The sequence below is a fragment of the Lethenteron reissneri genome, chromosome 39 (assembly GCF_015708825.2).
Source record: "Lethenteron reissneri isolate LAM-NWPU_2019-01 chromosome 39, ASM1570882v1, whole genome shotgun sequence".
Classification (NCBI taxonomy): Eukaryota; Metazoa; Chordata; class Hyperoartia; order Petromyzontiformes; family Petromyzontidae; genus Lethenteron; species Lethenteron reissneri.
The window spans coordinates 3,166,972-3,309,869 of record NC_083817.1 but is presented as its reverse complement, the minus strand read 5'-3'; the positions used below and the strand labels follow the sequence as shown (position 1 = coordinate 3,309,869).

Sequence of the window (142,898 nt, the reverse complement as noted above, 5' to 3'; positions counted from 1 at the left end):
GCCATGGTTGCGAGACTTTAGGTGGTCAGTAGAGGGCAGTGCAGCAAAAGCCATCACAGTATTTTAATGTGCTTATATTTTCCTTCGTCTCAATGCTCCCCCGTCTGTCTTCACCACCCCGCGTTGACCCACCTGTTGTAATTGTCGTCAATTGCCCTCCCCACGACGCGGACGGCGGCCTGGTTAAGGCCACATCCAGCAGTGGCTTTGACAAGCGGTCGTTGCACTTTATCGGACTGATGGTGATATTGTCAATTATACTTTCCCGTTTCAACCGCATTTCACGGACAGTGTGTTAGTACTTGTGCAGTGCACCAATCTATCGTCGAGCAAGTGCTCGATGCCATTTGTGATTAACGTTTCAGGCACTGTTAGTTACTACTTGAGTTTAATTTTATCAAAAAGAAATATTCAAGCGCTGCAATTGGGACTGAGTGTGGGTACATTTGTTTGTATTGAACGTTGGAAAATTAATCGCAAGGTCAAATGTATGTGTTGCACATTTCTCACATTTGGCTGTCCTATCAGCGGCTAATACATTGTTCTGGTGACATGAGTTTTATTCCCAGCCATGGCTATTATCAATGGCGAAAAATATCGTCATTGGTCCTGGATTTATCCCCTTCACCAACCGACACTGACCAAATTGTTAACATGTGGTCGGCAACCCCCCTTTGACTGATACAGCATAGGGGGGTGGTGGTGCTTTAATCCAACATGAAGTCATCTGTGCTTCCGGAGAAATAAAAGTTTTAATTCTACAAGAGGGCATGTTTGTCTTGTTGCAGGTGGTGGTGTTTGTGTCTTCAAATGCATGATCGGCAGAGACACAGAGTGTTGCCGAGTGAGCAAGCAGGCGTTCCTCATCACCCTCGGGCAGAACAGTGTGCTTGTACACTTCGCCTCGCAGCCCGGTATGCTTCTGAATACATTTGTGTCCTTAAATTCCATTTGCATCTCTTGGCAATATCTGATTTGTGGATAATATTATGCAGCACTTTGCTAAATATTTTTTTCAATCTTATTCTTGGAGAGAATGGCTGTGATGTTTCAGCCTTTTTAGAATCCTTTGAGAAACTCTAGCAATGAACCTCGTATTTCTTGTGGTACAGTTCCTTTTACGAACATGTATCCCAACTTGCCCTGCCTCCTTAGATTTCAACTCCTTCATGAACCTACTCAAGTCATGTCAGGGACGAAGTGTGGAGAGGTCTGTGTTTAGTGAAAGAACAGAGGAGTCTTCTGCTGTGCAGTATTTCCAGGTGAATTCCACTGAACAAATTTACTACATGCATGTGTAGCTCATGTTTTTTGCAAACATTAACTTATTGGATTCGTGGAAGTGTTCAATTACATTTTAATTGATTTATACTTTGCATTTGATCGTTCTAGCTGACACATACAAATGGCCCCTTTAGTAACCAGCGATAAACATAAGCATCATTGTGCTTCGGAAAAACACTTGTCAATGTTTAAAGTCTTTATGCATCCATTTGCAAGATATAATGGTCATTGTTGTTTCTCTATTTGTTATCTCACCTCGTCTCGTCAGTTCTACGGGTACCTCTCGCAGCAGCAAAACATGATGCAAGACTATATCCGCACAGGGACATACCAGAGGGCCATCCTTCAGAATCATGCCGACTTCCGAGATAAGGTATTGTCACCTGCACCACACTGCTGTTCATCCAACATTTTCCCTTCTCGTACTAAAAAAACAAGAGTTGTGCTCGTAGGTCGGGTGTAAACTGCTTTACCACAAGGCTGTTGGCCATTTACTATATTCATACTGTTTACATTTTGTTGCTGCATTATGAATGAAGTTTGCAATGCTTTATTAAGTATGGCCGAGTAGGCATTTGTAGCTGACTGTTTATGTTGGGACAGATTGTTCTGGACGTGGGCTGTGGCTCGGGAATCCTCTCCTTCTTCGCCGTTCAGGCCGGCGCCAGGAAGGTGTATGCAGTGGAGGCGAGCAGCATGGCACAGCATGCTGAGGTGCGGTACTACTTTCCCAATGCCACAAGACTGCAAAATTGCATCATCGCAACACAAACGTTTTCGGCAGGGAATTATACGGTGTCCATTCAAATGTTGTTTTAAATGGAACAGTCTGGCTTAGGGTTTTTTTTGTAGGGTAGGGATTGTGGGGGCTGGGCAAGTTGGAGATGACGTTTCTGTTGGGGTGGTTCTTTTGTAAAGCCAATGCACTGAAACAGCTGCTCAATGAAAGGCGGTCCAATTCAATGGTGCAAGAACACAATGAACTCATGCCTTCTCTGGTGTACTCTTGGCATTTAAGGGCCCACACAATTGACTTTAACAGCAGGCTAAAAACTTGTTCAGACTCTTTTTAAAAACGTTTAAAAAACACATACCCATCTAATGTTTAAAATGTATGGTGATTTAATGATGTTGCTCCAGGTACTGGTGAGGAGCAACAACTTGCAGGATCGGATTGTAGTGATCCCTGGGAAGGTGGAGGATGTGTCCATCCCAGACAAGGTGGACGTTATCATCTCGGAGCCCATGGGGTACATGCTATTCAACGAGCGCATGCTGGAGAGCTACCTGCATGCCAAGAAGTGGCTCAAGCCAAATGGTACGGCTGAACCGAAGCAGGTGCCTTTGTATGTACATTGCCCCTGATCTGTGTTTACAAAGGGAAAGACCAAAGTCATTAAATGGCAGAAGATAGATAGCAAATTCCCCTTTGACAATGTCTACTAGCAGAAATTATGTAGCATTAAATGGCTAAATCGATAATACTGATTAGAAGCATGCCATGCACACATCTAATTCTGCCTAATATGTTTTGTTTTTTATTCAGTTGTCAAAATATTTCCTTATGTTAAGTGAACTTGTTCTGCATATTTGTTTTGCTCATTTATCCATCGTCCAAATTTTTTGGTAATTCATTACTATTGTTATGACTGTCATCAGTAAATCTCATGTTGTTTATGCTTTCACTACTTATATCTATACCTCCATTTCTCCAATCTAGTTTTTGGACTATGTCTTCAAATGCCACTGTGTATAGCCTTGGTAAGAGAATATCACCTTGCTTGACTCCTGAGGTCAACTTTTCCACCGTACGTAAAATTAATTTGCACCCCAGGACCATGATGGATAGTCGCAAGATGTGTGGAAGCCTTCTTCCAAGAGTGGATAAAATGTGGGTGATTTATAATGATTCAAACGTAAACTCGCATTGGGTAAAGATCCGTGGCATAATCCCACGTGTCACTCTTGCACATGAGACAATCCGATTGAGTTCTCACTTAGTTAGGCAAATGTATTTGAACTTGAAAATGGAGTTATATATTTTTATATAATGGATCCATATCCTTGCAGCTGCTAGGTATGCTATTGTTCACCGGTGTTATAAAACAGGGATTATTGAATTAAATAGTGAGACTTAATCAAATTGCCAGGTGGGTGAATCATTATGCCCCTAACTGACAGGCATGTACATCATGGTAGTTTACTTTAATTTACATAATAATGGGATGTTCGATATTTGATGAGGATTTTATAATGGAATCGTGCACTTTTGGTTTGTTTCTCTGCTGTCTAGGTAATATGTTTCCAACGCTCGGCGATGTCCACTTGGCACCATTTACAGATGAGCAACTCTACATGGAGCAATTCTCAAAGGCCAACTTCTGGTGAGATTGAATCCTAAATGATTGTCTTTAGGTGCAAGGTGAAACGTTATCTTTCTGTTTTGTTTACATGTTATTTCAATGCTTCGATATTAGGGGAGCTGCTGTAATATTGCAATTCATAGGCAGTTTTTTGCATTTGTTTTATTGGCGGAAACAACTTAAAAGGTGCATCCATTCGTCCATGTTGTACGTTATTTGGCGAGTTAAAAAATAAGGATGTGTTAGTGTGGTATTGCATTTTGGTAAGGAGAATTACACTGCAAATATTACATGTAGTTCCTTAATTTCAATTTGACCAAATACATTCAAGCATGATGGGGAGCAGTGGTTGGTGCACTCCGCTACTCCGAAAGCAAACCTTGGTTTTATACCCAGGCACGACTAACATCATTGGCAAGTAATATCTGAACCAGTACCAATCTTGCCTGCCCCCCCCCCCTCCACTAGCCCACACTGATCAGCATGGTGAAATGTGGTTGATCAACCATGATGACTGATGCAGCATAGGCAAGCCTTCAGCAGTGGATTAACAGAGCCATGAATTTGAATTCGGACATCTTCATTCAACAAACTCGCCTAACATGGAATTAATGTGTTAAGCTGCATGTAGTGCCTCACATTCGCCATGAAATGGTACCTTTTAAGTTATCCATAAAGGCGTGATCCATTAACAATAAACTATACATTAGTCCTCTGTTCGAACACCATGGGTTAATGTTGAGGTTATGTGAAAGGTAAAGCGTATGCCACAGAAACCGAAAAACCAAGCCATTCCAAATGATCGCAGCCGATATTTTGGCAAACACCTGGGACTCAAATCTTGATGTGGTATATGTGGCATATAGACATGAAATGCTTTCGATTAAATATTACAATACCAACTGGGTGTGTGTATTTTTGTTGACCCATTTCAAACCGTTGTTGAATTGTGTTTGTTTCTTTACGGACACCGTGTAGAGCTTGGAATAATATTTCCCCCTGTGAACGTGATGGTTGTCCTTTATAGGTACCAGCAGTCATTCCATGGTGTCGATCTGTCCAGCCTACGTGGGGCTGCCCTTGAAGAGTACTTTCGGCAGCCAATCGTGGTGAGTGGAGAGCCTGAGGTGCATCTATGATGAAATGTAGGACCTATTAAAGCAACATGGGATTTTGGAAGGGAAAGCTGACTTAAAGCATCGAGGGCAACCGACGATGGGATGGTTTAGAGGACAAACTTAAGTAGTAATGGATTGTTGTGGTATCAGACATGGACTTGGTAATTATGTTTAAAAAGCAAATGTAATCTTTAGTTATTTTTGTATATTAATGATGTGTTCCATGTATATCTGTCTCTTTTTTTTTAAGGATACATTTGACATTCGGATACTGATGGCCAGGTCCATCAAGTACACGGTGAACTTTCAGCAGGCCAGGGAGGAGGACCTACACAGGTGAGTGTCTCAATCTACACCTTGTCACTACAATTGAAGACATTCGCTGCTGTTCTGGTAGGCTTGGAATGATTCACTCCCCGAGATGTTTCCATTAGTTGTTACGATTTGTGGCCGTGATTTTCATTTTAATCAACTAAGTGATGGATCATTTTGAGTCTAGTTTCCAGTTTTATGTACATATGTTGAACTTGTTTCACACCAAACGTAGCTACCCGTGCAGTTATTAGGAGTGCACATGCAAATGATATCAATATTCCTACATAGCACTTTCCAACCTAAACTTATTTGAAAAGCAGTCATATTTTTTTAAGGGTCTTGATGCTCTTGTCGTAGTCGCACCTTTGCGTCACTCATTCTTTGTAAGTGGCTGTGTTGCTGTGAGCCCCTAATGGGTTAAACTTTGTTTTTCCAGGATAGAGATCCCTTTCAAGTTCCAGATGCTTCAGTCTGGGCTGGTGCACGGCCTGGCCTTCTGGTTCGACGTGGCGTTTGTGGGCTCTATGTGAGTACTATCATTGACGCCGTTTCAAGTGGCCTACTTGCTATTTGCTGTCACGTGCCTAATACGATGAAAACAATGCTGTAGCCAGTATTTAAAGCGCTGTATTATGGTATGTGTGCATGCTGTTGCAGGCTGACAGTCTGGCTGTCCACGGCTCCCACGGAGCCATTAACGCACTGGTACCAAGTGCGCTGCCTGCTGCAGTCGCCGCTCTTCACGAAGGCCGGAGATACGCTCTCTGGCACTGTTGTAATGATCGCAAACAAAAGGTTTGTGCTCACGAACGGACCTACAACAAAAAAACCTTTGCGTGGTCATTGCATTGTGGTGTATTTTTGCTCATTCACTTTACGCCATGTTTATTAGTTTACATTGTTTTTCGTCATAAGTTTCAATTGCATGCTTACAGCTGAATTGTCAACTGCACCAATAAATGAAGTCTCGTGTATTTGTTTTACAAGTTAATGCTTAACACGATTTTAATTGAAGTTCTACTTGCGGTATGAAAAACAATGAAACGGCTGAGGTTTATTCGGTAACTAATTTTTCTTATTATTTTATATTTTTTTTCCATGTCCTGCAGACAGAGCTATGATATCAACCTCGTGGCTGTAGTCGACCAAACGGGGTCAAAGTCGAGCAACTTGTTGGACCTCAAAAATCCATTCTTCAGGTAAGACCGTGAATGTCACATTTGTTGTATATCCCGAGCTGACAAACACGTCTTTTTAAGCTTCATTCAAGATAAATCATGGTCGCACATTCTATGATGGTGCACGGATAATGATGATAATGTTTTGACATTTAATTAAATCCTATGGGGAAAAATGCAGTGACATCACTCCCATAGGATTTAACAAAAATCAATTTTTTTTACTGATGTACTACCATATTTAAGCTCCCTGCCATCAACCCGCATGCCACCCCCTGGGGACACAGCCTACGGTGACGAGATGGTAACACCCTCGCCTGGTATCCAGTAGGTTGTGGGTTCAATCCTGACCCTTAATGCCTGGTATATTTGGAGTTTGCATTTTCTCCCCGTGGTCCCGTGGATTTTTCTCCGGGTCCTTCAGTTTTTCCCTCCACATTTTTAAAACATGCGTTTTAGAGTAATTGGTTGCTATAAATTTCCACACTTGGTTGAGCTATCATTTGTGGCCAGGTAACTGAAAAAAAATAGCTATATAGCTCAGTGGGCCTTACCTGATAAAATAAAATTAGTTAAAATGTATGCAACTATTTGTTATCAATTAGAGCAGTTTGGCTGATTTGTGTCCCGTACTGGTCACATTACGCCTCGGAACTGGACGTTGAAGCGCTGCACGCCGGTTGTTGTTTGCAGGTACTCGGGGACGACGCCGTCGCCGCCTGCCGGCTCCCACTACACGTCTCCGTCTGAAGGCATGTGGGGCCCGTCGGCGTACAGCACCGTGGGCTCGACACAACTCACAAACCACAGTATGCGCGCCCTCTGTCATTGGCACTCGGCATGTTCACCTTTGTGTTCTTATAGTCGACTTGCGCTTACGGAAATTATAGTAAATGCCACGAATTGAAATAACTGGATGTAATGGGAAAAAATATTTCCCCCCCCCCCCACCCCCATACATACCATTATTTTTGTATGGCACTATCCAGGACCGCAATATGATTGCACAATTAAGTCAGTCATTTTTGTCGTTTTAACCATCTTATTTGTCATGCTTACATTTCCCCCCCCCCCCCGACGTGTTTATACGCTTGTTTGCTCAATTTGCCTAAGCGTAACATCGGAATCTTATTTGCATACATTCTAAATAATAAATTCTCACACGTGGTTTGATGCATGCATCTTTAAAAACTGCGGTCTTTCAATTTTACTTTTCTAGCTGCTGTGCCGTCTGCGTTTGACTTGAGTTCGGTGCTAAATTCGGTGGCTTCGCCAACGCCAACCAACCACATCCCCATGGGTGAGTAACACTGACGGTGGTGCAGGTATGATCACCACTTTGAAGAGGCAATCTTCAACCTCCATTAGATGTAAACCTAAGTGATTGGTCACACAAACGTGTAAAAAGAGCAGGGTTCTTCAGCTGTATTTCAGTGGGCCAGAATGAAATTATGATGGGCTTGCGGAACATGAGATGAATTATTAGCGTCGTAATGTTTTAACGTCTACATGTGACCGCTAAAGTGGTACCGCTCATTGGCAGGTCCGACATCTGTCTCTTTCGACTGTCAAATGTTTATTGTTTACACCTCTCCATTCTGTCTTATCTCTCGCATATCTGGCTAATCTTTTTTTACGTGAAAGCAGGCCATATTTCATAGCTCGGTGAGCCATCCGAGAGCCCTTGCAGATAATATTTGGCCCGTGGGCCGCAAGTTGAAAAACCCTGTTCTACAAGATTGTGTGGGCACCCTGCTGTGCATGTTGCTTATAGTTACTAAGTGGACACTTGCATAAAGGACCCTCATGGCCACTATAAAAATTTCGTTCATTCCTATTTGCTTGTTTTGCTTGCAAAATATTGACGTCAATACATCACTTGGCAGGGCAGTTTCGATTTGGTGCTCATTATGATCGGCTGGTGTGCGTTCTGTCTGTAATACGCGAGGCTTTTGTGTAAAGGTGGCGGTGTACGTGGTGACCATGCCGTTCTGTCGTTCCTTAACCGTGCTACCGCTTGGTGCCATTTCACGTAGAGGGAAGTGCTGTTGCCTGCTTTTATGTTAACATTGGAAACGTTTTAAAGTGGTTCTGCTTAATTCTTTAAACTTGCATTTTACATGAAAGTAAAGTGACCTCTTTACTTTTCCTTAATATACCCAAAATTCAGATTTTTAACCTTGGAACAGTCTTTCTAGAAATCATGAAAAATTGGCAAACAACGTTGGTGGTCATAAAAATCTAATTTGTTTATAGGATTTGTCAATACTGGAAGAACTCTTTTAAACCGTAACCATCTTATCTATCGTGATATTGGTGTTTCATATTATGCTTTATTTAGATGGCTCTGATAATTGCGCCAACAGTACGAGCTGACTTGGCAATCTGCAGACGTACGAATGGTCTGGAAACCTATCTGGAAGGAACTCGTTAAACAACTGGAAAGTGCTTATTACAGTTTCTTAATTAATTCGCAATTTGTATTAGTTTAAACCATCGCTGCGTCTACTGATTGACTTGGGTGTGTAGTGCATAATTTGTACCGCTCTATTTAGTTATCTCGATGTGCTTTGTTCGTGTTTTGGTGTACGCAGGTGCATGAGCTTTGTCTGCCTCGCTGTGTCTCTATCTCTTTGCAGCCGACACTGGGCCTGTGAATCACAGTTTCTCCAGGCTGGGCTCCATTATGAGCACGGGATTTGTGCCGGGTAACGCTCTAGCCAAAACCGCTACTGCATGACTTTATTTCCTTGTTTATTTAGTCACTTGAGCTTATCTGATGGACCTTTGCCCCCCGGGGAGAAATTGGCCGTTAACATGAATGTAACTGGACATTCAAATTTGTCTCGAATCCACTGCAGTTAACTTTTATTTTAAAAAATGTATGGATCCACCTTGTATAATTAACCAGGTATAGCAACTAAGTGGCATGCTCTGTCATGAGGAGTGTAGTAGCTTTGCCCATATTGCTCCGAGTGTAATGGATGTGCGGTCTTGACATGGGTTTTGCTAATGCATGCTCTGGGATGGGTCTCTGTTGGAAATGGGAGATGATGAAATTACATTTTGAACCAGGAAACTTACTTGAATAATTTACCTGAGAATGTCCCATAAAGAAATCAACCCTCCTTTTCAACAGCATGCTTCTTTTTGTAAAATAAACATTTCTTTAAAAAGAGATTGTGAACTTGTAAGACAATTGAGAAACCTGACAATTGAACGGATGTCCATTTGTGGCAAGGGGGTTCATTTTTATTGCTGATCACTTAAATGCAATTCCACGCTCACATTCTCAGGATGATGGGCAGTCACGCAAACTGACCTGAATACTGGGTAGCATGAAAGCAATGTGTGTGCCTTGTTGTGCCTGTGTGCCACAGGAAGTGGCAACACGGGCCACTCCACAGTACCCGGATACCCGATGTCTGGCCAGATGGCTTCTGCGGCGGCGGCGGCAGCGATGGGCGGCATGTTGGGCATGACGACGTCGCCGGTACCACTCGTCAACAGCAACATGCCCTTCAACAGCTGAGAGGAAGCACAAGATGCGAAGGGATGAGGCTGAGCAACCGTCCGTAATTAATTCAACCTCAATTCACGTGAACTTTTTAAAAAGCTGTAACTTTACCATTTGGCTATCTGAGGTGAGCGCACGTGTGCACGTGCGTCACAGCACCAGCCGGCGTTTGCAGTTGCGTGCAAGTATATGCAGTTTGTTATACATGTTTTTATATATATTAAGTTCAACACATACCCAAAATTGTTCTGCTCATGGTATAGTAATTTTTTTAAGTTCTATTTGGGATATATCTGGACCAAGTTCCCAGAAAGATATATTGTTTTGATGCAGATAAGGGGAGCAATAATGTCAAGCTGATGACATTGTTGCTGCTAATCCTGACATCGTTATTAGAACACATGACATTTATCTTGCCATTTCAAGACTGCACACTACATTAAGTTTACAGCGACTTTCTTTTTGTTTACGACAGTAATTTGTTGAAGTGCTTTTCAAGTTTGGCAAAAAAAAACCTCAGTTACTGCCCGCTTTACTGATGTTATAAACCATGACCCAGAGCACTAGTGGAGCCAGTGGGGGGGGGGGGTTGGCACGTGTCCCCCCAATAATCCGATCGAAATCCCTAATTTCGATCGGATCATTGGGGTTTATTAGTAATAAATCGGCATTTTGCGACCCCCACTGCCAATGTGTAGCATATTATTATGTGCCAGGGACTCTGTGAGATGATAGGACAATAGTCTGAGTCCATAGTTGGCAATAAGTAACGGCAAAGCAGTTATAAGTGTCTCACAGAATTGTGCGCAGTTGCATCTACAGGACACGACTTCCCTGAAGGCAAACACCTTCAGCGAGCGCGATGCCGATCACGCACGGTTCGAATTCGACCCTCCATCGATGGCTGTGCCATCGCCGTGCACGCGTCGAATAAAAAGCAAGGGACAAGTCCTTACTTACTAACAACTCCATATAATTTTTCATTGCTGGAGGGGTTGCCCCCCCCTACCTGAAAATCCTGGCTCCGCCATTGACCCAGAGTAATTGAAATCTGCCTCCTTTATGATCATTGTGAATTTACCATTGTGGGAGCTTTTAGTTTTTAAGTGTAAAACTGCCTCCTGATTTTTTATAAAATGTGGATGCAATTAACTTTACTTTATCTGCAGATGTAGACACGCATAAAACCATAGAAACATTAACTTTACCTGTCGCATTGCAACATTTCACAATGGTAAAGTGTTAGCACAAAGTGATTTTCTGAATATAAATGATATTTTCAAGGCTCAATAGCTGCTCCAAAAAAACTTTCGCAATGATATTTGCACCCGTTTTTATTCACACGAACAAGCGGAAGCTTCTAAAGTTTGGTCCTAAACTGTGCATTTGTGTTTTAATGATACACTTCCAATTTTTTTGACTTTAGACATGTAGTGTTCGCGAAAACGCAACGGGCAATTTGTTCATTTTTAAGAGTGGCTATGTTGAAAAGTCACGATTGAACAATGTGCTTATTACACTGGAGTGAGACATTTGATGAGAAAAGGACAGACGTAGCTAGATTTATTTTCAAAGTAGCAAATTAACAGTTAATGGAAAATAGTTTTGCCTACACTTCTGAGTAAATCGGCTGCTCAGTGACTGGCAGTTTCGTGTTCAATGGTGTGATCTCGCTCCAACGTGTACATTGGCGAAAGGTGCTACTATTGCAGTTTTGAAAACATTTCCAGAGGGGTTAAACCTTGTAGAGTTTTTTTTGTATTGGCCACCTGGCTTGCACGGGTGGCTTGCAAATGCACCTTGGCATTGTATCTGCACAGCTCTGTAGAAGTGTGGCCACTTTCCAAAAACAATACTTTCTTGCAGTACGTGACATGTAAAATGTATGATAACATAAGTATGACAGATCCAGGATTTAATCGGTGGGATAAAATTACGATACATAAATTTAGCACGGGCGCAAACTTTTCTGCAGCCAAATGTGCTCAATGTGGTCGTTTGGCTTCTACAAACAGGCTGGGGCTCATGTCTCTCCCCAAGGTTCATATTTCTGCCAAGATTAGTAATCTAAATAGTGGTCTTCACAAGTTTAAAGATGTTAAATCCTCAAACATTCCAGTAAGGATGTTCTTATTTCAAACATGACCTGCAAGTATTAAGGTATAACTTATGACATTTAAATTACAATACAGTGAATAAAATATTGTAAATGTTGGTTCAAGCTTTACCAGGTCAATGGTGAAGAATTGCAGAACAATGTTTTACACCACTTTGTGAAATGTTCGTATGTTTAGTTATTAATGTATATCTTAAGCCATGTTTAGTTTTTTTTATACAGAACCTTTTTATGGTTTTATTCACTTTTTGTCAACCGTCTTGAAGGTGGTGCGGTGCACACCGTCGGATGGTATTTTTACATCTGAACAACTTTTTCCGTGAGGTTATAGAATACGAAAAGACGAGTTCATTTTTGGTCCGTAAAATAACCTTAAGAAATTCGTCTGTAGCGTTAATGTCTAGGAGTTGATGTTTAGAATTGACGTGGCAACCCAGTTATGCTGTGAAAATTCACTTCAAATGTTAGCAGATTAAGATGCTTATTTTGGGAGGGTTCGGACAAGATCTGCGTTTATCAATGCCCTAAAGCGGATGTAGCCGTTCCCAAGTTGGCTAAGAGGCAACGCGCTTTGCTCACTGTACAATTGTCTCCGTAAAAACGTTTAGCTGTGATGACCACCACTCACATTGGCACCTGTCATCATGCGAGTGCCATCTTTAAACTTGCCAGCTCTATATTTAAGTCTGTTTCCTTTTAAAATAAACATCATACTCATGAATTGTGTTGCTTTTATCTCGAACAGTGCTTAAATTATTTTTAAAAAAATAAGTTTATTTCTAGAATGAGAATTGTGCATTCTTGACTTGCAAGAATTTCCCTTGCTTAAAGTATGTGAAATTATGGTGTGCTGCATGAAAATACCTCGAATTGAACTCTTCCCAATTCACTGCTGGAGGAAGGCCTCCCCACAGCATCAGTCATCAGTTTTTTTTTACCACACTTCATGCTTGTCGGTATAGGTTTGCAGGCAGGTCTGTGGCTGCATCACTCACCAATGATATCCATGGCCAGGAATTGAAACTAGTTTATGGGTTCCTTGTGCAGTGCACTAACCACTATGCCACTCCACCCAATAGTTAAACCTTATGTATAGAATGTGACTTGTATGGAGCCTTGAAACTTCAAGTATTTAAGTCAAATACTTTTTTAGTATTCAAAATACATGGCTTTAACATCAGCTGCCACTTGACTTTTCACAAAATGATGCTCAACAGTGAGTCGTCGTTTAACCAGATGGATATTCGAGTGAATGTATTGGATATTGAGCAATCTAAAAACACAATTGTTTTCTAACATTCACATGTGAACGAACAAAAGACAAACAAAACCACCTAAAGAAATCCCATCAAACGCACGTTTTATTGTTCCAAGAGCATAAAAATACCCAATGTATAATATACATGAACTCCCGTTGTCACTTGCTGGATGGTCATGGGGGTTATCTGACCATACTTTACTATGCTGGTCAGTGCAGGTTGGAAGTTGGGTGAATAGAAAAACTCACGATTTTAGCGCCACTGCTTCCCACCAAGTAGCTCTGCAACAGCCATCAACCTGATGTGCGTGGTTACACATTCAAATAATACTCCAGGCCTAACCCTCAATTTCGATTTAATGAGATGGGACACTTTCCAGATGATTGTGATAGGATATAACATTTAACAGGAACGTTAATTTTAAACGCAGTGGATAGTGGTGCACTGAACTGTCAAGTTTGTTTAACATGTGTTAAGCTCATTTGGCACAATACTTAAGGCCAACCGTGCCAATTGGAAGTGCAAAAAATGGATGAAACAGGGGAGAACTAAGACACCAGGATATAGCCTCATTTGCAAGTATCCCTGGCGATCGGGTTTCAATTCCCACCTGCCATTCCCAGCCTTTAATCTGTGCTGACAAGTGTGACACGAAGTCAGAATGTGCATCTTTTGATTAAGAATGCAGGAATCCCAATGAGCTATGAAGCTTTTTTTTACCACAGATGTCCCGTATGGGTGGGTCCGCAAGTGTGGTGCGAAATATGGTCAACCCCCAGGACAATTAATACAAAGGGAAGCCTTTGTTCAGCAGTGGATTCTTAAAAGGAATTTTTGAAAATTCATGTGGACCGTCCCTATTGAAAATGTTTGCTTTGCAAATATACACCTTCAGCAGGTACTCTCATTGACAATACTGTTTGCTAACATGTGGACAGTGTTTTAAGTTTCCAAATGCATCGCTTATTCTTTCATTCCATAGCATCGACTTAATTTTTTTGTAGTCCGGTAAATGCGTGCCTCTAAACCGGGTTGCTGAATGAAAGACGGCCCCATATAGAATCAAGCTTTCCCCCAATGACCAAAAAACATTACTGCAGATATTTATTTTAAATGTCAAAGGTAGTTGGGTTTTTTTCATAACATTTAAATTCATAACTTTAGCTTGAATATGAATTCTGCATACATTTAGCAGTGTGACAACTTTGGAAAATAAAATGCATGCAAACAAAATGCGTATATGCCATTGACGAACATTGCTGTCAATTAGACATTTGGATGTGCTAAATTCCACTCCATGCTTTTGTGGTCTTCAAGATTTTTAACATGGGAGCCAAAGTGGAGCAGCAGAAAGACTTGCCATTCTCAAACTTGAAGACCCGAGTCGAGTGCATGCTCTGGACAACAGGCATTTGTCATCTTTTGAAAAATCCCAAATGTATGAGCTTTTGCACCATGTAGCTAATCGGACGTGCAGGGAAGGACAACTAAACAAAAAGCAGCAAATCATTCCTCTGCCAAACAAATACAACTTCGGTTTATGATTACTCAACTGAATGAGACTGTACAAACTACAATTTCCTGCATTGTATATATATACTCTGTACACAGTATATACATAGCATCTTTTATATGGGGCTGGATATCTGCTAAGCAGCCTGGAACCAAACTTAACCACTCTTTTTTCATGGCACTATTCACCTCACATGTATACACTTAAAATATACAATACATAGTCAAGAAAGGTGACCTAACATGCATTTGAAATTTAATGTTTTCTCTGCAAGTGCCTGGCAAAGTGTACATAAATAACACTTAAGTTCACCTTATTCCCAATTAACAATCTCAAATCTGTTACATCAAGATTAAAAACATGTTCTTGTTTGATGTGCAGTTGTCCTCGGAGAGCTCAGTGTGCCGTGCCGTTGGCCCTGTGTGCCATCGTCACATGCGGGCTCAGAGTCGTTACAGCAGCGATGTGCGCTTGACGTGTGGAGAAAAAGTACAACTGCACACACAACGCGAGATGTTAGTACCACCCGAGGCCAGCCAGAGGCTCCTGCCAAGTCACAATTAAAAGTGATTACTTAAATTGTGATAGAATGAAAAATACCATACAAGCGATAGATCAGCTTTTAGATATAAGGTGCTCAAAGATTCTATACTGGTACACCTTGACTTGACCTGTGTCTGACCAGACCACAGTGTCCTTTGCTAAAGACAATTTCTTACACGTCATTCAACAAATACAATGCATGTGCTTGTAAAGGAGCAGTATTATATTCGCATTTGGGCACACGGATGTTAACTTGCCTCATTTAGCAGCGAGAACAAAATGCCCACTCGGGTTTCTGATGACAAACGTTAACTGCGTCATTACCAAACATTAAGTGTGAAAACAGTTGACCAATTAACGTGTCACAAAGCTCACCTTGCAGCCGACAGCCAGCAATGTGTTCAATAAGAAGATGACCACTGTGGTGGCCACCGCAATTCGTTTGTCGTCATCGCGGAATGCAGGCCAGAAAGTTAGCGCCAGCACCGAGCCAGAGAGCGCCATCGCCACAACTATCAGTATCCATTGCAAAACACCCGACGGTATTGTCCACAGCACCTGCGATGTGTGGGATGGGCATTGGTGGTGGGGGGGGGGGGAGCAGAAATCAAGGGATAAAGTTAAAAGTGCGCTCAGCAGGAGACGCTAGCTTGTTCCTGCACTGCAGAAACCAACTGGGGTGATACGGCGGGAATTGGCCAAAACTCACCGCAGTGGGGATGTAGATGAAGAGCGAGTACCCATAAGCGCACACGATCTCCAGGAAGGAGAAAGACATCACTCCCATTGTCCTGTTGCTCCTCCACAGCAGAAAGCCCCACATCGCCAGTGGCACTAGCCATGCATATGAGTAAATAGCTGTGGCAGCAATGGACACTGCATTCCAGAAACAAGAACAGCGGTGTGTTTATTGTTATCCAATACAAAGTGTGTACATTCATTAAAAAAAACGTACATCAAGGTGTACAGTTGTACGACAAGACATGCACGCACCCTTTCGAAAATCAGCGACGTAGTGGTACTCGGAACCACTGGCTTGCGTGAACAAATTGGAGAGGTTCCCACTGATGGAAATTGCGAACACCAGTGTGGCACAGATCCAGAACGGACCTAGATGTGTGACATGGTACAGAGCATCAGCAAGACATCAACAGTGCCTTTCACAAGTAACTAACAAAACGTCAAGTAACAATAGATAAGATACTACATGCTAACATGAGGGTCAGTAGCTGAATATGATGGGGCTTGATGAACACGGTGTTGTTTGATTTTACAGCTTCTAAAGTTTGTATCTCCACTAAAATTGGTGAAATTTCGATTTAAAGCTTTCGTGACTGCAGGGATTCATCGTCTGTCGGAAAGACAGCGTTTGTCGGAAAGACAGACCTGTTCTTCACCTGAGGACGGCTGCTTGCGTTGTATCCGAAACGTCGTGAGAATTGTATTTTATTATGTTTTATTTTTATTATTTTATTATTTCCCTTCTACGTGACTTTACTGAAAGAACCAAGAAGATAAAATTGGTGAGTTTAAAGTAACACGTAACATTCTCATTAAAATAATGCAACGTCTGCTTAAAGTACGAATGACAATAAGGGCAGTGCCTTGCTCTTAATTGAGCAAACATTGCAAGTGATGCACCTCATAGACTGATGAGTGCAGTGTAAAAACGTGGGCGACTTTACCGTAAAGATCGGGGTTGCCCCGAATGTGCTTGCGCACAAAGCTCCTTCCAGGAAACGGTATCATTGAGCCCTTGATTCTGTCCAAAACCTTCACAAACCAATATACACAAGCTGAAGGTCACTGTTGATATGTAATACACGTTTAAAAAAACACATCTTTAGTAATTACGTTCCAAAAACAATTCTGATCAACTTACATCAAATTAGTCGACCAATTTGTGTGCAGTTCCAGCAGCTTACCTGGTGTGTATCAACGTCAAAAAATGTTTTGTAATAATCAAATGTCCAGAAGGGGGCGCTCTTTTTCTCTTCAGATAGCAACTGCCAGACAAAAAAAAAACAAAGTTCAATCAAAAATGATGTCCCATTCAGTACAAACAAATTGGGAAGAAAGAATATCTGAATTGTATTTAAAATTAACTCAACGTAACATTGAATGCGGAAGCCAATGACGTATTACGCCAGGTGATACTGTACCCACCTCTGTCTTATCACCAAGTCTTCCCAGCATGTCTACCTCTTCATCGTCATCATCGGACTCGCCGCCACCTCGCTCTGCCACTCTCGTCGGCTGCTGCTGTGGCCGCTGATTCCTCGGTGGCGGGCCGACATCATCCTCGATGCTGACCGTGGTGGCTCCAGGTGAAGATGCCAACAGACTCGTAGCATCCTCAAATTCTGCAAGGAGTGTGTTTGTGTGTGCGTGAGCAGCAGCAGTCACAGGTGAAGTGCCTTCATTTATTATGATCAGCCACGATCAATAAACAGCTGGATGAAGGCCTCCTCATGCTGTCACTATCCCTCACAGTATTGCAGTGCAACAATTCACCCAGCAGCTGCACAAGAGCTGATGTCATAAATTTAGCTCCACGGTTGATACCCACCCACTCACACATCCACTTACCTACCAACCCACCCACTCACTGAGTGACCCATTCATTCGCCAACTTAGCAACTCACCCATTCGCTTACACTTTCCCAGTGGCTGACCGATCTACATGGAAATCACCGCAGGTCACTCTGTGTCACTTTTGCAGTAGACTCAAAGCAGATATGTCCTACTCTTTGATATGTCCTGCAAAGCATACACAGTATAAACATGGCCTGCTCATGTATTTATTAGTTAAAGCCATACCCTGGAACTGCAGATCATCCCTTGCCGTCATGTTTCCCACCGAATCTGGGTACCTTGACGGCTGCCCCTGCTGAAAGACAAATCCAGTCAAGCATCTGCCGTCGCAAACGCATTATATCTTTTAAATCACACGCTCCCTTACGCATTTTTGTTGTTGTTAGTATGATCTCAGGTGAGTCTTGGCCACAACGTACGCGTCGTGGGGGTAACTTTGACAATACTTCACCACGCTGGTCGGCTAAAGACGGGGAACATATACCCCGGGAGCATAGAAATACAGTACAACAGATGTTTCCGCACTGCTCACATGAAGTTCTGCAGCAGTCGCCTGCAAAGCGCGAGACTTGCATACACGTATAGTACGTCGTTTGTTGAACTTCTTTCGCACCGTACGTAACCAACCGTGCTAATGTGGCCGTTTAAAGGCATACCAAGATATATCTTACGAGATATCTCTTACAAGATATCTCTTACACATTCGTGAAGGCTCACGACAACAAGTTGGGTCACAGCAGCCCATAGTGTACAGCGTTATAAATTAAGACGTTTCGACTAGTCTCACTTGTCTTTACACAAACTGTTCATCCCCAGGTTGTCCAGCACTTCTAAGCTTTGTAAAATAACATTACCGTCGATACATATATGCAGGATAAAGAGCTAAACACATTAGTTTTAATGACGTCGCATTCACAAGAGGCCGGAACAGTGGGGCCTAGCAACGGTGGAGAAGCCTCGGGGAGCACCGGTCTCGCCTAGATTACTCTACCGAGCACCGCCACCTGCATCCCCGCCACTCCACAACCAGGATACGACCCCCGTGTGTCGGGGTCCTGGGCCACGGGATGGCTCGTGAAACTCCACGATCGTGAAACCCCACGGTCGTGAAACTCCACGCTCGTTCACCTCGCTTTGGGCTGACGGAGATGTTCAGAGAGACGGGGAAACACAGAGAACGCGAGAGGCCGCCACGTCCACCCAGAGACGAACACGAGCCGGACTGTACCACTCGACCCGGGAAACTCACAATTCACGTCCAGACAATTCAAATCATTAACTAAAATTGAACGTGACATTTACTCCGAATTTCATTGACTACTTTATTTAAAAGTAAGAACCAACGACGACAAAAAAATTCGTTATTCTTTGCATATTTAACTGTTAAAGTTTAAAGAATGATTAGGAACCCCCCTGGCGATTGAATGGTAGCACCCGGTTTCTCAACAAGCTGCGATCCGATTCTTCGCGCAACAATCCATACCCCGGATCAAATCGAATCATCGCCATTGATTTAACACTGCAACGAATCGCCTTCACCCATCCCCCACACCCCACAACCGTGTACCAATAATCAACAAACAACGCCATCAATTCGTTTAATCACGGTGGCGATGGAGGTCGGAGAAAGAGAGGCGGGCGGGTGTGGGTTGATACCTTCGATTCCCATCACGCCTAACGCCGAATCGATTCCTCTACGCTCCGCCCCAGTGTAGGCGGAGGCGTTGAATCAGCAGCAGCAGCAGCGGGCGGGGGGCGATGATATCATGATGCCGTGATGCCTCGGGGCAGATTCTCAAAGCCCGAGGCAGCTCCGTCTCCATCGTCGTCCGAACGTCGGTCCCCATCATCATCAGCAGCAGCAGCGGCAGCAGCAGCAGCAGGCACGGGAGGGCGCCCACGGGACCATGCGGCCGAGGCGGCGAGCAGGACGGGCCCAGCGATGCTCGCCCGGCTCCTGTCGGCCGCGCTCTACGGCATCAGCTCCTTCCTCATCGTGGTGATCAACAAGAGCGTGCTCACGGCATACAGGTCAGCACCGACACACGGGGGGCTGTGGGGGTCTACAGGGCAGCCTGGGGGGGTGGTAGTGGTGGTGTGGAGGATGCACGGAGGCTTTGTGGTATTATTGTTGTAATCGCTCTTGCTTGGTTTAATCTAAGTTGTCTTGTGGTTGTTGTTGTTTGACTTGCATCCCACTGGGATGTTTGCACACAGCGTTGGTGTACGGTGCTTTTTCTGCAATATTTTGCTGTCTTTTCTTGGATTTTCTGTTTGCACTTAGTCACATATTCACTTTAAGATATTTTTGTTCATGTTTTTGTTTTTTGTTTGTTGCGGTTGCACCCGATTCAAGAGCCGAATGGATCACAGGGCTATACATCTTCTTGGTACTTTCGGTAAAGTCACGTAGAAGGGAAATAATAAACTAATAAAATATTACATAATAAAATAAAATTATTTCCCTTCTACGTGACTTTACCGAAAGAACCAAGAAGATGAATCCCTGCAGTCACTGAACGCTTTAAATCGAAATTTAGGGCTTAACGCCTATTCCTAATAAATCAACTGAAACTTGAACTTGGTTGGTCACCGGTCTGCTTATTTCAGGGAGGATAAACTTTGGGGTAGTGTGTGCATCATTAGGGGGTCTTTAGGGGTGGACATTGGGACACGGGCTCCCTTGTGTTGGATCATCATCATCATCGTAGGGTCTTGGTGGAGGACGTTATTAACCTGGAGAACATGAGTTTCTCGGATTATCAACCATCACTTTCTCGTTCTCCTTGAAGCAGTACAAAAGGTTATTTGTACATCATTAACTCCGAGGTGATGGTCACTGCTAGAAGAACTAAATAATAACAGCAGCTTTCATACTCTTTGGTTTTTTTCTCCAGTAAAGTCACGTAGGTGAAACAATAAAATAATTGAAAACAACTAAATTAAATCACGACGTTTCGGAGGCAACACAAGCCTCCCTCATCAGGTGTAAAAAGGGCACAGCAAAATAACTATAAAAATGTCTCACCACAAATAACTCGCTACAGTTATTTTGTTGTGCCTTTTTAAACCTGATGAGGGAGGCTTGTGTTGCCTCTGAAACATCGTGATTTAATTTAGTTGTTTTCATTTATTTTATTGTTTTACCTACGTGACTTTACCGGGGAAAAAACCCAAAGAGTTATGAATCCTTGCAGTCACGAAAGCTTCAAATCTAGAAATAACAGCAGCTGCTTGCGGGCACTATGGCAGGAGGGGGTAACCATGAAGTGAATACAGTCCAGACGTTATTAACACACATTTGTTAATGTTTGTTGAACCGTAACGTAGCCAACCTCGCAGATCTCCCAACAGTATTAGTCATGAGGTTTTTTTTATTATCATACATCATCACACTTGCCATTGCAGGTTGGTGAATGAGGGGGTGGGGTGGAGTTGTTAGGACCGGTTCAAATATCACCTGCTACTAATCTTAGCCGTGGCCAGGATTCGAACTCTAATGTCCAGCTTCATAGTGCAGTACACTCGTATCTGAGGGACACCACCAACAATAATTATTGCTCTTAAAGACCATCGTGTGTTGTGTAGAGAGCTTTGATGTCATTGTTCGGTTCATCGTGAGCCTTTGAATATCCCTTGGGTCTCTACTGCGCTCTGCAGCACCAGGCGATATGTGGTGCCACGAATATTCATTCAGTAAAAGCTTCGACAAAAAATGCAGTGGCGTATGATTACAGTCCACAGGCTGGCGTTGTTCATGGAATGCCATTTAAGGGGATGCAAGCCGAGTCGTTTGCGTTGAGAGCGGTGCCTATGCACGTCTTTGGGCGGCGATGATGATGATGCTGTTGTCTGTGCATGTCGCATTATGTGCACTGCCATGCTACTCCCACCTTGACGCGTTGCTGCACCGACGTGGGTGGCCGCTCTTTCGGTTGTGCTTGGGTTGGCACGTTTACGACGCTTGCGGTACTAACGGGGTTTATGGGTTTTCAACTTTGTCCAGCCATGCGTAACGGGAGTGGGGGGGTGGCGATGTCAGCTCTCATAACTCTCTCATACTGCAAGTACAATAATTCCAAAGTCAAGTGCATGATGGAAAGCATGACAATCCATGCTTATGCATGATTGTTATTAACGTGTTATTCGTTGTGTAGGGCATTTGGTGTTGGGGAGGTAGAACCAGCAATGCACCTATGAGAGTGTCAGTGCTGTGTTTGTGACACAATTGTGTACACGTAGATCCCTTTTTCAGTTAATCCACTGCTGGATGAGGAACTTTCCATGCCATGTGATTCATGGGGGTTATTTTACCATATTTCACCGTGCTGATCATTGTGGGTTGGTGGAGGCAGGGGTTGGTGGCAAGATGTTAACTACCTCTCCTGGTATACAGGAGGTCGTGGGTCGCATGTTTTCACCGAGGTCGCGTGAAAATATCTCTGGGTCCCTCAGCACTTAGAAACATGTGTTTAAGAATATTTGGCTGCTACAAATTTCCAGGCGATAAGCCACTTCGTTGAGCTGTCATTTGTGGCCAGGTCGCTTCTGAAAATGAGCTACATAGCTCAGTGGGCCATACCTGGCAAAATATTGTATATATATTTGGGAGCATAGTACAATGTGGCACCAATGTGACGGTGACATTGACATGGTGGTCTTCATTCGCTGTGCATTCGCGAATGTGATCGGCAGCACATTATGATATTGACAACGATCAGATGATGTGCGGTAAATGCAATACCTGGCCCACACTGGTGACGAGTTATATCTGAAGCGGTCCTGGACGCACCCCACTTCACCAGCTTACTCTGGCCAGCGTGGTGAAGTATGATCAAAAACGGCCATACCGAAAGGTGCGGGGAAGCCTTCATCCAGCAGTGGATTGGTCAAGGGGCTGTACCTTATACATTACACTTTAGAACGTGTTACCCAGCGAGTGGATGGAAGTCCTGGAGCTACACTCCTCATGGCTCTTCACGTCCCGAAAATATAAATACTGCGCCCTACAACATGCCCTTATAAATAGAGCTAAGATCCTTAGCACTACAAATAACTCTGTGTCAATGTCGCAGCTAAAAACTGCTTTACCCCTGGACTGTGATTATCTGCCACATCTATGGATAGAATTTTACTGTGTAGCACTGGTCCACACTTGGTGGTTATTGGGAGCATGTGTCTCAAGCAAGACCCTGGTACAGGTTGCCTCTCCAAGTCTGACTGTAACGTGGCATTACTGCCACGTAATGCCGCGTTACATGCCACGTTCGTCATCTCACTGCTCAAGTGGGTGATCCGATTGACATTGGGCCATGAGTCTGCCCCGCACAAACGTTTTTCTCCAGTCTTGATAGCTGATTATTCACAAATGTGGTTTGCAGGATCCAAAGGTCTGTTGTAGAGTGACTTATGTTTATTCGTGTGTTTTCAAGATAGCGTTACTGTTAAACCCATTTTCATCATCATTATCAGCACTGCTGGATGAAGGCCTCCCCAAGCTATCAGAATCTCACATGAACCTCTGATGTAATTAATAATTAACTTATCATTTTTTCTCTACATATTTAATGTTTAAAAAGACATCTGCTTCATTACCCTGTAGTGTCATTGCATTTTCAAAAGTAAGGCAGATGCTTCTTTTTGGCTTGCTGACTGCACTGAGTGCAACGGTATTTATGGGCAAAGTGAGATGTTTTGCACTGTAAATATGCTTTTCCCTTGGCAAATTTGCCACATTAGTCACAGTTTGCAGTGCCAAGACCTGCAAGGGCTATCGGAAATGTGGGGGTAGGGGTTTTACTCTCCACCAGTATGTTTCAGCCTTGGAATGTCCATTGACATGCGTTTGAAGCTGAAATATAACAGCAGCATTCCATTGTTTTGTTCAATTTGTGATTTTATTTGTGGACTTTTATGTTCTGGGATAAAAAATGTTATCATTTTTTGTTCAGCCATGATTCCATGAGGGCATTTTCATGCCCTGTCAGTTATAAGGGCTGTTTGATCATACTTCTCCGCACTGGTCATTGCAGTTGAGTGAAGGAGGCACCCCAGGACTGGGACAGATATCGCATGGCACTGATGTTTTTTTTTGCTAACCACCAGAGCATCGTGCCAGAGTCTGTACCCATTATTTATTTCATAATATGAAAGATAAAGTTTTTTTTTTATATCTAGAAACAAAATGCTAAACATATGTGTTTTACACCATTACTATATTTCAGATTTCCATCTTCTATATCCCTGGGCATCGGACAAGTAAGCATTTGTCACCCCAAATACACCCATCCTCCCGTGGCAAATTTGCACTTGCATTCAATTCTTCACTGACAAAAAGTTGTTTAAGACAATGGTGGTGGTTCAAAAGAATGGCTTCTTCAGCGGCACCAGTGTGAGAGTAAACAACTGCTGATGTGTTTCTGCACAGATGGTGGCCACGCTCGTGGTGCTGTACGCTGGCAAGCAGTGCGATGTGGTCTCCTTCGCTGATCTGGACCGGAGTGTCCTTCGCAAGGCGAGTTAACCCGCATTTAGCGTGATCCCAGCAGATGCAGGACACCTGTCACGGGGGGCATTGTTTAATAAAATCTCAGTGGCGAGGCATTCGCTGTGACCTGTTGCAACTACCTCCTACTGTGACACTTTGTCAATCCGTTGCCGATTGAAGGCCTCCACACACTGCGTCAGTTGTGGTGGTTGTTTGACCATACTTCAGCAAGGGGTAGGGGGTCCCAGGACAAGTTAAAATATCACCCGCCACTAATGTTAGCCATGGCTGGGAATCAAACTGAGGTCGCCGGATTCATACAGCAGTGTGCTAACCCACTGCACCAGTGCCTCCAGGTGGTCCGCGGGCTAATGGAAATGCAGGATGATCCAGAAATAATGACAACGTTCATATGTTTTTGTTATGGACATTAATTAATATTTTACTGGTAGGAACCTCCTGGTTACACCAGCCCACAGGGGATTATTGTGTCCGTCCGTCGTGCAGGGAGGGGCTGGGTGGGGAGAGAGGGGCTAGGTGGGAAGGGTGGGGCTCGGTGGGGAGGGGGGTGGGGAGGGGCTGGGTGGGGAGGGGCTGGTCACCCCGTGGTGCCCTTGTAAAACTCAACGTTCAATCTACTCACGCCGGCTTGTGCCCGCCCTCACAGTCGGGCATATTTGCGGAATACACCACGCCGCCGTTAACCCTGGCCATTGACCGAGCAACCTAACGTTCCTACCAGCTCCCTCCGCAGGAATGTGTTAATCGTGATATTTAATAAAAATTAACTTAGGTAAACTACCCTGATTCTAAACTACCCTAAGATCTAAATGCCCCTTAGCTGTGCAAATTTTTGTGTGTTCCGGTAACATGAATAATTTCGTATTAATGGTATTTAGAGAGCGAAGTGAATGCGATTTGTCACTAGGGTTGGAGGCGGGGAGGGCTGGGTAGTCCACGGAAATGTTCATATCGGCTGCGTGGTCCGTGAGCCAAAACAGAAAAAACACCGTTCTACATTGATGTAACATGAATAAAAGCTAACAGTGTAATTGCGGTCATCGGTCGCAAACCACATAGTAATGCCGCTTGCTCGCTTTCATCATTTGCTGGCGGCAATTATTTTATTCACCAGGCTACCCTGAAGCCTTCCCCTGTCTCTGCAACCTTGACATGAGCGTATAAATGTTGTTGATCAACACCCACTGTCTATGAAATAAGAAAAAATTCAAAAGCTATGACCTTTGCACTTGCCAGTGTCTGCAATTATGCAAGCAGATTTACACTTGCCTAACAGTATTTAATGTGCAGCATATTTGTTAGGCATGTAACAATGCACCGATTGATAAATAATTGATTCTTTAAGCTCACCATACAAACATTGAATCCCATGTGTAAGAATATGTTTTCCTATTCATTAATGTGGTTTATGTAATTGGTTCACGTCACTGCTGCCAGTCATTGCTGTCAGTCACTGGAGGTGCTACAATTCACTAAAATGTTAAGGGGAGGGGAGGGAAATCGATTTTTCCATCAAATTACGATCCTACATTGCAACCCTTGAATTACTGTATGTGGCAGAGTTGTTGAATCGATTCACCCCTATTTAATAGGAATGTAATAGCATCAATTCATAATTTAATATCTATTCTTACAGAACAAGCTTCGAATTGTGTGTCTATGTATTGATTTGCCTTCATATCACCCGAATGCATGCCGTGCGTAATTCTTTCATGTAAATGCTGTAGCCACTTAAAGGCCCTATACGTACACCACCATGGCAAAAAAAGTCATTTGTTCTTGAGTTAAATCACGGCCCCAAGTTTGTGACAATTTATCAAATAGTGAGTGGGTAAATCACAGCAGCCAATTATTAGTATTTATCATGCAGCGTAATCAATCGGTACTACCACGACCTTTGGGAAGCGTTCAGCCGTCTTATCGATAAAGGCTGTAAAATATGATTTTTGAATATATACAGCTGTATACAGAAGGATATTTCTTCATAAAGACTAGGTGTTTTGTAGACATTGCGCTGTAGACAAGACGTGGTGCTTTTTAAATCCTTTATATTAAGTTCACTTGCTTGCTTGCTTGCGCGCTTACAACCGTGCAAATCTTTCGGTCGTTTTTTAACCCACTTCCCGTGATCCAATCGAGTTGACATTTTGCACACAGACTCGTTGTGCGTGACAATTTATTTTCGTGAAAAATTTTTTCCAAAATTTTCCACTTTTTAGGAAATTTTTTTTTTCATATTTCATTTAAAATACCAATGTGATAAAAATGAAACTCTTACTCAAAAAAAACAGAAATGAATAATAAAATAAAACCGATGCCACGCATATAAAGGATTTATAGTGAAAAACTTAGTTTTTACGGGTTAATTTTTTATTTCATAAAAAGTGAAGATCCGTATTTTACGTACTCGGCCACAACTTCCTGAGACACGCGTGGATTTCATTTGGGCTTGGAGATGATTGTTGTGGCTTGTTTAATATCTACAAGGTCTCCTGCAAGCGTGTGACTCATTCTATTTCCCCATCTGTTTGTTTTTCAGATTTTCCCCTTGCCTCTGATCTACTTGGGAAACTTGCTGACAGGGTTGCTGAGCACAAAGCGGCTAAAGTAAGTTGCAATTGGCAAATATGCAAGCGTAACTTTTGTTCTGTATACACAAACAAATAAACATTGCTTGGTGCATCAGGCTGCATTGGCTGTCCAGACTATTATTACACAGCAGCATGTGCTTATGTAAGTAAACTCTGGACCGGTTATGACCTTCTGCGTCTCATCAGAAGAGTTAGGATTGTTAAACATATGCTGCTGGGTTATGCTATGTTTTATTGGAAGAGCACCCGCATCTAAACAGTGTTCAAAATTAAATTCAGTATCTTGCACCAACTCATTCCGCATTGTATAGAGCACTGGCCTTCTCACGCAGTGCAGGGTGCGCTCTCCGATAAAGCTAGTCGTACTGCTGGTGCCCGTGCATTTGCCAAACATGCCTGGAATTGCAATGCACTTGGGCCGCTACCAAAGCATTACGTGCACCGTGTGTTGCTTTATGTTTTCGCTGTCTAATTTGAAGTTTGATTTGTGTCCCCCGTGCCGGGTTTTTTTTCCACAACTTGGTAAATGACCTCCTTTTTCCAGTAAATGTACGACCAGAACATATGCTACCAGTTATGCTTTGTCTCGTGAGCATTTGATCATGCGAGATTGGTGCTGTGTGCGTCGTCGCCTTCTGTGTTGTCTTCTCCAGCCTTCCCATGTTTACTGTGCTGAGAAGATTCTCGATTCTCTTCACAATGATCGCGGAGGTTATCGTGCTCAAGTAGGTTATACCTCGTACACACATCATAGCTTCATCCTGTTTGCCTCGTTGCTGTACTTTATTTCAGTTGTTTTGCTTTCGTCAATTTGTTGACCCACATCACTCTTCCAAAATCGACATATCCTGGTGTCAAGTTCTCGCATGATCACACGAATAAAAATGTATTACATGCAAGTATTTCGATTTAAAGCTTTCGTGACTGCAGGGATTCATCTTCTTGGTTCTTTCGGTAAAGTCACGTGACTTTACCGAAAGAACCAAGAAGATACATGCAAGTATTTAAATATAATTCATCATGCCCGTTCCCCTTCTTTCTATCCCCTGCTTTTCATAACCGGTTTGGGTTTTGTTGACGGTATGTACGTGCATCACATTGTGATGTAACGGTCTGGCTCATTGCCTCCATTAAAAAAAGCTATATTTATAATTCATCATTAACCATACATCACCTCAAGTCGCACAAGCATTCTTTGCAAAGGCTACAGTGAATTTTAATGGCCGGTCACCTGGTGAAAATACACACTTAATGATCATTCATTAACTGAAAGTAAATATTTACAAAATGAACCTTTTTTTCCCACTTGTCTTTAACAGGAAGAAAGTGTCAACCTCCGTGCAGCTGACAGTGATGACCATGATCCTGGGTGCCTTCGTTGCAGCTAGGTTTGTCAACGCTGGCTCTGTGACATTCGTTATCAAGTCGCACTCATTACACACAAAGTGCTTGCCACAAATGATACACAAAACGTTGCTGATCCCGTCAAGGAACATAAAACCATCATGCGAACTCCGGCCATCCTCGCGGCGGCTTTTGGCTAGCCATCGACTAAAGAGGGTCACTGCATCGCACGCTCTCAGATGTGCTTATGTGGCCGGCTGGAACGCTCTGCTTTCTGATATTAGGAAGCCACTGGAGCTATGCACTTTTACATATAGATTGAAAACTCATTTCTCTAGAACTGCTTTTTATGTTTAGTTTGTTGTCCTTCCCCCAGACCTCCGATTAGCATGGTTGGCAATGTATGGTGCGAAAGAAGTTCTCATACATAAAAATAGTCATTTCATTTACATGACACTTCCTTTAATGCCTCAGCATCTCTAAGCACCTTGTATCACATCTCATCTCAAGCATTGTAGGAGAATCCCAGTGGCAGCTGTCCCTGTGCGGCACAAGGTGACTTAGCACTGGCCTGCAAGTGGGAATTAGTCTGCCAGTAGGTGGCGATAATTGCCACATTTAAAATTGTCCAATTTGGACCACGTATATATTAGACTTTTTTATTTTACCATTTAAGGCCCACTGAGCTATACAGCTCTTTTTCGGAAGCAACGAAGTGACTTATCATGTGGAAATGTTTAGCATGTTTCTAGATATGGAGGGGGAAATCCAGAGGACCCAGAGACCATGCAAACTCCAAATATGCAGTCGGGATCGAACCCGTGACCTCCTGTATACCAGGCGAGGCAGCTACCATCTCGCCACTGTGGCACCCACAGACCAAGACATTGGAACACAATGGCAGACACTTATTGAATGATGTCACTGGATCTTGAACGTCCACTGTGAAGGAGATGGAGCATATTTAATATTTAATACGTGCCCTCATTCGTTACTTTTTGCATTGCCCTCTGCCTTCCAAGTATCGGTGGCATCAATAATGGCCCTCAGATATAAGGTTACTTGTGTGTGAATGTATTTAGCAAATGGTTAGCATGGTTGATATTTCTCCCAGGTCTTTAGAACTACCATGGCTAATGTTGGCAATTTAAATATTCATGTTGTTCAACTAATTTAAACGTTGCCTTATTTGCAACTGATTTGTGGAATAGAACAGAAAACTAACATTTATTTACGTTTATGCAATGAATGCCATCACATTAGCAAATAAGTTAGTACTTTGAAAATAATATTGGCAATCATGAATTTAAAACAATTGTCGAATACCTTTAACTTTGGACAGGACTTATTTTCTTTTCACCGAGTATGTTTTAGTACCTGGCTCAAACACCCCCTCCACCCTGTCCGATCTTGAGCTTTCTTGAGCTTTCTCCTTCATATCACTCTACGCCCCCTCCCCTCCCAATCCCCCCCCCCCCTCCCCTGAAATTAATCAAGTGGCATCTTTCTTTCTCTAACTCTTTCCCAACCTGATATAGGGGTGATCATGATTGTGGTTTGTTTGTCCCATGCAGTTATTTTAATAATTCTGAGTGGCCAGCAGAGGGCCCCTTTGGCATCTGATCACCTGAAAGCCAGGTGTGCCCTGAATTCCTTCCTAATTGTCCCTTCTTGGTATCTTGCTTACACGATGTTGTAATGACCCACAACACTATCCGGGGCTGAGTTGTTTTAAATTAGGGTAACTTTAATGGTGATATATGAGTGTAACAACCCCCCCTGTAATTACTGGGCAACTGATATTAGCGTAATGTTGACATAACTTCTCCTTCAGCACACAAGGCAGGTCCCATTCATCCAGTGTAATTTGTATATACGCGCCTGTGTAGTTAAACTATTAGTCTTAGCTTCCAAGCCAGTCATTATCACGCAACTCTCACGTCACTCATCCCCTTGTGCTGTGCCATGGGCTGACCAGTGGCCTTTGCCCTCCTCCTTCCCTAGCTCTGACCTGGCCTTTGACCTCCAGGGCTATGTCTTCATCCTGCTCAACGACATCTTAACAGCTGCCAATGGAGTCTACATAAAGCAGAAGCTTGATACGAAGGTACACGGCCAGGGTACACAGATATCGGAGCTACTGCGGGCACGCAATCCGTTAGTGAATGCAAATTATACGTGAAAGCAAAGGACGATCTTTTGCAATGCGTGCGTTTGGAAAAGTTAAATATTTGTTTTCAGGCCACGTGTGCAAGCAACGAGCGGGCGTCATTTCATCGTTTTTGTATTTATTGGCCTCGTGGCGTCCTGGCATCCATAACCAGCGAGCGAATGCCCACCACTTTGACCCGTGGAGGCGGCCGCAATCTGCGCGCCTCATCGTTCGGGTGCTCGACTCCCCCACTAAAGTGAAGGTCTTCCCTTCAGGAGCTGGGCAAGTATGGGCTGCTGTTCTACAACGCGCTCTTCATGATCGTGCCCACGATGCTGATAGCGCACGTCACTGGCGACGTGGACAAGGTGAGTGCGCAGGCCACGGCGTCCTGCACTCGCCGCACTCCAGCACGGGAGAACATGACGTCCGATGCAATCCACCACACAAGACGGTTATACTCCTTCGCCTGGCCCCCATCCCAACTAGCGCCGCAGCTTGCGCGGTTAAACCCTGGGTGCTGTTGTGCCAACTGTTTTTGGCCAGCGCTCAGTTTTAAGGAGCCTCGGACAAAGAGGGGCTCAGAGAGCCGCCGCAGGAGGGAGCGGAGAAAAGTGACGGGAGCTGGGACGGGAGTATGGGGGGCAGCGTCAATTTCTCATTGTGGGCGGTGTCACACCATTGGCCCGCTTAAAGCTGGTGAGGTTGTGGGTGGGGGTAAAAGGGTTTGGGATGCAGCCAGTGGGGGTGAAGGAGGAGGAGGGGAGCAAGCAGGGGTGGGGGCAGGGGGGGGAGATCTGCATGGGAGAGTTCACAGGAATGCAAGCACCCAGGGACGCTGCACAAGACTGCTCATTCAAAGATTGCGAAAGTTGTGAACTGGTGTGACCTGGGAATACCACGCTCTTTGTTTAAGATTCATCAATAGGTCATTTGGTAGGGGGGGGGGGGTATTTTAAACTTGGTGGAGCGGTGGCGCAGAGGTTTAATGCACTGCGCTGTGAGCACTGTGACCTCAGTCCGATTTGCGACCACGACTGACATTGGTGTTGTGAGTGATAGTCGAACCAGTCGTAACCTGCCCCCACGCCCCTCACATATCTGCACTGATTAGCATAGTGAAGTATGGTCAGTAAAAACAACCCCCACGACTGACAAGAGCATGGGGAGGCTTTCATCCAGCAGTTGATTGGCAAAGCTCTGTAAATATATATTACTTCTACGCAGTTTTGTTAAGTTGCATAATAAACGTGTTTATGTTTCCGGCACCGCAGGCTTTGGAGTTTTCTGGCTGGGCTGACCCTCTCTTTGTCGTACAGTTTCTCCTCTCCTGCATTATGGGGTAGGTAACCCTGGACATTCCCTGACGTGTAATGGCTTGTTCAACAAAGAGAACAATGTGGAGCGCGCATTCTCCGTGCGGTTTTTATATTTTTGCCCCTGGGAAAGGAAGATTACAGCCCGTGTTATTTTAAACAAGACAGGCAGATGTGAGTGGTCAACTGGGAGTGAGTGTAAATATGCACCGTAAAAACAAATATAAAAACACTTAAAAGTGGTTTCCTCTTGAAATGCGCTTTGGCGAGGCACTGGAGTGCTGTTTGCAGCCCTGAGACAGTGGTAGAAATTCCACGCTGCTATGGTGGAGCAAGAGCCACCCCACAAGACGACCACCGTTAACTTCCCGAAAAGTGGCACGCGTTTTATCCAGCGTTAGTTCTCGTGCGATTTGATGCGTGTCGCTTGAACTCAAGAAGCGCCATTTAACCGATGACTCCATGCACAATTACTCTCCTACGCGTTACGTATGCGCCCGACTTGTGCGTATTTGTGCGTGGTTTATACGCTACGGGTGAGGGCCCACGTTCGCTGATAGTAACTGGGATAGTGGAATACAGAGGCCGATTAGAAAATCACCTGGAACTCGTCAGATCCCTGAGGATAAGCGCCTTTGAGCATGAAAAGTGCTTGGATGGGTGACCCCCATGCATAAAACAGGTGCGGTAGGCTACTGCTGGGCTACGTGATGAGCAGCAGAGGGCAGTGTAGAAAAATCTATTTTACTTGTATACTATCCTTCCATGTCTGTGTTCCGTGCTTGCACCAACCCACACTGACCAGCTCGGTGAACTGTGGTCCAGTCACCTCCACGATCGTGCACGTGCACTGGTCGACAGAATATCGAGCGTGCTCAATTACGATACGTGGAAAATTCGGCGAGAGTAACGTCGATTTTTTTGCAATGCAAAGTAGCACGAGCAACCGGCTTCGTGATCAGTCGACCGAGAGCGGTCTCCGCTTTCAACGACCCGTGTCCACCCTTTTCCCACATTGTCGGGGTCACACCAACCCTTTAAGACATCAGCGCCTGCGTTCTTGTCACTGGAGCACAGAGCAGAGATGAGTCGGGGATTAGTGCAACAATGCCGTTACTCAATACGCAGGAATGCGCTGTGCCGTGGGAAACCTCAGGGCGGATGTCACTTGTAAATTGTTGCTTTAAAAGGCACGGTTTTTGGTTAAAAAAAATAATCAAACATAACTTTCAAATCAATCCGCCGATAGATGAAGGCCTCCCCATGCCATGTGAGTCATGTGGATCTGTTTGACCATACTTCACCACGCTGGTCAGTGCAGAGTGGTGACGTGGGGCCCAGGACCGGTTCAAAAGTCATTCACATCTGATTTTGTCAGGAATCAAACTCGGGTCGCTAGGTTCATAACTGAGTGCGCTCACCGCTGTTCCACTGCCCCACCCATAGTAACAATAAAAGTATGAATGTATATATGCGATGATCACTTAATAAGAAGGTCAAAGTGGGCCCCGTCTAACAAATGCTCGGCAGTGTTTCGCGCTGTTGTTGGTCCTGAGGTGAGAATTGATTAATTATAATTGATGCACCGTATATGTCAAATATAAGCGAACCTTAAATTGAGGATATCAGACTGAACACAACTTTACAAATTAAACCAGATAAACAATAACAACAAGGTCGTATAAACGAGACCAAGAAAAATAGCTTCATCAACGGAATCACAACTCAGAAATTGTGACAACCAGATCGCCGGTGGCTTTTTAAAACATTATGCGACTCGTAATTCGTGAACGTTGGGAGTTCACGGCACGACCGGCTTGTGTTTGCGTTCCAGGTTTGTTCTCATGTATTCCACTGTGCTGTGCACTCAGTGGAACTCTGCCCTCACCACAACCATCGTGGGCTGCATTAAGGTGAGGAGGCAATCGTGACCCGCACACCCTCGCAACTCTCCTCTCGCCTACGGGGGTCTGAAGGATTGAACCGTGGTGCGGCACATTCCATGCTTGATTGTGCATGCCTGCAATCCAGTATGTTATAGGAAAGGATTGGTGGATGACAGATTTGTTTTACGCCAAAACCCAACTGAGCTGTGAGATGGGCCTGCATAAAATAGGTTGTGTACCCATTTACGTGTGTGTGGGATTTCCCTCGGTGCTTCAGTTTCTTAACACGTATAAAAATGATTGCTTTTTCATTGCTTTCATAGCTTTATTTTGGTGATTTCGAAAAGTGTATTGGTTTAGCCATGTTTGTTTGTTGTAGCACAGAGTTAGACTGATGGCCTTAATCTAAGTTGTCTTGTGGTTGTTGTTTGACTTGCATCCCACTGGGATTTTTGCACACAGCGTTGGTGTACGGTGTTTTTTCTGCAATATTTTGCTGTCTTTTCTTGGATTTTCTGTTTGAACTTAGTCACTTTAAGATGTTTTCTTGTTCATGTTTTTGTTTGTTTGTTGCGGTTGCACCCGATTCAAGAGCCGAATGGCTCACAGGGCTATACCTAATGCATGAACTTGAACACTCGTGAATACAATTTGCCAAACATCCCAAATCTGGAGCATCTGGGAGAAAAAAATCTTGACTCAGAAATACTTTTCTGTACAACGTATTGATCTGACTCTTTTTATGATGATGATTATTATTATTATCATTATCGTCACGTGTGAATGTCCTTTTATTTTCCCACCAAACAGAATGTCTTGATCACCTATATTGGGATGGTCTTTGGAGGGGACTACATCTTTTCGTGGACTAATTTTATTGGTCTGAACATCAGGTGAGTGTGAAGCAGCATGTGTGTATGTGTGTGTTTGAATAAGCGATTTTACATATTTAGGTGTTTTTCCGTTACCTAGTTGCTCCACTAAAACGTAGGCACATGAGGAAAACGGTTGAAGTGTAAAACCAGCAACGTTGATGTTTCTAATGCATCACAACAACGTCTACACTACAATGTGGCTTTATATAAAGTCTTAAATGCAAGCACACCTCAAGATACATAACAGGAGGTATATTACGTTGGCCAGAGAAAGAGACGGTTAAAGAGAGGGAAAGAGGGGGAGGTCCTAAGTCTGGACTTGAACGGGGACAGAGGATTAGCACCACAGATGACTGAGGGAAGGGAGTTCCAGAACTATCTGGGCAATAGAGAAAATCAATCGACCTCCCACTGAGCGAAGGTTCACTGGGGGCTTGGACAGAAAGCTTGGTTTCTGGAGCGGAGATAGCTTGGAAGATAATCGAGTGAGATGAGCGATTTAGCAAGGAGTGAATCCATCGAGGATCTTGAATATGGTGTATGCAGTCTTGAAATCGATTCAGAACCAGATTTGGATCAAGTGGAAGGGATTGGAGTTTCGGTAGCGATGTGGTGATGTTTACGGGTACGGGCGTTGAACGGAGCAGCAGAATCTTAGGGTCGTCTGGAGTTTGTAGATGAGGCAAGTGGTGAGGTCATAGAAAAGCGAATTAGAGAAGTCGAGTGGGGGAGTGGTGTGGGCACGAAGGAGGGTCTCAGCAGCAGGAGCTGTAGTAAGGAAAGGGAGGATGCAGAAGATGTTATCCAGGTTGAGGTGTAAGGTCCAACAGAGTTTTAAGGTATGTCGGGGAGACCACAAGAGCTCGGGATCAAGGACAAGTCTGATGAGCACGGTTAGCTACGTACAGTGCGAAAGAAGTTCAACATTCGTATGTAATATCAGAGTTTAGGAGGTGCACGTAAGCTGGGGTGTTTACTGGAGACTATTTTCCGTGAGGAATATGTGTGCCTCTATCCTGAGAGTTCAAGCCTCACTCAAAACTCATGAACTTGGAAATAGCGTACTCTTAGGTTTTTTCGGTAAAGTCACGTAGATAAAAAAATAATAATAAAATAAAATAAAGATAAATGAAAATAACTCAATTCAATCATGTATTATTATTTTACTTTATTATTATTTTACCTACGTGACTTTACCGAAAAAACCTAAGAGGATGAATCCTTGCAGTCACGAAAGCTTCAAATCTAGAATTTGAAATAGCGCTTTGTCATGTTTATGTCACAGGCTTTCTTGCGGGAGTTTTACTCATTGGCAAAAGGGCTATGCAACAGAACAAACAAAAAAAACATCCTGAAACTAAATTTTGATTTAAAGCTTTCGTGACTGCAGGGATTCATATTCTTGGTTCATTCTGTAAAGTCACGTAGAAGGGAAATAATAAAATAATAAAAATATTAAACGATACAAATTCTCACGGCGTTTCAAATTTTCTTGCTGTGGATTTCACATCTGATGATGATTGCTTGTGTTGCAGTCGAAACGTCGTGAGAATTTTTATTGTTTTATATTTTTTATTATTTCCCTTCTACGTAACTTTACCGAAAGAACTAATAATATGAATCCTGACACTAATTACAATGTGATGTTGCTTTTGGGAACAGTAACATGCTAACAAGCCTTGGATTACACTACGGAATGTGGTTTACTGGTGGTTTTGGCAGTGTTGTCACCAAAGTTTACGCAACAAAGTGTGTGATTTGCAGTGCTTTTCTTCGTGAATGGCGCTTGTGTTGTGTTAGAACACCTCCCTGTCTGTGTCATTGGCAGTCCCATTCATCACAGCTGTTGCTTTTCTCTCTGGCTCGTATGAAAACTCATCTTTCAATTCACTTTGATTCTTTAATAGCCGAACACATGGCTCTCTTTCAAAGTTCCTGACCTCGGCAACCCTTACATGCTTGTTAAAGGCACCCTCTAACAGCACTTGCCCTGACACTTTAGCCGGGGTAAGAAAGCAGAGCCTTCTCCTTGGAGCCTGTGCATGTGTGCGTGCGTATATGTGCGTGCACATGTTATCATGTTAACATCGCCACTAGGGAGACAAAGGCGGCCAGACCTGGTGCTGGCCACCCATCCCCTCGTGTGCTGTGCCAGCCTTCATAGGTGCTCACTAACAGCACTTGTCCTAACAGTCTGATAAGGCTATACGAGGGATCTTTGTGTTTTGCACGTTAGCACACACATATAGGTACCATAGTGGGGGGAACGCAGGGGTTGCATTTGCCATTCATCATCTCTTTCAGTCAACCCATAACACCTGCCTGCCCTATGATCTCCTACCAGTAGCCTTTGACACTTTATATGGCCTCAACGTGAACCTAGACTGTGACAGCACCGTGCTTGATGTCACCCCCACGTGGCAAATGGCAGTTTCTGTTGTTATTGTTATAGAGTGCACCCCATCAGTGGATTGGCGACAGGGCTCTTACGCTTGTAGTCTCAGTGTGTGCCGGTTGTGTGTGTGCATGTATGTGCGTGCGTGCGAGCAGCATTGCGGGCAGTCTGGTGTACTCCGTCATCACGCTGCGTGGCGAGCGGGCGCAGGCCAAGCATGCGTCTAACGGCCTTGGAGATGCGCGCCTGCGCACCACGGTTTGATCCGCGACGGACTGCACATCCCCCCCACGCGACCCCCACCCCCCGCTCCCTCACCAGCCCCAGTGCTGGCACAGAATGGCGCACGCTTACCCAGCTCATTATCGAAGCGGGGCAGTGTGGGTAATCGGTGGTGTGCATCAGGTGCAGGCTCAGAGAGTCGATGAGAATACTGTGGGTTTTCGTTGAGAACGTGTTCGTTACAGATTGGCTCAAGGAGAGGAATATTTCTGGCGAGTCGGTGTTCATAGACTTGCTTTAGCTCTGGTTCTTAACCTGGGTTCGATCGAACCCCAGGGGTTCGGTGAGTCAGTCTCAGGGGTTCGGCGGAGGTTAAGACACACACCCGACTCATATGATTGTGCACCAGTAAAACATATTTTGAATTTGAAAAAATCATATTTTATTTTTCCAATTAATAAGGGTTCGGTGAATGTGCATATGAAACTGGTGGGGTTCGGTACCTCCAAAAAGGTTAAGAACCACTGCTTTAGCTGAACACCAAACGATGAAAGTTAATTATCGTTCCATTGCTCTGGCCTCGCCTGACTGGGCACCGTTGCACCGCCTGGGCTGGTCCATTCAACCAATCCAGGCGATGTTTGATTGACCATCTTGTGGAGGTGCGCACACTTGTTCCCAGCGCTCGGCAGCCTACGCAGTAACAGCATTATTGCTATGATTGTTGTTGCACAAAGGAACAAAGAGTACCTATTGTCAGGAACAGATACATGAACCGAGAAACGATGCACCTGTGCATTCCTGCTTGCTGCTCATGTTTTGAGAAGGTCGAAACCAAACCGGCGCCTCCCACTTAAAGTTTTGGCGGCCGTGAAAAGTTAATTCCATGATGCAGGAGACTGTTAAGCGCTGGAGCTCTTCTCTGGGTCAAGCACTGCCCTCCCTTCACTTCCGACGATTGTGAATTCCATCACTGCTGTTTCTGTCCCCTCGAGGCAGAACTTGTCGCTGAAGAAACCAATCAAAGTTATGGTTTCATTGCTGTGTTGGTGAATCTTTCGCTGCGATATTTTCCAATCGGCAATTTTTTTTTTTTACAAATCACACTTGCCCCGTGCTAAGCGGGAACGCTGCAGAGTGGATGTGGTAGCGCTCGCCTAGCATGCCTGCCCAGCTGTGAAGTGTCGAGTTTGGCTGTGTGGGTGACGCAGATGTTTGAAGTATGTCAAGTTTTACGAGCGTGGGATATGCACGCAGGCGGACTGAGACCTTGTACAATGCGGTTTCAGTTGGGTGAGCATTGTTTATGTGGTTATGCCCGCAGGCGTTTTTTAATGTCATAATCGCACACTCACCCGCCACTATTTCCCAACAGCGAGAATAACAATGTAAATAGCGGTCCATGGGTCAAAAGGTGAATGGTGATGAGAATGTTATAAGCTAATACTGATGTTCACTGTTGTGTGCAGAATTTGTTTTATATGCTGTAACTTAAATTTGTTTTAAATGTTTTGCTTTGTTATGTCAGTATTTCATTTGTAGTAATCATTCAAGGTATGAACGTAGCAATTATTGGCTTTGTACGAAAAAACACATCAAAGAATGCCATCCTGAAATTATATGCGCCACATTCCATCGCACCTTTAAATTATGTACTTTATTTAAGTTTGCGTGGCATTTGCCTGAGCTCTCTCTCTCGCAATACTGGTGGTGAAGTGCTCATAAGCTGTAGGTGGTAAACCTTCCCCAGGGCTCACATGACGTGCTAGCCCAGTCACATCCACGCGGTCTCCCCCCTCGAACCCTGAGCTCACATCGCTCTGCGTGACCCCTCCGGGATCACCACACGTAGCCGTGGAAACTGTTACCGAGCCGAGGCCGATGTTTGCCGACGTGTGCGCGACCACCGCCATAGGCCCATGGTGCTCGTTAAAGTAACCCTCCCTAAGGTCACATTGGGTCGTTTAGGAAGCATCGGCAAGAAAAAAAACCCAACATATTGGTTTGATTATACAAGTTTTTTTTTTAATATGGCATGCCCTCCCACTGTCTTGTTTATTGAGTTCTGCTTTTAAAAAAAAATCCGCTTACACAACAGACTGCCTGGGTGGCGTGGACTTGTCGCGGCTGTGAAATCGCCGTTTGCCCGCATCCATTTGAAACGGAAATCGTATTGCTTCCATGGAAAAGTTTTTTTTTTTCGCAAACCGCTAGGAAGTGAGGACGGACGGACAGACTGCAGCAGTTCTGCTCCATGAGCATCCTGCACATTCTCTTGCCCGTGCTTTGTTTAACTCAGGGAGTTGGTGCATCGACCCAAGCTGTCAAATTCTAGAGGATTTGCTTTCGGTCAGGTCTGCGGATCATGTTGAGGTCAAATGTAAAGGCTTGTCACAGTGAAGTTTTTAACCCTTGGGATTAGTAATATCTGTTACAATATTTAATCTTGCATTTCTGTGAAATAAGAGCTAGTTGATGTTCGGCAAACTGCACAGACTAGTTTTGGCAGAGTTCTGCTCTGCCTACAAACAAGATAAGGATAACGTCGGTGTGTCGATGTTATTTCCGCACAGTGTACAGATCCGTGAGTCGTTGGTGTACGTGTATGAGAAGTAATGCAAGAAGGTACACTGTCAATCTGAACCAACGAGTGGCTTATAGCCCATTACTCAGACAACGATGCTTGAAATGGCAGTGATAATTATTTTTAAAGAGGACCTGAGATCACGTCATTTGAATATGGGGTATGATTTGTGTTGAGAAAGAGGCTTCACTGCAAAATGTCAAAGTGATCGTTTTAACCTGGCATGGCCGCCCACTTTTGTCGGGATCATTTAAGTTTGCGAGGCTTCGCGAAGGCCATTGTCATTGGTTATCGTCCTGAATGTCTCTTGGGGTCCGTGATGACATGGAAACCCGTGCGATGGATCATTTGCCCACTCTTTTTTAAGTTCAGCAGAGTCGGCAGGACTCTCACCGTGCAGGTGCCGTGAATCCGTTTGCGCTTGTAGATTTTTCTAGCTCTCGTATTTTTGTCAAGAGGAAATGTTTCGTGTTTGTAAAACGGAAATGTTTCGTGAAGCGTGTGCAAGATGTGTTGTTGCAACTGCTTTTTAAACTCTTTTGTTGCTTAACTTGATTTTTCCATTTCTGAATCCAAAAACTTAGGCCCACTTTTCACGAGAAAATATTTTTATTTCGTACTTGAGGAAAGTTGGATTTTTTTTAGGCTTCGGCAAGCGGCCGCAGCCATTAACATCGGGCACCCCCCCCCCCCGCCCCACCTGGATGTCGTAGGCCTTGCAGTTAAATGTGCATCTCTGAAAGGCCGCACCTATACAACAGGGCAGGGTTCCACCTTACATTACTTTATGCAGTCATTTGTCACGTCCTATGCTGCAATAATGCATGGTAACGCATAGGTGACCCTCTTGATATTATTACTGCGCTGCCGAGATGGAGCACTGTAGTTATTAACAGTGCCTCTACATAGGTACACCTTTACATAGATAGCAAATCTTAAAATACTAATTTCTGTACGGCCTGGCAGCACCCTCCGAGCAATTTCAATGGCTGACTGGAGGAGAGCCACCGTCTTGCCAAAGCTACTTCGGCAGGGGCCAGGACTTCAGAATCAGTGCCGAGCAAAAGGTGTGCGGCGTGGCCCATATTGTTGCCCTACAAATTTAAATCAAATGAAATGTCGGTGTTTGTAGACTCCAGCCTCTGCCGTGGCTAAGCGCAGATATAACAATGGTAATGGAAGTTGGAGCCTCGTTGTATTTTATGGTTACAGGTGGAGGAGGTCTTACGATCGATCTTCTTGGGGGATATACCCAACATTAATGGTTGCAGGTGCTGACTGTCCAAACAAAGCTAATTTTGAGAAATTATCGAAACACAGAATCTCACGGAAATATGTTCAGAATCAACCAGTGACGTGATTGTGTTATACACCAACTCAGGAGTTACACACCCATTAAACTGGTTTTTATCAGTTAACAATTCGGATGCCCTGCAAACTGGTGTGCTGTTCCACACGCTACTCTTCTTCGTTTAATGAGTTTTTCATTTGCCTTTTAAACAACGCATTTGTAGGATGCGCAATGGGTTTGTAACTTTAGAGTCAGCTATTGATTTTACTCGGCAACTCTTGTCTTGCGAATGAGAGCAAAACCTTGATTTAGCAGCTTCTGTGAATCGTGTTTGGATGATTTAAAACCCTTTGTAAAGCGAAACAACAAATAAAAGGTCGAATCAAAACAAATCTCTTTTCTGCTCATACGGTCCGCGGTGTGAATCGAATGAAGGGATCGTGCTTCCTGATCTCTCACGCAGATATGACCCTTCAGCCATGCGCGTGGAATGTGTTTACATTACAGGTAAAGAAGAAAAAGTGAAGACGGGGAAGGGTGGGGGACCAAGCGGAGGGTTACAACTCCTAAAATTCCACACTTCAAGAAAGTTTCCTTACAGCGGTGGCTTTCGTCGATTGGGTAATTTCATCTGGAACGACTTATGGTAGTTTTACTTTTGATCTCTGCATGTCAAGTTTTGCATTGCCAATAGCCGAGCGTACTACTGATGGTTTTGTGAAGCTACTGGCAGTTAAAATCCTTCCCTATATTTTTATGCACATTTCAAAGAATTTAGGAGTGAATCTGGATGATTATAACTTTGAGAACAAAATTGTTTGTACAATGGGAAATGCGTTGCTTACATTTTGACTGAAGGAATTTTGGTTTTGTCGATCAAATAAAATCGGCAACAAATCAAACAATGAGCCTCGGAGTTTCCATCGTGAGGTCACCTGATGTATAATCCTTGATGCACATCCCCCACAATAACCCTCACAGCTTTCTTCAACAAAGTGCTCCGAAGACTGTAGCCAAGAAGCAGTGTTTAAGTACTTGTATATATTTTTTTTATTTAAGATAAAAACTATACATTCATACAATGACACATTCAGGAGGGCTTTCTGGCTGGTGATGCCAATGATGTTTTAAAACACCTCTTTGTGGCAATGATCAGACCCATGCCTTCAAAACAATTCTGCTGCCAGAGCCTAAACGTCTTAACGAATCAATCATATCCACAATTACCTCCGTGTTCACACTCCCAGCCTGCAATGGCAGGCTCATTTATATCAAAACGCCCTGCTATAAACTCCCCTTCTGTAAAACAGATTATTTTTTTAAAAATCACACTTCAACTCCAGAAGCTGTAAAGCCTCGTGACTGCAACGTCTGTGCAGGGCAGTGCTTTAAGTTGGCTCTATACGTTAAGAATACAATCACTATTCCTTTCTCTACAGTTAAGTTAGAATACACAAGCGCTTAACCTTATCAGTCGAATATCAACGCACGCGGAAGGGTGTGAATAAACGTCAAAGTGCACTATGTAACTGGTCGGTCTTGTTAATGAAAACGCAATTACTTTAAACATACTATTGTACTTTTTAAAATGTAGTTATCTGTATGCAAACCAACAGAGAGAATGAATGCAATTAGTGTCACTGATAGCCAGAAGCCCGAAGCAGAATATACAAACATTGGCAAAAGGTCTAAATTTACAATGCGTATCAAACAGACAAGCAGATTTACCCCCTCCCACCCTCTATGTACAGGGCCAAAACCCAAGAAGGCCTCCAAAGAACAAAAGTGCAAAAGGTTTTGGTTTAGATTTGGAAACTTAGGATTTACACTTCTTTCTAATAAAAGCCTGTGGATAAAACGAAGCATTTCCCACAAGGCGTGACTTGTTTTCGAGTTAAACGATGGCTGCTGCATCGGTTTGTAGGAGTTGTAAGTAAATTTGGGATTGGGTGCCTTGGTGAAATGGGATTTATCATAATTATTACCATTGCGGGAGAGGAATGTCGATGGGTGTTATAGGGCTCTGTACAAATATTTTTTTGTTATGGTAAACTATTAGTGCCAATAGTAGCGTGCTTGTTATTGTCACAGCCGCGCTATGAGGAGCAGAAGCCAATAAGAGACTGAAGAGGTGGAGACTGCTGAGAGCGTCAACAGGGGTCGTCAGGCCGTGCGAGGATTTCAAGACGGCTTCCCCTATTTTCAGGAAGATGGGCCCATAACTCTTCCTGCTCATCTTTGGGATGCCCAAAGACTCGTACTACTCCTGCAAATTCGACTGTCGTAGCAACTACGTTCTCGTCGTCAGAGCGAGCGTTCCAAGAATTGAAGCTCCAAGGATATCGCCACTGGCGTTGCGTGGACTCGCTTTACGTTAAATTGTCGTCTCGCCATGTTCTTAACATAAATACATACGGCACACTTGTCTAGCATAGCAGACTGCAGCGTTATCCATTATAGGCTAATATAACATCCAAAGGAACGAACAGGGCCACTGATGTTAACGTCAAACATTCAGAAACAATTTGAGTGCTGTGCGCCATGACGAACAATTGTGACTCAGCCACTTGCGCTTGGCACTTTCAATTGGCTTTTCTTCTCCCGTTACCCAAAAACCAGTAAGGTGTCTCACATTGCTGTGAATGAATGCAAATGTGAGCTGGAAGCTCGCAGGAAATGGACGTGGGTGGGTGGGGTGGGAGGTAAATAACGTACGTCTAATTACAGGGAGGGCATTTCTGCGGCCAGCTCTGCCAGCTGGGCAAGAGCTGAGACGCCATGCCACTGCTCGGCGGGTGACAAAGGCGGAGAGAGCGGCAGTTGCTGCTCCGCCCCCTGCCAGTGCCTCTGGGTCACGTCATCGGGGTTCAGGTCGCAAGTGGGGTTCAGGTCGCGAGTGGGGTTCAGGTCGCGAGCGGGGCTGACTCCAAGATCCCAGTCGTTTCCTCTCTCCTTCAGAAGCAGGGCTGTTCCACTCTCCTTGGGTTTCCAGCAATTGGAACTGTAGTCAACAAAACGTACAAAAAAAGGTTTTTAAACATATCCCATGTGTACTGGTGCTGTACACTTTGCCGAACTTTATAGAGGGCTGGCTTAAAATGCTACCAGTGTCGGTAAAAACGTGCGTGGTGCAGTATCGAATTAAATTGTGTCGTGGCCAAATGACACGAGGCTGAAATTCATGTTCCTAAAACGGCAGCAACGGTCGCTCATGGAGCTTTACCAAAATCAACGTGCGAGGTGCCAGTGGACCTCTCACCATCATGACATCACTCTTTCCAAAAAACTACGGTGACTGGCAGCGGTTAGTAGCAAGGAAAAATCGTCTCACTTGTCCGCCCAATTGTGCTCGTCCAAGTTTTCCTGGTTGTCTCGCCGGCTGTGCGACGACTTTTCCTCCATTCCGGAGCAGGCCGGGTCGCCCTCCTCGCGTCTCAAGCGAGCGTACGGGTGGGCGGCGCAGTGTCTGTTCGCGTGAGTGAATCTGCTCTCGCAGCCTGAGTGTACACGTCGGATGTGTACGCACACACACACACAAAATACACGGCATTTAAAACAACAACACAAGTACTTCTTCCCTCCTTACCAACAAGGCTCACCCAAAGCATGCAACGGTTCTGTGGTATTGTCAAGTTAAAGACACAGTGCGCTATTACCTGGCTCTGAGCAGATGAACGGCTTCTCGCCTGTGTGCAGACGCTGGTGCGTCTTGAGTTGGCCGCTCTGTGCAAATGCTCGGCCGCAGTTCGGGAATTCGCACCGGTATGGGCGCTCGCCTGCTCGCAGACAAGAAGGGGAAGGAACATTTATTTAGCCTTGCTCGCTCAAGAAAAACTTCATGTGCTTTCACCCAAAATTATTCTTTAGTTCTAAGTAGTGTTTTACATTGTGCTGGAAATGCCATGTTAATTTCGCTACAACCTTAGACACTATGAGACTCCCAAGACAAGCTGTCATCCAACGCAGTTTTAGTTAAATCAAAGTCCGTTCATTTTATGAATCACGAATAATGTATTTCCAAAAAAACAGAATTATATACAAAAAGTTAGAGTATCCATTACACGCTACATTTTTTACATCTTTGAAAATAAAGTGCTGCTTAGTACCCTGTGGAAAAAAAACGACCAATGAAAAAAAGCCACTTCGGGTAAGCCACCCCGGCCAATGGTAATTACGTGTTCCTGCCATGACTGCACCACTGTCCGTCATGTGACCCAACCGCCCATGAACCGTTTATTCGGTTTAAAGCAAGAGGGGGGGAAAAAAAGTAACTCAAGAGCATGCATTTGAGCTCGAGTTATTGAATAAGAGTTGCCTGGCTCAGCTGCAGCACACGCTTTAACGGGCTCGGCTGTCATTGCAATACAATGTCACACGCGGCGAGGGCATGAGAGGGGGGGGGGAGGAAACGAGAAACCTAAACTTCAAACGCCTAGAGGGCTTGCACGGGGACAGATGGTGGGGAAGTGGGCTGACCGGTGTGGGTGCGGAGGTGGGCCTGGAGCGACTTCTCCCGCGGGAACACGCGGCTGCACACACGGCAGCGGATGTGGCTCGGGGAGAGGGTGCCGGCGTTGATGAGTTCCCGGATCACCTCGGCCCTGGGTCGCCCACGCTTGCCGCTGTCCTGTGTTTAGCACAGAGTGGAACACAGGCGGGGGGGGGTCATTTAGTGATTGAACGAGTTGATGATGGGCGAGTGAACCCGTGTGTTGATATTTGCATGGGCGATTGAGTGATTGGATGGCTAATTGAATCTGTTTATGGGGGACTCGGTGTATTCACGAAGCAATGGATTGGGTGAGTGAATCTTTGAGAGCGATTGGGTGTTTGAATGGATCAGAGAACGAGTGTATCGGGTGAGACAAACAAGTGAGAGTACAGTACTTGGGTCGGTGACTGAATGGGTAGGTAAACGAGAAGGATGTGCACGTAAACAATTGTGTGGATAGCCGCAGAGTTAACCGAGTGGAATTGTTAATGAAAAATTTGGCGTGTTGGACATTCGTGTATAATCGTATTGGTGAATGAATGAATCAATCATTTCGGACAGGCAAGTAAAACTCCTGCCGCGATGGCTGTATGTGTGCAGCAGTGTTCGCCACTCTCTTAACAGCCTTCTACACACAGTGCCAATTAGACACCACCCCCGACCACCACCCAGACAACACAAACGGGGCTCTTTGTCCACACTGCCGCCACCTTTCATTCATTGGACACGGACACCACCGCACACGCTCCCGCCAAGTGGCGCGCTCATCGACTGCTGCGGGCAACGTTTCATCCTCAATCCTTCAGCAGTCCGTTTCGTTTCTAAACACGGCCGTGACTCGTGCGCGATTCACATCCTCGCAGGCGATCCTCGGCCACTGGACGCAGCTGCTTGGGATGATCGGAAAGCCGTGGACAGGCTCGGTGGCTCCTTGCGAGCGATATTCACGGGCTCCGCGTGTAGCGGGAGAACCCGGGTTCAAGAAGCAGCAGGAAGGCGGTGCAGTGCCCAGCTGCCAACTTTTTTTTGTTATTTTCTTTGTAGTGTCTATCGTAAAAAATATATATCGGTTCCTTCACATAACCAAGGAGCGTGATGGGAACGCAGATACATATCTTTAAAGCGTTAGGGCGCGGTTGTTGTTTAAAACGCGAAGTGAAAGCGCCCGAGCTGCACTTTTCCCGCTTTTTTTATTTTTATTATTTTAACGACCACGCGGACGCGGCGCACATGGCCCCCTTTCATTCACCACTGCGCTCGCTAGAAATTCACTTTTAACGAATTAAAACATCCAACACGACACTGAACTGGTAGTGTGCGCGTATGTTCACGACAACGATCATTATAATCACAACAACAAAAAATGCGCTCGTAATGCTTGACGGACGTAACAAATGGAGACAACAAAAAAGAGAGTGAGAGATGCGTACGCGCGGGGTGGGTTGTACACGGACCTTGCAGGGGGTGTCGGGGCTGGACGCGAAGTTCGGGGACGCTGCTCGCCGTGGCCCGGGGCTCAGCTCGGCGCGCCCGGCGCTCTCTCCCCACTTCCACGGGTAGACCATGCAGTCGCCCAGACCCGGGCTCGTCGGGGTACCCTCGGGCGGCCGGGGCACGGGCCGGATGACGGACACGGCCGCCCCCTTGGTGGGCGTCCGAAACACGAGGCTGTCCGACATGGGTATTGTTGCAGATTCTTCTGCTGCTGTTGATATTAGAGTACTGCTGCTGCTACAGCCCTGCTGCCACAACTGTCGTTGATGGTACGGTGCTGCAGTTCTTCCGCAGATGGTACCACACACACACTAACTGTATTATTACTGCCGATACTACTCCAGATACTATTGCTGCCGATGATACTGTTGCTACAGTGACGATTGCAATACTGCTGCAATTGTCAGTACTTACTGCTGCTACGAAACGGAACGGCGGCTGCGGCCGCTGCTGCTTTGCTGGTTGAGTTTTTTTTCCCGCTTAAAATTCTCCCGCCTTTTTGCAGAACTTCCGGGTCGCGCGCTCGCATTTGGTAGCGCACATGCGCGGCGCCGCTCGCCATGGCTGCACGCGATTGGTCAACGCCTCGAAGGGCGGTGCTCACCGAGGCGCCCTCGGCCAATGGGGCGCGCGGAAATTTAAAGGTCCGCGCATGCGCTCTACGTATTATAAAGTGGGCCGTCTCTCTGAAACAGTCATTTAAAGAAAGTTGTGTTGCTTTTTAAAAAAATCTGTAATCATTAAAATAATGGGAGGGGAAGTCAATGAAGAGCAACATAGTTAGTTGACCGTCAAACGAGATGTCCGGCCGTCCTCGCCCTTTGTTTTTTAAATTAAACACGCGAAATATTAAACATTTTTGGCGCCATTCGGTGGTAATTGTCGGGGTTTTGCGCTTCCAGGTCACGGGGTGACCGGCCGTCCGCGCGTTTACCGCCAAATTGCAGTGCCGCCCATAGACACCGAGTCACTCCACTGCTGGATGAAGGCCTCGAGCGATGTGCAATGTAAACATCCACCCAGAAAAGACAAACATCAACCCGAAGAGCCTTGACACTGTTGGGGCAAGTGGTGTTAGCGAGGCCGGCACAGTGGCACACGAGGGGTGTGATTGGCCAGCACCACGCCCGGCCGCCTTTGTCTCCCCAGTGGCGATGTTTACACACCGCACCGGGTAACTAATTTGAGGCTGAGTCGAACTAGGGGAGGCCCAGAACCGGTTGGGATAATCGTCACGGCTGGTGTTGACCGGTTCGTAAGTGCAGCGGCACTCACCGTGAAATGCATAGGAGCTGCAACGTCTCTTCATCATCTTGCATAGGAGCTACAACGTCTCTTCATCATCTTGCATAGGAGCTACAACGTCTCTTCATCATCTTGCATTAGGAGCTGCAACGTCTCTTCATCATCTTGCATAGGAGCTGCAACGTCTCTTCATCATCTTGCATAGGAGCTGCAACGTCTCTTCATCATCTTGCATAGGAGCTACAACGTCTCTTCATCATCTTGCATAGGAGCTGCAACGTCTCTTCATCATCTTGCATAGGAGCTGCAACGTCTCTTCATCATCTTGCATAGGAGCTGCAACGTCTCTTCATCATCTTGCATAGGAGCTGCAACATCCCTTCATCATCTTGCATAGGAGCTGCAACGTCTCTTCATCATCTTGCATAGGAGCTGCAACGTCTCTTCATCATCTTGCATAGGAGCTGCAACATCTCTACATCATCTTGCATAGGAGCTGCAACGTCTCTTCATCATCTTGCATAGGAGCTGCAACGTCTCTTCATCATCTTGCATAGGAGCTGCTAAGTCTCTTCATCATCTTGCATAGGAGCTGCAACGTCTCTTCATCATCTTGCATAGGAGCTGCAACGTCTCTTCATCATCTTGCATAGGAGCTGCAACGTCTCTTCATCATCTTGCATAGGAGCTGCAACATCCCTTCATCATCTTGCATAGGAGCTGCAACGTCTCTTCATCATCTTGCATAGGAGCTGCAACGTCTCTTCATCATCTTGCATAGGAGCTGCAACGTCTCTTCATCATCTTGCATAGGAGCTGCAACATCCCTTCATCATCTTGCATAGGAGCTGCAACGTCTCTTCATCATCTTGCATAGGAGCTGCAACGTCTCTTCATCATCTTGCATAGGAGCTGCTAAGTCTCTTCATCATCTTGCATAGGAGCTGCAACGTCTCTTCATCATCTTGCATAGGAGCTGCAACGTCTCTTCATCATCTTGCATAGGAGCTGCAACGTCTCTTCATCATCTTGCATAGGAGCTGCAACGTCTCTTCATCATCTTGCATAGGAGCTGCAACATCTCTTCATCATCTTGCATAGGAGCTGCAACGTCTCTTCATCATCTTGCATAGGAGCTGCAACATCCCTTCATCATCTTGCATAGGAGCTGCAACGTCTCTTCATCATCTTGCATAGGAGCTGCAACGTCTCTTCATCATCTTGCATAGGAGCTGCAACGTCTCTTCATCATCTTGCATAGGAGCTGCAACGTCTCTTCATCATCTTGCATAGGAGCTGCAACGTCTCTTCATCATCTTGCATAGGAGCTGCAACGTCTCTTCATCATCTTGCATAGGAGCTGCAACGTCTCTTCATCATCTTGCATAGGAGCTGCTAAGTCTCTTCATCATCTTGCATAGGAGCTGCAACGTCTCTTCATCATCTTGCATAGGAGCTGCAACGTCTCTTCATCATCTTGCATAGGAGCTGCAACGTCTCTTCATCATATTGCATAGGAGCTGCAACGTCTCTTCATCATCTTGCATAGGAGCTGCAACATCCCTTCATCATCTTGCATAGGAGCTACAACGTCTCTTCATCATCTTGCATAGGAGCTGCAACGTCTCTTCATCATCTTGCATAGGAGCTGCAACGTCTCTTCATCATCTTGCATAGGAGCTGCAACGTCTCTTCATCATCTTGCATAGGAGCTGCAAAGTCCCTTCATCATCTTGCATAGGAGCTGCAACGTCTCTTCATCATCTTGCATAGGAGCTGCAACGTCTCTTCATCATCTTGCATAGGAGCTGCAACGTCTCTTCATCATCTTGCATAGGAGCTGCTAAGCCTCTTCACCATCGCTCAGCCCACGACGTGTCCTGCCCAAGCCCCAAATGAACTCTTCTCAGCAGCAGCTACAAATCAAGCCTCCATCCAACCTGTGCTCTGCAAACCCACGTGCTTACACTCCAACACGTGTCTTTGTTGATGGGTATAGCCAAGCGTGGAGTGCGTGGCGTGTAACCAACCCCAAAGCCTTCATCCAGCAGTAGATTGGCCACGGCCGATGTTTATATGAGTGGTTCATCTTTGATTAATTCCTGCAGTCACGAAAGCTCTAAAATTAAGATTATATGAGTGGTCTTCATAGGATCAGTAAATGCAGAGTGGGTGACACGTGCGAGGTGGCTACACGTGTGTGCTGTGCACCATTCGCCTGAGTCTCCAGTTGTCTATACAGAAAGCTCTTGTATAATAATATTTATTTTATATCGTATGTTTTGTGATGGAGCATTGTTCCATTAAAAAACAATAATCATCGTGGTCAGTCCGCTGCTGAATGACCACCCTCATTCAGCTGTCAACCCACACGGCTTACCCCGTATTCTTGTGCAGGGAAATTGTTTTCAGGTCTGTACGGTGTACATTCGTTTCAATGCGGGCAAAACATTATATCTGTCTATTTTGATTTAAAGCTTTCGTGACTGCAGGATTCATATTCTTGGTTATTTCGGTAAAGTCACGTAGAAGGGAAATAAATTTGAGAAAAAAAATTGCTGTTGATTTCACACCTGATGATAATTGCTTGTGTTGCAGTCGAAACGTCGTGAGAATTTTTTATTGTTTTATATTATTTTATTATTTCCCTTCTACGTGACTTTACCGAAAGAACCAAGAATATGAATATCTGTCTATTTGTTTGTGTTTCTCCCTTTATGATGGGACTTTGTCGGATGAACGTTGATATTTAGAAGGGTACTGGGTACCCAATAAGGTCTGAATTGGTCTCTAATAAGATAGGGCACTGATAATGGGAATAAAATAATAATGATTCATTATTTTATTTCTATTAATTTTATTTCTATTACTTTTTTTACCTACCTGACTTTACCAAAAAAAACCTAAGAGTATGAATCCTTGCAGTTACGAAAGCTTCAAATCTAGAACTGATAATGGGATTGACAGCTCAGGAGTGAACTAATCAGACATTTAAATTGTACCTTGAGTCACTTAGAGCTCGCTACATTCACCACCATGTCCACTGCAGCATCGTAGTGTAATCCCCCCCAGCTGGGTATTATAATGCATTGCATTATCGAGATTCTGGATCGCGAATATAATAACATGCTTGGGTCGCTGATGAGAACCGCGAGATCGAAATCATTCCAGAGTTTGATTGCTTGGACACATGCCGCTTGACAATTAATTATACTCTTAGGTTTTTTCGGTAAAGTCACGTAGGTAAAAATAATTTATTTATTGTGATTATTTTATTTCTATTATTATTTATATTATATTTTTTATTTATTTTTACCTTGCAGTCACGAAAGCTTCAAATCGGAGCAATTAATTAGGTTGATGGGTTAACACGTTTGTATTTTTTGCGCTTATGTGGATACACGTGACGGAGTTATGCTTATAGTACACGCTGCAGTACAAGTCCATGGCTTTACCCACCGATGTTCTCTTTACATTGCGAATGTGGCGGCATCTATCGGCTGCCAGGGTAACGTGCACCCTCCAAGACCCAACATGAACACGCTGCTACAGCTGATAACCTTAATAATGTGAATGTGTCGTTAAACCCGCCACCACCGACACAGCCAAATTGGTAAGGTTTTATCACCTAAACAAAACGTGCCAATTCCTTACGGGTGGTGGCGGATTCGACGACACATTTATGCGATCGAACCCAAAAAAAGTAACCCGTAAAGACAAAGTTTTTCACTATAAATCCTTTATATGCCCCACTAGGGGGCGCTCTAGCGGGGTACGCCCCCCCACCACGAGGGGGCGCTCTAGCGGGGTACGTGCCCCCCCCCCTCACCACGAGGGGGCGCTCTAGCGGAGTACGCGCCCCCCCCCACCAGGGGGCGCTCTAGCGGGGTACGCCCCCCCCCCCCCACTAGGGGGCGCTCTAGCGGAGTACGCCCCCCCCCCACTAGGGGGCGCTCTAGCGGGGTACGCCCCCCCCCCCACTAGGGGGCGCTCTAGCGGGGTACGCCCCCCCCCCACTAGGGGGCGCTCTAGCGGGGTACGCCCCCCCCCCCACCAGGGGGCGCTCTAGCGGGGTACGCCCCCCCCCCCACTAGGGGGCGCTCTAGCGGGGTACGCCCCCCCACCACGAGGGGGCGCTCTAGCGGGGTACGCCCCCCCCCCCCCACTAGGGGGCGCTCTAGCGGGGTACGCCCCCCCACCACGAGGGGGCGCTCTAGCGGGGTACGCCCCCCCCCCCACTAGGGGGCGCTCTAGCGGGGTACGCCCCCCCACCACGAGGGGACGCTCTAGCGGGGTACGCGGCCCCCCCCCCACGCCCCACGCTGACCAAGGCGCCTTCGAACAAAACAACAAAAGATCATCGATTATTCCGCAGCATCGGAATGGAGGGGGGGGGGGGTAAAAACGCTGGATAATCACTAAATCATGATTTAAAATAAATAATTTTGCACATTCTTGGCTGACGTTATTTTTGAGGTGTTGAATGTTTTTTTGTGTTTTTAATTTCTTTACCGTATGAAATTGGTAAAAATAAACATACAAATAGACACAAAATCCTGCTTATAAAAGTTACTCTCTATACTATACCGTTAATTACCACTCTGCGTGGGGTGAGGTATTTACGTGTTTAAGTTGTATGGACTGTTTATAATATTTGACACTGATATCGAGCGCAGTTTCTTGTTTTGTCACACATCGTGGTGCCGATCACCAAACTGGAGCGAGCGGTTTTGTCGGATCGGCCATGGACTGCCGGATAATGTTGGTAGCAGCCGGATAATTAATCGATGATCAACTCTATAAACAAATTTTGATTTAACCAGGTAAGGCCCACCGAGATTTAGAGCTCTTTTTCAGAAGCGACCTGTCCACAACAGTGGACATTTATAGCAACCAAACGTTCTAAACGAGTGATGTTGATTCTAAATGAGGGAAAAAACCGGAGGACCCAGATAAAAATCCACGCGACCACGGGGAGAGAGAGAGACACGCAAACTCCAAATATACAGCAGCAGGCGTCAGGATCGGGATCGAACCCAAGATCTCCTGCATACCAAGCGAGGTAGTTAACATCTCATAGCCACCGTGGCACCCCACAATATTGTTTCAACTGGGCAGCTCCCTTCGTTTAAAAGGCAAAATTGGACCGGGTTCAATTCATACGCAGAGATATCGTTTCGTTGTAAACAATGATCTCTACTTTTTGATTTAAAGCTTTCGTGACTGCAGGGATTCATCTTCTTGGTTCTTTCGGTAAAGTCACGTTGAAGGGAAATAATAAAAATAAAACATAAAATAAATGTATAAAATAATAAAAAATAAAACATAATAAAATAAATGTATTTTATTTTATTTTTCCCTTCAATGTGCCTTTACCGAAAGAACCAAGAAAATGATCTCTACATGAATCGATACATCGTTTGAACCCTGGTATCATGGGCGTCAGACGTGTATCGATTCATATACTGACAATGCCATGCAATGCCACCATGCCATCGTTAGAATACATTTCTGGAGGTGAACTAAAACCCAGTAGCAGAGGTTCAGTTGAACCAAACAGCACGTGGTACCGTAGGCACCAAAGACAAAGATCCCCCATATAACCCTCATTAGACTATTGGGGCAAGTGCTGTTCGCGAGTAGCACCTATGAAGGCCAGGTACGGCACAAGAGGGGGGTGTGATTGGCCAGCATCACGCCCGGCCGCCTTTGTCTCCCCCAGTGGCGATGTTTACACACCGCATCAGGTACTCAATTGAGGCTGAGTCGACCTAGGGGAGGCCCAGGACCGGTTCAGATAATCGTCACCGGTGTTTGCCGTGAGCAGGAATCAAACCCGGGTCACCGCTCCACCACCGCTCCCCACCGGATGCAACGAACATCAACTTAAACTCAACAAATCGATCCAGCATAATAATAATAATAAGAAGAATCGATTGCTCAACGTGCGGTTCCACCAATCGCCGTGTCCTATAATGAACCCGCCCACGCGATTCTTCGGATCGATACGTGTCAAGAATCGTGATTCGTGTATCGAAGCCAATTGTGTCAGACGTTTCGGGACTGCCTCGTCAATTCGATTTGTTCTTGCGACGCTTTGGACGTTCTCGTTCTGCAGTTCTACTCGGCAGCGTGGTCCAGATGTCTTTGTCCTTAATACTATCCAGGACGTCTGTTAAAAAGAGCTTAATAGCTTATCGGATTCCTCCAGTCGAAATAAGGATTCTGATTGTGACCCCAAATTAATTGAACTCTACATTTGTTTTATTTCATTAGAATGTTCATTCCTGTTTTAAATTAACCTTACTTAATTTTTTTTAGATAAAGTTTTAGAGAATTAAATGGAGGTCACAATAAATATGGACCACCCTGTACCTTTAATTCCTTGCATATACATTCCTATCGCTACCATAAAGCCAGAAAAAAAACATTTACTCTTCAACGCCGGATCCAATGAGCCACCTGTGAATACAATCATATTTGTTTATACATTAAAATGTATTTCAAGTCGAATTATAACATTTAAAGTGACGCATAAGAGGGAATTGAAGAGCCATCTCCGTACTCTTAGTTTTTTTTCGGTAAAGTCACGTAGGTAAAAAAAATATAAATGGAAATAACTCAATTAAATCACGACGTTTCGTTGGCAACACAAGTCTCCGTCTTCAGGTGGGACCGTCACATTTAAATTTACTGTAAATTTACTGTAAATTTAGCTGTGACGGTCCCACCTGAAGACGGAGAAACGCCGTGATTTAATTGAATTCTTTTCATTTATTATTATTATTTTACCTACGTGACTTTACCGAAAAAACCTAAGAGTATGAATCCTTGCAGTCACGAAAGCTTCAAATCTAGAATTAAAGCCATCTCCGTCGCAAATCCCCCTCGGGTCCCCCACCCCCCCCAACCCCCCCCCCAACCGCCCCCACCGCCATCCCCCCAACCGCCCCCACCGCCATCCCCCCAACGCCCGCCCCCAACGCCCGCCCCGCCTCTTGGCGCGGGCTCTACCCAGAATGCTGCGCGCGGCTGTCTCCCCCGCTCCCGCCATCTTGGCCGCACACGGCAGCGACGCCCAGGCGCCCGCACGGAGGATCGGCGAATCCGTCGGCATCCGCGCCCTTGTGAGCGCCATCATGCCCGGAAACCTGCAGGAGGGCTTCGGCTGCGTTATAAACAATAGATTCGAGCAGTTGCTCGATGACGAGACCGACCCGTTCGAGCTGCTGAAGGAGGCGCAGCTTAAGAAGGAGCTCGCGGGGGGCGGCTCGGCTAAGGCTGCGTCCAAGGCGGGACCCCCCGGCACCAAACCCCCCCCGAAGAAGGAGTCGCAACGCGACAGGAGGGCGCCCACCACGGGCCAGGTCACCGACGCAAAACCGGCCGAGCAGCCGGCGACAACGGCCGTCAAGAGAGCCGAAGGTGAGGGTTTGTTTATGTGCGTACGGGGGCCATGATGCTGGGTGGGGGGGAGGGAGGAGGCGGGTGGGGATGGTAGCGAAGTGCAGCGCTGCGGCCATTTAGAATTGGCACTCGGCTTACATCGACATCGTGTCCCATTGGTCCCGACGCCCCCCCTTGGTCTTGACGCACGTGCGTGGGGACGGTGCTCGGCTAATGGAACGCGAGAGAGCCCCCCCCCCCCCCCCCTAATTGGCTACGCTGCGATAATGTCACCACGGCCTAGGCTGGGCCCTCTCGGGCCACGCACATGCCGCCGCCGACGACGACGACCTCTTGTTGTGTGGAGCAGAGGGGACGCGGCCCCGTGCGACTACACGAGCGCGGCTTTGTTGTCGTGACTGCCCCCCCCCCCTTCTCTCACACAATCGCCCAAGGCCCCCCACTGTGCAAAACTGTTGGGCCTTTGAGAGTCGGCGCGTGTGCGTGCCCCCCACCTCCCCCGCGTGCTTCTGCAGCTGCTTGTAGCTGTTAATTGCGTTTGAACGCTGCTCGACGATTAATTTAGGATTCTATCACAATTTGTATAGTTTTAAGTTTTTCGGTGGTTACCGGTGCTGTGCATGCCTTTGGTGAGGTCAAAGTGAACGTTTATTTTTTTTTCGGGTAATAAGAGCCACCAAGTTTCCGGAAGTTCTCTTATCCGCTACTCCTTCCGTATAGAATTGCTGATAAATAGCAGCTAAAGCCATTAAGTGGCCCTTCATTCACTACTTTCAAAAGTTGAGCGACTTTACTTTACATCGTGCCTGTAATTGCACGAACCGAAATTTGTAACATGTGCACATAGGCGCGTATACATTGATAAAGTAAAGTCAAATTTGGTGGGGGGGGGGGGCGAGGAGGGCCCCCCACGTGAGCGCTTAAAGACGACGGCCTAGGGCCTATGGCCGCCTTATCGCAGCCGTGCAGCCGCACCTCGTGTCGCAACGAGGCGCGGTGGGGGTGGGGCCGTCTGGTGCGATCTAATCCCGCACTCTGCCCCCACCACCCAGAGATAAAATCGATTCAATGCCCTACTCCCATCCTTTTTATCAAACTCCACCGTATAGGTGATTTTTTTTGGACCAGGCCAGGTGACCCCCCCCCCCCCAATCCCGTCTTGCACCACATTCCGTCGTGGGCACTCGTCGGCCACGTGGTTCCGCGTCTCCATTGCCCCAGCCCTAGTTGGTCTAGGCCCTGCGCATGTCCAGGCCCCATCGCGTGCACTGCCGCGCATTGCCGCGCGCGCTTTGCAGCGTGCTTCCTTGAATGCCCATTGTTGTGTGGCCCTTTTTATAATGTTGAGAAATGTGGTATTGGCGAGCAAATTGTAAATGCCCGAACGGCGTGCGAAGGGGTAGGGTGGTCGGGACCTCTACCGGCCGCCTTTGTTTCTCAAGTTTACTACACCGCTTAGATTTTTTTTCGTTGAGGGCTGTCCACGGTAAATGCGGATTCGACCTAGGGGAATTCCGCGGCTGGTGCATATACATTCCTCCCATAATATAATCCTTGGAATCGTAATCTAATTCTGTAAGCCGGGTGTTGTATGTGCAGTATAAACAATGTTATGTAAGACATGTGCGTTGTGTGTAGTGAGGTCACCGGCCGTACGCGCGCAGCCATGTCGCGCAGAGGGCAACATCGTATTTTGCAGTGCAAAATCAAACTAGAAACCTTAGGTTTTTTTAATATCTTGTAGGCAAAATGATTGCCCTTCCACTTATCCCAATGCTCAACATTTACATAAACGTATGACCAGCTTGCTGGAACGCCAGAAGTTGTTGTTTTACTACAACACGAACCACAAAAGCAAATGATTACTGTTAGTTTTTTAAGCATACCCTGCGCACTAGAGAGTTCATTGTTTTGCATTAAACTGCACAGTATTGAACCCTAGCATTTGGAATTGTGACCAATGCATTTGTTTTACATTTCAGTGAAGCGTGCTAGACCGTGTAACAAGTCACGGTAATTTTTTTGTTTTTTTAATATGTATTTGAAGGCATGAATATATTTGTACTGTCAGTCTAACGTAGGGGAACGATTCCTCATGGTTTTGTCCAATATAACCAAGGTTTAGTATTAAATTATGTTGCTGTTATGGACTTGTGCTTCAGAAAATCAATCAAAGGGTGTCCATAACTTAGATAATTCATTAATTCGGCACTGAAAGCTTTCACAAACAACACTTAGAGTGATTGCGCTCCTTCCCTCAAAGTAAATTACCTATGACCTAATCGCGTGCCGTTATCAACATTATGACTGACCCATTGAACACTGCCGAAAACAAACGCATATTAGACAGCTTTACAGAATGTTTTTGTATTAACAATTTTTCTCGTTTTTCTTTGAATTTCAGGTTCAGGCCCGAGAAGGATAGGCCGTCGTCCTGACCAACAGGGACCGTTCCAGGGGCCGTTCCAGGGCCAGGGAGGCCAGGGACAAGGAGGTCCGGGACAGGGAGGCCCGGGACAGGGTGGAGAAGGACGACCGGAAAGGCGCGGTGGCGGTGTAGGATTCACCGGAGAGGGGCGGCCCGAGAGGCGTGGGGGTGGCCCCCGGCCTGAGCGTCGCTTTGCGGAGCGGCTCAACGAAGAGCGGCCCGATGGATCAACCGAGATGTCTTCCGAGAAGTATGGCGCTCTCATTTAACGGCCATGATATGGATAGTCAGTAGCGTTACGTTGCGTAATGGAGGTTGTTGGGCCAGCTGTGGTGGATGTGGGGGTGAAGCAGTTGTTTGACGGTTAATTACATATTTAGCTGAACACGTACACAAAGGATGTGTTCTTATCCAGAGCACATCAACCGAATGAGCGTGACGTTCACCAAGCCTCTAAGTGTGGTGCACAGTAATCGCAGGGTGTGCACGTAATTATATTCTCTGGGTTTAGCAGATTTGCGTTTGAACCTTGTTTAGCACTCGCATTCTCAATTATATGATACCTTTAATGATGTAAATCAAGCGGGCGGGTGAGTTTTACGTGACGGGATCTAAAGGGGATCAAGAGTGATAAGGATCAGTGGGGGGGGTGCAGATCTATGAATCCTAACGTCCATTTGGGCTGTGAGAATTTCAAAAGACTGCCTTGCCAAACACTACAACAATGTCGATTCCTGTAAGATACATTTTATACAAATGAGTATTAAGATGACGGTGTTGTAATGTGCAATGCCTCTGCCGTTTAATGTTTTGTTGTACAGAAATTTGTTGGTCTTTTTTTATTGATTATAGTTGTGATTATAGCAGTATTGTAATCTGCTTGCGTCTCTACACATTTTACAGTTTTAAACTGCTGTTGATATAAAAAACAAGACAGTCTGGATGAAAAAGACGCTTACTCTGGGGGTTGGAGATATATACTTAAAATGTATTGTGGACTCTTGTAGGGGATTTTAAATTATTAAAACATTAATATTTGTGTTTGTGTGTGGTAAGGTTACTTTTACAATGCATGGTGTTGCAGGCAGGTGAGCTTGATCTTCTGATTTAGTTTTTTTTATCCACTGCTGCTGTCCCGTTGTGTCTCACAATGCAGCAGGTCGATGGATCGGCCTCAGAGGGGCCGAGGCAACTTCCGAGGCTTCCGGGGACGTGGCCGAGGCATCGGACGCAACCCTGATGGATTTGACGGACGCGGAAAACGCGAGTTTGAGCGGCACAGCGGCAGTGACAAGACGTGAGCCCGCGCGCCTCTAACATGCAGCGCGCACAGATTGTTGAATGCATAACGACTTGCTGTGAAAGATGTCTTGTTTGTTCATGAGCCCTAACCAGACATTGCACTTGCTGATTACCAGTCCGGATGAAAACGATTACCACCTGAGGCAGTAATCAGCCGTTTAAATTTCTTTGTGGTCGACAAAAGTTAATGTGAAAAATGAAAGTTACTTACATTTTCTTGCTTAAATTTTGAACGTGTAATACCATTTGAATGTGTCAGTTATCAACTTATTTACTCATCAGCCAAATATACACTACAATTTTGATATGTAATACCAGTTTATGTTCTGGCCGATGTATGTGTGACTGGCTAAATGTTTAAAACAATTGCCTGGTTATGGCTGGTACGAATTACCTCTGTAATAACACTAGGAAAGGGGAAAACAAATTATAACACTGGTTTTCATTGTTTGATTTGAATTGCATGGTTGGTATTTGTTGTGTGATGAATTGTTCAGATATGTGCCTTAAGTGATTAAGTTTCTGTACAGTAAGGCACCAAGCTTGCCAGTTGGTGCTGCTTGTGGTGCTTCTCATCACTCAACGTTGCTAAACTCTTGATGCTGAAACTTGGCCTTTGGATTGCATGCAGGGGGGTTTTTTACCCTTGTACTCAGCCCAGTTGGTCTTGGTGCACGTATTCTCATAAAAAAATAACCACACCTAAACGTTATTTCCCTTCACTTCATTGTGGTAGGGGCTGTTTTTGTCCCTGGTGTAACCATGTTCATTTACTATTTACTTGGCGACGGTACTAGTTGAGTGAAAGTAACTGAGCGCTGCTCTGAGTTGCATGTTTGACCCTGATGATATAGCTTTTGGTGGCAATCGTGGCTGAAGTTGGTGGCCGAATGTTTGGAGAGATTAGGTCATTGGTAGGCTTGAGTTACAAACGTTTCCACGATGTAAGTATCCCCTGGCTAAAAATAGTACGGTGAGGGTGCATGTGTATGCAACTCGCAAATGGCGCACTGTACTAGAGAGGAGGAGCCAGAGGTGTCACAGCAGTGATGGGACGCGGGGGCTGCACAAGCTCGAGAGAGAGATGTGAGGCAGGGCCGGCACTCGGCTGCAGGATTGATGCAGCACAGCTGTCAGTGGCTATAGAGTTCCGATCGACGCCTTAAGGTTAAGGGTTTCAATGGCCTCGTTCTGAGAATTTCAAACAGGTGCCATGTTGAGCCATTTATGGCAATCCTAAATAAATTCCAATGCAGACCAAAATATAAAAAACACCCTAGAGTTGAAATGCTTTGCTGTAAAACCTTACTTGGCACCAAGCTGTCTGCTGTTTAGACTCAAACCAAAGAAGATATGTTGCCACTACATTTTAATACAAATTTTATTTCAATAAAATCGGCACATCCGGTTAAACGCGAGTGACATTCCGATTGGACGTAGTTTCTGCTTTGACGAGGGAGTTGCGAAAACAGCTTTTGATGGAGCCGCGGTCACTGTTGAACGCGTGCTGACTTGTGCCGGCCTAGTGGTCTGAAGCCGGAGGACAAGCGTGGAGGAAGTGGCTCGCACAACTGGGGCAACGCCAAGGACGATGCCAGGTGAGGGGCGCAGCCCGGCTCCGCTTGGGCAGAGGGGGTCTACCTTTGTCCCTCCTGCTGCAGGGTGTCACTAGTGGAGTTGATCAGACAGCACTTGTACAGCCCTATCGCATCTACCACTATTTTAGATTATATCACAGTTAAATTATGCTCATGGGTGACGCAATTGACTTGTGCACTGTAGTTGGAAAATAACTTGCAGTTGCTTTAAGATTGGAAAATTTTTGAAAGTTAATGTTTAACAAAAAAAAACTTAACCTTGGTAGGGTGGATGATGTACCAGAGCTGTCAATATTAAGTCTGGTGGCCACACCTGCAGCGTGGGACTTGGGAAAGCCGTTGATTTGCCTCCCCCTTTTACAAAACGGAGCACGACGCTGCCACTCGCTCTTGGCACGGCCCACACTGAATGCCACCCACTTCTCCCACTCCCGTCCTCGAGTGACCTAGGTAGGCCCACTCAACAGATCGTGGCCACACAGCTTCTGACCAGGTCTCTGTAGTGCCCTTGTGTCCGATGTTGTGGATGGGTGAGAAGGCTTCCTGTTGGGTCTGCTGTGTTACTTCCGAACATACTCAAATAGAAGACCCCTCGTATTTCAGGGATGTTAGATGTGAACATTTTCCAGGGAGGCTGTTGCCTTGTGGTCGTTAAAGTGCATCACGTCATGTTTTGGGGTGTGACGCTTCAGGTTTGTTGAAAATGGAGGGTTTACCTATTTGTTTTCTGTGGCAAAGTATACATTGTGATATGTTCATGCTGTTCAGCTTTTTTCATCAACAGAACATCACAAAATACTAAATGAAAGCAAAAATGCAGCCAATGGCATGTTGAAAACCAAACACCGGTTACCTTCCCAAGCAAAAAGCAGCAACGAGTCGCAAGAAAAAAAACCTGCGTTGCTTCAGCACCAGCACGTGTATCCAGTAATGGATGCCTAATGCATATTGTTGATTTTAAGTGAGTGCAGCAAAACTGACTCAAGTGCAATAGTTGGAGCAACCGAATTCTTGTTGGTATGCAGTTGGGTACAATGTTGAATAGTGTTTGTGGTGGTGTGTTATTTGCAGTGGTGGTGGGCCGGTTCTGCAGATTTGTGTGAGTGGTGGTTGTGACATGGTGGCCGTGTGCCTGTGTGCAGTGAGATTGACCAACCGCCAGCCACTGAGGAGCATGTGGAGCACGAGGAAGTACAGACCACTGAAACCGAGAACAAGTACGTGGATCTCCCAGAGCAGTGTGGGCATTGTGTACTTGTTGAAGGTGGTTTTATTATAAAATGCGACACCTGTTTATGGGTAAATGTGTTTTGTTGATTTTGCAGCACAAGCTTTCGCCTCGGTGTGTATGTGAAATGGTAGCATTGAATCATGGTTTATATTGAATGTTTGCTGCAGTCTTACCATGGTCCACAAGGTTTTATTTCTCAACGTGTCCCCACGTGCCTGACCTAAACATTTGCGCTGTCTCAGGGAAAACGAAACCGACGAAACAAAGGATGAGGAGGAGGGATCCAAGGAGATGACGCTTGACGAGTGGAAGGCTGTGCAGGAGAAGGCACGTGCTAAGGCCCAGTTCAACATCCGCAAGCCTGGCGAGGGGTGCGACTCTGCTCAGTGGGGCAAGAGCTACGTCATGCGCAAGACCAAGCCCGTGGAGGGAGAGGTGAGGACCAAGCTGCTGCTACCACTTGTTAATGTCATATTGGGAGATGAGGTGCCATTGGCTGTCATTTAATATTTACGATGGATATCAAAGTTTACTGTAATTGCGTCGGGGTGGCGTTAGTGGGATGCTTTCACTGTCCAGTCTATAGCAATGTACCTCGCTGGTATGCCCTTTCATAGGTCCAGCTGGAGTCTACTGCCGACCATCATTTCCGCCGTTCGTCCAATGACATAACCTCCAAGCTTGAGATCAACTTCGGGGACCACTCTCGGCGTGGACGTGGCGGTCGAGGGGGCGGTGCACCGCGTGGAGGTCGTGGTGGAGGTCCCATGGCCGGCGGACCCCCAGGCGCTGTTGTCGGAGGTCCAGGTGTTGTCGTCGGGGCTCCAGGCACTGCTCCTGCTGGTCCCAGTGCCAGTGCCATTGTCGCCGGTGCCCCAGGGCCGTCTGGCATGCCACCACCTCGCGGTGGAGGCAGGGGCATGGGCCGTGGTGCTCCCAGAGGAGAGAGGCCGGTGAGTCCCAGCTCTTTGTGGACGAATAGCACTACTACCATCCTGCATACAGGAGAATTTAATTTAGCAATTTTAAAGGAATATGCTCGTTCAATCAATCTTCAATACTAACTGTATTCGTACAGCAATTTCTCTTATCACAAGATCTGCCAAATTGTTGTTGTGCAAAGGTCTTTAGCAAAAATATACGAGAGTCAGTTTGGATGTAAATAATGAAAACATCCGTTTAAAATGCTTTCTGGATTAAGCACAATTTTGTCAAGTGACAACATTTTGCGGATTAGTGGTTTGGCCCAGCAGACAAAACGACTGAGGCCAAACCCGATGTTTTTTGATGCAGCACTAAAAGGATAATTCAGCATGTGCTTGTTGACAAGCGGATGAAGGCTTAACCTAGCTACCCTGGAAATAGTTGATACATAAATTGGCTGAATTTAACACGTGGGCAAATTATGCATCGTGGTTAATGTTACATTCTGTATGGGCAAAAGTCACGCAACTATTACAAAGAATGACTACTTTTTGGATTTGATGTCCTTTGTTCATGAAAAGTCTGATGTCCTTTGTTGCAGTCGGCTGTGATCGTCCCGAACGTGGATGACCCAGAGGCTTTTCCCGCTTTGGCCTAGAAGCCAGAAAGGATGGAGTCGTCACGCCTGCTTTAATGCTCCTCCCAGAAAACCACATGACAGCACAGGAGTTCAACTATTATTAACGTTATTATATGTGATTTACATTAAACTCTTGGCTTTCAGTTTTGTTTCAATGCAAACCCCTTCACTGGCAACACTGTCAGCCGGCATGTAACTTGTCAAACCCGATGGCAGTTGGAGAAACAATTACGTGTGCTAAAATGGGGTTCCCCTGGTTCACATGGAGGCAAACGTCGCAATTTTCTTCCCGCTCATTAAATAAAATGCACCATCGGTGGGGCACGCTACACTAGCGCCATTCCTGCCACCAACTTGGAGACATAGGGGTCAAATGATGAATTATGCTCCCATATACCCATGCGTGACTGAAGTGAGCGACTATCCAACCCCAATGTCTCTGATTGTTGGCCGTGCTTTTCAAGAGCATGTTACCATTGGGTTCTCCACCTAGCCGCCATCACTGATTTGGTACAGTATTTAATGCTACCAGTGTTTGAAATTTGTGTTAAATGACCTTTAAAAAATGAAAAACACTACTACTGATCATTTAGTTTTTACAAGTTCACTTAAAGTTTCAGTGGCTTGTTTTTTTATTTTGCCAGTGAAGGGGTTAATCAGTTTTGCTTACAGTGACAGTAGTGACTGTTTTTCAACTCAAAGCAGGGGACAAATGGGTGGTGTTTTTTTTGTGTATACGCTTTCGCAGACGACGGGCGTTTTCACACTCACTCTGCGTCATGGCAATGGCATGTTTTTGCTCACTTAAGGGCAACATTGTGCATATTTGCCAGTTTCTCACTTCCTCTACGTTGCAATGGTGATGGGGAGGCAAGTGGTGGTCATGGAGAAGGGGTGAGGGGGGGTGGCGGGTTAAAACACTTAGAACACCGCAGTGTTTAGCTTGTGGAGATTTAGAGCATGGCATGATGACGTTTCCTAGTGTGTGGGGATGTGCGCCCACATTGTGTGTTACCTGTATACCATCCTAGGTGAGTAGCAGCTGCTTTGCGTGTGCCAGCCAATGGCCACGCACCTCCGTCTCGTACATTCAAACCAAGACGAAAAAAAGATGCAGTCGTCTGCTGACAACTTTTTGCGAGAAATTCGTTCACAAAGACGTCTTTACAAATTGCCGTGAGCCACATGCGAAGGGGGCGCGGTGAGCGTGAAAAGGGCCCACTATCAGTTGTGCAACGCTGTTAAGTGTCTCCGCTAGAAATGTGTTCTCCTTGGAAGATGTGCTGCTGCAGGGTCGTTATATTCTGGTGGCGATATTTGAGTGGGTGGTGTTTTCTTGTGAATACATTTGCCCCCCCCCCCTTTCCGTGCAGTATGCAAGTCTGCGGGTGTAACCTTTTCGGACTAAAAGCTTGCAATGTTTGCAGTGCAACTTTTATTTTTCATGATCAAAGTTTTCTTTTTCTTATGTAGGTTTATTAGAAAAAAACTGTTCAACTGACTTGTAGTTTAAAAAAATTGGTGTTCAGTTTTGGGGTTGCAATAGTTACTGCTTTGCTCTGGCCTCTGAACTGATTGATTTGGACAGTTTAACATTTTTTCCTTTATTATTTTGTATGGAGAAACCACCACTTGATCTTGTACAAATGTGCAACCCAAGCGACTCGACAACTCGTGCTGTGCGACCAGAATAAAGACAGGAATGCTGTGGAGAGGAGACTTACGTTAATATGGTTTATTGAGAGTTTTTCACAAAAGAGGACTGCTGTTAAATTAAAAGACTTCTTTTTTTTTGGTGGAGTGATGGTGGGAATGTAAAGACCCTTGGCTTGGCATACCTTTTTGGCAACACTGTTCATTAAACACATCCTGATAAAAAACAAGACGCTTGCATGCACAGTATTTGCACATGTGTAGGTGCTCTACATTGTTTTAGTTTGTGTAGGAGCCTGTCCGTGCTTAAACCTAGTTTTAAAAAGAATGACAATTTTTTTATTAGCTTTCGGAGTTTTGTAAACTATACAAATTCAGTTATATTACAATGGAACATTTTTGATGAGCAAATATTTTTCTAACCCTTGAGCTAATGTAATACATTAAAGGGTGCACAGACTAAATGTAACATGGTAGCCAATGACCTCCATGATAGCCGGAACACTTAAATTAACGGGCCAGCAGTAAAAATAAATCCCATTAAAGCTGCATAAGAGCGGTAAATGTATGCAATATGCTACGGTTTAGTCCAATGCCAGAAATGTGTACTTAAGCCTAAAGATTACGCTTTCAAAAAAAATGTAATTGGTACCGTTTCACTGCAAATTGCATCTCAATCGCCGAGGAACAAAGCTGGAAGGCTGCCAGGCGTTGAGACGGTGCCAATCATTCATCTGTAGCGCTATAAAAGACGTTATGGGGAAAATGTATGTGCATGTGAGGAAATCCACGCAGTCCACAGTCCAAAACCCAATACGTAAGGGACGATATCAGTCCACACTTTCGCTATGCTGCATTCTGCAGGCAAGCTTGGGTGTCGCATTAGCCATATTTTGTTCGTTCCACTAAACCTCGCCTCCACTGCTGAATTACAGGCGTGCGTCACCACTACCCAAGCTGGGAATTTGCGTCCGGCTTTTTCACGAGCAGACGTTTGCATACCAATCAACCCCCTTATCAGTGTATCTTATTGCAGACCAATTCAGACCTTATTGGTCACCCCCGTGCCCTTATACATCTCAACATTCATCCTACGAAGTCCCATCACAAGGGAGAAGCACAAACATTACAATAGTTGCCTGAATTCAAACGTCTATGCCGAATGGACCTAAAAAATATCTTCGTACAAGAATGCGGGTAAACAGCATGGGTTGGCAGGTATTCATTTGGGTGGGAAATCGCTTGTGTGGAATGATTGCCAATGGCAGTCCCCATAATTCTCGACAATTGTGTGGACGTCCACAAGGGAGCCATTTTGTGTGCTCCCCCTGTGATTGTGTGGAAACTGCCGCTGTGTGTAGAGGTTGCCCTGCCACTGGCCGCGTGTGTTGCTTAGGACATTGCATACATCTTAAAGTGCCGACCTTAGATAAATTCAGACCTTGTTGGTCACCTTGTGCCACTAGAAATCTCAACGTTTATCCTACAAAGTCCCATGATAAGGGAGAAACTAACAGACAAACTATTTTTTGCCCGAATTTAAACGGCTGTACTCCGTATGGACCTGAAAACGAAATTTCCCTGTACAGGAATCCACGTAAACCGTATGGGTTGACAGGTATGACATTGCTGGGCCAAGCGTCTAATATTCGTTGCTGACCCGTAAAAATATAGTTTACGGATATTTTTATTGCATCGAGGTTTTTATAGTTCCCAACATTTTAAAAGCGGGCCACAGCTCTATGGATTCCCCCACAACCTCTATGCGATTTTAGTATTTGGAATAGTTCATTTTCATATGTTTCAGCACTTCAGTCAATCCACTGCTGGATGAAGGCCTCGCCACGGCCGTACAAGGTTGTTGATTGGTTGGTCCGATAATTCGCGCTGATATTGCCCGGCACTTGTCTGCCGTGGCTGGGAATAATCGCACGACTGTGCTTAGGGGCCGTCCATAAATGACGTCACGCACCTAGGGGGGGGGGGGGTGAGAAATGTGACGTCACATCAAAATGCGCAAATTTTAATAAAAATAGACAACACGTTCTACTTAATTAAATAGACTTTTTAAACATTCCTGCGGAGGGAACTGGTAGGAACGTTGGGTTTCTCGGTCAATGGCCAGGGTCAACGGCGGCGTGGTGTATTCCGCAAATATGCCCGACTGAGGGCAGGCACAAGCCGGCGTGAGTAGGTTAAACGTTGAGTTTTATAAGGGCACCACGGGGTGACCAGCCCCTCCCCACCCAGCCCCACCCCTCCCACCCCCCACCCAGCCCCTCCTCACCCAGCCCCTCCCCACCCTCCCCTCCACCCAGCCCCACCCCTCCCATTTTTGGATTCACGACGGACGGACACAATAATCCCCTGTGGGCTGGTGGAACCAGGAGGTTCCTACCAGTATTAATGTTTTCTCCTACAATATCAGAGTGGAGCGCCACATTAAATACGCACTACAATGACAATAGTTTAAAGCGATTTGAAGCATGTTTTATTTTGGGGGGGGGGGGGCAGATCTTTGTGACGTCATATTTGAGAGGGGGTCTGGCTTTTAGTGACGCCGTGTAACGAAGGGAGGGGGGTCAAAAATCGTCCAAAATCGCGTGACGTCATTTATGGACGGCCCCTTAGCCACAATATTGAGCCGTTCATGTGAATAGATTCGTTTAACGTCGATAGGGAGGACAGAACATTGCAATCTCCTTTGGAAACGCGTCTCCTAAAGACCACGACTATACAGTAGTATTTATACCGCCACTTTTACTGGTAGGAACCTCCTGGTTACACCAGCCCACAGGGGATTATTGTGTCCGTCCGTCGTGCAGGGAGGGGCTGGGTGGGGATGGGCTGGGTGGGGAGGGGCTGGGTGGGGAGGGGGGTGGCTGGTCACCCCGTGGTGCCCTCATAAAACTCAACGTTTAACCTACTCACGCCGGCTTGTGCCCGCCCTCACAGTCGGGCATATTTGCGGAATACACCACGCCGCCGTTGACCCTGGCCATTGACCGAGCAACCCAACGTTCCTACCAGCTCCCTCCGCAGGACAATGTGTTACAGTATTTGGATGTAACGCACTGCAATGGATTTGTCATTCTACGTGAACAGCAGAGGGCAGTGCATCCCAAATGTGCTTTATTCACAGATGTCCAGTAGGGGCGGATCAGACGGTTCCGACAGCAAACAATACGAAAACATGATGGGAATTCAACGTAAGCAAATCACTAAAACGTGTTTGTTTTACCAGGTAAAACTCACTTAACTTTTAATAAGATATACCCCCACCACACATCACCCACTGACGATTGATCAGTGTTACCCATTTATACTGCTGGGGGGGGCACAAGCGGCTTGGATTTGAGTAACTTCAACGTTGTGTCAAATCAAAGCGGCGTCCTCTGGACTTTTAGTTTCACAGTGGTTGTTCACCAACACATTGTCCTGCGGAGGGAGCTGCTGGTAGGAACGTTGCGTTGCTCGGTCAATGGCCTGCAGGGTCAACGGCGGCGTGGTGTATTCCGCAAATATGCCCGACTGTGAGGGTGGGCACAAGCCGGCGTGAGTAGGTTAAACGTTGAGTTTTATAAGGGCACCACGGGGTGACCAGCCCCTCCCCACCCAGCCCCACCCCTCCCTCCCACCCCCCACCCAGCCCCACCCCTCCCACCCCCCACCCAGCCCCACCCTCCCCAGCCCCACCCTCCCCACCCAGCCCCTCCCCACCCGCCCGTCCCCACCCAGCCCCTCCCCACCCAGCCCCTCCCCACCCTCCCTCCCTGCACGACGGACGGACGGACACAATAATCCCCTGTGGGCTGGTGGAACCAGTGGGTTCCTACCAGTATAACAGGGCGATAGGATATCCAAATGGGAACTTGGTAACTGTTCAACGTATTGGCTGCCCATGGCATCCCCCAGCACAGCTTGTGGTATAGGGAGATGTGAGTGTCGCCTTACTGATGATACCTAATAAGGGCGAACCCCTGCATAGAACCCCGTGATGCATGAGCGAGAAAATTAAATTTTATTTGTACTGCAGGAATCCAATGATATCCAAATCTCTTTTTCACAGATGTCCCAGTAGGGGCGGGTCAGAACGTTACAACAAGAAACAAAACAACAAAAACACGATCGATAGTATAAAGTTTGGGAAAGGTAAACAAATTAATTTAAAAATAAATAAAAAATAAACTTTTTTTGTATGTTATTAAGTAAAGCCCACTGAGATATTAACTTGTTTTTTTTTAGAAGCGACCTGGCCACAAATGATAGCGCAACGTAGTGACTTGTGTAAACATTTATAGCAAAAGGTAAATAATCTTAAATGCATGTTACAATCCGTAGTGTGCACGGGTCCGGTGGTCCCAATTTTGGCGAGGGATTTGAATTCCCAGTCCGCTTTAGACGCGGCCTCGGTCGGTCACCCCACCCACCCACCCACCCTCCCCCTTTCCTATTTCGGCCACATTTCAATTGATAAGCAGTATAGAGCGCCGTGGCCCGCCCCAGAACGCCTTATATGGTAACATTTGAAATGGTACACCGCTTGAGCTCGCTCGCGGTGAGCCCCTCCCACAAACTCCTTATATGGCAACGCGCGATGACGCAACTCGCACGTCGCCCCGCCTCTTCCACCCTCCGAGGCTCGTCTAATTGGTCAATGCGTTCACGCGCGAGCCGGAGGACCAATCGCGAGCGCGCTTCAAAATGTCGCGCGCGTCACGTTGACCAATGAGCGAGCGCAAGGGGTGGGGAGGTGGGGGGGGGTGTGAGGGCGTTGTCGAGGAGACGTCAAAGACGTGAAGGTGGTGGTCGTGGCAGCATAGGAGGTGGTGGTCGTGGCGCTATAGGAGGTGTTGGCCGTGGCTGTCAAGGACGTGGCCGTGGCTATATAGGAGGTGAACGAGGCGGCCGTGACTGTCAAATCGTGCGGAGCTTGCGTCGAGAGAGAGATAGAGGGAGAGCCGTGGAAACGGTGAACGCTGTCAAGAGAAAGCCGCTGTAAAGAGAGAGCCGTGGTGGTGGTGGTGTTGTTGGTGGTGTTGTTGATGGTGGTGTTGGTAGTGTTGTTGTTCATTCAATGTCCGTGTGCTCGTTCACTCGCTCGCCGAATTGTGCGTGAGTGGGGCCACGCGTGTTAGTTCGTCTGTGTGAGTGGGGAGCGGTGGTGGAGCGGTTAGCGCCTAACCGCGCTACGAATCCCGCGTGCCGGTCCTGGGCCTCCCCCTAGGTCGACTCGGCCTCAAATGAGTACCTGCGGCGGTGTGTAAACATCGCCACTGGGGGAGACAAAGGCGGTCGGGCGCGGTGCTGGCCACCCACCCCCCCTCGTGTGCCACGGTGCCGGCTTTCACAGGCGATGCTCCTATCTAACAGCACTTGCCTCTACAGTGTTGAGGCTATACGGGGGATCTTTGTATTTGTCTGTGTGTGAGATCAATTATACGCTCATCAAAAAGGGCCGTGTGGCTGGTTGATGTGGATGTGTAAAAGAAAATATTTGTATCATGTGAATGTTGTCTACTGATGTATATTGTTACTGCGATTCTCCACAACGACGATTTGTTTTGGTGTGAGCGAAAACGCGATAGATTTGACGTCCGTGCACCTAGCCTGGCACAGACGTTGTGGTGACGTCACTTACAGTGGCGAATGCCGCCTTGCTGCTTATTGTTGATTGACATTGCGATTGGTTTGGGTTAAATTGTAAAATAATGGTTTGCCTGTGGGCTACAGCAAATTCTGGACAAATGTCCCTTGTGCATGGGAATATAGCGTTGCCCCCTCGCATGCGTGGGGTTTTCTCCGGGTTGCTCCGCTTTCCTTCCACGTGTATAATTAACACTGTTAACTGGCTGAAAACATCTTAATATGTAGAGAACTGCAGAGCAGTGTTTGGCGCAGGCTCACCACCTATCAGCCTTCCAGCGTGGTCTGTGGTTCCTCAACAATTGCGAGATGAAATTTGCACGAGTGATCGCTTTATAAAATAGATTTGTTTTCTGTTCATGGACAGTGTGGCAGTCGTATGAGAGTGCAGTAGTGTGACAGGACAATTGATGAACAGCGCTAACAAAAGATTCCTACATGGTTTTCATTAGAGGGTAACGCAGCAACATCTGTTAAATTATACTTGGAAATTCAAACCAATGTTCACTGCCTTCATAAAGCCGCGTGGTGAAGTATGGTCACATAACTGCATGGCGTGGGGAAAGCCCTCCAGCAGTGTGTTGGATAGGGCCGTAAAATATCTGCTCGAACGAGTTTATGGCTCAACTCATTTCTATGTATATATGGTTTATTTACGTCGGTCTGTGTCAGTATTTGTTGCCGATTGACAGCACAGTTTTCTAAAGGGACTATTCATTGGCGAGGACAATTGACTGGCGAAGCAATTGATGAGCGGTGCAGTTGATTTAACCATGACGGTTATTGGCCTTCGTGGTTGTGCAGGAGGATGGCGCCACTGGTGTACGTGGGTGCCGCTGTGCTGCTAGCGCTGGTGTGGCTGCGTCTCCGCGGGCTGGAGTACGTGCTGGTGCAGCACCGTTGGCTCTTTGTGTGCCTCTTTCTACTGCCACTGTCTGTGCTCTTTGATGCCTACTACTTCATCAGGTGAGCCTCTGCCTGTTGACAGGTTAAACACATACCTTGATGGAGGGGAGTTAATATCAGAAGCCAATGTCCACAGCAGTGATTGGAGTGCTGAGCTCACTGTTGAAATGTTTCGAGTCGAAATACTGGTCATTATCATCATCGTCATCTCTCCTGGATCCTTAAACATCATTACCATCATCACCATCCCTCGAAGCTCCTTAAAGTTGCTATCACTTTACGGGAAGTTAGCAGTGGAGACTGGCCAATGTTATCGGAATGTGGAATGGCCACCACTGACTCAGGACCAGCAGCAGAGACTGAGACTCAGGACTTTATATCAGCTGTTCAGGCCCATTGTTTTTGAAGGGTGACCACAGATCAAGACCATCAACAGAGCAAAAACAAAATATATGTACACGAATAGTGTAAATAGTGCTTGCATACAAATACAAAATTACGTAAGAAAACCTGTCAGACTTGTATAAATAAAACATAAACAGAGAGTTGAGCAAAGTCACCAGAGACATTTTTGGAAAGATTTACAACTTTAAGAAACAGGACGGAATGTCAACAAGGCAGGTTTGCCTCATATGAAAAATACTTTACAACGTGTCAAATTGACCCTTTCAGTTTGCGTTGGAAGCTCCAACCCCAGACACCTAACAAAGTGATAGGTTAACATGGGTTGGCTGGTTTACTGTATGGATGGGTTGGTAGCTAGGTGGGTGGATGAATGACTGGATGGGTGGATTGGAGGCTGGGTTAACTAGTGGCTGGTTGGGTGAACCGGCTGCTTGTCCCATTTCTCTGTATACTTATGAGCATGTCGTGTGCCTGGTGCCACCCCTTAACCCCCCCCCCCCAGAGCTTGGCTGGTGTTCCGCATGTGCAGCGCACCCAAGCAGCATGACCAGCGTGTTCGCGACATCCAAAAGCAGGTGCGGTTTCAAAGAGAAAACCCCAAAAGACACTTTAGAACTGAGTTTGGTCTCCCAGTGCCGACATAAATGCTCACTCAGCCCAGGGATAGGGGTCCCATGGCCATGTCGAGGTTACGTTTGGCCACCACTCGTGTAACTGTCGGTCGTTGATCAAGAACCTTTTGTGACTTTTTGGAATCGACTTTGTACATTCTTATCCTTCTCCACCATCCCCCCCACCCACCTCCCGATTGCACAACCGTCATTTATTATCAGAGGCAGGGTCCCCTTGGTCAAGTTGTAATAATGTGGAATGTGAGCGCAGGTATAGTTTGGTATGCAGTTATGAGGTATAAACGGCAAATATTGGGCACAGAGACAAATCTCAGGGGAAATGCTGGATGTGATAGAAGTCGGCACGACCTATTATAGCCGTGTCTCATAACTAGATGCATACACTTCACTACCAGTGGGCGCTGGAGGTCGCCATGAATGTGCGGACCTTGAATGGCTGATTATAATCAAGTTTATGTGGCCTGGCAGTGCTTATCTTTCCCGGAGTTGAACTTGAACCAAGGACTTTCACAGATAACTTTGAATGTCATCAACCTTGAAAGCGAAATCAGCACGACTGCAAACACTTTGCATCACTGTAAAAGATTAACATTTTAACAACACAGACATTGAGAGCGCAGTGAGACGTTTATATTAGTGTTGTTCTTTCAAGGAAAGTTGTTGCAGTGCACGTCAAGGTTTAGTGCTGCAGGCCGTCCAGCATGAGTTTTAAACTTCGTTGTTGAGAAAACAAACTAAAAGCTACCCCAAAAAATGTGTACTCACCCTGAGAGCTGGTGTTCGTTTTTCTCTGGCAGGTGCGGCAATGGCGTGCTGAGGGTGGGCAGACGTACATGTGCACGGGCCGTCCAGGTTGGCTCACCGTGTCCCTGCGCGTCGGCAAATACAAGAAGACGCACAAGAACATCATGATCAACCTCATGGACATCCTGGAAGTGGACACCAAGCGGCAGGTGGGACGGCCAATGTGCACGGGCCATTCGCTCGCAATTTATAATAAGTTCTTTATAGAGTGACTCTTTAATTGGATGTCTCATTAACAAGTACTTTTTAGCGATTTATAAAAGGAGCGTGCAGTGCGATTGATTTAAAGGATTTGGTGACATATTAATTACTGATGTGCACCTACCGCCATTTGTTCATCGCGTCGCTTGCTGACGTGAGACCGTGCTGCTCCCCTCCCCCCACTCCGCCTTGTAGATCGTGCGTGTGGAGCCGCTGGTGAACATGGGTCAGGTGACCTCGCTGCTCAGCTCCATTGGTTGGACGCTGCCGGTGGTGCCAGAGTTGGATGACCTCACAGTCGGTCAGTTTATCTCGCAGGTGTTCGTGTCTTTGTGTTCCGCCGTTGCGCTGATGGCCTTCTGGCCAGTTAACCACATCGTGACTTTGATGGGTGTTCACTGTTTCCTATGTAGCCAACCGTGCTAATTGCAGGTGCGGGGGAAGGACAACAAACTAAACACTAGAAGCAGTTTTAAAGAAATGAGTTTTCAATCTAGATTTAAAAAGTGCATAGCTCCAGTGGCTTCCTACTATCCAAAGGAAGAGCATTCCAGACGGCCACAGAAGCACATCCGAAAGCACGCGATGCAGTGACCGTCTTTGTTCGATGGCTGATCGAAAGCCTCTGCGAGGATGACCGGAGTTTGCGTGATGGCTTATGTTCCTTCACGAGAGAAGGGCTCTGCTTTCCAGAGCACTGCAGAAAGGCGCAGCTTAGTCGAGTTTTAAGTTGGTATTTTACCACCTTTATGTATGGCAATAAAGTTAACATTACAATTTATGTAGAACACTGTATATGTAAAATGTTTACGTAATATATTTTTTTATTGGCGAGTAGAGAGTGCAGACCGTATAGCCCATACCAGGTAACAAACACTCCTTTATCAATCTACAAGTTAAAGATATTCCCACACCTTGTCGTCATCAAGGTTGATTGACAATACTTCATGCTAATCAGTCTAGGTTGATAAAGGGGGTGCCAAGGACTAATACAGCTAGTGGTCGCCATTGGTGTTATGTCTGGATGAGAATCAAATTCGAATCACAAGGTTCATTGCATAGCTATGAACTGTTGCACTATCTCTGGCTGTAAATCAAACTCGGGTCGCTGAGTTCTTAGCTTAATGGCCTAACCACTATACCTGTGCTCCAGTACACCAGGTTTTGGATGGCATTACAAAAAAAAAATCTATTTTGCTATCACCCTTGTGTGGTAATCAAACACCTTCTGTAAAATGTATTGCCACAGCATCAGTTGACCGCAACCTCGGACACTCACACTGCCACCGCTGTGTATGCCTTCGTGTGCGACACAGGCGGGCTCATCATGGGCACAGGCATCGAGACGTCTTCGCACATCTACGGCCTCTTCCAGCACATCTGCGTGTCCTTCGAGCTGGTGCTCGCCGACGGCAGCCTCGTGCGCTGCTCCAAGGTGACGAGCGCACGGCTGCGTGAGTGAGCAGATGTGGGGCCGGAGGGCAGGTGTCAGGTGTGCGAGTGGCAGGCGGTGTGGCCTCAAAGCGGGGTGTCTCTGCACCGTACATTGATACCTAAAGGGACCGTTATTCCATGGAGTAATAGTGCTCTCTTGTGTGCGTTTGTGTGTGTGAAAGAGGTCATCACTGTCCATAAAATATATTTACTCGGTGAATTTGTTTTGTATAGAAATGCCGAAACAACAATCGGTATAACCCAAAACCACATCAGAGAGCTTTTCTCACTTTAGTTCTTTCGGCAGTCTTGGTAACGACCGCTGCTCACCACCGCTGCCTTGTTTACTCCCCCAGACGGAGAACTCGGATCTGTTTTACGCAGTGCCGTGGTCGTACGGGACACTGGGCTTCCTGGTGGCGGCGGAGGTGCGCATCGTGCCTGCACGCCACTACGTGAAGCTGCGTTACACGCCCGTGCGCGGCCTCGACGCCATCTGCTCCACGTTCCAGCACGAGTGCACACGGCCAGACCCTGCCACCTTCGTGGAGGGCCTCATGTACGGCCGAAATGAGGCCGTCATCATGACAGGAGAGCTCACCGACACGGCCGAGCCCGACAAGGTTAGGCACTGCCCCACTCGTGTTATTCAACTTGCCCAGAAACTCCACAACACCTTGATATTGTGTGCACCATATTTTTCTCTTTCGTTCCATCTCCCTTACACTATAACTCTCGGACCCTGCCCACACCTTCGCAGATCAACAACATCGGCTACTACTGGAAGCCGTGGTTCTTCAAGCACGTGGAGGGATTCCTGCACAAGAGCGGTCCACCCTGCGTCGAGTACATCCCCCTTCGCCACTACCACCACCGCCACACACGCAGCATCTTCTGGGAGCTGCAGGCAGGCAGTGCATTAGTGGACACGTCCTGGCGTCCATTGGCCACATGAACCTCTTTTATCCGATGACAACTGACCCTCACCCACACAGAGCCAACCGAGCACAGCTCAGAATACACCATAACCACAGCCGCAGCACTGATATCCCACAACGAGCGTGTGTTGTCGGTATCGCTTGTCTGGCATGATTAACCCTGCCCCTTCCACTGTGGTCTCTCGTGAGGCCTCATTTTTACGGATTTGGTTCTGGCTTAGCTCAAGAAATAGCCTGTGGAAAACCACCCATACCTTAATGGTTGCGTGCTGGCACGGCTCAGATGTGTTATTGTAAAAGGGTTATTGGTGTCCAGGCATTAGCCTTGCACATTAAGTGACACGAGATGCAGTTGGAAGCAGGTTCACTAAACGTCAGGCGTTCCTGTGTGCTCCACGCTTATGACTAAATAAGCAACGAGATAGTCACTTTAAGACACTATACTAATATTAATTTTATTATACATACTATATAGCTCTTTAAAAAGTGATCGTTTATCTGTGATAATCGACCAATTGATATTTTAAAGCCATTTGACTTTTTTCCAGCGCAAGTTTTTGGAGACGATATTCTCGCGTGCCTTTTTCTCCAATGATATCTTGCCTGGCATTCCCACAAGAGTCGTTCCCTTTTGCTCCACAGGACATCATTCCATTCGGGAACCACCCCGTGTTCCGCATGCTCCTGGGCTGGATGGTACCGCCCAAGATCGCGCTGCTGAAGCTGACGCAGGGCGAGGTGGTGCGCAAGCTCTACGAGCAGCACCACGTGGTGCAGGACATGTTGGTGCCCATGCATACCCTGCAGAAGTCCCTCACCTGCTTCCACGACGAGATTAACGTCAGTTTGCCTGCACCTCTCCCACAACTTGCGCATTTAAACCCAGAAAATCTTTCATTGTACTGACTTACATAATTTTATTGGCCAAAAGTAAGAGTGCTAGATGTAACCGTATGATCACATTTGGTTAAAATGGGTCAATGAAAGATTGAACACAATAACAATTATTGTTTAATTGTACTGACTTACATAATTTTATTGGCCAAAAATAAGAGTGCTAGATGTAACCGTATGATCACATTTGGTTAAAATGGGTCAATGAAAGATTGAACACAATAACAATTATTGTTTAATTGTACTGACTTACCTATTTTTATTGGTGGACTTATTGGATATAATAAGATTCCTAGGTTAAAAGGGGGTTAAAGAAATATGGAACACAAAAAAAACAATAAACGCCTACCTTGTAGATACATTATCTTGAATATGTTATTATGAAAATTAACTGTTTATTCTACTGGTAATATACAGCAATCATCCGATGTGAATTCTGGGATATCTGACAAGTGTAAATGAGAATAATGTATAGTTATGGTCAAACTTACGATATGTTTAATACACATCACTAGAATGCTATGATTGAGCACCTGACCCCAATTTTTGAGATTTGTTTTCATCAATGAAGCTTCAAACTCATGTTGGATAGCCCGAGACATATAGCATCCAAACATATCTACAATGTTTTTTTCGTGCTGCTTTTTCCCCTCAATGGGTAGTGTGTCTCCCATTATCTCAGGTCTCCTGATAACTTAACGCACACACACACGACTCGTCCCTAACCACCCTCTCTATATGACCCTTCCCCTACCCACCGTGCAGCTGTACCCGCTGTGGCTGTGCCCATTCCGCCTGCCCAGTGTGCCAGGCATGGTGCACCCCAAGTCTGACCAGGAGGAGATGTACGTGGACATTGGTGCGTATGGGGAGCCCAGGATGAAGGGGTACACTGCCGGCACCACGACCCGTCGTCTGGAGCAGTTTGTGCGTGACCAGCATGGGTGAGAGCACATCCCCCCCTGCCTCATGCGAGCATGCGGGAGTTGCGTGCTTTGGTATCATGTGTAATAAATAAATAAAAACTCAGACTTTCAGTGGAATTGAACCATAATTAATGTACGAATCCAACAGATGGCACTCTTAATTCAAGAAAACTTTAATTCACTGTGTTAATGCCATGCTTAATTAACGTAAGCTTTGCATTTATAAATGGGTCCCCTGCAAAACAATGCCACCCAGTTTTCTTTAAAAAAAAGGCTGCTTTCCATGTTTATTAAATGACACCTTCATCCCACACAGGTTCCAGATGCTCTATGCCGATTCCTACATGAGCCGGGAGGAATTCTGGAACATGTTCGACCCAACGCTCTACCAGAAGATGCGCAAGCAGTACGGCTGTGAGGGTGCCTTCCCGGAGGTCTACGATAAGATTTGCAAGGCAGCCAGGCACTAGGAGTGTTGCTAGATGGTGCAGTTGAGTGGTCGGGGTGGACCAGAGACAGGGAGGTGGAAAATATGGCTTGCATTGCAGGAATACTTTGGGGCGTCTTGAGTTTCTATACATTTACTTGTGTTTAAAAGGGATAAGTAATATTTGAACTACTGAAGGACCTTTGTTGATCTAAGATTATTGCTGTGATATTTAAGATGAACTAAGTCACACTGGTTTGGATAGTGTTAATATCGACGTTAGCAATGACTGGGACTTTGCTGGATGTGAAATGCTTCAGCAGGGGCTTCATGATGCATGACGAGTCCAGAAGATAAATAAGTGATGAGGTTTGATGACTCCAGTAAGAACTGGGTCCAAATTGTGTTCGTGTAAATTATTGGTTAATGTTCTGGGGAGAGAATGACCATTGAAATGTTTGTAAAGTGCTCGACCGCCTGTTATTGCTGCTTTAGCAGTTCAACTGCATCTGCGCGTTCATGTTGTGCCGCTCTTAATCTACGTTGACACTTGAATGAGATGTGCAGTTACTGGAGACCATATTCCCCTCGATTGATGCTGTTCTCGTACTTTTTTTCTGAACGTCACCTTCCATACTTAAATGTTTATGCATCAGGGGCTTTACTGCGGGTTTAATGTTACAGGTGGTGTGTAAATAATTGAATTCAGTAAATTGGGTGTGCATTATTAAACAACCTTGTACCAAAGTTATTCCAACCAAACTTTGTTTGAAAAAAATGCCTTCCCCTATATTATTTATAAAGCCATTTGAGGCTTTCATTACAGCCTCTAAAGTTATTAGCAAAGTGCACTCTCATTGTCGGTTTTCACTATGCCTTCATTTGTGTGATGTGAAAATGTAATTGTGGTTTAATAAATGTTTTCAGTGACTTTTCCCTTTGTCATTGTTACTGTAGTAGTGTAAAGGAAAAACATAACTGCATTGTAATATATGCAACCCGTTGCCAACCACGACTGGATGAGGGCCTCCCTACGCCATACGTTTTGAGGGTTGTTTAACCACATTTAACAACATTGTTCATTGCATTGGAAGTGGAGAGTATAGGCATGGGAATATGAATACAGCATAATTGATTTTCTGCACTATCTACAAAATAACTCAGTATTATCAGCCAGAATATATACAAAGACATTCGTTAAAAATTGTTTAAAAGAATGACAACCTATCAACTATGCTGTTTGGTCAACATTGGGCAAAAGTTTACTTATTTTGTATTAAAAACAAATTTCTTAATTGTATTCAGCCAAAAAATATATATATAAATTGTGGAACGTTACTACTTTGATCCAAAAACACGTGATTGAATACACTTTTATCGTCCTTTTTTTCAATCTACTGCAGTGGTTCGTGCATAGCACTGGAACCTGATGACGTGAGTACGATTCCCAACCAAAGCTCTAACATCAGTGGGGTATATTTGGACACCATCCTTTACCAATTCGCACGAGCAGTCAAGAATGGTGAAACGTCAATGACCGATACGGCATGGGGAGGGGCCTTCACCCACAGCAGGGGTCTTGACAAACGGTGTTTATTCAAATACTGTAAACTAATGCATAATTTTATGTTAATTGTGTGACTATCCATTCAGTGAGCATCAGACACCCCAACAGAGCCACGGAGCTGCTTGTGGGCCATGCGGTCTTACGTAGCAGTGGCAGCACTACCCATACTTCACCGCCTCTGCTTTTTGTAAACTCCCACACTCGATTTGACAAACTAATGCGGAAATGACTACTTCATGCATCATCGCCTACATAGAATATTTTAGCCTAAAACGCCACGAAATAACAAGAAATTAAGTGACTGGCAGAGCCCTGAAATTGCAGTTTGGGTTCAACAGCTGCCCCTAAATGTGTTACATTTGAGCACAGCAGCACCGGAGGCCACCGTGTGGCCAATTGTGGTAACACGCCGGTGGGATTGCAGAGAAAAGAGTTACATGTGGTGCTGAGAACACAAACTGATATTTCTTTAAAATGTGGACTCAGGCAGGAAACAAAAGATGAGAGCAGATGGCCAAGACTGGTGACAAACTGGCAGAAAAAGAAAACATCAAATGACTCCTACGTGGTTATATGAATCGCACGCGTACAGGAGCGCGGTGGATTGAGGCATCAGAACTCCACGCAATGAAGTTGGGAGGACTTGACCCAACCGATCATGGCTGACGGATTTCGTTTTTAAGTTGTTTGCTGAGCATAATTCTGTATCCCAGTGAGGTGTTTACTGTGCATGATTTCATCTCGTGAACAGACATTGGATGACGATTCAGTATTTAGTAACCATCATGACCAGTATTTACCCCCTCTCTTCCCCACCAACTGATGGCAACACAATTTTGCACAAAATGAAAAGCAGAATGCATGGTTGAAACTTAAGGTATTTATTTAAACCAGTTATAAAACAGAAATCAATGTATATTGAGTTACATACAGTAAGCAAAATGAGCCTTCGTCACAAAGCGTAAACAGGATAGGGAAGGACTTTCTAACACAAGCTACTTCAAACATAGCAAATCCCCAAGCTGCTTGCAACGTCTCAAATGTTGAGGTACACCCATCAAAATTAGCAAATGTTAAACAAGCACAGTGTGAAACGATCTTCCACATTTGGTAATTAAGTTTAAAATCGTGTTTTTAATAGTTATTGGCTTGCTTTTTTCATCTGGCGAGGCAGTGGGCACAAAATACCAAGATAAAATTCAACTGTTGGTTCATCTCCTACTTTCAATGCATCTCACAACCAGTTAAAATATTGCCGGGGCCATCTTTAACCATCTGATACACTTTTTCAAGGGACCTTATTACCACAGAAAATGCCACACTGGTCGTGACAATTGAAGGGGGATGAGGTAACTGGAATGCATCCCTCTGGTAAAAATGGCATCATTGTAACATCATACAATGGCAAGGTATGGGAGACACCGAAAAGTGATACTTTCATTTCTCAAAAACACCCATTAACATGCAAATCAACTTATGTTGGCAGTGTTTCTTAGAATACTTTAAACTATTACCTCATTAGTTGTACTAAATATAATACACTTCCCAATTTTACATGTAATAAGAATGCAACCCTCATTTGAAAATCTTGCCACCTCAAATGATTTTTTTTACAGCAACAGTGCTGTCGCATAAAAACTAGGTAAAGTTTATTTGACAACTTCCAGAAAGAATTGAAAGTTATCACAACTGGTAGAATGAAAGGCAGTTTGATTGGCAGTATATGTGCTGATGTTTTAATCCATCATAAAATCTTCTCCCCTATAGGCTGAGGTAGCAGATTTCCGTGTTTGTGATACCTACAATATAGAACTTCTTTCGCACCGTATGTAGCCAACCATGCTAATCAGAGGTGCGGGGAAATTGGAAGTGTTGTGGCTAAAAAACTGTTAATAAATTATACCAAAAATCTTTGTTCAATTTTCCAACATGGTATTAAGAGGATATCTATTATATTGAACATTAAGACAACATTAAGCGTAATTTATACTATTCTGTATCCAAGGGAAAAATGGTTTCTCCAATTATTAACTTTAATAAAAGAGCATGTATTCAAGAGTTTGGTAATCAATAGAAAGCACGAGTAGTTTCAACTTTACGAAATGCAATTCACATATTATAGTTACATGACAGTAATCCCCCTAATAATATGCTTTTGATAATTCTGAATGCATTCTTGCCAAAGTAGGAATATATCCAATTGCTTTGTAGGAACACATTCAAATTATTTGCTCAGCCAGCAGTGTAAATGGAATATGAAAATAGCATTCTGGAAAACACTGAAAGTTTTAATAGCAAACGTCAATACCTTTATGGTAGAAAATTCAGCCATGAATAGTTGATACTAAAATGTTATCTACCGTCTTTATACAATGCATTTAAAACGACCAAGTTTGTAGCATATTAACACGGTCTGATCTGCTGAAGAGAAATACAAACATGCTTAAAACAGACATGGCAAAAGAAATAAAAGCCTTATTTAAACATTTCCATCATATATGCACATCGTAAAACATATTTTATCTCTATTGAAATTAGTATAGGCACACTTATTGCATGTTTTCATGGCATTGTGCATCAGAGGTTTATCATCCAAACACACCCCTAAACCTGCAGCAGATAGTAATAAATATGCCATTAAGGACATGGTCACACGATTTTGCTGGTTTGGAATCAGATGCAATTCACTGCTCGAGTGTTGGAAGGAAGCCTACTGAAAAGCTTATAAAAACCAACACACAAGCACCTCCCATAGTGCAACACTGTGCTGGCTTCATGCCTTTCGTTTCAATAGAGTAGGGGAAGGCACATTAAAACGAACAGTCAAAAAGCCAGCAACAGTAGAAGCTGAAGGATATCACTATTGTCTTTTGCAAAGTTTCTCACCCAGACTCCTCACTCACACTAAGTTAAGCTATTTTTCCTTCAATTTTACCTGGTGTCATTTAGGTAAGAAAATATGACCTATTAAGTGGTCCAGCTGGTTTCTTGTTCGCATTTCGCATAGAAAAAGATTAAACTCCGGTAACCTAAGCAGAATTGATCAATTTCTAAAGAGCTGTGTAGCACAGAAATATTTAAAGCTAAACAATTTAAAGGATTCCAGTGTGATTGGGTTTTAAATTAAGAACTGCTTTCACATCTACACAAATGTAAAATCATGGCTTTGGCATCAACTAACCTGGGACACCTAAATTGTGCCGAACGACAAAATTGTAGAAATATATTGAATGATCGGTCCTACAAATTGTTTATCAAATATATACAACCTATTTGAAAAGTTTCGCATATTTAGGTAGATCTGTTAAATTTCATTTCTATATGTATATGCAAAAACCACCATTCAGCGGTGGTAAAGAAATAAAACAATTTTGGGTTACAATTGGGCAAAATGCTTAGTATCTCACAAATGTGGAGAAGAACAAAAGAAACAATGTCTGGTTCTCTCCACCTCTCGCGCAACAATCAAACAGTAACTGGCCGAAAGACGAATGCCGATCCACCTGTGTGTACAATAAGGAATCCAGTAAGCCCGGCATGGTCTGTGTAAGATTATCTGAGAAATCACCGACCACTGCCATAGCCAGGGAAGAGCTGATTGAGAAGGGTTTGCAGCTTCTGGTTGATCGCCATGCTGTTGGACTTGCCCAGCTCGAGACGACAAGCTGGACAGGTGTACACCTGAGCTTTGAACGAGCGCTGCAGGCAGCTCTGTGGATACAAAGAACGGTGGCACAATGAGGCACATCACACTTTGTACATAAATACTATACCATGTCTCAAAATGCCATTTTCATATGAGGGGTTACCTTAGACAGACAGCATGCATTCATTATTTATTCTGAGCCCACAAGTGACATTTTTATGGTTAGACAATTACTGATTTAAAGCTTTCGTGACTGCAGGGATTCATATTCTTGGTTCTTTCGGTAAAGTCACGTAGAAGGGAAATAATAAAATAAAAATATATTATTTAGAAGGAAAACAATAAAATAAAAAGATATATTAATAATTTATAGACAATTACTGTCGACATAATTCTGCTATTTTATATCAAGTTACATATTTTAAATACGAATTCATATTGATTTGGCCTACAGTGCTTGTCACAACGACAACACTCACTTTGCAGACATTATGGTGGCACTCTGTGGTGACTGGCTGCCACACCAATTCTTGGCAGCAAATGCACAGACACAGCTCTTCAAGCTTTGACAGGAACTTCTGCAATGATAAACAGCACAATCCACAGAATGTAAAGCTTACACTTACCATCTACAAATTCATACGCTTCAATATACACCTTCATTTAACACAAACAGGGAAAATAAATCATAACTGTGAACACATTGATCCTCATACCTCAACTTTGTAGACTTTATGAAATACATAATTGCCAAAAGATAATTAAATTGTATTTAGCACCAGCCAATAGATGTGGTGTCGAGAAGGAAAAAAGTTCAAATGGGCAGGACACACTCACTACAGAGTGGATACCGAGGCAAGGCAAAATAAAGAGGAAGACAGCGGAAGAGAAAACAAGTTTAAATGAAAACATATTGGGGAGGTCACTACACTGCACATAACTGAGGATGGAATGGGAAAACTTTGAGGGCAGCCTCAAGAAAGCAATTGGAAGTTACAAACTCACAAATAAACGTACAAGCCTTTTTCTATAATGTCAAAGCTGTCGCTAATAAACCCATCTATGCGCCACTCACCGTGCCCTCTGAAAGAGATTCCATGGCTTCATCCCACAGCTTCTTGTTCTGGGAATCTTCCTTGATTAGTTTCCTCTGCTCACTTGACAGTTTATATGCCTCCACCTTTGCCTTTTTCGGTGTCACTTTGGGGCTTTTGGTTGGAGTCTCAACATCGCCGCCTGGCGCACAGCGGGAGAAACACGTCAAGCGTAAGTATTGCGTACAACTGTAGTCATGCAATTGGCGCGTATGCTATGAAATATGCGTGTATTATTCAGTGGAAAAAAGCAAGACAGCACACGTACTTTTTAGTGATCGCTTGCGCTTGCTGGTGCCACGAGCGGGTACGGGCGTAAGAGGTGGGGATAACTCTTCTTCCTCGTCACTCTCTTCATTATTGGCATGCTCCTTATTGGCCTTGGCTTCCAAATACCCTTCTGGATACTGCTCACAACACAAAAGCATTGTGATCATTAGTCGACATTTGTGCTTGAATTGGTCTATCATTAAGTACAAAGCAGAATATAAAAAAATGCACAGTAATTTTAACAAATTACTTGATGCTATGAAAGTTATACAAGTAAATGTTTAAACAAATATTTGTACAAAAGAGTACACACCTTTTACACAAATTACCAGAAAGAAAATGCCTCACAGCCACTTAATTGATTGTGAATGTAAACGGTAAAGCATTTGAATAAAGAAACGCACCTGCATGGTGAGACCAAGCATCTTGCAGCGTTCCTTGCCATCTTTAGTCCAGGGCGCAGGCTCTTCATCATCCCTCCTCAACAGATAGCGCCAAACCAGGAACCCGGACTTTCCTTTCTCTGGCCAGTACTTCACGACCTGTGTTCAGCAATGCAAACCCAAGCAGACACTGTTACAATCGTACCGCACAACACGCAACGATCATTCATTTCATGTCCATCATATCAAATTAGCCAGATCAATGACGATGCATTTGGCAAGAAAAACAGCGAGATAGAGGTCGTCGATGGCTTTGAAGAAGCTTGCCTTGTATATGCCGTCGTAGCGGTTGCCTTCCTCGGGTGCAAACTTGCTGTGCTTGCGGCCTTTGGCACTGCGCACCACTCGAACCGGCTTACCGGCACGCCAGTCCTTTGCGTCCGCTCCAACTTTGTCATTCAGTGCTGCTTTACAATTAAGTGCTAAAGCCCTGCAATGGAGTTTTTGTATTAATACGATGACAAAATCACTTTTAAACATTTTTGATGGCATGCAAATGGGTTTTCTTCATATGTATGTTGTACTCCACAAACCTGTTCATCTTTGCAAGCTTCTGGTCACACGACTGCTCGGCAGTGCGTTTGTTCCCAGACAGATCACGTCCGCCGCTTCCCGTGTAAGTGAATTCAGTGCCACGGTCCTTGAAACGGAGGAAGAAGTTCAATCGCAGCTCATCACAGATTGCTTCCTTGCAATGTATCCGTTATTGGAATGACAGCACCAAGACAATTCAAGTTCAAGTTCATTTATTAGGTATAGCCCTGTGAGCCATTCGGCTCTTGAATCGGGTGCAACCGCAACAAACAAAAAACATAACAATTACCACGTCATCCTCGTAGCCACCAGCCAGTACTAGAGAGTAGGAGCCATCCGTGCTGCGGCCATGGATTCCGGCCACGTGAGGCCTGTGCACACCCGATTCGCTCACCTGCCAAAACAACAATCTTAGGGTTAGCTATGTACGGTTGCAAAGGAAATTCAACATACATTGGAGGAAGCCAATTTAAACAAATTTGGAAAATTATGATAAAATATTTTTTATTGTATTAAAATAAGTTATTCTGCAAAGATTTAAGCCAGGGGTTCAAGGTTAAATTCTTAAATAACACAGAAAAGTTTACTTATAAATGGCACAAAGTGCAACCATGGGCACGGTCTTCCCACCGAGTCTTGCATGTCACATGACAACTAAAATGTATTACATGCCTACATTCACCTATTCCATCTGCTGATTTATCAATATTTACACAAAATTTTTGAATTGGTTTATGGTTAAATACTGTACCTGCACCCTGAACTTCCACAAGGAGCCCACTGGGACCCCGGGGATCGGGCCGTGGTGGTTAGACGGCACGATGGTACACTCCTTGGTCCGGCCCACACATGCCATGCCCTGGAGATAAAGCAGTCCATTCTTTAACTCCTGGCACTTCATTAATATTACAATTATGTGAAAAAAATAGCCATCAATCGGTTTTTCTTACACGTTAGGTTCACTGATGGATAAAGGGCTGAAAATGTAGAAATATCGCGATTCTTAAATGTTTTGTTCTTATTGTACATTTTACATAATTGAAGCACAATTACAAAGGTTGTTAGAATAGTAAATCAGCTGCTTTTAATGGATATTTAGTACTACATGTTGGCCTCTTTCAATACATTCTATCAGTTATTTCAACAGAGAACCAGATGTGTGCGTAGGTTTCACATTTTGTCCTATATTATCATTTCAATAGGCTTGTATCAGTGTGAAATGTAGAAGATACCTTCCCCCAATCTCGTGCACAGTTGGATGTGGCAGATGGCATCTTGGCCTTTTTCTTGCTCTCTTTAAGCATCTCACCTGCTCGGACAACCTCGCCATCGTCTAGCTTACAACCAGGACAGTACCTGTTGGTATGAAATGGTTCACAAAATATATTAGCCGCTTGCTTATATAGCCTGTGGAGTGAGACTGTAACTAAACTATATTTTTTAAGAGTGCAACATTTTGCGTTGTCAGTACACTGTATGCAAATGTTAATTAATGCAAAAGTAAAACAATTATAGGCCTTGATTTGAAGCTTTCGTGACTGCAGGAATCCACACTCTTTGGTTCTTTACCGAAAGAACCAGAGAGTATAATTATAGACCTGTTCTTGTCGACTTACCAGTCTTCATCATCTTTGGGAATATGACGAAGAGGTGGGTTAAGGCAATATATGTGGAACGCCATGTTGCATTCGTCACACATCAGCTGCTTGTCAGGATCTTGCTTGCCGCCACATATGTGGCAAGCACAGTGCCTGCAATCTTTGTTTGGATCATCCTTGCACACCTTGCATTCTGGACCAGTCTGCCCTGCACCCACAATCGCAAAGTTCAATTGTCAACATTCATGATATGCAACCCAATGAAAGCAGTAACTTTAACTTGAAATGCCTATGCATTAACGTTTAGGTACATTAAACTCACAATTATTTCCAGTGATTTTTCACATTGAATAAGTGTGAAAGCTCCCACTCAAAAAAATAATCATTTTAAACAAATAGCAAGAAACAATTAATATCCAATAGTGATTTATTACGTTTCACGGGGCTGTTGCTGGTGATCTCAGTAGCTTTTCCAGGCTCTTCAATCTTGTACACTTCATCCACAAACCGTATCTTGCAGTCTGTCAGAGCCTCAGCACCATCTCTAAGAATGGCAAAAATACACACGTTTGAATAACAACATTATTTTAATGAAAAAAAAGAGTTCCCACAATTATACCTACACCCAAAACAGAAAATAACACTCAGGTACAAGCAACTACCAAAAGCCTACAGTGAAAATGTTTTCACTACATCAACTTTTACACTAGATGGCAGCATGCTACACTAAAAATAGTATTGGAGCACAAAACAAAATACGGTATATCGGCAATCACTTCCTCGGGCTGTTGATGCACTTGCCAACCTTGTGGAACGATGACAACATAACGGGCAACTAATCACCATGAAAAGCAAACCAAAACTTATGCAGCGCCGCCCAAATTTACATTTTCAACTAAACAATGTTTTCTGTTATTTTTTTGGTCACTTAGACACGAATGCAATACCCAGATGTTCTTCTGTAACGTTGCAATACTCTAACAAACTGCCCAGAAGCAATCATTATGTGTTTGTATTTCAGACTCATTTCCCTCCATAAGGGTTGAAAGTAGTGGTGCGTTTAAGATTACAGGAATTTTAAAAGCAGTGGATAATAATTCATTAAGGTACCGAATAACAAGCTGCACTGCCCGCTTTCCCTGCTCTTGGCAGAATTAAATAGAACATGTATAATTCATTAGGGGACATTTTGTTCCCATAAAAATTGTGGACCAAATTATTAAAAATAAAGTAGTCTTAACAGAACCGCAGTAATGACCTCACTGTGACCCAACTACCACCAGCCATCGGAGCATTGCCCTTAGTATCTCATGAGACTGCAGTGGGTAGTTTCACCGAGTTATGTAGTAAACATTGTAATTGCAGCACACCACATCAAAGGAAACGTTCAAGTTAATTAGATGTTTTTCATGACCGCTGCATTCCAAACCACTGAAACTCCAGTTTTTTTTGTCTGTGAAAAATGGAGCAGTCGTTTTGACCACCCAAGCCAGAGACATGCACCAAACCTTAATGCTAATTAATTGTTTGCAATGTGGGAACAAATGCAGAAATATGTAGCGAGTCTGTTTTTCAGTGTACAACTTGTGAAAATGCACCGACAACCTGTGTGGTCCGAGCACTCATAAAAACACATTCCAAGAGTAGACCCCTATAGCACACTGGCAAAAGGCATTTGGCATTGTATTAATTTTCCATTTTCTGGCAACAGGTAGCTCAAATACTGCCAGGCTTTGTGTGAAAGAAACGATTTGGCTGCCTGCCTGCTCTGCATTATTTTAGCAACATCACAAATTCAGATACTTCAGCAAAATATGTAAATCATCGCGTTTCCCAAGAAAGTAGTTTTAGCATCGTCTTTGAAGTGTTTTGGCTCCGCAATGTTTGACTTAAGTACAGCGAGAATATATCTGGAAATACCTTATTTTAATCATCTTGTTAATAAAGTAGAAATGCACCTATAAGCTTTTCTACAATGTACTGCTATAGTTTGCTTGGAATGTCTAATGGCAATTTTACTTCAGCAAGAGTGCATATCATCATATGCTCCACCGCATTTCAAAACTGATTAAACAGTAAGTAAAAAGGGCACTTGCATTCTCACTCACCCAATAATGACCAGAGCTAAGAGCTCCCGCAGGGTACGGGTTTCACGTTTTCGCTGGATCTGCGCATCATACCAAAAGCCACGCTCAGTAGGCTCATCTGGGTTATAGTTGACCATGACTACGTCTCCGATGGCCAAATCCTGCCAAGGCACTAGCGTGCGTGCCCGTGGCCGAATGTAGGGCCCTTCACACACCCGCACAACGCCATATTCAGGGTAGCTGTGCACACAAACACACGCACACAAACACACTTTAGACATGCATCACTGTCTGCATCTAAGATATTTCCAAACATGGATCCAATTTTCACACAAGTCTCTGGAATACCAACTTGACCATAAGTTTCCAGATGGGTGTTTAGGGACATCATAAGAAGTATGAATAACTTGTCATACTTTGAACTTAATACAGGCATACCTTTTATAAAGCTGTTTCGTTATAACGCTCTTTTGTCCTCGAGGAAAAGTCCCGCGCAGATCAGCCCATATATGGAAGTAGGCGTGGTATTGCCCTAGGGGCACGTCTTTGCCCATGTATTGGAACCTGAATCGAGGTGTCTATTGTAGCGATTCTGCTCATAGTCCATCCAATTAGAGTAGATTAATTGGCGATCCATGGATAGAATCCAATTTTGTATAGCTTCCTGAGGCATGTGTGTGTATGGCAAACCGGTGGTCATTCTTACGGGAGCTCCAACCGAATCCACTGGCGAGTCCATAACTTCTTGTATTTTTTATGTAATTTTTACCAAGTCATTATTTGTATTTATGAAATGCTTTCAAACATTTATCATGTGTACCCTATCATTAAGGCTATTACCGATACCCCAATGAAGCCCTCATATCGCTCATAGGTCAAAAAAGCACTGTCGTAACACATCTCAATTGGAACCATGTTATGACCCTCCTATAGCACTGTTTCGTATCATGCTCCACTTAACAAGAATGCATCCTGAGCGGTATAAGAGGTATGCCTGTACAGCATTAAATAGTTTTGTCTTTGAAAACCAACATTATTGTAACACAGCACAGTGGCCAAATTAACTTCATGGCAAGTTTCTAGAATGAATCATATGTAAAAAGGCTGTCACGTGAAAACAATGGGGGAAAAATAACTTTGGACTTATCAAGTGTACAAGGGCTGCTGCCAAGAAAATATATCAATTTACAAACACTGACCATCATGTTCAAAATGAAATACTGAACAAGTAGCAATTTTTGATATTATCACCATAATTAAAACCAACAGTTTGCATTTATCTGAACGATAAAAAAAACAGTGAGGAGTCATGGCACACAGCAACCCTACGAAACTTACTCATCATATTTTACGCGGTAAAAAATATCGTTGCAGGTTGACGATCTCGCTGAAGCCGAATGGTCCTGAGAAGTGCTCTCATCAGTGCATTGAGGTTTTGTTGACGATGACATTGCCTGATCATCACTCGGCACAGCTCCTTCCCCTGAACCCCGAGTTACATCTACAACCTCTGCCTCAAACCAGGCCCCAGTGTTGGAGTCTCGGACATCCACCATCTCATTAATCTGGATCACACACAATGGGGTAAGATGAAAGAAAATTAGTAGTTAATTTATGTATGTAAGCAATCAAGAATAAAAGTCTAAGGATTTTAAATGCAAGTTAAACATCTGCACGACGCATTACTATGAACAAGTGAAGCAAACCAGCTGCAAATCAAGTCTCACCTTGTATGTGCCAAAGCCAGGGTTGAGGACGGCCTGTGTAGATGTTCCTGGAATGGCAGGCTCGGCATCGAGTGGTGGCTCTCCACCGTTGGAGTTTTTGTCCGAGTCGCCCTGAGAAGAGCCACAACCCGAGTCTGTGTCGGACAGCTCGCCCCCATCGCGTCCGTACTTAGCTGGTTGGTTTGAAGGGGCCACAATGGTAACGGCACTCTCAGTCGCTGCTGTGCTGGAAGTCTGCCGGACCAGGAGTTGTACAATCTCGTTCAGACCCACGCTGTAGTCAAAAAGGCTGTGTCCATTCTCCATCTATAGAAACACACCATATATTCGCAAATTTAGTATAGGGAAAAATGGGATGCTTATTATACTTGAACTCGTTTTACTTTATGCAATGTCCAATCATATTTAACACAATGAAAGACAAATCTCCCTAAAAAAATTCCAGTGAACGTCGATGCACTTAAAACATCCAATAATAATGCAAACAGTGTTTTCTGCTACAAAAGAATGTTTGGTAATGGACATGAAACGGATTCAGTCTTAAAAGAATGCAAAGTAAACAATAAACGTTTGCAAAAATACTGTACTAAAAAATGTGTTGGTTAAACTGTATAACAAGAGCACACCAAATACTGAGAGCAGAGTACATCATTTTCTATTTTTCCTTTGCATTCCCTGTGCATAGACAAACAAGTTCACAGACGTGCATCATATCCTCCTGGACACCCCGAATACTGTTATAGCCAGGACATTCCATGCCTCCAAGTCATTCATCCATTCCAGACCGCCTATACTTCCTGTTGTGTTAAAACACCTACTTCTATGTTTACTTGAAACACACAGGAACATCTGTACTGGAATTAAAAGTTATCGGTAATCAAAATATATTTCCTGAATATCCTGAAGGAAGCCATAAGATGATAGTTTGCAAAATACGACACACCTAAGGCTACATGAGTCAATGGCGGAGCCAGGATTTTCAGGTGGGGGGGGGGGGGGCAACCCTTCCAGCAATGAAAAATGATAGGAGTTGTTAGTAAGGACTTGTCCCTTGCTCTTTATTCGACACGTGTGCGGCGATGGCGCAGCCATCGATCGAGGGTCGAATTCGAACCGTGTGTGATCGGCATCGCCCTCGCTGAAGGAATGCCTTCAGGGAAGTCGTGTACTGTATACGCAACTACGCACAATTCTGTGAGTCACTTACAACTGCTTTTGCCGTTAGTTATTGCCAATTATGGACTCAGACTATTGTCCTATCATCTCAGAGTCCCTGGCACATAATAATATGCTACACAGTGGCAGTGGGGGTCGCAAAATGCCGATTTATTACTAATAAACCCCAATTATCTGATCGAAATTAGGGACTTCGATCGGATCATTGGGAGGGCAACGTGCCACCCCACCCCCCACTGGCTCTGCCAGTGTACATGACCATTCAGTATATATCCACAATTGGGTTATTTTTAGTTGTGGAGTGGAAATGTCAATACTAACCCATCATAGAAAAAATTTCCCACAATGGATTTGTACAGGATAGCGGGTACAAATTCCAGGACTATCCCCACCAACATGAAAATCTACACAGGGGATTTTGTTTTAAATGTGCTTGTCAGTGGTTTCTCAGATCACACAACACAAAAAATTGCACATGTAAGAAAAAATAAGTTCATAAGTACGTAACCAGCAAACATTCAAGCCTGAGAAAAATTGGTACCATGCAATCTTGTAAAATTTGACAAAATTCATCACAAATAACAATTTGTATTTGGCACAAAAAACATCAGCCTAAAAGTTACCTTTAAGATTAATTGGTTTACAACAAAGCCTCATGTGATAATTACATAATCTAAATCGGCAAAAATTTTAATGAACGATGAAAATATTATTTTAAAAATGCATTGTTCACAGTTGCAGAACAAACATAAACAATTATGGCAAAGTGCCTCAGGAGGGTTACGCTCCCAACAAGGGAAAACGATGAAGACCCAGAGCGTATGTATGCCTGATGGTGGGGAGCGGGCCAGCCCTTCAAGTCACGTGTCTGTTCAGAACAACGGCTGCACAACAAGCTCCGCCATATTCACAAGCCGGGCCACGACTTGATAAAATTGCATCTCCAAATGGCCGTCTACACATTCAAATAATCCTGCTTTTCCCCTTAATTCGAATACATTGTTACATTAGTATTTCCAATTCAGGCCTAATTTTCACCTTATTATGTTTACAACTTCGTATTAAATACAATAATTAATTTAAAGTGCCGTGTGACGTAAAGGTCATGTTTACATAAAACAATGTACCAACGTCTCACCGTCAAGCCTGTTGGTAGCTAGCATATGCATGCAGGTCCACTCATGCCTTGTTTGTAGCCTTAGATTTTTTTTTAAAGACTAGGACTATTGTAAATATAGTTTGAAATTGAACTAAATTTTACATTTTAACTAAAATATCTAAATGGTGTTAACTAAAATTTACGAAACTGAAGGCATGTGAATAAAGCAATTCCACATTTTTTCAGGCAATGAATAATACTTCCTTAATATAACAGAAAACTCCATAAACACATTTTCCTTTACCCAGACGCGAGCAGTACAGCCTGCGCTGACCCCATCTAAGTTCCCTCCCAACATTATCTTTACAAAATTGGTTCGTGTTACCAATTTCAGATATTTGAGATATTTAAAGTGTTGGCAGCGCACACCTGTGAATACTCCTCCTTTAACATATAACAGCCTTAGAAAAGCACAATGGGCAATGTCAAGATCGCTTGTTGTACACGGTCGTCTTCTCCACTCCCAGTATAAACGCACGGCCTGAGTGATGAGGGCAATTTTAATAAGAAAACGTGGCCCGAAAAAAAAATCACCGTAGCAATGCTCCATCTGCAATTATTGGATAAGCTCACAGCTCGTCAACGTAAAAAAATACAGTTTTAACGTATAAAGCAGACGTGTTAGGAATTTTTAAATAATTAATTCACAACGCAGCCTTAGTAATGCCCATGTCAGTGTTAATCCGTGCAAAACAAGTGACCAAACTATTGTGATATCAGCAAGTTATTTTACAATGGAGCAATTAGAATGCACCATATAACATACATCAACTGTGCGTCAACAACCCTTTTGAAACAAAATGGCTGTGTGGCCGTTTTCTATTGGGCGGTGCGGAAAGCAGCGTCGTCCCGCGACAGAAAATGGGCGGAGGCACAGGCAGAACGTGGTAGTGCTGTTGTGGGCCTTGAATTGTGCATCCCCTCCTGACAATCTGCCGCCCCCAACAAGGACCAGTCGAGGAACCCAATTCTGGGAAGCTACTACTTTAGCACGATATTACATTTGTTGAATGACAGTTTATATGCGTGGGTATACAGCACGCACGTGCCTGTAAAAATAGGGCATTTTGAAAAATTACCATTTTTGAAAATGCCAACACCGTGTACACATTCCAAAATGCTAACATTTCAAGCCCGTTCCTTGGTGATTTACAGTTTGTAATACATAGCATGTTATTGTGAAATGTCTATGTGTAGCAGATATATCGTGTACTCTTAACATTTGAGTATATATAAATAGCTGGCATTAAAAACGCATTTTCTTTACATATTTTTATTTTAGACAAGTTATAATTGAAAGAATCAATAATTTTAAATGGCTATACAAGGTTAATATAAAACAATAATTTAAAGCCCTCTCTCAATCCAGGAATGGATTGAAATCTATTCCTGGATTGAAGGTCTCTCAAAACCGTATTGGTCTGAGGTTGTATGACCATACTTCACCACGCCAGTCAGTACAGATAAGTCCTTATTAATGCCACGAATTTCAGATAATTTCGCCAAATTTTGGAACGCTAGGCTATATTTAACATAAAACACATACTTTAATATGACTCCGATCTGGTCTGTTATAGGTTACCAACACCTAAAGACGAAATTAAAACGGCTCGCGGTACCACCAGGAAATAAACCCTACGGCTTCACGGTAAATAATGTAACGGAATCTTACATTCTGCTCGTGATCATTTTTGCAAACGACTACGGCCGGCACTGCAGCGGTCGCGTGCAACATTTTTCTACCTCGGCGCTTAAAACACCACCGCCGTCTCCCAATTGTAAAAATAATACATCAAGTCCAACGCTCCCATTGCTTTCATCTCACCCCTGGGGGCAAGGGTGGGGGCGCAAAACGAAATTTGTATGCGCGAATATTACCGTGCCCATTTTTTCGGCCGCGCCGAGCACGTGAGAGGCCGTGGCGCCTTTGTGTTCCGCGAGATTCAGAAGCACCGACGATAACGGGGGGGGTGGTGGTGTTACAACCAGGCAGCTGCCATGGCGCTCGCACGTACACACAGGGACAAGCGTGTCACTGCCGCAGTACACTCGCGTACATGGCGGGTAAGGTGTTATTTATCCGTCGATACGACACGCACGCACACAGGGAGACTTATGTAACCACACACAGGTACACGGAGAGACGGGTGGAAGCGTTGACGGCCTGTCGCCTTGCTTTGGGCCGCCCCTCTCCACGTGACCGCCGCGGTCAGCGTTCCTGATGTTCTCAGTGGGTTAGGGGTGAGGGTGAGAAGGGGCTGGAGTGGTGGGGGTTGGGGCGTGGGGTACAACAGCAAAAGGCGACTTTTCCCCCCCTCCCACCCCCGGTCTCAAGGGGGCCGGCCACACGAGGTCGTGGACCCAGGGTGGAGAAGATGCCAATGCAAAGCGGCCCGCGTTTAACCACGGGTCTCGCCCACCAGGACAAAACACGTGCGCCGCGCAACACAATGCGCGCCAGGGGTCCCCTCCCTCTCGGTTACACAGGTACAGTGGTCGCATGCATGCCATTTTACAGCAGCCCCACACAACACACGCCGGGTGTGCATTGCATCTGCGATAGAGGAAAGAGCACAACAACAACGCTGATGGGAAGGAAGAACGATCGGAGATGGGAAACGTCAAGTGGATATTATACAATGGCTGATGAAGGCGACGAGAAGGACTCATCCACTGGCGTAGACAATCGACGATGCTAACAAAATAGATAATGGTCTTCACGAGTGTAGAAGCAATGGATGTATTGATAAATACAAGGAGGGGGGGGGGGGTGTGAGCAGTTGATATAACTACAATATAATTTAAATAAATTATTATTCACTGCACAGACTGTCCTCCCCCCGTACCTCCACGGTAGACAATTAAGATTACTGTTATACCGATCCCGCGTCCATAAAGTATTTAATAATGCAGTTTTTTGTGTTACATCGCGTCAATATCATAAACGTGTCGTAAAACCCGCCTCCACCCGACACACATCGGCTGTGTCGAGCGCTGGCGGGTTTAACGACACATTTATAGATTTACGCGATCTCCCCCCCCCCCCCCCCCCAAAAACCTTTATCTATATTGCTCACGAAAATCTACATGTTAAACCGATAATAATTATTAATTCACTTTCACACAAAGCATGGCCCCCACCCCCACCACCCCCACGTTCCCACGCCGCCCGCACTTCTCCCACCTCGGCAGGGCCCCCCCAACCCCAGCAGATCCCTCCACGGACATCCCTGCCCCGTACACAATCAAGGCCCGCGATTGAACCCCCCACCACATCACAACTTTTGACGCCACACTATCAATTGCAACTTCTCACACAGGCGACGATCTCTTCATCATCTTCTACACAAGACACGCGCCACGCGCGAGCACTTTCCCAGCACTTGCTCCGCTCGGCTCACACCACGACCACGAGGAGCTATCACCTCCCTTCCCCCCCCCCACACACACACACAAACCCCGCACAACAAGAGAAACCCGTGTCTCTCTCTTCTCTTCTCTCTCTCTCCGGCGGTCGGGGTGGTTACCTGCTTGCCACGATAGAAGAGCCTCTGCTGGTCGGGCTCCACGCAGAACACCTCGTGGATCCTGGCGCGGAGCTCCTCGATCTTCGTCAACTTGGACAAGTTGTCGAGGCGGTGCGTCTGCTTGCCGTCCATGGTTCGCACCTGAATCCACATGCTGCTGGCTGCTGGAGGGGACGAAGTCCCGGGGTCTTGAGGCGCGGGGTGGGGGAATGTGGAAAACGATGTTCGGTTTTTTTTTTTTACGAATCCCAAGTAGCACAACGGCTCACGGGCGAGAAGCTCGCATCGACTGCTGTTGTTTTGTGCGGGGAGGAGGGGGGGGGTTGTTGTTTATGTTATTTAAAGGGCGGCTGATTAAAAAACTAAAATGTTTCGCGTCGAGCCGCCGCCGCCGCCGCTCAATGAACGCTCCGGCGCGGGCGGGAACCTCTATGCTAATGAGCGGCCTCGCGAAGTCTCGCGAGATCAGCCGCGCGAGGCAGCGCGAGACTTGGGCCGGTTATTTATTTATTTATTTTTCAAACCCGCTCCACCACCAATCACCACCACCAACCACCACCACCACCACCGATATCTTTTAAGCGGAAAAAAAACACATATAAACCGCGCCGTCTCACGCATAAACAAACGCGAAAAATAAATAGCAATTACAATATATTTATTGACGCATTTTATTATTTGTTTTTTGTACAAAATTTAACTCACGGCGAAGACGAGAAGCGGCGCCGACTCGAGCTCGCCCGGTCAGTCTTGTACGGGAGGGGGCGTGGCTAAAATAATGACGGGGCGGGGGTGTGGGTGGGTGGGGGCTACTAGTGGGTGGGGGCTACTAGTGGGCGGGGCTAACGCGTCAAGTCTCGCGCGCGCGCGGGCCCCCCCCACCCTCCCGAGGGCGCGTAATTTTTGGCGGGAACTCGCCGCTTCCGCGAAGCCGCTTTGCGCCCCTCCCCCCCTACCCCGCCCCTCCCCCCCTACCCCGCCCCTCCCCCCCCTACCCCGCCCCTCTGTCCGCGCTTTTTTTGCAGCACGTGCTAGAAAGTTTGGCGTCCCGAGCCGTTCAATGACATCGGACGAGGGTTACGTTTTTTTTTTAAGCGTTTAACGTGTCCGCGTGTGTTAACGTCACTTATTGTCGCAACGCTTTAAATTACTTTTTAAAAATGTTTTTTTTTATGCCGTCAGGGGGGGGGGGCGAAACCACCACTCCCGAGTCCAAAGTTTTCCCGCGTTCCGGCTTCGATGGTGCGCGCGCACGTGACACCACGCGCGCATGCGCACGACGCGCTCGCTTTTCCCGCCAAAAAACCCCTCCGCTTGGCAGGTGGCGGGAAAATCATCTCGGAAATCTCCAAGATAAGAAGAATAAACAACCGCTTTGGTCGGATTGCAAACAAAAAAAACCCGTCGGCACTTCAACTCACAACACTGAAAACACTTGAAATTAATTACAAAAATGTATAAACTTATTTAATGCCACACCCCCCCTCATATTCGGCTGTCGTTCTATGAAGACGAAACATTCCCCATCTTACACTGAGACCTCCTTAACCAGTGGCAAAATATAGTAATAGGTTTTTACCCTTTCAACTGGTACAAAAACTGACACCTTTGTACAAGGGATCATGTTTACAATAACCACAACACAAGCAGTCAGAATGCAAACAAAAAGAAACAACTGATGATGATATGCACTGTTCTCAACTAACCGAACCCACACGGACCAGCGTGAAGTATGGTCAAACGAACCCTGCGGCTTCGAGATGCCCTCATACAGCAGTGGATGTAGGGCTGTACATGTAGAGTAACAACAAACACATTACGCCCTACCTATACTCAGGGGAAACAACATCATCACCTTCATCCACTCATCCCCAGGGGAAACATCATCAACATCTTCAACATCATCATCAACATCACCTTCACCCACTCCTCCCCAAAGCTGTCGTCACCTCACGTCGATGCGACGCAAACAACAACAATAACAACAATAGTTTAACACGTAGGAGACTTTCGCGACCAATAATCATCCATAAGAGGTTTTTTGGGGACGGGGGTTAGATCGGGTAAAGATATAAATGTGTCGTTAAAGCCGCCACCACCCGACACAGCCAACTAGTAAGGGTTGTGTCACGTAAACAGAACGTGGCCAATTCGTCACTAGTACAGCACTAGTGGAGTGTAGTGTATAGTGTAGTGTATAGTTGTGTATAGTGTAGTGTACTAGTACAGCACTAACCGGAGAGCCAAGCTGCAACATTTACAATCTGAGTACTCTCCAACACACAGGTAGTGACGAATTGGCATGTTCTGTTTACGTGACAACCCTCACTAGTTGGCTGTGTCGGGTGGTGGCGGGTTTAACGACACATTTATAATCTAGATTTTAAGTTTTGGTGACGTATAAAATATACCTACGTGACCTTACCGACAGAACCAAAAAATATGGACACATTTAGAAATGTACGCGATCTAACCCCAAAAAAAGCCATCTATTATGAACAATAACAATCCACCCAGCAATTTGGCGATTTCATCGCTCCATCTCTGCGGACTACGTTACCCTTCCCTTGCCTAACCCTGGCTTGCAATCTTACCCCACCAGACAAGAACAGACGAGGTCTTTAACAATCCACACGTCCTCTCAAGCCAAGTATACTCTTGCTGATATACGATCGGTGTCACAAAAAAGCTGTGACACATAAGTTGTATGTTTTACTTGATTATGTAATTAACAACAACAGTAAACTTTTTAAAATTTTACCAGGTAGGCCCCATTGAGCTATATAGCTCTTTTTCAGAAGCGACCTGGTCATGAATGATAGCTCAACGAAGTGGCTTATTATTTGGAAATGTATTATAGCCAAACACTCTAAACTCACGTTGTTTCTAAATGTGGAGGGGAAAAAAAACAACGGATGTCCCAGAGACAAATCCACGCGAATTCAGGGAAAGCGAGAGACATGCAAACTGCAAATATACAGCAGGCTTCAGGGTCAAGATCGAACCCACGACCTCCTGTATACCATGCGAGGTAGTTAACATCTCATAGGCACTGTGGCGGTGATGATGAGAAAGAGAGTCATGCAGACTCCAAATATACAGCAGGCGTCAGGGTCAAGATCGAATCCACGACCTCCTGTATACCAGGCGAGGTAGTTAACATCTCCTAGGCACTGTGGCGGTGATGATGAGATAGAGAGTCATGCAGACTCCAAACATACAGCAGGCGTCAGGGTCAGGATCGAACCCACGGCATCCTGTATACCAGGCGAGGTAGTTAACATCTCCTAGCCACCGTGATGATGATGATAAGAGAGAGAGACATGCAGACTCCAAATATACAGCAGGCGTCAGGGTCAGGATGGAATCCACCACCTCTTGTATACCAGGCGAGGTAGTTAACATCTCCTAGCCACTGTGGTGGTGGTGATGATGATGAGAAAGAGAGACATTCAAACTCCAAATATACAGCAGGCGTAAGGGTCAAGATCGAACCCACGACATCTTATATACCAAACGAGGTAGTTAACATCTCCTAGCCACCGTGGTGATGGTGATGAGAAAGAGAGACATGCAGACTTCAAATATACAGCAGGTCTCATGGTCAAGATGGAACCCACGACCTCTTGTATACCAGGCGAGGTAGTTAACATCTCCTAGCCACCGTGGCGATGATGATGATGAGAAAGAGAGACATTCAAACTCCAAATATACAGCAGGCGTCAGGGTCAAGATGGAACCCACGACCTCTTGTATACCAGGCGAGGTAGTTAACATCTCCTAGCCACTGTGGTGATGATGATGATGAGAAAGAGAGACATGCAGACTTCAAATATACAGCAGGTGTCAGGGTCAAGATGGAACCCACGACCTCTTGTATACCAGGCGAGGGAGTTATAGAACATTTCCTAGCCACTGCGGCAATTTAGTGGTGCAGGGAGCTGATCACCCCTCGAACCCACCCGCCTAACGCCGCATGGCCCTTCCATGGACTTAACAATGCACAGTACTGTCCGTTTTTACACAACGTGAGTGCATAACCCAAATACAAAGTACAATTGCAAACACAGGCCGTGTGTGGACCTGTAGATTACAGGTTAACACACCAAAGGGGCACGGTTCTTTCCTCCCTGGCCCAATTCGTGTTTATGGCCATCCTACGCATTGGTCATGTTTGCTCCCTATTGATCCGTACCGTTTACGAAGACTTAATTTCCTAACTTTGGCACCACTGCGATGCGGTTAGCCTTTCAGAACTCTTTGATCCGCCCCAATGTCAGTTGTACAAATCCGGCTGCGAGTTTGTGACAAAGGCGGTCAGCGATGGAGTGAGTGCGAGGTTCTGCATACATTGGCATCATAACCTTCAATCATTATAATCACCATTAGCCATGTTTTATACACTGATGGATGAAGGCCTCCTCCCCACGTCGTTACCATCCCTCTCAGTCAAACGATGCCACAATCCAACTTCACTTTGCCTCTTTTTTTTCAAGGTAGATATGGCTGAAAGCAATACTGCAAACGTGTGTTAAAAGGCCAATAACATTGTATAAAACGTGAAATAATAAAGTACTGAAACATGAATCACTGGAGATTTTATGACACCCGACCAAGAGTTGAACTTCATCTAGCTATGTTTAATGTTGATATGACATTTATAAAGAAAAGTCAAACGCTATTATTTTACACAGGAGACGACCCTATGTGTCACAAATCATCTGTTCAGCATTCGGCTGAACAGGCCGACTAAGTACTCCCAGCGATTACACACACTCATATGGTTTTAAACGGATTTCCAAAAGCGAGCAGGGCAAGGTCACAAAACATAAGCAGACATATCCGATCCTGTGTTTTTTTCACGCAGGCAGGGCCCACATCCTCTCCATGTGCCCAACACAGTGACACGAAAGCAAGTGCCACCACCTCTAATTTACCCCCTTTCATTCTGAGATGTCGCCAGTCATGTTTCTGCTTTAAAACGTATCTTTTTCTTGCCGAGAGTGCAAAATGTGTGGGTGTCCGGTTGCGAAGGCGTCGACCACTAGTAAAACTGTTAAACACAACAGGTACAAAATAAGCGAGATATGCATAATTCTGGCCGAAAGCATAACATGCTTTGTACAACAATTAAATTAACTTTTTACATTTCCAACACGAGCTCGAATTCCCATGCCAAGATATTCCCCTTTTCACAAACGTCACTCTACACCAAGGCATGTCCATAAAAGTATGACAGTTCACTACAAATAATGTAATGTAAAAATACCAATTACAGTATTGTAATAGGTGAGCTTTGTACATCTCAAACAGCTACATAGCTGCCACAATTGGAAGGCAGACACATTTAAAACAGCATCACATGCTGAGGAACACAGGACTAAAAACATGACCACTGCGTAACTGTGCTCCATTGAACCGACAACCTGGTCTCTGTAAGCGTGTGCGCAACGCCTATATACAATAATAATTCGTTGTGTGTGCCACATGGGGCCTCTGAATGAGGCAAGCGGACAAAGAAACTGCACACAATTGCTTCAGTGTTCATACCACAAAATGTAACGAAATAATGACGTGAATATAATCATTATTGTCAGCAATTAATTCGTGAAAGTCAGTAAAAAAAATAAGTTGAATGTCTCCTCTAGAGCTCGGGGTCATTTTCCCACAATTGTCTATTCTTTTTGAGATAGCGGTCCTAGGAAAGATGCATCTTCCAGGGACATTAAAAGCCGCGTTATTTGTCTGTTGTGTCATAATACACCACTAAAAACAATGCATTCACATGTAGTTCTCCTCTCTTTCGGTATTCAGATATTCTTCTTCCCATGATTGTCCTGGTTTTTTTGTATTCCTGAGGTGGTAACTCTATCTGGAGTCTCTTGGTTTACCCCTAAGTGACAGGTTGTAATGGGCCACATGTCGGATGTAGGATATGCATACCACCTTCTGGTCTTCCTGGAAGCTCATAACATTTAAAAAAAACTCACCACCCATCCGTTTCCTGACCATGAGGCCGCCTCAACCAAAGTTCAAATGGGGAGATGGGTCACTTCTTTCTTGGCACACCCAAACGCAGAACAATGCCATGTCATCAGCAATAATAGTATGCTTCTATGCACTGCATTTTTATGTTAATGAAGATGAAAAAAATGTAACTCCAGCACAGGACAACCACAGAGCAAACCACACACAATAGAGCCCTATCAAGCACATTACCATGTGATGGCATGTAGGTGCTTTACTGTGGATACCTGTGAATGAAGCATGTACAAAGATAACTATAATAAACATTGTTCAACAGTATTTTATATTGTGTAATGAATTGATGTCTTCGGGGGTTAATTATTAATCACGAGTCATTCATATGCAATGCTTTGTACGTGATATTTTCTCTGGATTTCATTGGCAGAGAAAAGCACGTGGCATTCACTCTGTGCAAGTTGTTGCAAGATTCTTAGAAATCGTGTGGAGAAAAACACTTCCAAGAACATTTCAACGGTGGCTCAGGCCCAGATCTCGACGATTCCACAATCACAGCACTGCAAACAGTATCTTGCCATGCTCATCACACAACCACACTTACACCGACCACATAACAATATATGGCAAGTTGCTTCTATTGTGGTGTGAAATGTCCACTCTAAATTATTAAAAGAGTAAGTGCAATTCAAATGTACTTAAATGTAGATTTTTATCTTGTTAGATGTGGGAAACTAACCAGGTTTTAGCCAGGGTAGTGCTTGCACAGGCGACTGCAATACACAACAGGTGTTATAGGCTGCAAGGCGACATTATGGGCAGTTCAACAAAATCCATTGTTGTACTGTACCTCCACGCTCGAGCTATGCTCCATGCCTTCACCTCACCGTACCGAAGTGTTCTGGAATATGGCCAAATAACCCCCATGACCCGAACAGCATGGAGATGCCCTCATTCAGCAGTGGATTGCAAAAATTCTGCACATGTATCTGTACATAAATGACACAAATAAAGACAATTAAATCGCTGCTTTACAAAAGTTCAGGAAAAGAACACGGATTTTTTGTACAAAAAGTGTTTATTTTTATTTAATATTTTTTGTTATTGTGGGGGGGGGGGGGGGGTTACAGTGCAGTTGGGGGGTAGGTCAGTGGAACAGACAAAGTATGGCATTGTAGCTGCGTCACAATTTTCACTTTTTGGGAATTGCCATCGCCAGCTCACAAGTGGTGAGGGTCAAGGTTGGCGCTGGGGTTGAAGTGAAAACCTTTTATAGTTTTAGTAACAAAAAAGTGACACTCAAAACACAATTCCTCAACAGAGGATGCAAACGTTATATCATGCACCTTCAAACTGATCGTTCTGGACTCCAAGTGTAACAAAAGAAAACAAAAATGCCATGCTTAACAGCACATGTACCATTGTGTATGTGTGTGCGTGCAAGGCTCAATATGGGCCTTTTGAAGGGCCAGAGATTGATTTGACATTCTATTTCACTTGACATTCCACCAGTGGTATGGAGCTGATTCAATGAAGTGTCATCACACACGTGTTACTGCATTATCCAGTGTCTCTCTAGACTACCCAATTAAGATTTTGTCGACAGTTAATAGTTCGTCGCGGTTTAGAATGGGCATGTTTTTTTCTCCTGTTACTGGCAATGTGATATAAGGAGCGTAGTTATACTTTACAATCGCTTGATTGCCCTGATGAATATCACTGGGAATGTAAAGATATGCCCCCATGATCGGCAGTGTCGAAAGGACGGCATCCAGCAATAGATTGGGTGGGAGCTGAATGTTATCTAAATTTTTAGGGGACATAATCAGTAAATGATATCTTTAAAAACTACTTTCTTTTCTTTCCTAATCAAACCCTAAACTTAATCGCCTGTCTTTTTTGTTTGTGTAACGCTAATTTAATAATTATGCCTGTTTCAGCTTTATTTTGTCAGGCAGTGAAAAGCAAAGTTTTATCCGCCAACATCACTCAGCGATATTGTTCATGGGCGGGTAGCCTTTGAAAAATATCTTCTTAGCTTAATGCGCTTTACCGTAAATAAACGGAACACATTGGGGTAGCTTTACAAGATGTTCAATCTGCGGGCAAGTTGGTGGCAAGTTGCTCTGGGCTTGAATTGTGCCGAACGTTTGTGACAACTTTGTTATATCACTAAAATCGAAACCTGATGTAAGTCGATTAATTCCAACTGTAGAGACGTAATCGATTGTGACATGACACAGGGATAACGATCTTCATAAGTGCTTGCTAACCTACAGTCTGTTAAGGCTATACGGGGGATCTTTATATATGCAGACGGGGCCACAACAGCCGTGGAACATTTCGATTTAAAGCTTTCATGACTGCAGGGATTCATCTTCTTGGCTCTTTCGGTAAAGTCACGTAGAAGGGAAATAATAAAATAATAAAAATAAAACATAATAAAATAATTCTCACGACGTTTCGGCCACAACGCAAGCAGCCGTCCTCAGGTGAAGACCAGGTCTGTCGGGGAGACAGCGTCTGAATGACCTGGTCTTCACCTGAGGACGGCTGCTTGCATTGTGGCCGAAACGTCGTGAGAATTATTTTATGTTTTATTTTTATTTCCCTTCTACGTGACTTTACCGAAAGAACCAAGAAGATGAAGCAGTCGAAGATTTTTTAAAAGAACTAGCAGCCCAGGTTTCAGCAGCATGAAGCAGACGGTTGTGTTGGTTTCTGTTGCACTAAAGTTATTACACTTAGATGCTCTCAGCCCAGTAACCAATGACTGCACAAAAGCAATCACGTAAAATTTGGTTCTGCACTTAATTCCAGCTGAGAATAAAAAAGATTGATTTGACTGTCATATGACAAACTTTCTTGTCAGTGGCAGATGGGTTTGGAAAGTTCTGTGGATCAGATCACTTGAAGGGGATTTCAGAAGTCGCTCTGTGACATCTACACAAAGGGTTGCACTGCTCTGCAAGAGATCCGAATTGATACTTCACCCCATGATATGATGTCGATAGCATGAAATTAAACCGCTGGAATTTTCTTTACCATTATTATAAGTTATCATATTTAACTTTACAATGTGCTGGTGCAAGACTGTCATGTCCACGTGTGTACACGGCCTGTATGTAACCTTTGACATCATTGTTAACAGGCCATAGACCATTCGAAACCCAACCTGTGAACGTTCATTTATTCACCGTACAAATGTCAGACCAAGCAGGCATATTGTATCAGTAATCGGTGTTCAATTGCAGAAATGTGAACGTCCAAGTTGGGGGTGAAGCAATGGAAGTTTAAACATGAAAGTTTCAAAATGTACGAAATAAATGTCAATTACCACATTTGACAACAGCTCCATATTCCTGTGTTTGTATCGTACAGTACATTATCAAAAGTGATTTCTTGTGAAAAGTTACACCCATGCCATTGTTTAAAATAGTGACGCACCTGCTATTATTTATAGGGATGTAATTAATTAAAGTTCTTAATGTATATACAAAAACCTGTGTAAGAATGCAATCGGTGTTGCAATAAGTGCATAAAGCACTTCACTATCTAAAAATTGGATGCATACTATGCTCTAGGTAAATAAATACAATATTGCTGCTTTTCTTGCTAATGAGACATGTTCTGCATGTTCAAGTAAATTGGGATACGATTTAGATTTTGTGTAGTACAAGAGGTTAAAATACCCCTAGAGGTTGACAAAAACGGATCGTGTGATATTTACAAAAATGGCTTTGAGATTTGTCTGTTTGTTAGTTGATGTGAAAGTGATTGCATTACTTTAATTTCCACAATTTACAAACCAGATTTGTGCACACGAAACGTGGGATAAAACCTTATTTACGAAACAAGTGAAATGTAAAACATTTCCACAATAACCTGCCTCCGTTTTATGGTCTCCAAAAGCATGCTCTCTGATCAACTCCAGCTGATGCAGTACAGAGATCAGACCAGATGCTGCTGGAGTTGAGAGGCAGGTAACAGGATGCTACGTCTAATAATTCACAGTCAGAACAGCTTAACGTTCATTAAAAACTGGCAACACATGGAAGGGATTCTATGCATAAGAATTGCCGTGTGATTCAACCATCTAAGAGATAGACATTCTAACTTCGTGAAGTTTAAACTTTTTGTGTGTGTTTCTTTACATGCAATATGGTGATCCCTTAAGGCAAAAGCTTTTCTTTACATTGTTCTAATATTTCAGCATTTCCAAAGGCATTGTTTCTTGTTTATATATAATGTCTTGTTAACATTTTGTACCATAATTCAATTTACTTACCACACTGAAAATAGCTGAACCCTGTTCTGGCCTTCATCGTTTAAGATCTCTGCTGAGACAAGCCTCAACTAAGCTGCAGTTGTGAAACTACGCGCTTCTTTGCTGGTATTGATTAGCATCATCACATCGGCCTTCAAGTGTCTTAATTGCTCCTGCAGCACGTAATTGACGCAAACGTTTATTTGTTTTAAAACTAAGTTCAGCCAATATAATTACGACACAAACGACTATTTTGCACAGTCACTGACCATGGCTGGGTGGCAAACAACTAAGGGGTGTTTGATAATCTGTATATGAAAGCAGAAGTTTAAAAAATTTAGTTAGTCCAGTTCTAACCCATGTGAGCCATTGGTAGAAAGCCCATAGTGAAACATTAACAGGTACTTGTGATAATAACTCCGAGTGGAGGCAAAGATTATCCAACAGCTTTACTATAGTCCCGTCTTCAGATGCCACTTTGTATCACACCGGATGCAAATAATGTGCACTGGCTTGATAATGTAAAACAGAAAAATAAATGTATATTCCTGGAAATGTTTTAAATCCAAGTTTGATCACGTTTCACACGGTCAGGTTCAGAAATTCTGAAAGAGGTCTCACAGTCGGGGGACAGCACAAACGCTTCCCCGCAGCTCCATCAGCGAGGGCCGCACACAGGCTTCAGAAGTCAAAGCTCGAAGCTCTGGGCCTTCCCTGGCATCCTTCCCCAGCGTGCAGCAGTGGCAGGGTCACGCATTAGGGCAGGATCAGCGCTCTGACATCCTGAAGGCAGGGGAGGCTGTGAGTATGGAAGGGAGGCACAACATGGGGGAGGGGAGAGAGGCCTGCACAAGGGAGGGACTGGCACAGCGCTCTGTTGGAGCCGAGGGCCAGTGGGCACAGCCACTGGGTGGTCGGGTTCAGAGGTCAGGGAAGCGGTTGGGGTCCTCTCGGTATTCGCTTGGGATCCGGAACATGGATTCTGGAAGATCCTCAATGGAGCGGAATTCCTGGAAGGTGACGGTGGCCGTGATGGTCGGAAACACAGGGATATCTGCACACGAAACGAGCAAAACGAGACGCCATCTAAACACACACACTTGACAATATAAACATGTGTCACCTGAGGTTGAGTGCATGAGGCATAACTTCACATATTTGACGTTACGGCAGTAACCTCTCAATGGTGAATGTTTTGTCTGCTGCTTTTCAGCCTTTAGTGTAATGCTGATGTGTTGAAGTAGGAATCGCACCGTCAAAACTACAGCATGCACCGTGGTTCACTTCACAAGGCATCCAGCATTACAAACTAGGATTAGGTACGTGTCCACCATTAATAATGGCCGAGTTGTGTGGAGCGCGCTTTACGAAGGAATCTTGCAAGATAACTGGAAAGTGTTGACATTTACATTAGCCACCTTTACACAGGCACTGTCTCAACTTGCACACTACAACGGTGCTATACAATGCCCGCTGTGCCACCGCTTCATCTCATTAAGCAATGCACAAACAACAGGTTCAAACCAGCTCTTCCAGTTTCTGAATGCCAGATTCTTTGTACAAGTCTCCGTAACGAGTTTTTATTCTATGCCCACTGCCAAACACGAAACTAATATGGGAATAAACTCGCAGCGTTTGACGCAGACTTGTGTCCAACGCTAAAATACTACTGTGGCCGTCGGAACAGCCCAATCTGCCGTGTTCATCTCATCCACCCAACCACTGGTTTTAGAGCCTCCGGCTGACACAAGCGGACAGACACCCACATTGTTGGAATCAACATACACTGCAAACCCAAAGCTCGTCCCCGTAGACCCGAGCACGTTTCAACAACCTCGTTCTGTGTACGGACAGACTACAGGGAGAAAACGTTGCCTGTCGGCCCTCATTCGCTTACTGTGAGACGGCCCGTAGCCTACACCCTCCACAGTACAGGCAGCGCACACTGCATGCCAGCTGAGTGACCAATAGGGAATTGTATACAGCTTTAAACAACCAAAAAAACCCCATCCAAATGTGTCAGTGGTGAATTTGATTTAAAAACAATTTGGTTTTCAATTGAACGGCAAGGCTGGATTTAACGAATAGAAGACTGCTTTCATTAGTTTGTATTTAGTGAATAATTACTTTAGCCCTTGAGACCCACCTCTATCACAGTGCTGAAATTAAACTTATTCCTAACCTCAACAAAATAATCAATGTGCATGACCTTCAACACTATTATAACAAAATGCAACTAAAATCTCTGGATGAAGAAGAGATAACTTTCTTACAATCCTGGGATAAAAGAAATGAGCAGAGAGGAGAGATGAGTGACTCGTTCACAAGATCACATGGAGCCATGAAACAAACCACCCGGGATGCAATCAGCATGACGCGCGCGCATCTGCAAGTCTCATCTTACGACCCCGAGAAATGCCTGGTGCAAGAAGGTATACAAATACAATTATCTTTCAAATGTGAGACAACTACTGCAAATAAAAACCCTACGTGCTTCCTTGCATAACAATATAATTATATCAATCGCCAGTTCCTTGAAATGACCAAATGTGAACAAATGACAACGAGTACAATTACTGAAGTGTCATAGAATGTGCTACTTTATTTTGCGAACTCTTAAAAATTTACCGTATTGGATGACTTTGATTTCCAAAGCATCTCATTCAAAGTAATAATATACAGTCATCCCAGTCTAAGTGACAAGGCCTGTGAGCTTAGACAACACAAAGGGCCACTTGTTCCTGTGACTGCCTCTATTTTGCCAGTCACTACAAAGATTCCTTTTCCACAAACTCTTCTGAGAATTTTTTTTTTACCTCCCCACCAGTTCAGTTCCCCTAAAGGACCGCTTGCGCCAGAGAAAGCTGTTCCCACTGAGGATGCCAGCTCGGCAGGAAAGCACCTTCTAACAGTTTAACCAAACGCAGGGCGGTTGTTGAGCCAAGCTCCGTCCCTTTTGGTATGCTAAAGTTGCTTTAGCATTGGCTTACGAGACCGGATGACAAGACACAAAAGAGCAGTGATGGAAGTAGCATGGCTCGTCAGATTTTCCTCACGATGCACGCATGTGCCTTGCACTGTAAGGACTCTCTAACGCAGACTGGGTTAGCACACAAATTAATTGTGCAGCGTGCATTATGACGTTTTGACAAACGCCTACAAACACGACGTTGTCACCAAGGTTGTTACTCGAGGCTTCAACTGAAACCAGAGATGCAGATCGACATTTGTGAACGGAGGGGATCAGAGCAGGGACTCGTGTGCACATGCACGGGCAGATCAACACAATCGGCAGCGGTGTTTTAATGAGCACGGGAACGACGGGCGACGGCTGCTTTCTCTCATAAATCTCTTTGGCACGCGGTCAGAAAATCCTGATGATGGCAGGAACGCGATGTACAGACTTGCGGGTGGCCAGCTCAAAACAGGAACTGTGACTAACAGCTCTGGCACTCAGGCGTGCGCGCAAGCGCACACACACACACACAGCCGCCTGCCGCTACCTGCACTCTAAAGCGCCGGCTACCCACGTGATTTATGGACAAACTAAACACACAGCCTACAACAGACCTTTCCCTGCCAAGGCTATTTTTACTTAAACTACACAATTATATTTTTATTAATATTTCTTCGAGGAGTTCATGCAAATTGCCACCTCCACAACAACTGTGGTCACTTTAGTTAGAACAAAAACATGTAAAAGACATTTCACATTTTTAAAATCTTAATTCAGTGTGCTTGAAAAAAAAAGGAAAATGGCTGTGTTCAAGACTCACCCAGCTTCACAGGAAACCCAGGAGGAAGCTTCATCTGAACGAACTCACGCAGCTTGTTAAAGTGCTTGAACGGAGCGATGATCTCCAGGACGTTGAGCAGCCTGCAGACAGGACGAACGGTGACTTTGATGGGAACGGGAACACAGAGGCCGCACTTCTCTTCAATCCACACTGATGACAACAATTGGAAGGGCAACCTCTGGCAAAGACCACTCAGAGGCTCGCAGTTGAAATATTTTGTGAGATAACGGCACATTCTGCTATGGACGTTTGGTCTACACCATACAGGTACTACAGTGTGTCCAAGAAACACCAGGCTAATACAGGGGTGCGGTACCCCAAAATATCAATTTTCCTAAACTAAACCTTGTTATTTCGTTGAAGAGAAAATTTTTCCCATTTAGAGGTATTAATGTATTTATTCATAAAAATGAAAAGATAAAACAAAGGTAAAAAAAAGACACTGAAACTACTGAAAATCACAAACCAATACTGGAATGCACAATCCACTGTTACTGTAGTTACTGTCCAGCGCAATACTAAACTGGGACTGGCTCCCGCTTGATGTTTCTGTGCAGCGTGGAGATGTAGCTAACAACAAGGCAAGCGTTCCTTTGCTCGGTGTAACATTTTTGGGCTTCGGGAGTGCGATTTAAAAAAAAATCTAACTTTTTTAAAATTTTAGAGGGCCCATGGGAGACACGATTTATCCGCCCACATTATTTCAGGGACAAACTGTACCGTCAATGACATTACTGCAATGCAAGCTGCTCACAACCCCATTAAATGCGAAACATCTCGCACAAGGTTGTACCTAAGGCAATGCCTAAATGAACAAACACAACTCTCGTTGTTTGGCTAGTTTCGGACATAGATCAACAGCACTCGAAATACGAACGCAGCGTTTCATTATTATTTTTATTTCACGTGAAGTCACAGCTCCATCGACGGATGAACCGAGTTGCTGCTGCCTCCGCCTCCACTCACATGTCCATGCTGAGCGGAAACTCTTGGCTCATGGCGATGGTGGCCTTGAAGCTCTTGGAGCTCTCCTTGCACACCAGCTCTCGGCCAAGGTGAGGGGCCCTGCCAGGTTCCGGCCAGAGCACAACGTAGAAGAGGGAGGAGAGTAAAAGGACATGATAGAGAAGAGGGGTGTGGGGGGGGTTTGAAAGGAGCATCAATAAATATGTATGTCAGTACATCCCACCCCGTATGAGTCATGGGGGTTATTTGGCCATATTTCACCACGCTGGTTAGTGGGGGTTCGTGAAGGTAGAGGGCGGCATAGAAGTACAGTACAACAATGGATTTTGCTGCACGGCCCTCTGCGGACCACCTAGAAGCACAGCTTTGCAACCATCTATAACAACCTGGTGGTCACCCATCCAAGCATTATGCAGACTCAAACCTGAATACCTTCCCAGAACAGATGGGTATATTATAAAACGTCTAATTAATTGTGGATCTAATAATAAGATAAAAAGGTGGAAACAATACCAGGAGGCATGCACTTGTCAAAGCGACAGATGTTGGTGGTCATGTTGTAATGCTGCTCTTACTGAATGCTCAATATGTTCAGTTGCTCTGTGAATGCAACCCAGATTGCTCATGTGAGCGAGCTGGCCACCGTAAACGCACGCCTGACTCAGCCGCCATGCAACCACGCCAACGAGCACCACGGCCACAAACTAATATGTTCCTTGGACGGTGACCCATTGAATGCATTTGTGAACCGAAACATGTTTACCTCCCAAAATATTCTTCCCCGCAGCAAAAAATTAAAAATAAAGTGAAGCCACAGACACACCCCGCCACCTCCTCCCCCACCTCCCCCCCATACCAATGGCGGAGCAAGGATTTTCAGGTAGGGGGGGCAACCCCTCCAGCAATGAAAAATTATAGGAGTTGTTAGTAAATAAGGACTTGTCCCTTGCTTTTTATTCGACGCGTGTGCGGCGATGGCGCAGCCATCAATCGAGGGTCGAATTAGAACCGTGTGTGATCGGCATCGCGCTCACTGAAGGAATGCCTTCAGGGAAGTCGTGTACTGTATACGCAACAGCGCACAATTCTGTGAGTCACTTATAACTGCTTTGCCGTTATTGCCAATTATGGACTCAGACTATTGTCCTATCATCTCGTAGAGTCTCTGGCATGTAGTAATATGCTACACAGTGGCAGTGGGGGTCGCAAAATGCCGATTTATTACTAATAAACCCCAATGATCCGATCGAAATTATGGAATTCAATTAGATCATTCGGGGGGTGCGTGCCACCCCACCCCCCCCCACTGGCTCCGCCAGTGCCCCGTACCTATAAGCTTAATACGCTATGTGTCGGTGCTATGTTTAACAGCAAAGTGGGTCTTAATAGAAGCATGGTAAATTAGGGTAACCGTTTTCTGTATCAATTACAAATTTGACAAGTCAAGATCTGGTGAGTAATCAATTCCAGTGGCGTTTTAGTCACGAATGCACGCGTGAACGTAATACAAACCGCACAGCCACAGACCAAAGGATTAATAAAATGTAAGGTGCATGCAGCCCTGAAATTGCTTGCTCAAGCCACTGATTGTCAGAAGGGCCGACACTAGTCGTAGCTCGAAGAGGATATTTGGCCTACTCTTCCAACACTGGCCAGATGTGTTGGAAGAGGTGGGCTTAGCACCACTTCACCCCCACCACACGCAAGCTGCTGTTCCATGGACTAACTGACATGCCCATTTTGACTGTTGGGTGGACAGGGGGGGGGGGGTTTAAGGCTATTGCCTTTTCTTTGAGCTGTCTTATTGGGAGATTGAATGACGATTACACTATTGCAGCCATCTTAGTTTCTCAGATAACTGTTTATTTCTCGAAATTTCTGTACGTGCGAAAAACCGGTAACGGTTTTGTTACCATAATCGTTTTTTTTCGGTAAAGTCACGTAGATAGAAAAAAAAAAGACGTTTCGATGGCAACACAAGCGGTCGTCATAATTTTCAATGAGGTTAGTAGTCAAGCAAAATAAACAATTTGAACAACCCTAGTAAATATTTGTAATGAAAATTAAGCGAAATAAAAGAAAGTTGCTCTACTCGTTTCTGTGGCTGCGAATACTTCAGATAACTTTAAATTTAATTACTTGTTTTCCGCTGGCCACCGGCCTCCCGCCCCCCCTGTCTGGCGGCGTTTCCTCAGCGGTGCGGCCACCCCAGAGGGGGCCAGTCAGCTGGCTCCGAGGGCCAGCTGCACTCGGGGAAGACACCGTCGAGGAGCTCGCCATCGCATCACACAAGTCGCCACCAACACCACCGGAACGGTGTGGGGTTGCTGCCGCCCTCCAACCTTTAAAGTTTGTTCCTCCCAATGGCTTCGAAGTTAAATGCGGCGCAGTGGAAAATAGTTCGGTTAAAATGCAACCATGAAGAAGTAAGGATGGAGGGTAAGAGTTCTAGCAACGGGTTTGGTTCAAATATTTTTAAATGTTACTTATTAAGAAGTCATTCTGAAAAGTTGTACATGCAGATTTGCCTTTGTTAGTATCTCTTACACTTACAAACCGTGAGGACATCACCAAGACGGCTTGTCCCATTCGCACTAAGGCCATGTGCACATTTTTGTTTCCGTTTAATGGCCTCTTTAAGAAGCCCAGGCCACGGCATTTCCAGCAAGTAGGAGCCCTCCTTTCCACCCGCCTCTCACAACCCCAACCCCCACAGTTCCTCTCCCTTTAACCCCCCACTCCCTACCCCTGCCCCCAACACCCCATCCGAACTGCCAACCCAACCCCCATCCACCACCTCCATTCATCCGCGTTCTTACACACTCGGCTTTCCCGCGCTGGCAAGCACCACCGATTTCTCCCGCCAAACCTCCCACGGTCTGGTCCCCGCCCCTCCTCATCGTCGTGACTCATGATTCTCTCAACGCCGCCGCTTGCAAGCAGCAAAACCTCACTGATGCTTAAAACTCGGCGAAAGTAAAAAAAAAAATTCCCGCGCAAGAACACCCCAGTTATAGATCAGTACCGATACCTATACGGAACCCGGTCCTTGTAGCTGCTACTCAAAAATAGCTACGTACGAATGATTAATTTCAGAATTGTTATTACTTGCAACAATTATGTTGAATATGAATCGCATGGATGGTTGTGCAACAGTGGTTAGTTAGCGCACTGCACTGTGAATCCAGAAATCAGAGTGTGATTGCGTGCTATATCACCAACGTCAGCGGTGGGTGATATCTGAAGTGGTCTTGGTTCATCCACCCCATCCACTTCACCAACCCACGCTGAGCTCTACGGCGAAGTATGGTCAAATAGCTTAAATTAACCGACCCCGACATGACGAGGCATTCATCCAGCAGTGGATTGTGACAAAAGGTTGTATTTTATTATTTAATTCAATATGAAATACACATGCTGTTTAATCTATTTACATAAGCAGCAACGGTTTTAAATATCGTGTGCAAACCCGATTAAAACGAATCCATCCTGTTCCTTTGTGAAGGTAAGCTTGGCGACCTGAATATCACGTCTTTTGCGGAACTGATCTTGGCTACGGAGAGCAAATAAAACACGGTAGAGACTTGGCGATGGTGAACGTCTCAAGTAGCAGCCTCAACCCAAGTCACTGCGGCTCCTCGCCATTTCACCAAACCGTTTTGGACGATTCCAGAACATGCAAAACCACAAGTCAACATTTGCAAGATCACCGACGTTTTTTTACGTCGCAAAGTAATTTTTTTCTTGCAGTCACTCAAGTGCAAAGTCCAACGCGCGAAAACTGCAACCTGCCTGGCCACTCGCAAAGACACGAATGCAAAGGGGCCTCTTTATGATTCTATTGATGTATCAACAGTGCTCGTAGCGGACGGGATGTCGCTCTCAGCGGTACGACACCCGACCACGACGACACGTAAGCGCTGCTAACGGAGAATTATGCACGCAACCCCCATGCCGTCCCAAAATGGCCGACAGCCCAATCATACAGCCGTTGTGCAATGTCGGGAGAGATCGGCAGGCACAAGGCGCCCCCCCCCCGCACTGAAGGACGGCTCACTCCTGTGCACCGCGCCCATGGTCGAAAACCGCGGCGTTTGGGACGGCGGTGGCGACGTCGGCGGCGAGAAGCTGTCACCATTGCGGATGCGTTTCCCGCGCTTTCACGCGAGAGCCTGTTTCTGCGACCGCGCCTACGGGCCGTCCAAAGCTCGGGGCGAATGGTCGACGGAGCACACTTCAGGCAGAGACGGGTTGCAACGAGTTCAATTACTCGGGAGCGTGATGCTCTCATTTCCCATTTCTCAATTACGTTTAGGTTTTAAAAAATAATGTATTCGGAAATCGCAGTGCCAGAACGGCAGCTTTCTGCACGACGCGATTGTCATTTTTATTTTCTATCACTGGTGAAAAAAATCCCCGTGGTTACTTGTATAGCTTCAGGGTGGTAACGAAACACGAGCACACAAACACACATGCGTGTGTGAATATAAGTAGACTGGTCATAATATTCCAACAATGGAGATCCGCCCTTTGATTGGCCGCCACTTTCCTAAAGTATGTACAGTATAAGTGTATATACCAGCAAGAAGGATATGGGAACGGAAGACAGAACGTGGGCTATCCTTCTGTGGAAGAACAGATTAATTAAAAAAAGGCAGGCGAAAGGTATTAAATGGAGTGTTTGGTGCTTTAATTTTGGCTAGACTCCCCCCTGACGCCCCCACCTTCCCTCCAGCCCCCACCTCCACCCCCCGGCTGCTGTTGGACAGCTGCCCGAGGCGGTTGCACATCATGCCCCGCTTCCCACCATGCTCGCTGCCATACCCATGCAAAAAAACCAAGGATCCCTCGCGGACGAATGCGCGCGTACATTCACACATACACACACCACGCACGGCACGCACACCACATACACACCGACACACGCATGTACAGCGCATATGCAAAATTGGATTCAATGCCAAACAGCTTTTTTTTATTTTGGTTATGGGCCGGAAGCGGCCGGCACCCAGTGACTTATGAAAATCCCAATTGGAAAGGACTCGGAGAAACCGATAAAATGATGTTCGAAGCTCAAGAGTGCTCGACAGCTGGCGTTACGACGCACAAAGGCATGGCACGGCCTCGCACATAATGATTCCAATCCGTTGCAAAACCTGCCGCAGGCAGTAAAATAACCTTAAAACATCTCAAAATGTCAACAAAACCATTGTTGCTTCGGTTTTCCTTCTTAGCTACAGAAGTGTAAAACGTCACAGCGAGAAACAAAAAACCCAAAATGGCTTACTTTCCCGGCTCTGACGAGATGTATTCCTCCCACGTGATGGTGTTGGGAGGCGGGGGTGACAGAGACTCCCGCCTCACGGGCTGCATGGGGCCAAGGGAGAGAGAAGAAGAGGGATGTTCACCGTTACCGGGACGTGATGGTGAGCACGCACGAACGAACAAGCAAAGGAATTTTAAATTTCGATTTAAAGCTTTCGTGACTGTAGGGATTCATCTTCTTGGTTCTTTCGGTAAAGTCACGTAAAAGGGAAATAATAAAATAATAAAAATAAAACATAATAAAATAATTCTCACGACGTTTCGGCCACAATGCAAGCAGCCGTCCTCAGGTGAAGAACAGGTCTGTCGGTGTTGGTCTGACGCTGTTTTTCCGACAGACCTGTTTTTTACCTGAGGACGGCTGCTTGCGTTGTGGCCGAAACGTCGTGAGAATTATTTTATGTTTTATTTTAATTATTTTATTATTTCCCTTTTACGTGACTTTACCGAAAGAACCAAGAAGATGAACAAGCAAAGGATCGGGAGACGTTTGCAAAGTGCCGAGCCGTTGGAACTACCTGTGTGAACGCAGCGTCAAATAAAGCTCAAAGAGGCAACACTGAGCATCCAGTGACTACTGTGCCCCCTTTCACGAGGAACTGATTGTCCTCAATGGCCTCCAAGGGCCACCATGGACATCTTCCACTGCAGCACCTGGGTGTGAAGTCCCGGGCCACGATAGATTACCCTAATGTCCTCCACATGATGCACTGCACTGTTTCTACATCAACGTTGATTGGAAGCCAGTCGTACTGCAGCAGATATTCACGCATTGGCGTTTACATTGAAAGCAGATTTTCGCGATGAAAAATAGTTTGCCAATTTTTTTAACATTCCAGTTTTAGAAAACACTTGGATGAACATTTTGTGGTCTCGGGAATTGGAGGCTCTCTTTAAAACATTCTTCTCAGCTTAGTCATTGTATTGCAGACCAGAGCCAAAGCCACATGAAGAGTAATACAAAATATTCCACGTGAGCATGTGTGGCATCCACAGTGCCTCTTGCTCCCACGGTGACACAGCAGTAAACAAAGTAGGGCACCATCACAATATTAACACTTGCGTCCACTAAATTACAATGGAAAGTATAACAATTACTTCAAAAGATATCAGATTAAAGACACTATTCTCACTTACAAAAAGTAAGTGGGCTTGGGCACCCACATGTTGCCAGAGGTCGAATATAATGACAAAGTTGCAAGCCAAGGGTGGGTTACGCGCTCCCGAGTGTACATCAACCACAGAGATGGAGCGATTAAATCATCTTGTGCACAGGTATTAGATGGATTGTTACATCGCAGGAACGCGAGAGATGGCGACAATACAAATGCCGCATGAGGCCTTCATGCGGCATTAGTATTGATCACTGTGAATAGAATCTCATCCCACAAGATACCTAAAATGCAAACGTCTTTCAAGGAATCCTGTTTAATGGGGCGGTTGGCAGGAACCACAATTAAGAGAAGTAATCAAGAAGGGGGAATAAGTGCAGAAGCATGAAAGTGTGATGCGGTGCTCGGTGTATGTGTGGTGGCAGACGCTTTGCTACAAGCAGTGATTGCTCAGTGCAGACAGGAGCCAGATGCTGTCCACCACCCTCCCCTAAGCTTCCTCCTGAATTAGACTTACCTGGGCATGAGTGATGCATGCTTGCTGTGATGCGTGCAACATAAAAAAGGAATTATTGTAATGCCATACGAAGGCTTTCACGACCAAAATTATGATTCATAATTGGTTTATTTTGGATTAGCTCGTGTAAAAATGTGTGTTCTAAACCCTCATCTACCCAACACGGCCAATTTGTAAAATGGTCACGTGAATCAAACATGGCGATTTTATTCCTGCTTCATCAGCAGCACCATCGGTGTTGTTGTGGGAGACTAATCTCACGACATTAACATGGGTGCGACGTTTCACTGGAGATTACAAAAACATCTGTGCAAAAGGGCTTAATAGCTCATCGGATTCCTCCAGTATGAATAAATATTCTGATTCTGACATCCAACATCACCAGGTTGTTAAGAGGAGCTCAGATCTCGACATCTCGAGATCTGACCCAAAATAAACCAATTATGAATAATAATAAACCCTCACTACTTCACACAGCCTGTGTAATGTATTGTGCATGTAAATATGTTCAATACAGCACTGGGGTGGCAGCTGATGATTGGCATTGAAGTGGGGAAGACTTCCTGTTGTACAAGTGTGTAAGATATTGCTCTGGCGATGTAGATACTTTCTCCGAGCTAGGTAGGGGGTGCTGTATTGTACATGTGCATGTCCACGTCCTGCCATTTGCGAATCCAATGCTGGATGCAGGCTGGGTAATGGGGGTTATCGGACCATACCTCAACACGCTGGTCGGCGCGAGCTGTGTAGATGCGAGAGCACAGAAGTAAAGCAAAAGCTTCAAATCTAGATTCAAATCTAGATTAAAGCAAAACAATGGATTTTGTCGAACTGTCCACTTGTTGTCCACCACGCAGCTCCCACGGCCTGCTGTGCTTGGTGGTCACCCCTCCAAGTACAATAAAATCTCCTCCCTGCTTAACTTCTAAGACCTGACGGGATCTAGGGGATGCTCCGAGTGATTTGGTCATGGCCTACATTTAGAGTTAACAATGTTATTTCACAATCAGAATCAAAATCTTTACATATCCTGGAGAAATCTTTTTCACAGATGTCCAGTAGTTTTCACAGATGTCCAGTTTGGTTGTGCACTACGTCCACCCTGTGCGAAGCTGGACTTTTATTTTGTTTAACGCAGAGAACTCACTTTGTCTGCCATCAACAACTTGTAGCCTAGGCTCTCCCAGGACACTTGGCTTGGTTCCAAAGCAGTTGCACATGATGGAAATATTTGCATATGTTTAAACCGCTACATGTCAGTTGAGCTCCATCGTTTGTAACCAATGTTAATGCAGACTTCCACCAGGCCTCCATTGTCATTAATATTGAGGGCTTAAGGCAGTAATGTTGACAGTATCTCAGTAAAAATGCTCCTAGGAGGAGCAAGGAGGCTGCTGAGCAAAGTTCAGCAGAATGAGACAATAGGACACAGGGCGGCTGGCCATGGGGCGCTGTTGGCAAGGGGTGGGATGGGTGGGCCCAGGTGGAATGAAGCTAATTATGAAGTGGATATCTTCAGACACTTTTGGTACAGCTAGTAAACACTTGGGACAAATTACACCCAAAACACAAAGCAGAATCAGCATTGGAGGGAAGCTTCGTGTAGATACCCAGAGTTGTAATTATACAATTGTACATCTTGTTCGTTCTGCATTTCAGTCGAGCTGTACCGTATTTGATCAAGTTTCTTTGACGATGTATTTATTTATAAATAAATTATGAAGCCAAGGCCTTTTGGTTTGTGCGTGCATCGATTGGTTTAATTTGTCTCTATGTAATTAAATGCCTTTTTATAGTCGAGAAAGGTATGCGATATTAACTTTACTTTTTACATTCAATTTGTTTGATAGTATACACATCGTCAATGGGAAATTTTAAAAAATCTTCTAAAACCATTTTGCTACCTTTGTTGGATGGCCTATACATTCGCCATTGTTGCGTTTTCTGAGCATTAAAGACACGTGATATGAGGTTAACAGGGATGACATTCTTCAAATCAGATGTTCCCTTTTTTAATAGAAGAATGGTCATTCCGCAAAGTATTTAATTACTGTGTAAACATATTGTAAATAGGTCTGTAAATTTTGATCACACTTCTTTGATGATGTCCCCAGCGATTCCATATGGTCAGGGAGCTTTCCCCTTTTTCATACCACGAATGGCAGTGGTTGTTCACCTTCAGGTGTAACATATGGAAAATCCTCCTCGTTTGAACAATTCTTTGTTTCATGGTCTATTTGTTTTTGCTATAAATATCTGCACCGGATATCTCTAGGTTTAAGGTTGTGTCCCTATCATGCGTTTTGGCTCTGCGGGCTATTTGCAATTTACCAACAAACTTGCTTGTTGCTGTATGTTGAACTCCTTTCGCACCGTATGTAAGCAACCGTGCTAATCGGAGGTGCGATTAGCAAGGGGGATGATTATTCGTACCCAACGCCGTGGAACTCTTGCCGTCGCCGGGCGTCATACCTCGAAAGCCGGGTCTGCCATGACGGTGCCGCCCTTGCTGATGCTCTCCATCAGGGCCTTGTTGCGCTGGATGTCCTCCTCGGACAGATGCTCGCGCCGCTTGCGCGACTCCAACACCAGCCCCGCGATGGTGTAGAAGTCCGCCAGAAATGTGCCCACGCGCTCCTGTGCACGTGTGTACGCAGCGTGCGGTGAGTTGCAGACGAACGCAGCTGTGCTTACAGCACCCAAAGAAAGCCACTGGCACACTCACTATGACTCACAGCCCTTGCCATATTAACTTACAGGAATAGAAAAATAAAAACTTTTTTTTACTTAAATATTCTGTTACTCTTCCAAATGTCGTGTGTGCACGCCATCGATGAATACGCCGAACCAAACAGCGATGACTTGGCCTCGAAAAATGCAGTCACTAGGTCCGAGAAACAACAGCCAGGAATTTTGACGAGCTAATGAAGAACACATCTTGCGTCTTAAGCTTATTACTGTAAATGCAAATTGTGGAGTTTCATACTTTCGAGACTATTTCAGCATTTTCAAAAGCGAGTTGCTAGCTTTTTAATTCTTTGTAATCATCGATTAGTCATAACTATTTGTGGTTAAAATCCGAGCGAAATTTTCCATTAACCAACCCCCCCCACCCTCGCACAATGCATGACCAGAGCAACAATGCCGTATTTAAGATCAATCTCGCAAACACTTTGCAGCCTTCATCAAAGGATAGAAAATAGCTGACACTGTCCGTAAACAATACAACCAAACGGACGTCATGGCGACCGTTTGTTTCCACGGAGCAGTTATTTAATTACAAAACTCTAAGACTATCCCTACCACGATATGCCATCGCCTTGAAGCAGGGGGGCATATGCGTCAAATAACAGCAAGTGTGGGTCACACAGCAGGGTGTATGGATCTCATAGCGGGGCGTGTGGGTCTTCTGTGGACTTATGGATCTTGTAGTAGGCATTGCGCATATTGTATGAGGGAGTGCGAATTTTGTAGCAGGAGCTTGGGTCACATAGCAGAGAGCGTGGGTCTCGTAGCATTGAGTGAGTCTTATAGCAGGATGTGTGGGTGTCGTGACAAGGTGGGTGGGTCACACAGCAACGAAGATGGATTTTGTAGCTGGGGGCGTGAGTTTCAGCAGACTAATGGTTCTTGTAGCGAGGAGTGTGGGCCTCGCACACAGCAGGGTATGTGTGTGGGTCATATAGGATGTACGGATTATTTTAGCGGGGTGATGTGTGGGTTTCGGTGGGCTTGGGGGTCTTGCAGCAGGATGTTGTGAGTCTCGTAGGGAGTGTGATGTAACTTCGAAGACCTGGTGTGAAACAACGACAGGTGTGTGACGGCCGTACCGTTTTGTCCTCCTTGAAGAGCCAGCCGGTTTGCGCACGGGAGAAGCCGATGGACTTGGTGGACATTGTGGCCGACACGATGTCGCTGCTCATCAGTATGTCCACCTCCTCCTCTGTCTCGGCCTCCGACTCCTGTGGGATGAATGGCACACAAAGCCACAGATTACCCATATAGCCATTATGGTGCATCTATCGTGATGTATATTGGGTCACTACGGCGTTTAGCGCCAGCTACTGATAGAAGAGTGGAACTGTGAGTGTTAGAGCCTCTCTCTGACACCAGAGTATGTTATGGCATGGACGGGGGCCCTAGAGAACATGACTTTGGTGACTCAGAGAGAGGGTAGTTGAGGACGTGACAGCCTGGTTGAACCCGAGAGGGCACGTGACCAGGACAGGGTAAGAATGTGGGCAAAAAGTGGCGAGAGGGACACCTGGTGTATGGCCCAGAACCTTCTGGGAGGATCCAGAAGGGGGCGTGGCCGAGGGCGGAGCCAGACCACGCTCAGGGGTATAAAAGGGAGTTCCCAAGAGCCGATCAGGGCTGTCTACTGGAGTGGAACCCGCCGTGCTAGGTCTCTTCACTCTTCACGCTCGGCATCGTGGGTCAGGCAGTGTATTAATTGACCTGATCTGGTTATGTAGTTACCCCAAAACTTCAAATCTAGATTACCCCATGGTGGTTACCACTATATAGTTACCCCATTGTGGTCATAGAATAAACGTGTTGCCTCCGAAGTCAAATGTTTCTCAAATGAACCCACTACACATCTATTAAAGCAGGAACTAGATGGTCTGACCCACACCATGCATGGTTACCTTTGTTACCCGAGTGCTGACATTTACACACTTCACCAGGTACTCATAGGAGGCTCAGGACCAGTTCAGATATTCATTACCAGCGTTGGCTCTGAGTGGGAATCCAACTCGGGTCGCCGATTTTTTGGAGCGCATTGCACTATCCGCTACACCGCTGCTCCAAAGACAAAGACACCCCACATATGCTCATGCACACAGACACATGGACACGTAGACTGGAGAAAGCCGCATTCGACCGACACTTGCCATTCTTCTCGGTCGCTGCCAAGCATACAAGTCAGTCTCACCAAAAAAGCCTTCCCCCCCCCCCTCACCTCGTGGGATATCCTTTGGTAGACCTTCTGCTCATTGTCGAGGACGGTGAGGGAGTGCGATGGCGGCAAGTCGCCAATGAAAATGAAGCTCATGTCGCCGCGCTGCCATTTCATGTCGTTGAAGTCAATGAGCGTCGTGTCCAGCCTGGCGACGCAGCGGGGCCACACTTTTAGCAATGTTCGTTAAGCTCAAGCGGCCCGCGCTTTACACGCAGGTTCTTGCGATAACGTTACACGGGTGTGCATGTGCCGCAACTCGTGAAACGTTGGCGTGCACTGTGCGTACATTTTGTCTCGAATACTCATGACAGCGAGTTGTATGAAACCCGCAACACGTTTCGTGTGACGTGCGCAACACGTTGCTTGCAAAAACAACTCCGACTCTCAATCTGCACCCCGGTGCTGCTCTTAATACCCATCTAAGCCTCACAATTACTAATCCACAAACGTCATCTGCAAATTGATGGAAAATGTGGTGGGTTTCTGGATCGAATTTAACTGAATATATGTAACAAATTTTACATGTAGGCTTTCACGACCAATATTGTGATCATAATTGGTTCCTTTTGTGTTAGGTCATATAATCAATGTGTCCCAAACCCTCCTCATGGGCATCTTCTAGGTCGCCTCAGCCTTGATAATTTTAAAGCCCCATGTAAAACTAATGCACACTGGCAAATATTAATTCCATAATCAAGAGACTGAAAAAAAAATAATGTGGCCTGGAAACAAATAGAAACGAAATAATGATGTATTTAATCCAAAAATGTAATTGACTATTAAATAGCAGAAGAAAACTTAAAGTCGTAAGAACTCACTAAAGCTCATCAATAAGCCCTTATGATTAAATCCTGTTAATGCTCAACTAGAATCACACAAAAATGAAATGCCATCTTCATGACGAACACTATACACATTAACATAATTAAGGCGAGCCTTTTGTACCCAATTTCTAGATTCGCGTTATTACACAAACCTGATCTGCCAGTCACTACCAATCAACGAGCAATTAACAAACAAGATCACAGCCACGATTGTTCCGAGGTCGTCATGGCATCTACATTAAGACCCAGATCAGGAAGAGCTTTCACTCGAGATCTGAGCTCCTGTTAACAACCTGGATGATGCTGTATGTAATCTCCAGCGATGCGTCACGCTCATGTAAACGTTTGCAAGATCGCTCTCCAGACTGATAAGGAATAAAATATCATTACTGCACTGAAAAAAACCTCTAGCTTGCTAAATACAATTGTGGTTTGCCAACTCTTTGTATTATGTATTCATATTCTCAGCCAGCTAACCCCATGTGTATACATTTTCTGGGCATCACTTTTAATAAATGGCCATCTGCAATAGCCAAATAAGGTTAAATATTTTAAAAACAGTTCCAAGTTGAGGCATCACATTTAATAAATGACCATCTCCAATAGTCCAATGAAGTTAAATATTTAAAACACATCGCGTGCCTGTCAGTGACAGTGGCAACATTGTATTAATTGGAGCTGGGAAGAGGATGAGTGGGTGAATTTTAGTGTCAGTGACCCAAGTTCCATGGATGAGACCACCCGGTCAGGTCCTTGCCAAAGCTGACACGTCCTATTAACATCTACTCAGAGCTGCAAGCGAGATACGGATGATTCAGCAACTCCGCCCCTCCTCTATCCCCAACCCCACCCACAGGAATTTTATTCATAATATAAGTTTTGGGTTAAATCGCGTAAATATATAAATGTGTCGTTGAAACCCACCACCACCCTACTAGTAAGAGTTGTCACGTAAACAGAAGCAATTATATTCATTGTTAGAATTCAGAATCACAATTAGAATAAAGAATCACTTATATGTTGATCTCATGATTAAGGTTTTGCTCACACTTTCATTATTTGTCCATGACGTTTATAGTTTTCCTGAATCCGTGACCTGCAGTGTAAAATTAGCATACAATTTCCATAAATGATAACCAACACTGACTTGACGTTTGATTTGATGCATATATACGCGAGCGTGGAGGGTTTAATTATTACGAACAGAAGCGTCATTAAATGCAAGCGTAGGAGCCCGGCGACAGTTCTCAACGGAGGCCGCTTCACGTGGTGCTAACTGTTCACCTCCTCTGGATCAATCCGGAGTGGCCACCGCGTTCTTGACCGTGGCCCTTTGGCGCATGTCTAACGGCGCACTGCCATCTAGTGGCCACAGATGCGTGAGTGCATCCCAAGCCCCAATGAGGCCCTAATCGGAGGAGTGATTATAAGTCGCTTCTGAATCGCTCGCATGCCCTTCAGGCATGTGTGGGTCGCAGCCCCCACCCACCGCCGCTTCGACGACTGCCACGCTGCACGTGACCACCTCACCTGATGTTGGTGCCGTGCTTGTAGATCTTGCACGTGTCAGAGGGGAGCATCCGTGACACCAGGGGGACTGCACGACACACGCCACAGCGGCACATCAGCGCGGCACACTCAACGGGCCCATCACCAGCTCCACTATTGATATTTTTTTTATTTTACCAGGTAAGGCCCACTGAGCTATATTGCACTTTTTCAGAAGTGACCTGGCCACAAATAATAGATCAGCGAAGTTGGTTATCACGTGAAAATGTATATCAGCCAAATACTCTAAACCCATGTTGATTCTGAATTTGGAGGGGAAAAAAAACCAGAGGACACAGAGAAAAATCTACATGACCACAGGGAGAAGATGCAAACTCCAAATATACAGTACAGGGGTCAGGGTCGGGTTCGAACCCACGACCTCCTGTATACCAGGCGAGGTAGGCAACATCTCGCCACTGTGGCACCCTGAGGTAGTTAACTACAGGCCGTCACCGGCCCAGTGTTGGCCACAACTGTGCGGCACCCATGACAGCGAGGGTTTGGCACACTCGATCTGGGGCTGTCAGCCAACACACCTGGCGCACACGTCACCTTATATCTGGATTGCGTCACCGTTTTTGTGTACGTGCTGTGCACAACGTGTAATAATTTCCAGTCTGGTTTCCGTCATTAAAAGGGTTGGTGAAATTCACGGGTGATGCAGTGGTTCATGAACTGCACTATAAACCCAAACAGCCGAGTCCGATTCCTAGCTATGGGTAATTCCCAAACACATTAAACGCCGGGTTATTGGAGATTTCAGTACCTCTCCCTACTTTCTGGTTCTTTCAGGTAAAGTCACGTCGATAGAAAAAATAAAAGAACACGACGTTTCGGTCGCAAGACAAGCGTCCATCATGGATTCAAGACAAGGTGGTACAAATGCTGGGTTTGTCATGGGTTTGAACCTTGCTCCTCTAGGATTGCAAACGCCACAGCCACTCGGTGGAATGCCATTGACCGAAAACGGGCAAAATGGCTCGATCCAATCACCGCACACCAGCACGCAACGCGCATGCCCCCGCACTTGGCTGATAAATACAGGCTCCTATTGGAAATTCTGATGGCAAAAGTCTCCAATGTACTCCCTCGGTGCTTGGCTGCATATGCGGTTATTGCGCGAGACTCAAGATTACAGATGTTTGCCAACACGCTGCACACAAAGTGCAACAAACAATACAAAAAAATACCAGACTTAACATTCCTCCATAACGAGCCAATAGCCACAACAACATGTGAAAACCAACACACTCCAATGCTACCACATTTGCAAGTTTTCCCATTCCCTATTGTTAAAGAGATTAGGACATTCCAAAAGATCCCTATGGATTACCAATCCAGCCTACCAACATGATCCGCCACAAAAAGCACTCCAAACAAATCATGGCACTTCCGACCCCATGCCTAGTGTGTAGCAATCTTTTGAGAATAATGAGATTTAATTATTGAAACATGCGCATGGGGTTACTGAACAGAAAAAAAATACAAAAGACTCGTTCGAAAATAAAGCTTTGAGATGCTTGTGAACTATGAAAAGAACACACCAAGGCCAGGCAAAGCAGTGAGAATGCTTGTGGGTCACGTGTGTCATGATTTCAGGATTGTGTTTACAATGGTTCTGTGTGTGTCTCTTTCACACAAACACAGCGCACCGGTCCGACCCAACGGCAAAGCTTTATTCTCATTTTTATCGTTTTTGCCCAATGAATCCCGATTGTGCGATCGGAATTTCACGAGATGAAAATTCCATTCAGATCTTTTGTAGAGCAGAGCAATCCTTGGTATAAGAGAACAGCCCATAGAAGCGGTTATCACAGTTACCTTTGACATCTGATTCTGACATTCCTTCCAGTGACCTCTGTTCTACACATTAGGGGGCAGCACATTCCCATGCACTCTGCCATGGAGGACTGTGTTTGCTGCATGACAGTTGACCGATGTTTTTCATTCTCACAGCTGTAATTTGACCAAATTAAGTGTGAGAACCAAATTTATTGTGAATGCGTTTTTCCGTGTGCGCAATCATTGGTGACCAGGATGAGACCATCAACTCAATGGACTTGGATTAATTTGGTTTCATAACATTTCTAAAGGCAAATATACAATATTTACTAAACATAAAGGTGACATTATATCTCAGGTTTGTTAAAAAATATATAGTTTTAGAGATTGAAGTAAAAAGATCTCATTCCGTTTTTTGTAAGCAGTAAGTGCAATTTGTAAAGCAGTAACAAGGAAATTAGTACTCCGCTTGATTACCCGAGTGAGCCAGTGGTTTACAGTAATTGTTAACTAATAGCAGGACATGACGATTTATAGCAAGCAGTAATAGCTATCCAGTCAGGAGCTTTTCACTGCCCATTCATCAGCGGACGCAAGCATGGCATTCAGGTCGCGTCGTTAGCCTCATTACCGCAACAGCCTCGGCCAAACAAGCACCTTATCTCCATTTAGTCGACCTTCGACGAAACGTTTTTGTCAGTCTCATTATTGCTTAAATCAAGGGCCACTCAGCCAAGGCCACACTTGCAATGGTAGGCCTCCAGTTACCAGCTCTTGCTGGATCCACCAGAGTGAACGGCGTTATATTGAGCATACGTTACGGCGCATATAACAATTAACTCGATGCCCCATAATAATTGTATGAATGTTTATTATTGGGTGGGAGGGGGGAGCTCATGATTTGATTCAAGATTTTTAATTTCATCTCGTTTTTATGTCTCGTTTGTATAATTAGGTTCACATGATTCGCATAAATATAACATCATCTAATTGCATACATTGTAAATATTAAATTCCAGCATGCAGGATAAGTTGCATGTATTGTGAGCATAAGAATCGATTTTAGTTGAAAAATCAATGCAATGTTGCGCAGTGAGCGTTGCAGACTTGACGTAAATGACAGAAACCCACCCAACTTTCCCACAGCTCTACATTATGCCGTAGCAGCTGCACAAATTAAACCAGCTCGCATTACAGTAATATTATTTTACATGTTACATTAATTCGATTCTACTTTACATGGCCCATTGGACAGTGCAATTTGAATTAAGTTATATCTTGTTTAAACTTATATCCACTCTGTTCTATTTATAGCCGGGTCGTTTTGCCAAGCTGCCCGTTGCCGATGACCTATAACCCTCAAAACCCATGCGGTGGACAGAACTCACCCCAGCTCTGGAAGTCCCAGTGCAGCTCCAGGTAGAAATTTCCAAGCTGCAAATACAAGGAGCAGGTTACATGCCATGGGTGAGGTCAGCTCTTTCATCAATGCCAAGGCAAGCATTCTTTCTTGCCACAAAGGCACTTTTTGTACTTCAGTTTATGAAACAATCCATGACGTCTCACCTGCTGATAGTATAATCCAACCCTTCTGAGAGTGGAGTTGTAACGTGTGGCAGTGTGGACTCGCCCTGAAGAAAGGAGAGTTGAGTAAAATCTCTCCCCGAAACTGGTTGGTGGTGTTTGGCGCCCGAAGATCCAAGCCGGCACTTAGTGCCAAGTAGTGTTTGAAACAATGAATACTGCATCATCATAAGACCTACTTTGCCAGTACCAAAATAAAATAATAGGATTTTTACCCTTTTTTCTGGCAACAAAACTGAAACCTTTTTACAAGGAATCATGTGTGCATTAACCACAATACTTGTGGTCAAAATGCAAACAAAAAACACTCTGATAATATGTGCATTGTCCTTGAAACTGATTGGTCCACACCAGACATAGCTTTCTTTTGAGCCTGCACACATGATTCCTTGTATAAAAGGTTTCAATTTTGTTGCCAGAAAAAAAGGGGAAAAACCCTATTATTATATTTTGGTACTGGCAAAGGAGGTCTTATGATGTAGATGCTTACCCTAAGCCCTCATTACTTTGATAGTGCATTGTCTTTAAGCTGTACGCCTTTTGGCGTTATCTGGTCTAGCACCAATTGAGACGAGGCTCAAAAGAAAGCCGTAATTAATACTGCATCGCATCCACGCAAGTTTCATAATTTAAAATGTTTAACCTTTCACGAGAACTTTCAAACGTGTTTAACATTACAACTAGAACAAGAGAAATATCCCTTATTCTAATAACGTTGAACGATAACAGATGAGCGTTGTAACGATTCACCCCCACCACCTTCCCTCCCCACTATGAACTTCCAGTGGCTGCAGCTGTCAAGTCAAACCATTACATAATTTGTATGTATGCGTAATATACATGCAAACATTAAGCCCCCCCAGCCTCCTCTGGCCTTCACACCAGCTTGGTTCACAAGTGACGACGTCACATTTATCATTCTATTTAATAACGAAACAGTAGGAGGATTTCTCCACAAATCTGGCTGTCCGTCTGATGATGCTAGTTGTAATTACTGGCGAAACGTCGTAATCGAATTGTAAATGTTGTGGGTTTACTCTCCAACACACCGATCGGTGTGCTGTACGAGTAACGAATTGCCATATTTTGTTTATGTGACAAACCTTACTAATTGGTTATGTCGGGTGGTGGCGAGTTTAACGACACATGTATATTAAACGCGATCTAACCAAAAAAATCTCTATTATGAACCCATTATATACAACATATACAAATGAACAACATTGATTCTTACCCACAAAATTTGATGCATGTAATATGAGATAAAGAACTGATTTACATCGATAAACCAATGCATCATTACACCCGTAATGCTTATCAATTATATATATGGAGTGGGGTGAAAAGCAATAAGGAAACAAAAAATCATGAGGATTTTATTTCAGGGAAAATAAGTCAGCAGGAATGTAATGAATCACTTGTTACAACAACGTTAACCTCACCTCAATATACCAGTGTCAGTATATAACAATAAATTATTTACATCTGATGCAAATTTTAAACAAATGTTCCCTAAAGATAATTTAATGAAAAGGAACAAACTAAACAGGAACAATGGGACAAAAAATAAACCTTGGATTAAAGTGTGACCCTTCATCTCAGTGTGTCGGAGGGGTGCCTCACTCACCATGTGTGGCCCTTTTGTCAGTTTACTGCTCGATAACCGCCTCTCCATGCAGTGAAGATTTTACGACCATACTTCACTACCCTGGTCAGTGCGGGTTGGTGAAGAGCATACGACAGTAAAATTCGAGATTTTGCTCCACTGCCCTCGACTGCCCACTAGCTAACTCCACAGCCCTATGATGACCTGGTTTGTGCATGGTGGTCACCCATCCAAGAACCAAACACGCTCAACGCCGCTTAAATTCCGATATCCGAGAAGATCAGGTGCATTGGTGGGCAATTCGGTCACAGGCATTGAGTGAATCGTTACCCTCCACAGTAATCACGTGTTCACAATCTGTAGGACGTGAACATCTCGGCAAGACCAGGGCTACGACACTCGTGTCTTCCGTCTCGTCACATCCACCTTTGACGAGGACAAAGCGCCACTCACCTCCCGGAGCGCTTTCAGCAGGCGAGGCCGCTTCTCTTCCACGTGCTCACGCGACTGCTGCTTCAACTTCCTCAGCAGCGTCGTGACTGTGGGCGCACGCAAGCGTCGCACAAACATGCGCATCAGTTCGCAAGCGAGCGGCCCGCCACCTTGCCTAAAAAACCTCAGCCACCCATGTCGATGTGTCATGACAGTCAGGGCTTCATTTCTTGCTGAATATTTTTCCGGGTCGCTGGTAAAAACCAGAAGATGTCACGTGACTAGTTTTGTTGTTGTTGTTGCTGCTTGAATAATCCCTTGACATGGAACATCTCGTTTGCAAGGGTGTCAATTGTAGTAGCCACAGCCATACCAAGAGGATTACTACTGGTAGGAGCCACCTGGTTACACCAGCCCACAGGGGATTATTGTGTCCGTCCGTCGTGCATTCAAAAATGGGAGGTTGGAGAGGGGAGCGTGGGGAGGGGCTGGGTGGGGAGGGTGGGGAGGGGCTGGGCTGGGTGGGGAGGGGAGGGTGGGGAGGGGTTGGGTGGGGAGGGTGGGGCGTGGGGCTGGGTAGGGAGGGGCTGGTCACCCCGTGGTGCCCTTATAAAACTCAACGTTTAACCTACTCATGCCGGCTTGTTGCCGCCCTCACAGTCGGCCATATTTGCGAAATACACCATGCCGCCGTTGACCCTGGCCATTGACCGAGCAACCCAACGTGCCTACCAGCTCCCTCCGCAGGAATGTGTTAAATGTGGTGTGCCGGGTGCGGAAACATTTTCTGGATTGCTGTCTCAGAGAGACCTGGCTAAATTTAAACCTGAGACATGGATCCCAAGGATAAAGGTCAATTATACCTACCGCAATCAAATAATGACATAGAACGAACAGAAGGATTTCTTAAGATTCATAACAAGGTGAGAGGTTGTTCAAATGTCAACTTTCTCTTTAAAAAGGGAGACCTGTGTAAAAAGAACTGTTAGCAACTTCTTCGGAAAAAAATTGCAAATTGTTAGGAAAAAAGTAGAAATGCTTATAAATGAATAATTATATTTACATGAATCACTAGACCCATTAACACCACGGTAATTAAGACATACTTACAGCAATGATAGCTGGCTAAGTGGTGCTGTGGAAAAAGCACTTGATTTGCAATCAGAGTTCAAATCCAGGCCAGAGGTTTTGACTCGGCTCATTTTACCTCTGGGAATGATGAAAAGACTACCACTGTGGTATAAACAAAAGTCACCCTAATGAAAGACTGGACACCGTCGTAGAAATGTGAAATGTTCACCAATGGCACAGGGATGACAACACAGCTAAGCATAGAACCACATTCATTTTAGCAAGAAATCGTTTTGCGTGACCTTTTGAATGATAAAATACGAACGCTTTATCTTTAAACGGTGTAAATGCTAGCAATAGGTTTGATTTTATGTGCCCTGCTTTTATAAATACATATTTGGTCTAAACATGGGCATTCCAACGAAACGCAGAAAGATGAACACACGCATTAGATAACACACACAACATAGCTACATCAAATTTATGGTTAAGAAAAGTTACATTGAAAAGCTTGGCCAGAACACGTGGCTAAAAGGGAGGATAGCAAATGGACAATACCGATGACAGACAGCAAAGGTTGGAAAGCGCCAGAGAGATCGACCACAACGGAGATGGGGCCACAGGATTAGGTCGTGTGCAGCAGCAAGATAGACTGTTGCATCGCAGGACTGTGACAGATGGCGATAACATGGGGAGACCTACATACAGCAGTTGATAGAATAACAGTTGATGATGATGATGGTGAAATAACAGCACGCACAAAAATAACCATTGGCACCGGGGGACTGTTCAAAGAGGGGCGCTTACTCATCTGCCGGTCTCCGTAGCTGATTGCCTCGGCGAGGGGGCTCCATCCCTGGGCATTCTTCACCTTCACGGGGGCATTGTGGGCTAGCAGCAGGTGAGCACATTCTGTGGAACAAGTACAGGAGGTTATGGGCACAAAAGACAAATATCCCCCATACAGCTGTCACATACTGTTGGGGCAAGTGTTGTTAGCGAGCACCTATGAAGGCCAGTACGGCACACGAGGGGGTTGGTGGCCAGCAGCACGACCTACATCCTTTGTCTCCCTGGTTGCGATGTTTACACACCGCACCAGGTACTCATTTGAGGCTGAGTCGACCTAGGGGAGGCTCAGGACTGGTTGAAATAATTGTCACTGGTGTTGGCCGTGAGTGGGAATTGAACTTAGGTGCCCGGGTTCAGAGAGCAGCACGCAAACCGCTACACTACTTGCCCTCTCTTAAGAGCACAGACACTTGGCTACACGCAGTACGGAGGCTTGAGTTTCTTCGATCCGACAAAATCATCCTCAGATGCCTCAATACAATCAAATACTCCTTGAATGTATCCAGAAGCTAAGCAAAGTACAATCCTGTTTAGTAGATTGATGGGAAAAGGATTGGAGATTAACACTAGGCATAGTGGCTCACACCTGTAATCCAATGATCAATGTCAGTGACAACTGCCATCAAGTGTATTTTGTATCGTAGCTTTTACGGTGATGGCAGCCTGTGTTCCAGTGTATGATCGTGTGGACATAAAGCAAAGGGTTGTGCTCCAGCACTTTACAGACAAGTATTGGTGGTATAATGTATATTTCTGAAACTCCAAAACTCTCTGGGCTGTGAGGTGGCCAGGAGCTAGCAGTCCAGGAATGGACCATCGAATCGTGCAGAGCTCTATAAGTTATGCTGTCACATGTATGTTTTCTCCAGGCACTCTGATTACGTTTCATATATAAACACAATAATTTATAAAATTGGCCAAGCATTCCGATGCAGGGCCCTACTGAAAAAAAACGGTCTCAAGTCTAGGCGAGGCTTTCCTGGGTAAAGACCATTATTATAGACAATACGCATTTGTGGTTTAACACCGTGCACCATACTAGCTACTCCACGTCTTAATTACAACCTTGAAGTTTTTTTAATTGAATCTAATTATAAAGAGAACAAGGAACTCTATAAAATTGGTCAATTACATGTGCTCAACAAAATCACTCTCCTTCGATTAAACAACCTAATTTGAAGGTAAAACATGGTTTTGTGCTAACTGCAGGACAACTTAAAATAGATCTCAGGGCAAATCTATACTTAAATGTACACTATTGAAGTATAGAAAGTTATTAATTGGCTGTTCACTGCATGCGCGGCCTAACGCTATACATCTCCCCGGAAGAACTGTTTATTATTATTTATGTTTTATTCCTCAGCAAGGCAAAGCCAAGCTTCTAGTGACAGAATTATTCTGACATCAAGTTGACCCCAACCAGACAGGGTTATTTGCAGGGCACGTCCACTGCCATAAAATTAATTCAGAGAAACTGGAGACACTTGCAAAACACAATGTCTCAATTTCACTGCTCTTGGCACACTGGAGTAAGAAAAACATCTTAAACATAACATTTAACACAGAAATAATTTAAGGGGACTTGAGTATGACTGCAGTACAATGTTTTTTAACGCACTTTAATACAATTAGGATTTGTAAATGTTTGTATTTTTCGTGAAACCATAAAACAGAAATCTACTGCAGCACTATCTATTAAAAACATGACAATATTTTATTCGAATAGAAATCTACACTTCCTAAATTACTTATTTATTTCCATCGTATTTTGCAGCCTGATAGCAACAAAACAAATGCATTAACACTTCACTGCACGCGTGAATGACGCTACCTAACACTGCCTGCAGCTGAATTACACGGAACTTGAAACAGATGGGAATCCTGGTGCAGACATCAAGCCGTTTTCAGGATATCAACAAAACATGACGCACGCTGGACTGCAGTTAAGAGATAAGAGGGGTAAGCCACCTCCTCCGTTATCTAAGCAGAGCCCACAAGGCTTCAAGACACTTGTCAAAGCCTTGGCACTTCACATGCAAAAAGCAACCACTCACTTGGTGCACTATAACATATCTAAGTTGTATTAATGAACCACCCTGTTAATTAGAAACGTAATACCAAATGATGAAACCTAAAGATGCAATGAATGGTTAGATATTTGAACAGATTAAAGTTAAATTGCTGCCGATGGAGAATTATACACTTGCAAGGGTATGCACATTCCACTGGTATTTAACCACTGAGTGGTCTCGGCACTGCCTTATAATTATACGAGCATGCATTTCGTGGTCTGCACTGTGTGTGAAATAAAGATCAGCATGAGTCATCCTGCCAGGATAGATATTTAAAAGCAGACAAAATAAAATACAGGTGGTTTCCAGTTTACTATGGTCCAATTTACAACGATCCTCATTTACGATGTCTATATAATGCCACAATGCGATTGCTTTGACAGAAACTTGGTTTATGACGCATCTTCCGACACGACTCTCGAACACACATGAATAGAGTCAGTCTGTCTTCTTGGTTCTTTCGGTAAAGTCACGTAGAAGGGAAGTAATAAAATAATAAAAATAAAACATAATAAAATAATTCTCACGACGTTTCGGCCACAACGCAAGCAGCCGTCCTCAGGTGAAACCAGGTCTGTCGAGGCGACAGCGTCTGAATGTGGCCGAAACGTCGTGAGAATTATTTTATTGTTTTATTTTTATTATTTTATTACTTCCCTTCTACGTGACTTTACCGAAAGAACCAAGAAGATGAATCCCTGCAGTCACGAAAGCTTTAAATCGAGAGTCAGTCTGGTTTCCGATGTGACTTGGCGTGGAGTGTTTGCTATTCTCAAGTGTTTTTGTGGATATTTACCTACTAAACCCTGTCAAAAATGGCCGATAAAAGGAAACACACATCGGCAAGTAATGTTTCGACTGTTTCTACTGTCTATGGGATAACACGGTCCGATTTACGATTTATGACAGGGTTTCCAGGAACGAATTGTGTCGAAAAAAGTCGGGACCGCCGTATATGGTAAACGAGAACGTGCGATTGGTTACCAATGGCATCATTGTTTGCAGTAACGCACGCTTTCATCAATCCACTCTCAAATGCGAGGTTAGCAGGGGCGAATTAAATTGTGTGGCTTTAACGCCAATTTCTGAGCATTCACCATGTTTCCCAGAGCACGTCTAAAACTGCACCAGTGGCGCGATTGAATTCCTTGGGAGATGGGTATTGATCTCAGGAGAAAGAGGAACTGGTAAGGCGGTAATGGAAAAGAAGAATTTGGGACATGGGCTGCAAAAAAGATTAGGCCTCATTTTAAATTCACACCCCACATTAAAAATGTAATGAAGTTTTTTTTATTCTAATATTTAAATCCATTTGTAGGCAGCGCATTAGGGGTTGAGCAAAGTGTCTGTTGCACTACATGCATGACCTTTGCATTGCAGGTATAATCAATTCAAAATGCTACACCAAAAAGTCTAAATATATATTTTTTAAAGATATACACGATCATTGCATAAATGTTTGCAATGTAATGTAGACAGACCATTTTTGTTAATTTACTGAAAAATAATAGAATATTCGTTTAGGAAGGCAATTGTTATCTTTTACCAATGCATATAATATAATTATTTAAATAAATAGTGCATCTAAATATAGAAGCACCTGCAGATACAGAACGATCCACACGTTTTCGGTTATAGATGCAATAAAAAATACAACAAAATAACAAAAAGAAAATCCTAAATTGTAAGTATCACTTTGCGGGCAATCGACTATTGTTGTCCTATGGATATAATTCCCTATGCAATAGGAATGTGGAATTTCAATCACTAATGCAGGACTGCGCATTGGGATCCTAGGATGGAATGCGCATTATCAATTTGAATTATTATTAATGCAAATGAGTACTACCTCATGCACTTGGTAAAGGTGTTTAACTGAAGGGCACATGCCATCGAGCAAGTGAATGTCCTTCTTAAAGGTGGTTTTACTCATTAAACAAGCAGTACTGAAAATCTTACCAGTGCCATACAACTGCATATTTTATTAGTTTAGAAATCAATATGACTGCAAGGGTTTACGGGTGTACAGAAACGGACGTTTGTGGGCACTTATTGAGGCCCACATCATAAACTGAAGTGAATCAGGAAAGAGACCAGCTATTAACACAATACAATGTCACGGGGCATTATGCACTTACCTTTATGTCCAAGCATCACAGCTAAATGCAGGGGGGTGTTACCTGTGGAAATGACAAAATGCATACATTTAAAAGCATATCAAACAATGAGCACACGTGAAAAAAGTTGATGCAACGATTGGCAATGACTTCCACACAGCGTTGCACTTAAAGGGCTAAATAATATGTACTAAGAGCCAGCTGTTTTGTGTTCTTGCTCATTAACTATATATAAGTACAATTCACATTTCCAGAGTAACATAAATAAACCACAAAGCAGTTAGCAATAAAACACTATGCTTTATGAAATATACTTCTGATCAATTATGTCATGAAATGTATTTAAAGTACTATAAACCACATTGCTGGAGCATGGCGTGAACTGTTTTGTGTTCCTTGGTCATGATGAAACCATGGCCAAAGTAATAAATCTTAATTTTCTACGGTCTACCTCCACAATTCGATACCTGGAGTACCCTAACAACCAATTGTGTGTACTGTGGAACCTCTTAATCTGGTTGGTACAATTCCAAAAAAACATTACAATTCTGGCACACTGCTGCTAAAGCATGCCTGGACAGGACGTCAACTGAGAGAATATTAAATCTTGCATTAAGTCAACTAGTCACAAGTATTTAAAACAAAATGGAAATCGGATTACTCCTCAAAGGCTGTTTTAATAATCATGTTCTGAAGCTGCACGCAGACTAACACTTACTGCCAGCCAGAACAAGAAGCCATTTCACAAGTTGAGTCATTTTTAGTGGAGTCACATGGCTCCAATTAAGTCATCATCACCTGAGCACGGCAGCTGTACGGCCAAGGGTAGTCACTCTTCGCTGACCCTCACACTGAAATGGTTTGAAAATGCGACTTCACCATTAAAAATGCACGGTTTGTTAATATTTACCAAGAGCCTCTTGTGTGATCGATTTAAATTAAATGTTCAAGGGCATGGTCCTGTTACCGGCTGGCATTAAAGCCAAGACGTCTCACGTGGCCCGAATGAGAATACCACACCTCTTCCTCTGCTCATCATCTCAGCGTTACGTACGGCACGTCGGACGCAGAGTACGTATATGGCATTACCTCATCGCAGCCGCCCAATCCATTAACCCTACACGAGCGCAGCAAGCACCAGGGGAGCCATTCATCTGACTTTTGGTGATAATGTGCCAACGTCTCCATCACTAACAATGCGGCAAATTGCCAAGGCGATGTGTTTCATCCGTTTTTTCGAAGATGTTTGACACGGCCAGAGAGATTAAAACGTGCAAAGCCAAAACACAGCATTGGGGAGGAATCACAACATGAATAATGATTGTTTCTGATAGAGTATAGTGCCCTTAAAACTGGGCATCTCAGTGCTTCAAACACGATAAGCGACTTTACCGCACATCTCATACATTTCAAAGGGCATCCCCAGTGGCAGCTGTCCCTGGTATGCCAGCAGGCATTAGTCTGCCAAAAGGGCACAACGCTTGCTAAGTGTAATACCAATTACATTATTTGTATGGAAATTTCTAACTGGCCTAAATTGGACATGAAACCAAACCACAATGGCCTACTCATCTTCTTGGTTCTTTCGGTAAAGTCACGTAGAAGGAAAATAATAAAATAATAAAAATAAAACATAATAAAATACAATTCTCAGTGAGAACATAATAAAATACAATTCTCAGTGAGAATTGTATTTTATTATGTTTTATTTTTATTATTTTTATTATTTCCCTTATACGTGACTTTACCGAAAGAACCAAGAAGATTAATCCCTGCAATCACGAAAGCTTTAAATCGAAAAATGGCCTACTCGTTTCGGATTAATGTACACTGTGAAGCACACAATGCATTTTATGCGATCCTAACCAGGGTGACCCTGCCACATTTGAATCGCAAACATCTGCAGCAAGAGGTCAACACGTGACTGTTGGGCCATGTCACAACCCCAAGTGGTAGTGAAGTACACAAACCCACCAAACTCGAGCCCTGCTATCCCTAATCAACTAGCCAAGGAGGCATGACTTGCCCTAGTGCTGCCCCTTCGCCTACCCCAAAACCCAAATTGTTCTGCATTACGAGGACCCCATTTCACTTTTTGTTGTCCACAGTACCATACAGAAAACAATAAAACATATTATATCTACATGCACCAGAAAGACCCACTCATCTGCAAGCGGAGGAATCTTCACACTGCAATTACCTCATGCTGTTGGCTAGGTGTAATGGCTAGGCAGGCACAGGCTGCCCTTTGAATCATGTGACAATTAACTTGTATGAAAACATCTTGAATGTGGCCGAGTTAAGTATTGTGTGTAGGGCTTATTTTCTTTTTTTTCTGGGCGCATTACATAATACTGGTCGCGAAAGCCTACGTGTTAAACCGCATTACATGTGTCTCAACATGTGCTGACTTTCTGAGCTCTGCTTTAGCCCCCCTCCCAGGGGCAATCTTGGACCATGCGAAGGGCAGCAGAGCTACAGGGAAGTGGTGTGCTTTGCTATAACAGGAACAGCCTTTTGATAACTAACAATGCACATACAGCATCATCGCGTTAATTAAACACGGTCACTGTGGAAGGATGACAGCATCGATCGTGATGCACATTGCTTTGTTGCGGTGCTGATTTACGCCCATGCCAACAGGCCAGACACAGCTAGTGTTAGGGTTAAAGGTTATTCCTAACCCTAATTTCTTGACTCTCGAAATTCTGTTATCATCCAAACTCCCTTAATGTAACACCATGACCCCAAACTCCTAATTTAAAACGTATTACCCCGACCCTAACTCTACTCTCTGACCTCTGCCCTATCCCTTATCATGCTTTCTCAAGCCTGATTCCATAACCCTAATCACATTTCCCAGCCCTGAATCTATTTACTCAATTACCGCAATCTTGGCCCTATAACCATAACCACAAGGCCCTAGGCCCGAGCTCCTAATCCTAAATCACTGTTCTCAACTCTGACCCCATAACCCTAAACCCCACTGCTGCATCCCTAAATGTACCCCACTGATCTCATCCCTGACCCTATAACTATAACCACAAAACCCAAAGTGCTCTCAATGCCGATTCCACAACCGTAACCGCAGCTCTGAACCCTTAGCCCACGTATCTCAATCCTCGTCCTATAACCACAATCAGAAGACTCAAGTTACGAACTCCAAAACCTTACGGGGCTGATCACAACCAGTCACCCTATAACCATAACCACAAGACATTGATCCCAAAGTCCTTACCATAACGGACTGATCTCAACTCTGCCCCTATAACCACACCGACCCCGGCTGATGCCAAACCACGACCGCCTCGACCCGTGGCCCCAGGCCCCGCTGCTCACCGTGGGCATCCTTCTGCGCGATGTTGTGCGTGCGGATGAGCATCGAGAGACGACGAAGATCCCCGCGGAAGACGCTCTCGTGGACCGGGCAGGGGCCCCCCGGCAGGGCCACCCCGTGCGCCGAGGGCACGCGGGCCTCCCAACGACCCACCACTCCTCCTCCTCCACCACCACCTCCACCACCAACAACACCGCCCGCATGCTGATCCTGCTGGTGGTTGTATTGCTGCTGGTGATTCTGTTGTTGCTGGTCAAGATGTTCGAGGTGGTTGTGCTGCTGCTGCTGGTTGTTGTGCTGTTGTTGCTGCTGCTGATTGTTGTGCTGTTGCTGCTGCTGCAGCAGCAGCAGCTGTTGTTGTTGTTGCTGGTGATTGTTGTGCTGCTGCTGCTGCAGCTGCAACTGCTGCTGCTGCTTGGCAGCCAGGACCTGCAGCTGGAGCTGGGCCGGAGCGCGGCCCTCCGCCTCGGCCTGCGCCCGCGCCCCGTTTGGAAGCGCCGAGCGCCGCAGGACGCAGTGGCCCGCGGGGCCCCCTGGCTTCTCGCCGGTCATGGCATCGTCGAGACCCAGGGCTCCCACCAGCAGCAGCAGCAACAGCACCGCGGGCAAGCGAGCGAGCTCAGCTAAAGCGGGAGGGAATTAGTTTCGGGAACAGCGGCGCGGTGAGCGGCGTGCGGAACGCGCGGGTCGCCGTCTTCTGCTTCTTCTTCTCCCCGCGAGCGCCTCCAGCATCACGACCCCCGGTGCGGGAGACGCGAGATTCGGGACCCTTCGCTCGACATCGTCGAAATTAACAAAACGCCCTGGAGGCGCCCGAGCCGAACGCGGGATGTTGTTGATGTCCTCGGAGATCCACCCTGAGGGCAAATTGTTGATTTGAAAGTCAAGGGAGAGAGTGCGAGGCGGCGTTTGCGCATGCGCAGTGAGGTGCACCGGAGTGTGGCGCGCGCGCGCGCGCGTTTGCGCCTCCACGCGGTGCAGTTCGGAGAGGGTGGGCGAGGAGGGGCGGGGCGAGGAGGGTAGGGGCGGGGCGATGGGGGGAGGGGCAAGAAGAGGTTGGGGTGGGGCGAGAAGGGGCGGGGCGAAGAGAATAGAGGCGGGGCGAGGAGGGTAGGGGCGGGGCGATGGGGGGTTGATGAGGGGCGGGGTGAGGAGAATAGGGACGGGGCGAGGAGAATAGAGGCGGGGCGAGGAGGATAGGGGCGCGGCGAGGAGGATAGGGGCGGGGCGAGGAGGATAGGGGCGGGGCGAGGAGGGTAGGGGCGGGGCGATGGGGGGTTGATGAGGGGCGGGGCGAGGAGAATAGAGGCGGGGCGAGGAG

The 142,898-nt window shown here is 45.0% G+C and overlaps 8 protein-coding genes across 13 annotated transcripts in view; 4 read left to right on the top strand and 4 right to left on the bottom strand.

Moving 5' to 3' along the window:
- Window positions 1-12,612, top strand: part of LOC133351915 (histone-arginine methyltransferase CARM1-like) — a 13,616-nt gene extending 1,004 nt beyond the window's left edge. The window contains exons 2-16 of one of the 2 annotated variants that reach the window (XM_061567513.1): window positions 789-914; window positions 1,156-1,262; window positions 1,553-1,657; window positions 1,888-1,998; window positions 2,425-2,602; window positions 3,578-3,668; window positions 4,675-4,756; window positions 5,016-5,101; window positions 5,517-5,606; window positions 5,738-5,875; window positions 6,190-6,279; window positions 6,952-7,067; window positions 7,478-7,558; window positions 8,898-8,966; window positions 9,639-12,612. In XM_061567513.1, coding sequence (XP_061423497.1) covers window positions 789-914; window positions 1,156-1,262; window positions 1,553-1,657; window positions 1,888-1,998; window positions 2,425-2,602; window positions 3,578-3,668; window positions 4,675-4,756; window positions 5,016-5,101; window positions 5,517-5,606; window positions 5,738-5,875; window positions 6,190-6,279; window positions 6,952-7,067; window positions 7,478-7,558; window positions 8,898-8,966; window positions 9,639-9,790 — 1,622 coding nt within the window. In that variant the 3' untranslated portion in view covers window positions 9,791-12,612. The remainder of the gene's footprint in view (window positions 1-788; window positions 915-1,155; window positions 1,263-1,552; window positions 1,658-1,887; window positions 1,999-2,424; window positions 2,603-3,577; window positions 3,669-4,674; window positions 4,757-5,015; window positions 5,102-5,516; window positions 5,607-5,737; window positions 5,876-6,189; window positions 6,280-6,951; window positions 7,068-7,477; window positions 7,559-8,897; window positions 8,967-9,638) is intronic. The other variant, XM_061567515.1, reaches the window with a different exon arrangement.
- A 618-nt stretch (window positions 12,613-13,230) lies between these two features.
- Window positions 13,231-19,204, bottom strand: YIPF1 (Yip1 domain family member 1). Of its 3 annotated transcripts, none has more exons than XM_061567519.1 (9): window positions 19,051-19,204; window positions 18,027-18,096; window positions 17,373-17,569; window positions 17,132-17,212; window positions 16,892-16,979; window positions 16,200-16,316; window positions 15,916-16,082; window positions 15,582-15,764; window positions 13,231-15,158 (listed from the first exon to the last, which is right to left on the bottom strand). In XM_061567519.1, the coding sequence occupies exons 2-9, from the start codon at window positions 18,055-18,057 to the stop codon at window positions 15,060-15,062; spliced, it is 963 nt and encodes a 320-aa protein (XP_061423503.1). In that variant the 5' UTR covers window positions 18,058-18,096; window positions 19,051-19,204; the 3' UTR covers window positions 13,231-15,059. The 3 variants fall into 3 exon arrangements, with proteins under 3 accessions (XP_061423503.1, XP_061423501.1, XP_061423502.1); XM_061567517.1 differs by having other exon boundaries at window positions 18,930-19,197; XM_061567518.1 differs by lacking the exon at window positions 19,051-19,204 and adding an exon at window positions 18,793-18,868.
- Window positions 19,205-19,511: 307 nt separating this feature from the next.
- On the top strand, window positions 19,512-41,867 carry LOC133351916 (solute carrier family 35 member D2-like protein). The gene is made up of 13 exons (XM_061567516.1): window positions 19,512-19,832; window positions 24,026-24,059; window positions 24,229-24,315; window positions 26,849-26,916; window positions 27,554-27,625; window positions 28,220-28,288; window positions 30,249-30,351; window positions 30,672-30,764; window positions 31,671-31,738; window positions 33,547-33,625; window positions 34,409-34,491; window positions 37,024-37,126; window positions 41,473-41,867. Exons 1-13 carry the CDS (start codon window positions 19,579-19,581, stop codon window positions 41,488-41,490), a joined length of 1,131 nt encoding a protein of 376 aa, XP_061423500.1. The 5' UTR covers window positions 19,512-19,578; the 3' UTR covers window positions 41,491-41,867.
- Window positions 41,868-41,991: 124 nt separating this feature from the next.
- LOC133351918 (zinc finger protein 367-like) lies at window positions 41,992-47,630 on the bottom strand. Its single transcript, XM_061567520.1, has 5 exons — window positions 46,912-47,630; window positions 45,442-45,592; window positions 44,622-44,741; window positions 44,297-44,462; window positions 41,992-43,966 (listed from the first exon to the last, which is right to left on the bottom strand). Exons 1-5 carry the CDS (start codon window positions 47,134-47,136, stop codon window positions 43,687-43,689), a joined length of 942 nt encoding a protein of 313 aa, XP_061423504.1. The 5' UTR covers window positions 47,137-47,630; the 3' UTR covers window positions 41,992-43,686.
- Window positions 47,631-55,203: 7,573 nt separating this feature from the next.
- LOC133352059 (SERPINE1 mRNA-binding protein 1-like) lies at window positions 55,204-65,609 on the top strand. 2 transcript variants are annotated; one of them, XM_061567784.1, is made up of 8 exons: window positions 55,204-55,621; window positions 58,008-58,281; window positions 59,188-59,328; window positions 60,860-60,931; window positions 62,074-62,148; window positions 62,405-62,597; window positions 62,780-63,115; window positions 63,688-65,609. In XM_061567784.1, exons 1-8 carry the CDS (start codon window positions 55,216-55,218, stop codon window positions 63,742-63,744), a joined length of 1,554 nt encoding a protein of 517 aa, XP_061423768.1. In that variant the 5' UTR covers window positions 55,204-55,215; the 3' UTR covers window positions 63,745-65,609. The 2 variants fall into 2 exon arrangements, with proteins under 2 accessions (XP_061423768.1, XP_061423769.1); XM_061567785.1 differs by lacking the exon at window positions 60,860-60,931.
- A 4,546-nt stretch (window positions 65,610-70,155) lies between these two features.
- On the top strand, window positions 70,156-79,526 carry DHCR24 (24-dehydrocholesterol reductase). Of its 2 annotated transcripts, none has more exons than XM_061567529.1 (11): window positions 70,156-70,274; window positions 71,830-71,991; window positions 72,839-72,911; window positions 73,766-73,921; window positions 74,169-74,274; window positions 75,290-75,408; window positions 75,764-76,030; window positions 76,168-76,314; window positions 76,988-77,185; window positions 78,005-78,183; window positions 78,482-79,526. In XM_061567529.1, exons 2-11 carry the CDS (start codon window positions 71,834-71,836, stop codon window positions 78,633-78,635), a joined length of 1,557 nt encoding a protein of 518 aa, XP_061423513.1. In that variant the 5' UTR covers window positions 70,156-70,274; window positions 71,830-71,833; the 3' UTR covers window positions 78,636-79,526. The 2 variants fall into 2 exon arrangements, with proteins under 2 accessions (XP_061423513.1, XP_061423514.1); XM_061567530.1 differs by lacking the exon at window positions 70,156-70,274 and adding an exon at window positions 70,283-70,377.
- Window positions 79,527-81,024: 1,498 nt separating this feature from the next.
- LOC133351849 (E3 ubiquitin-protein ligase UHRF1-like) lies at window positions 81,025-98,183 on the bottom strand. The gene is made up of 17 exons (XM_061567415.1): window positions 98,126-98,183; window positions 97,421-97,608; window positions 91,559-91,864; window positions 91,170-91,396; window positions 89,853-90,071; window positions 88,179-88,288; window positions 87,763-87,952; window positions 87,379-87,502; window positions 86,898-87,005; window positions 86,436-86,540; window positions 86,146-86,252; window positions 85,880-86,042; window positions 85,574-85,711; window positions 85,168-85,306; window positions 84,881-85,041; window positions 84,285-84,383; window positions 81,025-83,870 (listed from the first exon to the last, which is right to left on the bottom strand). Exons 2-17 carry the CDS (start codon window positions 97,571-97,573, stop codon window positions 83,724-83,726), a joined length of 2,496 nt encoding a protein of 831 aa, XP_061423399.1. The 5' UTR covers window positions 97,574-97,608; window positions 98,126-98,183; the 3' UTR covers window positions 81,025-83,723.
- An 8,392-nt stretch (window positions 98,184-106,575) lies between these two features.
- On the bottom strand, window positions 106,576-142,365 carry LOC133351856 (ankyrin repeat domain-containing protein 13C-like). Its single transcript, XM_061567425.1, has 13 exons — window positions 141,580-142,365; window positions 138,262-138,303; window positions 134,007-134,111; window positions 132,150-132,235; window positions 129,895-129,940; window positions 126,704-126,770; window positions 124,350-124,494; window positions 123,217-123,348; window positions 121,859-122,023; window positions 117,720-117,799; window positions 112,433-112,531; window positions 111,446-111,546; window positions 106,576-108,723 (listed from the first exon to the last, which is right to left on the bottom strand). Exons 1-13 carry the CDS (start codon window positions 142,127-142,129, stop codon window positions 108,590-108,592), a joined length of 1,752 nt encoding a protein of 583 aa, XP_061423409.1. The 5' UTR covers window positions 142,130-142,365; the 3' UTR covers window positions 106,576-108,589.
- Window positions 142,366-142,898: the final 533 nt, after the last annotated feature.

Bases quoted from the DNA above. Each gene is read 5' to 3' on its own strand.
- YIPF1 (XM_061567519.1), bottom strand. From the start codon at position 18,057: ATGACGGCAAGGGATGATCTGCAGTTCCAGG. The intron at 17,213-17,372 runs GTGGGTACAGTA...TTTGTCTGGCAG, and splicing joins GACTTGGTGATAAGACAGAG to TTGCTATCTGAAGAGAAAAA. The intron at 16,980-17,131 runs GTAAGCTGCTGG...TGGTTTGTGAAG, and splicing joins TTGACGTTGATACACACCAG to GTTTTGGACAGAATCAAGGG.
- LOC133351916 (XM_061567516.1), top strand. From the start codon at position 19,579: ATGCCTCGGGGCAGATTCTCAAAGCCCGAGGCAGCTCCGTCTCCATCG. The intron at 28,289-30,248 runs GTTTGTCAACGC...CTCCTTCCCTAG, and splicing joins GGTGCCTTCGTTGCAGCTAG to CTCTGACCTGGCCTTTGACC. The intron at 31,739-33,546 runs GTAGGTAACCCT...TTTGCGTTCCAG, and splicing joins CTCCTCTCCTGCATTATGGG to GTTTGTTCTCATGTATTCCA.
- LOC133351918 (XM_061567520.1), bottom strand. From the start codon at position 47,136: ATGTCGGACAGCCTCGTGTTTCGGACGCCCACCAAGGGGGCGGCCGTG. The intron at 45,593-46,911 runs GTCCGTGTACAA...TGCTAAACACAG, and splicing joins GCCCCGACACCCCCTGCAAG to GACAGCGGCAAGCGTGGGCG. The intron at 44,463-44,621 runs GTAATAGCGCAC...GTGTACACTCAG, and splicing joins GTTCATCTGCTCAGAGCCAG to GCTGCGAGAGCAGATTCACT.
- LOC133352059 (XM_061567784.1), top strand. From the start codon at position 55,216: ATGCTGCGCGCGGCTGTCTCCCCCGCTCCCGCCATCTTGGCCGCACAC. The intron at 58,282-59,187 runs GTATGGCGCTCT...CTCACAATGCAG, and splicing joins ACCGAGATGTCTTCCGAGAA to CAGGTCGATGGATCGGCCTC. The intron at 62,149-62,404 runs GTACGTGGATCT...GCGCTGTCTCAG, and splicing joins ACCACTGAAACCGAGAACAA to GGAAAACGAAACCGACGAAA.
- DHCR24 (XM_061567529.1), top strand. From the start codon at position 71,834: ATGGCGCCACTGGTGTACGTGGGTGCCGCTGTGCTGCTAGCGCTGGTG. The intron at 74,275-75,289 runs GTCAGTTTATCT...TGTGCGACACAG, and splicing joins GTTGGATGACCTCACAGTCG to GCGGGCTCATCATGGGCACA. The intron at 76,315-76,987 runs GCAGGCAGTGCA...TTTGCTCCACAG, and splicing joins GCATCTTCTGGGAGCTGCAG to GACATCATTCCATTCGGGAA.
- LOC133351849 (XM_061567415.1), bottom strand. From the start codon at position 97,573: ATGTGGATTCAGGTGCGAACCATGGACGGCAAGCAGACGCACCGCCTC. The intron at 86,253-86,435 runs GTAATTGTTATG...CTCCGTTTCAAG, and splicing joins GTGGCTACGAGGATGACGTG to GACCGTGGCACTGAATTCAC. The intron at 85,712-85,879 runs GCAAGCTTCTTC...TGCTGAACACAG, and splicing joins GCTACGACGGCATATACAAG to GTCGTGAAGTACTGGCCAGA.
- LOC133351856 (XM_061567425.1), bottom strand. From the start codon at position 142,129: ATGACCGGCGAGAAGCCAGGGGGCCCCGCGGGCCACTGCGTCCTGCGG. The intron at 112,532-117,719 runs GTAAGCCATTTT...GGAACCTGGCAG, and splicing joins ATCTCGTCAGAGCCGGGAAA to GGCCCCTCACCTTGGCCGAG. The intron at 108,724-111,445 runs GTGAGTCTTGAA...TTTCGTGTGCAG, and splicing joins TGGGTTTCCTGTGAAGCTGG to ATATCCCTGTGTTTCCGACC.